The 144,179-nt window shown below is 46.7% G+C and overlaps 1 protein-coding gene and 2 pseudogenes across 2 annotated transcripts; all 3 read right to left on the bottom strand.

The window, feature by feature from the left end:
* Positions 1-2,274: 2,274 nt before the first annotated feature.
* Positions 2,275-87,983, bottom strand: LOC146194312 (proline dehydrogenase 1, mitochondrial-like). Of its 2 annotated transcripts, none has more exons than XM_084597346.1 (10): positions 87,745-87,983; positions 47,199-47,251; positions 40,164-40,313; positions 30,442-30,506; positions 29,761-29,942; positions 29,621-29,702; positions 19,814-19,906; positions 12,733-13,163; positions 7,157-7,245; positions 2,275-4,252 (listed from the first exon to the last, which is right to left on the bottom strand). In XM_084597346.1, the coding sequence occupies exons 1-10, from the start codon at positions 87,966-87,968 to the stop codon at positions 4,047-4,049; spliced, it is 1,575 nt and encodes a 524-aa protein (XP_084453472.1). In that variant the 5' UTR covers positions 87,969-87,983; the 3' UTR covers positions 2,275-4,046. The 2 variants fall into 2 exon arrangements, with proteins under 2 accessions (XP_084453472.1, XP_084453471.1); XM_084597345.1 differs by having other exon boundaries at positions 40,164-40,316.
* On the bottom strand, positions 77,449-78,493 carry LOC146194313 (uncharacterized; annotated as a pseudogene).
* A 24,722-nt stretch (positions 87,984-112,705) lies between the features above and the next one.
* On the bottom strand, positions 112,706-113,878 carry LOC146194314 (uncharacterized; annotated as a pseudogene).
* Positions 113,879-144,179: the final 30,301 nt, after the last annotated feature.

The following is a 144,179-nucleotide window of genomic DNA, read 5'->3' on the forward strand; positions in this document are numbered from 1 at the left end:
GGCCCTTTGCTTGTGCAGTTCATCAAAACTTTGACATAGTGTGACAACTTCTGCAACGGTGCGGAGGTCTCGCGCTAACAGCATCCGAAAGGCGTCGTCATCGATGCCTTGTAGAATGTGCTTGACCTTGTCGGTCTATGACATCTGTGCGTTCATGCGCTTGCACAAGTCGACAATTTCCTCCGTACAACTCGTAAAATTCTCGCCAACCTGCTGAGACTGTGCATGCAAGCACTGTTCAGCGCGGAGTTTCCTCACAGCCGGAGAGCCAAAAACTTCAGAGAAGCTGGTTTTGAACATGGACTATGATGGAATGTCCGCTTCATGGTTCTGAAACCATAGATTTGCTACGCCGGTGAGATAGAAAATCACATTGTTCAGCTTGGTTTCCCCGACCCATTTGTTATAGGCACTCATCCGCTCGTAGGATATGAGCCAATCCTTGAAGTCTTGGTCGTCAGTGCCGCTGAAGATGGTGGGGTCTCGCTGACGGAGGGAGCTGGGACAAAAGATGGCTGAGCTAACTTGTACAGCTTGATGGTTGGCATCTTCAGGCTTCGCAGGAGGTGGTAATGTGCGGCTGTGGAATTCCAGGGCGAGAGGATGGATTTTAACTGGCACCATCAGCAAATGTAAGGTGAGGGTTTATTTCTAGAACTAAACTCAAGAACTGAAGCAGGCATAGCAGCAGTCACCGGTAAGCGAAACCAGCTAGGTGCGTGAACAGGCAAATACCATGCGGCTCAAGCAAAAGCTAGTCTTCTTTACACATGCAAGAACTAAGCTCTTTCAAACGTCTTTTTTTCCACACACCATCGAGCAATGGAACCGTCTGCCGTTGTCTGTTGTTGAATGCGCTGATACTGTTATGTTCAGGCACTCAGTAAAGACACCCTTTCTGTAATCTCTTCTGCTTGGGCAGCGATGCTGCCTGCAGTATTGTGAAATAAATAGCTGCCATGTCAAAAATCTGCTTTAAAGGCTGCTCACCTAGAGTCTTCCTAATACCCTTACTGGCCTGCTTTTTACCCAGCCATTTTGTCAATATTTTTCATGCAGTCTTAAAATGTATTGTGAATGCAGAATGATTTTGCAATAAAGCTAAAAAAAATGGAAATTTATATTTTTATGCACTTCGCATGTATTCACAGAAAACGGATTAGTGGAACGCTCGACGGGCATGTGTGCCATTTGGATGGAAATTTTTATTTCTGCTCAGTGCCTCATTGTGTTCATGAAAGTAAAGCACACGACAGAGATCTCAACAGTTGCTACATATTCTGTTTGCTTTACTTGTTCACAACAAAGGCACAGAGCAATAGTGTGGAACTGAAATTCCGGTAAAAGTGGTACACACACTAATGCTACTGGCAAATCCAATGGTGCCCCTGCAAGCAATTTTCGGGAAACGTCCAAGTGTCTGCCTCTGACCTGATGTCCATAGTATGTATATTGACTTTTAAATAGATTTCTTTCAGACATCTGAACCTCCAGAAAAGGATATGCCAGTAGTACCTAGATGGTCGCCTGGGTCTTTGGGTGTTTGAAAAATGCACCACATAGGAGTGTTTTAGCAGCTGCCAAAAAAAGTCCTAGAAACGTCCATACATTTGTTTTGACAGGTCCAATGATAACAGTGCAAGTTGTGGTCTTTTATGAAGAGGTACAGTGGGGCCTTAAACAGAGGGTAAAAACAGGCTGTACAACAGAGGTTTGAAAATTTGAGTTGTGACGACTAGCAAATGTGAGCCAGACATCAAATTTAATTCAGGATGTTCGACGGACATCATTGAGAATCTTCAGTTCAGTTTCTCATGCCTGCAGGACAGGACGTCAGAATATTCACTTACATGTCGTATGTTCACTCAACCATCTTTTATTAAGTTGGACAGCCCCAGATATGCCTGCACTTCCTGTTTGGGATCTTTGCCCACTGGACGTTCATACATCTGGCAACAGGATATCCATCGGACATTCATCAGAAACACGTGGTCCAATCGGAGCTGGAAAGCTATCGTCACTTTCTATTCGAGGAGGAGAAAGTCTACACACCTCCACTCTATCAGGGGCTACACCGCTGTTACCGCAGCTAAAAGGCGATCACCAAGGCATCTCTGTCATTGTTGATGGCCAAGCTGGAGCTTAGTGTTCCAGCAGGTGGACTGGGCTTGAGTTGTTCTCAGCGTCACTGGCGCTTTGTAATTCGGGCTCCATCCTTGAAGCTGAGGGCAAAAGGGGGGACGGTGGCAGGGCCACCACGCAGCTCTCTATAGACCAGTCACTGGTGTTTTTAATGAAGTTATAACAATAACATCATTTTTATTGCACTCCCGTTTTCCCTTCAAACTGCTGTTTCATTAATCTTGAGCCAGTCAAAGCATTTAGGTTTAGACGAGGAGAAATAAAATAGTGAATGGTGTGCTTTCAGGCTGTCAGTGCTTTCAGGCTAGTAGTATTTCTCTTTCCAACTTTGAAGCCCTTTCGAAATGAAAAAAAAAAAGACCAAGAGCCATGCAGTATAATGTCAGCCCCTTGGGCAGAACTCCTCAAATGGGTTGCTCGCATAGCCGCTCTTTTATTCACATCACAGTTTCAGTTGGTGCAGCAAACACAAGACTCTAGTATACACATTCTTTTCTTCCAAAATGCAAGTCAACAAAATGCAGGCGAGATTCCGATACCAAAAAGAAGCACAACCACACAAGAGGAGATTCACAGCTAACCCAGCAGAAAAAAAGAAAGAAAACTGCTAAAACAAAAATATGGGAGATTGTCTCCCTTGAGCACGGACAGAATCTGAGCCAAGTTGCTCCAGATCCAAAGTTCATCTGGTACACGGCCGATCGCTTCTCACCAAGTGGCCCAATGAGAGGCATTGTGGGTCGCATCCTTTGGCACCCAGTGTAGTTGTGAATGACGATTCTCTGCATTTGTGGCTGATCGGGCATCTGCGTTTGCAGCTCTCGGTTGCAGTGGTGCTCCCATGAATGCCTTTCATGTTCCACCAACCATAAAAGTGCAATGGCACTTTGTCTGCAGGTTCAACAAAGGAGAGTACAACGCACTTCAAGTCTACTTGTGTTCTATCGGCATTGAATTAGATTGAAATGGGGGAGTGAAATGCAAAGAAATGCTGGAAGGTCAAACACTTGAAAAGTACAATAACTGCCTTATAGTACTGATAACCATGTTTACATTATACGCTTTTTGTAGTTATTGTAGGCGTGTACTCATCCACATTTCGTTCAACACTGAGAGTACCCGATGAGAGCCTATGCACACAGACTTTGAGGACAATTTGCGAAGGCAATAATGGCATGCTGAATGCTTTGCGGCCTCCCAACCGTGTCCAGTAGAAAGCATAGAAACTGCACATCCACCACAAAATGTGTAGCGCTAAAAATTCTCCCAACAAAGCTGGTCATTGTCAAAATTGATGGCCAAAAGCTATGTGCCATGCCACCATCATCAGGAGCACTTTTCCTGAGGATGCCATGGCCACAACCACAAAGCCAGCACCACCTCTCAAGAAAGCAGGTGTTCCTCCGTTACACTTCCTCCGTCAGTAAAACATATCACAAACAGCTGCAGAGAGAGCACACTCAAGCCGCAAGAGGGCGCACCTGAGTGCCATGTCAAAGAGAGACTGCAGAACAGAGAAACAGGTTAGGATCCCAAGGGACAATTCCAACATGGGCAACATGTCGCCCATTTGATTGACTGTATCATAACTTTTTGCGTAATAAACCAGGGCTGTTAAGTTACAACTTTGCGATGCATGTTGCAAATCACTGGCACATGTTTTGTCTTGATCCACTCCAGTGAAGCTCTTTTAAGGCCCAACAAATATATAATATTAATAATAATAAAAAGACGACGACCATATCTGTGGCTCTGCAGCAAGCTGTATGCTGCTATGCCAGGAACTACCACCCCGTGCTAAGCCACCCCAGCAGAGCACATGCTTGCCAGTTGCGGTGTGATTGTCACTGCATGTCACAGTGGCATCTCTGGTGACTGTGCCCAACCTCCCTTGGTGGTTCCTATCACACCGGCCGGTAATGTCCCCGGGGGGTATACCAGAGCTCGCCAGCCAGCAGGCGCCGTGCCATCTCACGCCTCAGGAGGCCCAACTCCTTGGATAGCTTCTGCAGCAGGCTGTTGTTTTCAATGGCACGCCGGGAGAGGTGCGGCATCACCTCATCAATGGGGCCATACGGGACGTACTTGTACACCGAGTAGCCTGCCTGGCCTGCAAGGAAGCCATTGGCCAGCCACTTCCACCCATGCATAGCAGCCTCAAATACGCTACAATCTCACTGGGTCATGGAAATATTGCAATGAATAAGGTCGTGAATGAAACAAACTTCATATGCATGAGGAAAAGCACATCTGTTTATGGCTGACGGGAAACATTTAGAACCGTGCCAATACTCAGTGGGCACAAGAGCAACACTGACAGTATGTCATACATGCAGTCCTCTTGCATTTTGCTGGTGTACTTGGCCTTCCTGCTCTGTACTCGTCATCCAGACCCATTACCAGAAGATAACTTCAACTGGGTGAGCTACTCCAAGTGTTTTTATCTGCCCAATTTTAGGAAAATAACATTTTATGTTAGGAACATAAAATTCTAAAAAGTGCTTCCTTAACAAGTGCAAATTATTTTTACCCTAAACTGCAGCAACAAGCAAAAGTGTGAAAATACTGTTTTGCCTGCAACTTTATCGATAGTACTTGCGAGCGGGCTAGTTGGCTATATGACTCCGACAATCTCCGTCGCTGCATGGTTATACACAAACGCAATACGCACACAAGAGAATTAAACTAAGACGTTAACACAGATGATGCACTCGCATCATCCGTGTTAACCTAGTATTGTGCTTGTGTACAACCATGCAGCGCCGAACACAGATGATGCAAGTGCATCATCTGTGTTAGGGTCTTGGTTTAATTCTCTTGTGTGTGTATTGTGTTTGTGTATAATCATGCAGCGCCGGAGGTCGTCGGAACTTTATCGAGTTTAATGTAAAAATTTTCAACAATGTTGCATCTTTTAGTAAGTACATTACGTACCAGGTATTTACTAAGGTAATTGCTAAGGATTAGGACAACCTTAGGCTTTAATCAACCAAAGGATCAAGCAGGATCTCGAAAAGGGTACTCTAGCATTGATCATATCCATAACATAAACCAGGTAATAGAAAACTGCTCGGAATGATTTTGAGATGAAAACTTTTGTATAGCCATCTCAGTAGGTTGTTTTCCATAAGTTACAGGAGCTGTTCATGTGTATTCATATCAGTTTTATTTCCCTAAATTGTTCCATATAGATGAAAATGTGTTGTGCGAAATGTATGATTTTGAGATGAAAATTTTTCTTGTTTAATTAGTATATGGTAGAAGTAACTGTAACCATTTTTCACTGTCGGTATTATGTGCATTTTTATCCTAACAGTGTGTGAAATGACAAACTGCTACTGATACATGTTTTTAATTTTTAATGCCAGAATCTGTGTGAGGGGCAGGGACCTATGTAAGGCTTTCACATAGCCTTTAGTCACTGCCTCCTCTCGCTTGTACGAGGAATCAATAGACCAATTCCAATTCCAATATAATCAGCCCCTATACATAGCATTCATTCACTACGAGAAAGCATTTGACTTGGTTTAAACTTCTGCGATCAGACAGGCATTGCGAGATCAAGGTGTAGGTGAGCCATGAGAAAGTACTGGAAGATATCTATAGTGGCTGCACAGAAACCACAGTTCGGCATAAAGAAAGTAACAAAATTCCAATTAAGAAAGGAGTTAGGCAAGAAGACATGATCTCCCCAGTGCTATTTACAGCTTACTTAGAAGGCGTACTCAAAGATATGGAATGGGCACAGTTAGGCATTAGGGTCTATGGAGAATATCTCAGTAATCTGTGATTCGCTGATGACATTGCCTTGTTAAGTAACTCAGGGGACCAATTTCAACGAATGAATAATGATCTTGACAGAAGAAGCAGGAAGATAGGCCAAAAAGTTAATATGCAGAAGACTAAGTTAATGTTGAACAGCCTGGGAAAGGAACAGCAGTTTAAAATAGGTAGCGAAGTTCTGGAACTGTGGTAGGTGAATATGTATACTTAGGACAGGTAGTGAGTGCAGATCTAGACCACGAAAGGGAAATAACTAGGAGAATGTTGGGATGGAGCGCATTTGGAAGGTACTTAAACATTATAACAAGCAGCTTACCGGTATCGCTCAAGAGGAAGGTGTATAACAGTTGCATCCTATTGGTACTCGCCTATGGGGCTGAAATATGGAGGTTAACGAAAAGAGTTCTACTTAAGTTGAAAACAATTCAGAAGGCTATAAAACGAAAAATGGTAGGGGTAACGTTAAGAGATAGGAAGTGTGCACAGTGAGTCAGAGAAATAATTCAAGTTACTGACATTCTAGTGCAAATCAAGAACAAGAAATAGGCATGGGCAGGGCATGTAGTGTGTAGAGAGGACAACCGACGGTCGCTTAGGGTAACAAACTGGATTCTAAGGGAAGGAAAGTGTAGCAGGGGCGGCAGAAAGTTAGGTGGGCGGATGAGGTTAAGAAGTTTTCAGGGGTCATGTGGATGCAGCTAGCACAAGGCCGGTTTAATTGGAGGAAAACAGGAGAAGCCTTTGCCCTACAGTGGGTATAATCTGGCTGCTGCTGCTGCTGATGATGATGACATCTTTTACATTTTCACTGGTCCAAGAAAATGTGAAAAATTTTCACATTTTCTTCGCAGGGCCACATTAAAACACAAGTGAAATATCCCAGAATTATTTTTACCATTGCATCACTTTCAAGTTGATTTAAATTTTTTTCGCACCACCACCACTGATAAATGATCACAGTTTATTTAAAGAATGCATCAGCTAACATTATATAACTAGCAACCATTTATAAAATTTTGCTCATATTGTTTTGTTACTTTGTATAACCAAATCCCTCTGGGATGCTGTTGGCCCTGAAGGTATTTTAAATAAATAAACATTGGCAATCCCTCACTGCAGTAAGTGCACTGTGACTGATGACCCACATTTAGGTGCTCGAGGGAGGGGTCACAGTTCATGTGTTTTTCCCATCCCACCTGCGACCAAATCGGTGTGGTGGTGTGCCACTCACCCAGGGGGAAGCTGACCTGGTCACACATTCCCAGCAGCTGGCCAAAGCAGACCACTCGGTCGTCGGGTCGGATGCCCAGCTCCTGCATTCTGCAAAGGGGTGCACCTCCATTTTCACCTAACTGGATGGTCCCAAGAATTAAGTTTTGGTAAACCTGCCTGTGCATGCACGCAGACGTGGCAGCACACCCATCTCTGCTGACGCTCCACTGTAGCCAGTTAATGTCGTTCCCTTTGCATTCTGAGACATTTTTATATCTGCTACTATGTACATCATTCTCAGTGGCTAGCACCTAAATATTTTAAAAATCTTGAGCGCCGAAAATATCACGAATTGCATTATACACTATATATAGTTGCAGTACACATACTGTAAAGATTATTGATGCCAAATTTGGCCTTGAAGTGACTAAAACAAATGCATGAGGTGTAGTGCACAAAAGCCATGTTTGGCCCAAACAAGATGCTGAGAGAAACATGACTGAAAAGTCTAAAACGGTGTAGTCAAAAATCTTGGTTTTGGCGGTGAAAATGGTTTTTTTCTTTAATTATTACTGTTACTTCCTGGGAGTGTAAAATAGAAAACCCACCGACTGGCGCAAGCCTGACTACAGATGACACCATTATTTGGAGCGTTACGTGCATTTGAGAATGAGTCAGATGTGCGCACCTCATAAATGGTGCGAATGCTTCAACTAAGGTTTTTAATAAATTAAATTGGCAACCATTTCTAGCTCTCATCTTTTTCTATGCAAAAGAGGAATGATCAATGTACTGGTCAAAATAACAAGGGTACTTTAAAAAGATGACTGCTCTTTTCCCACACAAGTGTCCCTTGATTTTCACTGGGGAAACAACTTACTTCTTCATCAAGCACCAGAATGCATGACTGAATGATGCATGTAAAAGCAGCCCTGCCTACACAAACATTCCACTACAGAGGGCTTGCCTACAATGCCCGATTCGGCCTTTGCTCTTGTTGGGCTTGTTGGTTCATAGTTCGATGCAGTAAAAAGCTGCACAGCAAGACACGGACAAACGAAAGACAGAACGCACACAAACGCAGACTGACAAATTTATTTTGTGAAGAAATCCAAGGCATATACAGTCGAACCCGGATATATCGAACTCGAAGGGGATCGCGAAATAGTTCGATACAGTCGAAACCCGCGATAGCGAAATCTCGAGAATACGAAATTCTCGCCGCAACGAAATATTTCCGAGATCCCGGCAAATGCCCATAGGGGCCAATGTATTTCGTATCTCTCGGTAACGAAACATTTTTGTACCGAAATCCCACGATAACGAAATTTGCTGCAGCGTCGATCCGGCGCTAGCCACCATACCGGTGCAACGCATGTCCTCTGTGATCCGCGTGTCCGTGTGGTTGTTTATCTCGGAGGCTATGTTCAGGGAAGGCAGCCTCGCAGCGACACCATCAGGGGGCGACACTAGATCATCAGCGCTGCACTTTTAGGCCTGCGAGCGGTGCACATGTGTTCGTTGTGTGTGGTGGCGGTGTGTATGAGCAGCAGTCCGCACGTTTGCGTTTGAGATGTCTCCGCCAGCCAAAAAACGAAGATTTTTGTCTCTGCAAGAGAAGGCTGCCATCATTGCTCAAGCAGAAAAAGGCAGGAAAAAAATGGATATCGCCGACGAGTACGGGATTGCGTGCAGCTCACTGTCGACAATTTTGAAAAGCAAGGCAGCTATTCTCGGTGCGCTTGAGAATGGTGCTCGAGCACAGCATAAAACAGTGACGGCTGCGGTGTTCCCGGACGTTGACAAGGCGGTGTTTGCCTGGTTCTGTGAACAGCGCGCAAACGAAGTGCCTCTGTCTGGCAAACTGCTGCAACAGAAGGCTCTGGACTTTGCCTGCATGCTCGGGCATGACCAATTCAGAGCAAGCGCTGGCTGGCTGGGCCGCTTTAAAGCCCGTCACGATATTGTGGCCAAGGTCATTTCGGGCAAAGCAGCAGGAGTGGACCCGGTGGCAACATCGTTGTGGCAGCTGACTGCCGAAGAAATCCTGGGGCAGTACGAACCCTCAGACGTGTATAATGCGGACGAAACGGGTCTATTCTATCAGATGCTGCCTTCGAAGACCTTGGACCTGAAAGGTAAAAAATGCCACAGAGGGAAGCACAGCAAGCAGCGCGTAACAGTACTGTTGTGCTCCAATATGGACGGCAGTGACAAACGGCCGCTTCTTGTCATTGGCCGGAGCAAGAAGCCCCGCTGCTTCAAGGGGAACCGCACGCTGCCTGTCCAGTACACCTCGAACGGGAAGTCATGGATGACCCGTTCAATATTTTCCAGCTGGCTTGAGGCCTTCGATGCGGACATGAGAAAGGCAGGCAGGTTGGTGAGCCTTTTTTTAGACAACTGCACCGCCCATCATGTTGATATTTAGCTCACAAACATGCGCTTGTTTTTTTTTCCGCCCAGGTGCACTTCTGTTGTGCAGCCACTCGACCAAGGCGTCATACGAAGTGTGAAGTGCGCCTACAAAGAGAGGCTAATTCAGCGTCTCATTCTTAACCTCCATCACAAGCGCCCCACCAACGTGGACTTGTTCATGGCGCTTGAGATGCTGGCCACTGCATGGCTTGCGACGCCTCCGACCGTGATTGAGCACTGTTTCAAGCATGCGAGCTTCGCCCCCACCCAGCAGACATCATGCGTGAACGAGTCGCCAAATGAAAGCGTGCTTGAAGAGACACTTCACGATGACTGTGCTGCCAGTGCAGTGCCACAATTGCTGGCCAACGCATGGGGTGCACTTTGTGCTGTCGACACCTATGTTGTTCCAGATGGCCTCAGTGTCGATAATTTCGTTCGCGCTGATGACGACGTAGTTGTCCATGAAGAAATGACTGATGAGGCTATCATCAGCAGCGTGTGCGAAACTGACGACACCGAGGACCAAGGTGCACAACATGGAGAGACGGTAAACCCGAACCCGAGGAATGTGTTGGACGCCTTTGACACGATCTGGTCATTCTTAGGCGCACACGACGACGACGTGGCAATGGATCACTTCTTGCAGTGTGAGAATAGAACCATGAAGTTGCTGCAAGGCAAGGCTCGGCAAACTAAGCTGACTGACTTTTGGCAATAAATTTTCTTTTTGCGGGCTGTTTTCTATCTTTTCTGTCTCATTTTCGCGGCAACGAAATTCTCGCGAAAGCGAATTTTTTTGCTGTCCCCGGCGATTTCGTTATTGCGGGTTTCGACTGTATATCGATAATTCGATATACAAAAATCAGCTTGTGATGGCACTTACGATACGAAAACACGATACCGTATTTGTCGCCTAATCAACCCACTCGCATAATGAACCCACCCTCCACTTTTGCACCCGAGAATTTGAAAAATAAAAAATGCGTTGACCGGCTCGCTCACATGCAAGCGATTGAGCGATCTCAGCGACAAGCGGTAGCGACAGAGCGAAAAATTTCAAACTTCTTGGAACTGTGTCCCTCTTGCCGCTCTCGAGCCACCGCGACAGCTCAATACAAGGTTTCTGTGTCGCTGCGGCAGAAATCGCGAGCGTTTTCGCTTGCATGTCGATGGCGCGCATCACTCCGTTTTGGTCGTCGCATCCGCAGCTCATTTCTTGGCAGCGTGCCAAGATGCTGCGCAGAGATAACGTCAGGTTTATCTTTTTATAGCTCCTACGGTGGCGGGGAGCGAACTTGGCGGACTGCCCGTGATGGCTTGATTGCACAAGCCTGTTCGATTTATCACGCCGCGCTTGGGGCGGGCGTCAGGATCGCAGCAGCCTGACTGCGTGCTTCCGCTGATTCATACATGTAAAGATAGACGGCTCCCGCAAAAAAAAAAAAAGCCTGCCGCTTCTCAACGTCCGCAGCCGCCATATCTTACGCTACGTCGCGCGTACAGTACAACGGTAAGAAAGATTGACTCTCGAAAAAAAAAAAAAAGAAGAAAAACAGAGAGCTGCCGCTTCTTAACGTCCACAGGCGCCATAGCCACGTCAGCCGCCGCGCGCATTGGGTTCGCAACACACGCTGGAGAAAGCGTCCGACGTCTGTCTTAAAACGGGCTGAGCTGGCTTGGCGCATGCGTAGCGCGTGCTGAAGGAGAGAGATAGCTCAGCAAAAGAATGGGCACACCCACGCACATGGCTTGCAAACGTCATGTGTTGGCGCGCGGGAAACGATAACTGCAGATGCGCGCGCCTTTGGGGAATGGGCGCAGCGCTGTCCAGAACTGTCCCCTCTCATTCCTTCCGCGCGTGGCTTGAAAACGTTACGCGGCAAACGGCCGAGGGTGATGCGATCGTCTTCGGGGAAGGCACACTTTCCAGTGAGTGGTGCGGAGTTCGATATATCGAACGACCGGTGAAATTGAGTTCGATATATGATGCGGCTTTCCTATACTTTTACATGGGATGTTCAAGGGGATATTCCGTGAGTTCGATATAACCAAAATTCGATATATCCGGGTTCGATATAACCGGGTTCGACTGTATACGTGATCTCCACTACTATCTAATCACAAAAAAAAGAAAAGAAAAAGAAAGCAGCACACGAAGAAGTGGCGTACACAAAAAAACACGAAATAGCAAAATTCTGCTGCAAAGATGATAAACTTAACTAGGGCCGGCCCACTAAGTAAACCAACAAAAAAACACGAAATAGCAAGATTCTGCAGCAAAGATGATAAACTTAACTAGGGCTGGCCCACTAAGTAAACCAACAAAAAAACACGAAATAGCAAAATTCTGCAGCAAAGATGATAAACCTAGGGCCGGCCCACTAAATAAACCGACTAAGTTGGTTTACTTAGTGGGCCGGTCCTAGTTAAATTTAATATCTTTGCAGCAGAATTTTGCTATTTCATGTTATTTTGTGTAAGCCACTTCTTCGTGTGCTGTTTTCTTTTTTTTTTTGTGATTAGATAGTAGCGGAGATCACGTATATATGCCTTGGATTTCTTCACGAAATAAAGTTGTCAGTCTGATTTTGTGTGCGTCCTGCCTTTTGTTCATCCGTGTCTTGTGCAGTTTTTTATTGCATCTTCTCTGTGAGTCCTGCTGTTATACTCGCTGCTGCAGTGCTGGATGCACAACAGAAGCACACCGTACATTTCGCGAGGAAAGATCCTAGGTAGTAGTGAAGCCATCTTCTCTTCACATGCATACCATTTCAAGAGTGCACAAAGAGTGTGTGGTGACAATGCTAGCAAAGGCATGACTACCAGTGAATTCTCATTCTGTACTCAGTCTGCTTCTAAGTGAACAAACTATGTAAGTGAACAGTCGCAGCACTAGTGATTCTGCACCGATGGCCTGGATTGAGGACTCGACGTACATTCTGCCCTGCAGTGCAAATATTGCTAGCCCTGTGTCAGTAAAAAGCAGACTGTTCTGTTTTCCTTTCCAAATAGCCTGCCTCACAGCCAGGGAAAAAGAGATATGTTCTGTATGGTGGCGGTATAAAGAGCTAAGCAAAGATGGCGAGGGGACAAAAGAGATCTATACCGACATGACGCCCTAAGAGAAGGGTGTAGTAAACAAGACCAGTGTAGGCAATTGGAAGGGACCCTCACTTGTTCACAGTGAAGCGAATGGTGTCCTCGTTGTGGGAGGCCACCATGATGGCGATGCTGCGGCGTTCCTTCCCTTCGACCACCTGGCGCAGGCACTCGGTGAGCGTGCGGTAGTACATGGCGTTGGTGTCCTCGTACGTGGCATTCACTGGGTCCTCATAGCCCAAGGTGCGCGCGCGCAGCCGCTCCTGCTCCAGGTAGGCACCGCGCACCAGCTTGGCACCAAAGAAAAAGCCCTGGCGCCGCGCCAGCTCCAGGTCGCGCACCACGTGGTCGTAGGCGGCACGAAGATAGCACTGGTACGTGTTGAACACGATGGCCTTTTCCTTGTTGTACTTGCGCATCAGCTCCATAGTGATGCGGCTGATGGCCGGCTGGAAGTAGGTCTGCTCGGCATCCACCATCACGCGCACGTCACGCGCACGTGCTGCCTGCATCACAAGGAGCGCACACAGTCTGGCCACCAGAAGAACAACACAGGTAAAAGTTTAGAAAGCCCCACACCACAGGAATCAAACACTTCCCGGTAAGGCAAAGTCCTTTGCAGGCTTTAATCATAAGTGACCAGGAATTAAACAAATACATAGCGGAACTGTAGAAAAACCATGCATACAGTGGTAGTCCAGCCAAACCGAAAATAGCAAATATATTTCTTTCTTTTTAGTAAAGAAATAAGCCCCAGATATTAAAGCACACACTTAGCTTTTATTCACTTCAGATACTCATTATTTATGACCAAAGCAGCCTGTTAGGATCTCTTGTTCCACACGATGTTGCTTTGTCCTCAAGCACCACCATAGATTTCTCCTTGACATACTATATGATGTCGAAATTCTCCTTCAACACAATGGATGTAATTTTGGAAGTGTTTATCTTTTGACTATACTTTTGATAAATCCCGCGGTGATGGGGAGTGAACTTGACAGAGTGCCCGTGATGGCTTGACTGCACAAACTCGGTTCGATTTATCACGCCGCGCTTGGGGCGAGCGTAGTCAACATCCACAAAATCATTGGAAAGCGCGATAGCTGCAAATGCCGTTTGAAGCAAATAATGCTAAATGTCGGTGTCATGGTCACAGCTGACCGCATGCTTTCGTTGATTCATAGATGCAAGAATAGACGACTCTCGCAAAAAAAAATTGCCCCTTAATTCTTAACGTCCGCAGCCGCCACAGCTTACGCTGTGCCGCACGTTCAGCACAAGTAAGGACAATTCTCACAAAAAAAAAATTGTGCTTCTTAATGTCCGCAGCCACCATAGCATACACTACGCCGCACGTTTAGCAGGACAGCAAGGATGAACGACTCCAGCAAGAAAAAAAACAAACAAAAAAACTAACTGATAAAGGACAAACGAGGCAAGGACCTCACTGAAGCCTCAGAGATAAAGAAGAGGTGGCAGGAATACACAGAAGAACTGTACAAGAAGGACCCGAATGTGCAAACCCAATATAAGACGGTTGTGATTACTGATCTCGAGCCGGGCATCCTGAAGAGTGAAGTTGAATGGGCCTTAGCCAGCCTTGCTAAGAATAAAGCTAGCGGAATTGATGGCATTTCAGCTGAGTTGCTTCAAAACTTCAACCATGGCGCTGTTAACATTCTGTATACATTATGTCAGCAAATTTGGACAACCCTGCAGTGGCAAAGGATTGGAGAAGGTCAGTTTACATCTCCATTCCAAAGAAAGGCAGTGCCAAAGATTGTTCCAACTACCGCACGATCGCGCTTATTTCACATGCTAGCAAGGTGATGTTGAAAATCCTCCAAGGAAGGCTGCAGCAGTATGTGGATCGGGAGCTTCCGGACGTGCAAGCTGGGTTTCGCAAGGGCAGAAGAACTAGAGACCAAATTGCCAACCTTCGCTGGATCATGGAAAAAACAAGAGAGTTCCAGAAACCCATCTACTTCTGCTTTATTGATTATGCGAAAACGTTTGACTGCGTAGATCACAGCAGATTGTGGCAAGCTCTCCAAGAAATTGGAGTTCCAATTCACCTCATCTGTCCCCTCAGGAACCTGTATGAAGGGCAAGAGGCCACAGTCAGAACTGGGCATGGTCTTACTGATTGGTTTCCAATTGAGAAAGGAGTGAGGCAAGGCTGCATACCGTCGCCCTGCCTATTTAACCTATATGCAGAGTGCATCATGAGGAAGGCCGGTCTGGACGAGTCTTCAGCTGGAGTGAAGATTGCTGGAAAACATATCAACAACCTTAGATATGCGGGTGATACCACTTTAATGCAGAAAGTGAAGTGGAACTCAAGAGACTTCTGATGCGCGTACAAGAAGAGTGAAAAGTTTGGGCTTAAACTGAACATTAAAAAGACAAAGATCATGGCGTCTTGCCCTATCAAGTCCTGAAGCATCAAGGGACAAGAAGTGGAAGCTGTGACAGATTTTCTCTTCTTGGGCTCCAAGATTACCTCGGAAGGAGACTGCAGCCATAATATTAGGAGACGCCTGCTTCTGGGAAAGAGAGCAATGGTCAGCCTTGACCGCCTAGTAAAGAGCAGAGACATTAGTCTGCCAACCAAGATCCGTATAACTCGTGCTATGGTCTTTCCAGTTGTGATGTATGGATGCGAGAATTGGACTGTGAAAAAGGCTGACCGCCGAAGAATTGACGCATTTGAATTGTGGTTCTGGCGAAGACTCTTGAGAGTTCCTTGGACTGCCAGAAGATCAAATCAGTCGATATTGTCGACCATAAACCCTGACTGCTCATTGGAGGGTCAAATTCTAAAGTTAAAGCTCAGCTACTTTGGTCATCTGATGAGAAGAGAGGAGTCGCTGGAGAAAGATTTGATGTTGGGAAAGGTTGAGGGTTGCCGGAGAAGGGGTAGACAGCGAACGCGATGGTTAGATGGCATCCTCGAGGCACTGCAGATGAAGTTATGTGATGTTAGGAAGATAGTGAGAGACCGAAAAGCATGGCGTGACATGGTCCATAGGGTCACGAAGAGTCAGACACGACTGAACTGAACTGAACTGAACTGCCGCTTCTTAGCGTCCGCAGCCGCCGTAGCTTACGCACGTTCAGAAAAATGGCAGCGATGAATGACTCCCACAAAAAACGAAACCAAAAGAACTAAGAACTGCCGCTTCTTAGTGTCTGCAGCCATGGTAGCTTACACACGTTCAGAACGATGTCACAACACGAGACGTGCATCTCACGTCAGCTGCCGTGCGCAGAGCGTTCACAGCACACACTGGAGAGGCAGAAGAGTGGACACACTTTTTCGCTTCGCTCTATCGCGTTTTTCCTGTCTCCCGAATACCACGACTTCATTGGTTCCCTCGTGCTTTCATGCACATGGCTTGCAAACGTTACGTGCTAGCGAGTGGCAGCGATCACAGCAGATGCGCGCACCTTTGGGGAAAGGGCGCGGCGCTGCCCTAGACCAGCCGTCGCCGAACTGTGCCCTCTCATTACCTCCGCGTCTGGCTTGAAAACGTCACACGGCAAATGGCCGAGGGTGATGCGACATTTTTGGGGAAGGCGCACCGTCCAATGCGTGGTGCGGAGTTCGATGTATTGAACGACCGGTGAAATTGAGTTCGATATACGACGCAGCTTTCCTATACTTTTACATGGGATTTTCAAAGGGATATTCCGTGAGTTCAATATAACCGAAATTCGAATTATCCGGGTTCGACTGTATAACAGAGTCCACATCCCGAATAACGCAGAACGAAAATTCTAAGCGTATGGAAGAAAAAAGGTTTTCAAAAGACTACATGAAGTATTCTTTTTTTGTCGAAGAAGTGCGAGACTGTGCTACCAAGGCTCTTATTTGGGCTTGTTCGTTGCTAGAGTCGGATGTAGTGGCTATCGCACGAGGAACTGTCAACCTATCTTCTGTATGTGTCTTCCACATGTGCTAGCCGCTATGTCCAAACCGAAGTTATAATAAACTTATCAATGATATTGCATATGCTAAGAGCCATGAGTAATTCTCTCTGTTGTCTCAATTGCTGGATCCGCGATGGTAGGTATGCTGTTCACATTTATTTTCCTTCGGTCATGACTGTATTTCAGTAAGCATACTTTTGATCTAAGCAATGCACTCCTATCTTAGCCCTGAATAAGACTGATAGTATTGTTAAATTAAATAACATTGCTTAAGTGGTACATAATAACAAATCAAGATGGGAGAAAATGTGACAAAATATTCTTCTGAGCATATGGGACCACCACCGGCTTTGAAGACAAGAGATCAGATCCTCTTTTTTGGGTTTTGCAGGAGGGTTTCCGTGACTACTGATACAACCAGTCCAGGGAAGCCTACCGCCAAGCGACGGGAAACCTGATTATTGAGGCTATGAAGGCACGATTTATGAAGTGGATTCCAAACAGAGAGATGCAATAGCTCTTTTCACAACCTTGGAGTGCGATGAGTCATATCTCGGCAACTCTTTGTTGGCACGGGGGGAGTACATACAGCAAATATGGCTGCCACAGAACAAGAGCTTTAGGTCCAAGAACAGTAACTCTTGGTTGTCAGGTAGTTCATGTGTAAAAACCAATCCTTTTCCTAATTCATTAAAAGCAGTTAAAATTTGTAAAACAGCCAGGTCAAGGGATGTAAAGGTCCCAGACTTTAAAAGGATTAAACAATCGTCAATATATCTAAAAACTTTGAAAACCGGACCATCATGAAAGGTTGATTCCAATGAGCGGTCAATAAAAGATGAAAATATATAGCATAATATAGGTGCTACACATAAACCAACGCAAATTCCTTTGCGCTGCAGATAAAACTGACTGCCATAAAGAAAAGATTAAAAAAAATTGTCTATTGGAATGCCAACTATGTTCTGAAAGGCCACCGCCTCCGAGCCTTCAGTACAATCTCTAACAGAAGCAAAACTCATCATGTGGTATTGGACAATGTCCAAAGAGTCGTCCATCTTTGTCGTCATGATGAACGTGTGACGTAGCGTAAGCTATGGAGTCTGCGGATGTTAAGAAGCAGCAATTTTTATTATTTTTTTTTTCTGCGAGAGTCGTCCGTCCTTGCACCTATGAATCAATAAAAGCACGCTGTCAGCTGCAATCATGACACCGGCTTTTAGCATTGTTCGCTTCAATGAGCATTTGCAGCTATCACGCTTTCCAATGATTTTGTGACAGTGTACTCTGCCCGCCCCAGCACGGTGTGATAAATTGAACCAGTCTTGTGTAATCAAGCCATCACGAGCACTGTGCCAAGTTCGCTCCCTGCCACCGCAGGAACTAGCATCAAAACTATAGTCAAAAGATAAACATGCTGCAATGTTATCGCTGCGCGGCATCTTGGTGTGCTGCCAATAAATGAGTTGTAGATGCGACAGCCGAAACGGAGGGATGCGCCACCGCCCAGCGCTTTTTTTTCAAATTCTCGGGGGCAAAAGTGGAGAGTGAGTTCATTATGCGAGTGTGTTGATTATGCGACAAATACGGGATCATTTTTCACGATGGTAAGTGGTATCTCAAGCCGATTTCTGTATATCAAATTATCAATATATCGAACTATTTCGCGATCTCCTTCGAGTTCGATATACCCGGGTTCAACTATATGGGCAAAGCAAACTGTCTGGCAACCTAGTAAATCTCTCCTGTGTGCACTTGCACATTCGAGCAATACACGTGGCTTCCCTTTTGCAGTCTCCAGCCCACAAGGTATTTTTCTTGGAGCCGCTCACAACCACACACTTCAAAATGCAGAAAACATACATGTGCACATGAGGAACGCACACACAGACTTGCACATGTGTGCTGCCATAGCAAATCACATGCTTAAGGATAGGATGAACCAGGCAAAAAAATGCACCCAGGAAAGAGACTGCCTGGTCAATGCCCAACATTATCTACTGAAAGCGCATGCTGTCAGGCAAGCAGTTGCTTTTTGCTGCAAAGAGTTTAAGTGAGGGCAAAAATCGACAATGCGGCATGTCTTTATTTTTCTCTCAACCTGCATTGTCTTGTTTTAGAACTTTCGGAAAGTAATAGGTCTGGCCCGCTCAGACTGGGTCTTTAAGCGTGCGCTTTAGCCGCTCACTGACTGACTCTGACTCTCAGAGAGGGGTCTACAAGCATGAAGGGAACTCCTCTTACACAATGACACTCTTTCAAAATAAGCTCTTGGGCAGGGATAATAAAGTTAGTCGTTTCCTATTCTTTTTCCTATCATTATTAGGCGCAGTGGCAATTTCCGATCCATTTAATATAATCTGTAACTCAACTATGCGAACTGTGAGAATGAAAAAAAATCAAAGAAATACTAAATTCATACTATTAGCTCGCACGGCAAGTCAACGCTTCTAACTGTGCCCAAACACTTGCAGCTGCCGGTGCGCCAAAGCCTGGTTTGACTGCGGTGTCACTGGCCGCACAGCGCTCCGGAGTTTTTAAACTGAAGCTGGTAACATTGATTCGTGCATAGTCTGTTCATTTCACAGTGGTTGACATGTTTGGTTTGGATGTGTTGCGTTAACTGTTGAAACATAATGATTCACATTAAAGGGCCCCTGTGGTAATATTCGAATGCAAGAAATCCATAGCAGTGGTCCTTATGAGTATTCGGGTCAAATATGAAAGCTTTGCGTGGGGCACATGATTTACAAATAATTTTTCAAAAGGGCTCCTAGCGACTGCCCGTGACTGATTAGGGTAGCAAACCTCCGCGCGTAAACCTCCCATGCAGTGTCACATAGGGTAGCTGACACACCTGGTCACTGAATGCTCCTAAGTTATACGGGCGGTTTTCTTTTTTACTTGCGCCCTGCTGTGGGATCACATGAGGAGGGAGAGGAGGAGCATCATATTCGATCGCCCATATCTTGATTGCTAATAAAGGTAGCTTAACAATTTTTGTGTTGTGGTGACAATTAATGGGAGGCCTATAACTCATGCACATTTTTTAGTTTTCGTAAGTAGCCTTTCATGGGCCCTTAAAGCTAAGAAGAACTTAAGATGAGTCAACCTGTTTTGCATTACTTGTATCTCGCAGCTGGGGTTCTTCAGTTCTAAGCTCAATCAGATCAGGCCAGAGGGAACCGTGGGGCTCTGGAGTCCCTGAAGCAGTACCACTCACCCGGGCGATGGTGTGCACCCGGCGCATCATGTTGCGGAACATCTCCTCTTCTTCCTCGGTCAGAGCTGAGATTATCGGCTCCATACGCCCAGTCTGCAACACGAGGCGGAAAACACTGTCTGTAGTGCACCATTCATGCATTGCATAACCAAACATAGACCAAAACATACATTGATAAAATTAGAAAGTCCAGTTTTAACTAAAGAATGCCAGTATTTCCAGTATGGATCTCACACTTGACTGGCAACTTACTTAGATCATGTAATGGTCATGGTAAAGAAAATGCTAGTTTAGGAGAACATGTTGAGACTATGGTAATTCTGTTACCGACAAGTTACCGACATTCTAGTGGAAATTAAGAAGAAGAAATGGACATGGGCAGGACACGTAGTGCGAAGAGAGGATAACTGATGGTCGCTTAGGGTAACAAACTGGATTCCAAGGGAAGGAAAGCGTAGCAGGGGGTGGCAGAAAGTTAGGTGTGTGGATGAGGTTAAGAAGTTCGCAGGGGTCAAGTGGATGAAGCTAGCACAGAACCGGGTTAAGTGGAGAAATATGGGAGAGGCCTTCGCCGTGCAGTGGGTATAGTCAAGCTGATGATGATGATGATGAATTATGGAATAAATATGGTGGTTGTGAGTTTAGCAGTGGTCTGTGAATTTAGACATGAAGTTGCTAACTGCACTTTTGGCTAGTTCACAGCATTTACCAACTCTAGGCTGATGAATGCAGGTCTTTCCACTGCATCTAAGGCAACCTTAGGAAGGGACTGTCAAAGTGAAACTGCATAAATGACACAAAAATAGTCCTGTTCTAGCTTCTGCAACGGTTAAGCAGCAATTCCACCATTACCATCCATTTCAGTACTACAAGGTAAAGATGTTGCACATTATTCACAATGCCTCGCACACATAGAAGAAAGGGGAAAAGACAGTGGTATGTCATAAAAGGAAGGACAGTATCCCAATTGGTGTGATCAGCTGTGACATACACAGTCAACATGTCTCTGCCAGTATGACTCAAGTCAGCCAGTTAGTTTGAGAGTGGTGGGCTGTGGTGGTCTGATGTATGGTGCAAAATTTGGCAAGCAGAGCTTCAACGGCATTGGAAAGGAAGACTCGGCCTCTGTAACTTAATGACGCCAATGCAATCGAGAGGACGTTCCATACATGGGAGTGGTTGTAAGGGGCCGGTTGCACAGGGTGTGGACAATCGTTGCACTGCTGACAGGCGATGCAGGTACGAAGATTTCGTGAATCTAAGCACCCCAAAAGGTTTTTGAAAAAAAAAAATGAAGAGAAGAGAGTTTGCATGAGAGTATAAGCTCCCTTTATGTGAGAGAGGGCGCGTGCCACCAAGCACACTTGTTTACTCCGTCGTCAAGCCAGAGCTGTCAAAGTGGCATGCCGTCATCACCAGTCTCACGTGCTGCTGCGCTCCAACACTACATGACAGATGACGGCACACAGCGCCAAAAGCCAGCTGAAAGTGACCCCAAATGTTAGGAAATCATATGCCACAATTCGTATCGAACGAATTAGTATCGCCAAGCTTTTACAGCATTTACATTGTCATAAGCACTACTTATGACGAGGAAAACTAAATATAAAGACGTAGGTCCTTAAGCATTACAATACGTTTGGTAAGCACAAATCAGATACAGTCGAGCCCGCTTGTAACGAAACTAAGCATCACACGGCATCCAAAGAAGTCAGGGTAGTTTTTGTGGTGCAGATTCGATGAAGGCAGTCTCCATTCTATTTAAAGCAGAAGCATGGACCCTTTATGTGGAGAATTGCTACCGGCGTGCTTATGGGTGCTGGTTCCAAAGTTCCATCGTCAACCTGTCCTTCCACGTCCCTCTCGGCCTGCACTTCACAATGCCCTCATCTTCGCACAGTTCCGCAATATCAGAGTCTTCACCACGAGAAAAAAAAATTCATCCCAACCCATGTCTACCAGAGTCAACGTCACGCTGCCACACACCGCCACCGAAATGATAATCTTCGGATCAGGAACTGCGTCGACCTCATGGATACAGTTATGCGTGTCACCTCCATCCAGGCTGCCTTCGAGGTAGCAGTCAATAGTGATGAGCTCATTGCTTTACATTTTGTGACTGCTGCAGGCATTCGCGTCCGTTATCCCGAAGACAACTCGAGCGACTCGTGCCAGACTAAAACGAAATGCTTGCATCATACCCACCGAAAAAGAGAACAAAGGGCCGCAATTGATGGAACAGAAGTGCATGTGCAGCAATGAAGCAAGAAAGTGTCTAAACCATAGCCCGTTACGGCCATAAAAGGAAACTTCTGGACTTGAAGCCAGTGCAAGGCGACGGAGTTGCAAGAAAGGGTGAGGGGAGGACCGAGGAGAGGCAGGTGAGGGGAGCAGAAGAGCGATCACGCGCCAATACCCATGGGCAGCACGTGCTGGGAGGGAAAGGGTAGCCCTTTGAGAAGGGGCACAAAACAGATAGCTCGCTTGCAAGGAAGTTGGGTAAAAAGATCAGGTGCGCAAAGGGGTTTTAGTCCGTAACTTTCACTGTAACTGATCTGCAGAGCTCAGAGATGTTCGTTACATATGCAATTATGCGCCATTCAAAATAATGTATATTCATACAAGTCTGGTTCGTCGTAAGCGTTTCATGTGAGCTTGACTGTAGTATCATCCAAATGCCATTCTCAAGTTCTCCCAGGAGATTACTTCTATAAGGGGTATGTATTTTTCTTAACTGAATCAGGAACGAATAGTTTACTTCTACTGCTGAATCGAATATGAATCAAATTCACATGACAAGATGTGGGCTCCAAAGGGTCTCAAAATGCAACCTCAAGGCGAAAACCACCAGAGGAAATTGTAAATGATTTTGTAACAGGTAACGTTGTTTAAAAAGAAAGAGATGGAGTATCAAGGTGTAAATAATGATTTTGGCTTCAATTTATCTCAGAATGCAAACTAAATGGTAGCACATATCCCCAGGCCAAATGATGTTTGCTGCTAATTGTTGGTTTTTAGAAAGAAGAAATGCAGGAAGGAATTCAGAAGGAAGGAATTCAGCACTTTTAGAGCATGCACACATATTTTTCCTCGAGTTCGTACACTTTCCCCTTCCAATTTTCAGTTGTAAGTTAGCGCTCGTCCTGTGTGCCTCTCTTGTCCTTGTCTGTTCCGCACTAAGCCTCCCAGTAATCATGTCCCAGAACCAACTAGCCCAGAACTCTACTTTGCTCAAGAAAAAGCTCCCTCTGAGTTAAAAACAGAGCGATAATCCACTGCTGCAAGAAACCGATGGAAATGAGTGCATTTATTTGTGCCGCTTTCCATTCACACAAAAACTGTTCTTTTTTTGTTAGGATATGCTGGGCAGAAAACATCATGTTGCACCCTGGCGATGTAAAAGAAGAAGCCTAGCATTCACGGTGGACAAAGCTAGCAATAAGTCCTAAACAGGAACTAAACAAGCACTGTGTTAAGCACTCTGGCAGATATGCTGCGACCGAGCTGAGCCTTCGCTTACCATCAACTAGGGAAATCGTGCGTTGATCGCTGCAAAGCAGAGCCTACGTTCGCGGCATCGCTTCCAACAGTGCCCACTCGTCGGTCAAGCTATACAGCAAGCCCAGCGACTACTCACACTGTCAGCAGCAGTAATTCTCTGGCATTGCAGGTTAATGCCTGTCCCCATTTCTATTATGGCTGCAGCCAAAGTGCATCTAGAGGAGTGTGGAATGCAGCTGGAAGAACTTGGTGCAGAAATAGATTGCAGTGCAGGAATTTTTGATGCCACAATAAAGGGAGAGCAGTGCGTGGCACTGCATAGCTTGCAAAGGGTCGTGCTCCACTGCCTGATAGTGACTCATATGCACAGAATATTCGAGCCATGCTGCAATCCATCAACAAAAAACTGGAATATCTTCTACTCCTCAAAGAAACAGTTGAAAGCCTTGAAGGCTCTGCCCAATCCATGACTGAACAACTGAACAACTATGAACAACTATTAACACGAATAGAAAAAAAAATGAAAGTGAAGTAAAGGAATTAAAGCCAGAAGGGTAGATACTTGGACTCCTTTTTCCGCCCTTGTCTTGGTGCACTACATTTTGTTCCCTTCGAACTAAAGCCCAAAACCGTGAAATTTTGCAACTGAAGGTAGGCAATCTGGAATGGCAAAGCAGAAAGCTGTATTACAGGTGTTAACGGAACTAGAGACCAGATTGCCAACATTCGCTGGATCATGGAAAAAGCAAGAGAGTTCCAGAAACCCATCTGCTTCTGCTTTATTGATTATGCATAAGCGTTTGACTGCGTAGATCACAGCAGATTGTGGCAAGCTCTCCAAGAGATGGGAGTTCCAATTCACCTCATCTGTCTCCTCAGGAACCTGTATGAAGGACAAGAGGCCACAGTCAGAACTGGGCATGGTCTTACTGATTGGTTTCCGATTGAGAAAGGAGTGAGACAAGGCTGCATACTGTCGCCCTGCCTATTTAACTTATATGCTGAGTGCATCATGAGGAAGGCCGGTCTGGACGAGTCTTCAGCTGGAGTGAAGATTGCTGGAAAACGTATCAACAACCTTAGATATGCGGATGATACCACTTTAATGGCAGAAAGTGAAGTGGAACACAAGAGACTTCTGATGTGCGTGCAAGAAGAGAGTGAGAAGTTTGGGCTTAAACTGAACATTAAAAAGACAAAGATCATGGCGTCTTGCCCTATCAAGTCCTGGAGCATCAAGGGACAAGAAGTGGAAGCTGTGACAGTTTTTCTCTTCTTGGGCTCCAAGATTACCCCGGAAGGAGACTGCAGCCATGAAATTAGGAGACGCCTGCTTCTGGGAAAGAGAGCCATGGCTAGCCTTGACCGCCTAGTAAAGAGCAGACATTACACTGCCAACCAAAATCCGTATAGCTCGTGCTATGGTCCTTCCAGATGTGATGTATGGATGCGAGAGTTGGACTATGAAGAAGGCTGACCGCCGAAGAATTGACGCGTTTGAATTGTGGTGCTGGCAGAGACTCTTGAGAGTTCCTCGAGTGGCCAGAAGATCAAATCAGTCGATATTGTCGACCATAAACCCTGGCTGCTCATTGGAGGGTCAAATTCTAAAGTTAAAGCTCAGCTACTTTGGTCATCTGATGAGAAGAGAGGAGTCGCTGGAGAAAGATTTGATGTTGGGAAAGATTGAGGGTCACTGGAGAAGGGGTAGGCAGCGAACGCGATGGTTAGATGGCATCCTCGAGGCGCTGCAGATGGAGTTATGTGATGTTAGGAAGATAGTGAGAGACCGGAAAGCATGGCGTGATATGGTCCATAGGGTGACAAAGAGTCGGACACGACTGAACGACAGAACTGAACTGAACTGACATGCAGTCAGCATGGCGGTTGTCCAACCAGCCCTAGCCCTAACATAAGCACACGGAACACAGAGCACCAGACACCGCATGAGACACCGCGTCCAGTCCAGTCAACGCTCCCATCCAGTCTGCCTTCTGCACTCCACCTGGATGTCCACTCCATGCCGCTGGTTACGAACACAACACCTCGGCGACGCTAGTTACCACAACAACAGCTTGACCTTGAATTTCATGGCATCACACAAAACGAAAACTTCCTCCATGACAGCGCTGAACATTTTGCCGCAGCTTCTGGAAACAAATGTGGTGGCCACCCATAAAAGGCAGATAAGACACCAGGAATAATCTGCCTTTTTGCGCACCAGGTGGTCAGGGATAATGGTGGCAAAAGAGGGAAGAACTGGCCAGCAAAAGCAACAGCATTTTTGTGTCTGAGAACTTGACTAAAAGGACACGCGCTTTGCTGATTGGAACAAAGCTTTGGACTAATAACTACAAATACATATGGCACAGCAATAACAGGGTTCTATTGCAGAAAACTGTCCGAGCGATTGCGGTGGTCATTTCAAACTCCAGTCACCACGATAAACTCAAGTAAGGTTTCAGCTGACTAGAAAGAACTAAATGGTAATTGTACCCAATATGTTCTATGTGCTACCGCACACTTTTACCAGTCAGTTAAGGGTCAACATTTCTCAGGGCTTTCAAGTGTTTAACCTCAACACACATTCTTTTGTTAACAAGGAAAATGACTTAAGACTCTTCAAACAAACCAACCAATCATTTTATGTCATTACGCTGACAAAGACATGGTGCACTGATAACGTGAATATTTTCCGGCTTCCATCTTACAATACTTTCTATCTGAATTGGCCATCAGATGAGGTGGTGGGGTGTGCTCCTAACTAGAAAACCTGCGAAATAGTTAGTGAGTTTTCGACGGTAATACAGGACTATGAAATCCTGCCAGTAAAACGTAATAACACTATGTTTTCTGTTTGCTATCACCGCCTAATGGCTCTGTCGCGCATTTTCTGGAATATTTATAACATTTCCTTTCCTTCATCAATGATAACAAATTACACTTATCTTTGGCATTGCCATCAATATTAACATGATGAAAAATGATTCTGCAAAACTTAGGTTAGATATGCTATTAAAAAGTAATGCGTGCTGCAATACTACCAATCTTCCTACAAGAGTGACCGAGAACTTGTCACCTCTAACTGACGTATTCATTACAAATATAATTCCTGATTTGATTAAAGCTGGAGTCTCAGATCTAAGTGACCATCTGCAAATATTTTAATGTTCTAAGGGGCATCAGTGGAATAAGGAGCCTCAGTCAGCACATTTTACTCAGCCAATAACACAATACAGTCTTTCTACCTTTCGTAATAGAATACTTCTTGGTATACTCTATTTCAAACTGGAGACCCTAATGATGCTTATGAAGCTAAGCTTTCTTTACTTCATTTAAAAGAATATATGAGGCTAGTTTTCCATTGAAATATGTTAAACAAGAATAAAAAATACAAAAAACATGGATTTCCGCTTAGCTATCTGCTCGAATACAAAAATAGAATGCCTTATATGGTGAATTTATAACAACCAGGGAGCAACAAGCTTTCCAGGATTTACAATAATCATCATCATCATCATCCGCCTGACTATACTCACTGCAGGGCAAAGACCTCTCCCATATTTGTCCAATTAACCCAGTTCTTTGCTAGCTGCATCCACTTGACCCCTGCGAATTTCTTAACCTCATCCACCCACCTAACTTTCTGCCACCCCCTGCTACGCTTTCCTTCCCTTGGAATCCAGTTTGTTACCCTAAGCGACCATCGGTTATCCTCTCTTCGCACTACATGTCCTGCCCATGCCCATTTTTTCTTCTTAACTTCCGCTCGAATGTCGGTAACTTGAGTTATTTCTCTGACCCACTCTGCACGCTTCCTATCTCTTAATGTTACCCCTACCATTTTTTGTTCCATAGCCCTCTGGGTTGTCCTTAACTTAAGTAGAACCCTCTTGGTTAGCCTCCACATTTCAGTCCCATTGGTGAGTACAGATAAGATGCAACTGTTGTATACTTTCCTCTTGAGTGATACCGGTAAGCTGCTAGTCATAATCTGCGAGTGCTTGCCAAATGCGCTCCATCCCAATCGTATTCTTCTTGTTATTTCCTTTTCATGGTCCAGATCTGCGGTTACTACCTGTCCTAAGTAGACATATTCGCCTACTACTTCCAGTGCTTTGCTACCTAATGTAAACTGCTGCTCCTTCCCGAGGCTGGGATTTGAATGGGATTTTTCCGAGCGAGGAGGACTTATTGTTGTCCGATGGCGGAACCGATCACTGCCACATCGGTGCAACTATTTGGGCCGCGACCCCTTGTTCCAAGCATTTCACCCAGAAGCTTGTACCCATTGAAAAACCGGTGGGTAACTGGCGCCACCAGGGATCAAAACCGGTACCTCCCGAATGCAAGGCAGATGCTCTACCACAAGGCCACCGCTTAGGTGGCCTTGCATTGCGAGATATTTGAGGCATTTTGTATTGATAAGGCAGGGAATAAGCGTGTGAGCACACCCTCAATAGCTTTCATGAAAAAAGAGATATTCTATTTGTCAAAACATTTGCGTGTCAATTTGGTTTAAATTTTTACTCTTGAGTAGTATAAATTTTTTAGCTTTTGGGTAGAGGAGAAAATTTTTGTCTTGTCTTTAACGCTAGCAAATCTGGCGATAATAGGGCGGTTCTTTTCGGGCTTGAAACGGCCCACTCTGTGAGCGCGTTCAAGCGCACTCTCACTGATAGTTATGTCTAGTTCCTTTGAGCGCACAATAATTACATATGATTCAGATTGTGTCCATGTTTCGTCACTGGCATCAGGAATTCCAAAAAACACCAGGTTAGATCGGCGAAGATGGTTTCCCGCGCTACCGCATTTGTCGTTTAGCCATTTAACTAGCACTCTGTTCTTCCACAGAATCTGAGTCTACACTGCTTGACTTCGGATTTTTTACTTTTTCCAATGCATCTACGCGCAATGAAAGGCAATTGATTCAAGCGAGGCACCTGCGCTATTTCTGTCAGGTCCGGGATTGAGTTCGACATCACCAGACACAACAAGCAAACTTAGACGAATGGACGCGTAGAAAAATTAGTATAAAACAAAAGTTGCAATATTTAGAACTAAAAAAAAAACAATCAGCAGATCTATCGCATTAAATGGTACACCCATGAAAGTAACTTCCACAGTTGAGACACTAGGCACTATTTTCCAAGAAAATATGTCATCGGATGCCCATGTAGGTAACCTGGCAATTAAGCTTTTACAATTGGTAATTGGGTTGGTATACAGAGATCATCCCATACTTCCACCAAAAATTGCAATGTTAGTTCCTTAGATTGAACTATTGCCATTTAATCTGGGGTACCACAACACATGGTAACTTCACAAGCTGCAGAAAATTTTTCGCCGAGTACTACAAGCTCTGCCCTTTTATTCTCACACACAGCACCTTTTTGACAAATACAATGTTATCCCGGCTATCAAACTGTTAGACTATATCTTATGCAAAGCACTAAATATGAAAAAATAAAGAGATATTTTTCAGAACGTTTAGCCAATTTAAAGGAAAATACTACCACCCCCAAACACACAACACTAACCCTTGGAAAGTGAGAACTTTCAGAACAACATTTTAAAAATGGACGAAGCACTAACAACACATTCACATGAAAGGGGACACAGTAAAGCACTTGTCCGTGTCCCTTTTCATGTAAATGTGTTGTTAGCGCTTCGTCCATTTTTAAAATGTTGCACCAACTGGCCCAGCAAAAAGTCCTTTCAGAACTCCAGAACAACTTACCCAGGTTACTAAACAGATTACGCCAAGAACATGTACAGCTTGAATACACCCTGTTCAAAGAACTTGGACAGTATTTTAAAAAAAACGCTAGGCACTTTTTTTCCCTTTCTCGCCCAAGTTTACCAGCCCCATTATTTGTAATAGTGTGCCTTGTTAATGAAATGTTTCCATGTTTCTTTTTTTTCCTTGCTTCAAATCAAGGTATTTCCATTCTTTTACCTCACCATTATTGCACGTATTTTTATGATTTTTGCTGGATAAGTGAAACTACATTTATTTCTTTTTGCCGAGAGTGTATTTCTTCCTGCATGAGCAGCTATTTTTGCTTTATTGAATGAAGCGTTTCGTATGCTACATCAGAGTGCATTTCGATTGTGAGCATGTATCATACTTTTTCCCTTTAAACAATGCCGTTGTGACGCTGTTCAGTGCACAGGGGCCTGTGGCTCGTCAAGCTGTCTTTTATGACAGCTTTTTCTGCAGGCCTCCAGTGTCTTGTATTCTTTATGGGACACATATTATTATTATTATTATTATTATTATTACACCAAGATATGCCCCCTCACCTTAAGGTTGGGAACCTTGAACAAATCCGAGATGAAGTAGTTGGTGTCTACCAAGCCACTCCAGGAGAAGATGTTCATCAGCCTGGAAGAGAGGGTTTTTAGCTGCACTGCAGACCAATCTGCTGCAGCCGCCATCGTACCCTTTGCGATCGTAGTCCATGCGCTCGAGCCACCTGCGGAAAGCGTCCTGGTCGGCAGGTGACACCTGCAACTTCTGGCGAATGGCCGAGGGGCTGACTGAGGAGAGCGCCATGGCCTGCTCTGCACCAGTTACCTCCTGGAAGAACTGCCTCGTGTGCACCACTACCTCGCTCAGCTGCATCTGCACAGCACCATTACAAGTGTTCACCTGAATGAGAGTGCACGAAGGAACTTCTGAGAATGTGTTCCTTATATGCAAAATGACATCTCTGAAATCATTTGCTTGCTTGTTTGTGAACAGCAAAACAGCCATGTTCGTTCTTGCTTTGTCACAGTGAATTTTAGGTATGGTTCCTCCCGGAAAATGATGATGAGACTTGACAAGAGCTAAGAGAAGTTTGTGTACACAAGGTTGAGCAAAGTTGGATCGGCTGCCTCAGCCTAGCCACAGCTCAGAACTCTCGACTGGACCCTTGGTCGCAATGCCTCGGGGTCACACTCGAATGCAGTAAGCATCCCTTGCTGCCCTTCACACTCCTTTTGACTTTACTCTCTCCAGAGACATACGAAAAAAGGGTATGAAATAAAAAGTAAAAACATACAAATGACAAGGACCCCTGAAAGCAAAATGATGAATTCCTTCCTGCCCAATGTGTTCAGATTAGGCCACCACTACTCACCAGAAGCTGTGGCCTTCCCAGGGCAGTTAGCTTGATGGCTGCCAGGCCAGTACCCTCGGTGGCACCTGCGACAGGGTTCACCCATTACGGCAAAGCAGAAGGCTCTGACTGAGCCAGGAAGAGGCCAGATGAAAATTATGCGTGTGCTCGTGAGCAGACACTGTGCCGCTCATTCCAACAAAAGAAAAACTGAATAACCAACAGCAAACACTGAGCCGAGCAGCGCTGTGGCACCACAGGCAAAGGTACGGGTGCTTTTTTTCTACTACACTACCAGCACCCCCAGACAACAATGTGCCCCATAGTGCAGGAATAGAACACGTCAAGTGGCACTGAAAGCTTCCAACTATCGACGTCGCCATAAAATATTACTAATTTGTTAGGCCATTAGATGAGGTTAGATAAAGCATACGAGTGATAGGTATTCCCTTACTTGTCACTCCACTGCAGTAATTTCTGACCTAGCTTCATTAGCACTGCAGATATTGGCAATTATAAGCTTCTTTCCTTCTCCACTAATACACTTTTTATTTACTAGAAAAACAAAAAATGACCGCTTGGAGACTGACCCGGCCATGACTCTCACGCTGAAAGAAGAAAAAGCAGCAAAGAGCTCTTTCTGCGTCTTACCCAGCCAGGATGAGCAACAGCTTTGTTCAGCGAAACCATGTCATTGGCAGCATTCGTGCTCTCTCCCACCTCTTTACCTTGCTGTGCTGGTCATGAAGGTGATAAGGTGATGAAGGTGGTCATGAAGGTGAAGGCCATAAGTGATGCATGCCCCCACCGCATGACTCAGCTGTGCTTTCAGCAAGAGGGTCTTATCTGGGGTGCTACCGAGGACACCACTGCATCAAGGCCACTCTGTCAGCCATTGGTAAAATTCACATTGCCACAATAGCAGATGTTTGAACATTTTTTTGCGTTGTTTTTTTGTTCATTTCTTGCACCTGTTCAAGTTGCTTAGTTGTGAAGCTCCCTATGTGGACAGTTAAGGGGGCTTTGAAGTCCACATGATCCATGATAAATCATAATCATCATATGCCTCTTCCATCTTCCTCCAATAAATCTCTCCCTGTTTGCAACCAATGTGATGTCAGGGTGACAAGGAGGGGCGCGCTGAGGGAAAACCGGCTTGGTGGGCAAATGCGGCCTTTCCAGTCGGGTCTCCCTGCTGCAAGAAGCTTCGTGGATGCAGTTTTTGCTTCAAATTGTGCGTTAGCCATATTCAGACCTGGCACAATATGCAGCACTATAGTTACAGGGAGGCTTAGCGCAAGAGAGAGACACAGGACGAGCGCTAACTTACAACTGAAATTGTATGCAAAAGAAGTTATATGAGCTCGAGGAACTATGTACCTTGAAAAAGATGACAGTCTCAGCAAGCATGCAATTAGTTTTATGTCCATGAAATGGCATGGCCCATTGTGGACGATTTCAAGTCCTACCGAACACTTCAAACGCATAGGACGTAAGCATGCTGTAAAAGGGGTCAATGTAGACCTATTACAGGCCTTGTTGTTTTTTTAAATGTCCTTCACAAAAGCGACTGCTGAGCCTCACGAAGCCTGGGCAGTTGTGAGTGAAAACAGTAGCATACGCACGAGCTTCGTGCTTGGCTGGGTGATTTGCCGCCCAAGTACAGACTTTTTTAGCTTGTGTTATGTCACGTCCACAAGGAATGACACGACAAGTCAGCTGTTCCAGTGCTGGCGCCCGACTGTCTTGGCCGGCCGCAACATATATATTAATAGCTGTTTAACAAATGCCCCCTGCCGGATTGGCAGGTTGTCAGTATACAACATCCCTCCCGTCTTTACAGGAAAGGGACATGCACAATAAAAGTTCATGAACAGAACGAACCACAACAAAAAAAAAGTCTGAGGCGAATATCGCACCACAGCCCTCCGGGTTCGGGTGCTGCGACGAAGGGGTGTCCGCTGCGTTGGCTGTGTTGTTCCGGTACACCCCAAGACGCCAGCGTTCGCACAGGAAGACTCATGCGGTGAGTTCGCATTCTCCTCAGAATGGCCTGAGGCGATGTCTCCAGCAGCAGTAGCAGTCGTAGTGTCAGGTGACAGCGCATCCTCTTCCCCAGCAACGACGTTGTCAGCCAAAGTGCTCGGGACAACCGCGTGCGGTGCTGCTCGTACATGATCGTGGTGCCTCGTCCACACGCGGCCCTCCAGAAGTCTCACCACTGCTGCAAACCCTTCGTCCGACTCCACCGCCGCTGGCACACAACTCGGCCCAGGTCAGAAATTCCCCACGAATACCTGTTTTCCTGGCTCCAGGTTAGTCACCCTAACTGACATCCGGTTCCTGCGAACATTTTCGTCTAGCTGCTTCACCATGACTGCCTTCCGGAGATCCGGTCGAAGTAAGTCAAGGGCTGTTTTCAGCTTCCTGCCCAGTAACAGCTCAGCAGGACAGCATCCAGTTACCTCGTGCGGTGTGGTCCTATATGTTAGCAGGATTCTAGCTAGCTGTGTACGAATATCTCCCGATCCGGCTTTCTTCAGTTTCTGCTTGATGGTCTGCGCGGACGCTGGGTGGTACAGTGGCACCAGTACCTGTTGGATGCCATTCTTCTGTAAAAACACCTTGAACTCCTCACACGCAAACGCCGGGCTGGTGTCCGACACGACGACGTCTGGCAAGCCCTGACCTGCAAAAAATCTGTCTCAGACTCTGGATTGTCACTGCTGGGAATGGAGTCGTCACCGGATAGACCTCTATCCATTTCGAAAATGCGTCCACCACAATGAACAAATACACATTCCGCACCAGACCGGTGAAATCCACATGCAAACGAGACCACAGCCTCTCAGGGAACGGCCATGGCCTAACAGGCGCTGGCTTAGGCATCCGCTGGTTCTCCTAACAAACCCGGCATGTCTGGACCGCTGCCGTAATGTCTCTATCCAGTCCCGGCCACCAAACATGACTGCGGGCAACAGCTTTCATTTTTGAGATTCTGGGATGACTTTCGTGCAGAAGATGCAGTACTTCAGCCTGTAGCGATGCAGGAATCACCACTCTGTTCCCTAATAAAATGCAGTTACTCTGGACGCTCAATTCTGGGAACCTAGCTTCAAAGGCTTTCCAAGGCTCTCAAGAGAGGCCCTCTACCCATCCACAAAGCTTCTCGCAACTGTACCAAATATGGGTCTTTGTTAGTGGCCGCTGCCACGACGGATGCTGATAGCACTTTTGGATAACAACCCTGGAGCATGAAAACTTCTGGAGGGCATTCAACATTAGCCTCCCTCACTGGCAGGGGCAGCCGACTCAGGCCATCAGCGTGAGGAATCTGTCCACCAGGCTTATACCTCAATACATAGTTGTATCCTGATAAGAATAATGCCCAGTGGAGGACACGTGGAGAACATGACTCTGGTATAGGCTTGTCTACTGCCAAAAGACCCAGCAGCGGCTTATGATCAGTCACAATTTCAAATTTGCGACCCCAAGGTATTGCTTGAAGCGCGTAACTCCGAACACAACAGCAAGTGCCTCTTTGCCCAGCTGACTGTAGTTCCTTTCCGCCGAGGTCAGGCTTCGCGACGCAAAAGCTATCGGTCGCTCCACTCCGTCTGCTTCCCTCTGTGTGAGAACCGCGCCAACGCCATAGGGCGACGCATCTGTGACTGTACTCCGTTTCATACATCAGGTGCAACGCAGCAAAAGCTACGCAATTAGTCCGCAAGAAAAAAAATGGAGGCGTATCACTACACGCTCGTTTTGTGGTAGAGTGGTTCTTGAGGAAACGGACTGTATTCCGAGCATACAAGTTTGCAATAGCTTGCTTCACGTGCTTAAACATCTTCACAGTGCGGATCTTATAGAAAAAATGCGCACCGAAGAACCATTTTCTCAAAAAGAAATGCGCAGCGCAGAGGGCACAGCCAGCGCCATCTAGTGGCACAGCTGGAAAGGTTGCGGGGCAGCGAAAACACGACACGAACGCAAACGACATAAAAACATACAAATTCACCGAATCCGATCCTTTCTCCTTAAAAAAGGTGCTCTTTATGAAGTTGATGGCAAATGTAAGGCGTGTTAAACTTGCAGACAAAATAACTATTATTTGCTCTCGTCAAGAGTAGGCACTATTTTTCATCGCGGATGCGGAGAGCGCAAACAAGAACTGTAGCATTGGCAGTGTTGCACTTGATGTATGAAACGGAGTATAACACTGTAGCCCTCCCCGGATCGAAATGTGCCAACGTCGATGCTGATGCCAGTAATGCCTTACTTTGGCAGAATGCATCTTCCTGAGCTGGCTCCCAAGACCATGGTGTGCCTGGACTCAGCAGGTGGTTGAGCGGGTGAAGTACTGTTGAAAGCTGAGGAATGAATTTCCTGTAAAAATTAATGAGGCCGATGTAGCTTTGAAGCGTTTTGCAGTCTCATGGTTTTGGAGCCAAAAGGACCGCTTCAATGTTCTTAGGGCTTGGCTGCAGGCCTTTGCTTGTAATGACATGGCCCAAGTACTCAACTGTTTCCTTCATGAATTCGCACTTGGCCAGTTTCAGGCAGAGCCCTGCTTCCTGCAGGCGTCCAAGGACACTGCACACATTCTTCCAGTGATCCTCATCGGTCTGGCCAGTCACCAAAATGTCATCGAAGTAAACAGCAATGTGCGGCAGATCACCCAGCAAGTTGTCCATTTCGCGCTGAAACAATGCGGGCGCTGACACCATGCCAAATGGAAGCCTGGTGAATTGGAAAAGCCCTTTCAGCGTATTGATTGTGACCAATTCCTGCGAGTCTGGTTCCAACTGTACTTGTTGATACGCATCCTTTAGGTCAAGCTTAATGAACTTAACACCACCACTCAGTTTCGCAAACAGTTCTTCAATTCTGGGAATCGGATAGCTTTCGTTGACCGTTACTGGGTTAACGGTGACCTTAAAATCACCACAAATACTTACCCTGCCTTCTTGTTTGACCACAGGCACGACAGGTGCGGCCCACCTCGACGTCCGGACAGGGCGTATGATGCCTTCCCTCTGCATGCGTTGCAGCTCTTCTATTACTTTCTCTCGAAATGCAAATGGCACCTGCCTCGCTTTAAAAAACTTTGGTTTTGCCCCTTCCTGCAGTGAAATCTTGGCCTGTATGCCTTTTAACGTACCAAGCGACTCCGAGAAAATGTCTACGAATTCCTTGACGTGGCTTGTCACGGAACAGACTGCCTTAAGCTCCTTTGGTTTCGTTATGGTAATCGCGAACGCTTCCATCCAGTCTCTCCCCAACAACGTCGGACATGGTCCTTTCACAACGAACAGTGGCAGCGTTGCCTCACGGGCTCCTAACTTCGCAACGGCCGTAATTTTCCCCAGAACTGCCGAGAGCTGCCCTGAGTAACTTACTTTTCAACTTGACATCAGAGTGCTCTAGCTGTGCTCCGGGAAACACGACGTTGAACTTGTCCTCACCTATGATGGAGACACTGGCTCCGGTGTCCAATTCCATCTCTAGTGGTACATCATTAACGAAGACTTGGACCTGCATGGGCTTGGGTCCGGCCGCTTGTAACGTCCACATGTCGTAAGGTGCATCCGTGTCGTCCGTCTCTGGCTCGGCAACCTCGTCCATTTTGTGCACTGAACGCGGTCTCATCCGATTTCTCTGGTCCACCTTCGGGTTGCTGCAGACTCTTGCAAGGTGCCCTTCCTGCCCACATTTGAAACAAACACTAGTGCGGTGGCAGCACCGCGTCGCTGAGTGTTTGCCACTGCACCGGACGCAACCCTGCCGTTCAACCGCAACTCTTCTCGGCGGTCGTTCCACGAAATTGGCCGTCGCTATCTCGCTTGTCGACGCTGCTTGGGTGCACAGCACGTTTGCATCCTTCCTCACGGCTTCAATGGCAGTCACCAACTGCTTGGCCGATTCCAAGGTTAAATTCGCGGCTTCCAGGAGGCGTGTCTGCATTCCTGTATCATTGATACCACAGACAATCTGATCCCTCAACATGCGGTCACGCGACGCCTGTCCAAAATTGCAGTCATCCACAAGCTTGTTAAGTGCCGCAATGTAGTCATTCACAGACTCACTTCCATGCCTCCGCCTCGAGAAACATTTGAAACTTGCGACGACTTCGGACACTCTCGGCTTGAAGTGGGAACTCAAAACTGCGAAAACTGCTGTGAGCGTCGCATCCGCAGGCTTCGTAGGTGCAAGAAAACTTCTCAGCAGCGAATATGTTGTCGGCCCGCAGGTTGTCAGAAATACCGCTTTCTGCCTTTCTTCAGTGACGTCTTTGGCAGCGAAGTACAGCTGAGCGCACTCCTGGTACTCCGCCCACTCGGTTGTGTCCGCGTCGAACGGTTCCAGCTTTCCGGTGGTCATCTTCACCTGTTAATGGCACGCGCTTGCCACGCAGCACATTAAACCAATTTGCCACCGGATCCCATCCTTGTCGCCAGTTGTCACGTCCAGAAGGAACGACACGACAAGTAAGCTGTTCCAGTGCTGGTGCCCGACTGTCTTGGTCGGCCGCAACACATTTATTAATAGCTGTTTAACAAGCGCCCCCTGCCGGATTGGCAGGTTGTCAGTATACAACAGTTATATTCGGCCAAACAAAATATCTTGTAGCGGGAAAAACTTATTTCTGCCTATTCGTTTAATTCAGTCACCTAAAGCATGTTGCGAGGAAGCGTAAATTTTCCCCGCTGCTAGCAATACCATGCGAATGAGTACGGTGGTGTGGAAAGTAACAATGTGCATTGTGTAGCATTCATAGCTGCACTTAAATGATACTTTTCGATTGGGACATGACAGCCTTTGAATGCGCTTTACTATTACGATTCCGTCTAGGCGTGCGGCTTGAGTGATCATGATGCTGGCATGAGAGGCCTTCAAAATGGATGGCTGAACTAGAATAAATTCAATGCCGACCAAGGATCTCTAAATGTGTTGCCCTTGATTGCATACCATCCGGGCCTTTGAGAGTGCGGTCGGTCAGCATTCAAGCCCAATTCTTTCACAAGATGCAAACTAATAAGTGCATTCTCCCATAATACATGAACGCATGAGTATACCAGAAAAAAATGTGCTTACTGCCAAGTACAATATCGAGGCATGACGTCTGTCGCTTTGTCGCTTCGCTCTTTGCACAGCTGAAAAACACATTTTAGGCCACTTCTAGAATGGAAGAAACACATGCCGTTGGGCATCTTAAATTGAATATAGCATTCTGTCATGTGAAAGCTTGATGGCATTGAAGAAAACACGATGTCACCAGATGAGACCGTATCTTCTGCACCACGCCACAGCCAACGAAACATTTTGCCCACCAGGCCAGGCCAAGTGGCGGCCGTACCCTTCGCCCCTCCTCCAATAAGTCATTCGTGATGTAGGCCAGGAGAGGTCTATTAACTCGGTCCTGTGCTAGCTGCATCCACTTGACCCCTGCGAACTTCTTAACCTCATCCACCCACCTAACTTTCTGCCGCCCCCTGCTGCGCTTTTCTTCCCTTGGAATTCAGTTTGCTACCCTAAGCGACCATCGGTTGTCCTCTCTTCGCACTACATGCCCATGCCCATTTCTTCTTGAGTTCTTCTAGAATGTCAGCTATTCGAGTTATTCCTTTGAGTCCCTCTGTATGCATGCTTCCTAGCTATCTCTTAATGTTACACCTACAATTCTCCATGACAGAAGAAACAGTCATGTCACACACTAGAATGTGCCCAACTGTTAGGTAAGCACACATTTAGTGCATTTATTTATACCTCAACAGTCTCTATCATACGTGCAGGGGTAGCAAGACAGTGGTTCGCATAATCAATGTACTCCCTAAATGGCAGATCTGAAGCGCTGCAGGTAGATGATTGTTGCCACTTCGATAGGAAGGCCATTACAGTTGTGAACAGTCTTAAAAAAAAAAAACGCAAGCAACTGCTGGAATCTTGCGGGTAAACAATGTTCGGTTGGTTACGATGTGGTTACCCAGGGTGTCTAACAAACCACTATTTTCAGAATCCCTGACTTTTCCAGGTGTTCCCTGATTATTTCAGATCAAATTCCCTGACGAGTGAACAGGCTAAAAAATGTAGCTGCTGATGATAATGAGCACAGACGAATAATTCCCAACAAAACGCTTTTTATTAATATTCTGCAGTTTACATTAGTAAGAGGCTGTTATGTTAATGGCGGGCAAAAACGTCGCAAGTCTATTGAAAATTAAAAACGCACTGATGCCAGCCTCAGCAGAGCTCTCTGATACTACCAGTTGCAAAATTTCCTATAGGCCCCATGTATCAAAAAACGGCGGTTTTGATTGGTCAAAATTCGGATGTATATAGGGTGCCTCGATGCGAGGCATCCTAGGTCGCGGCCGATCGCGAGGGAAAATGCTCTTCTCTTAGCACGCTCTTAGCGAAAATTCTAAACAGGCATAGAGTTAATTAAGGGGAGACATGAGTCTTAAAACAGTCGAAGATGGTCAAAAATTGATTTTGAGAAAAACTCATTTTCGAAACGTTTACCCTTTCGAGCACCTGCACTCAAATTATTAACGCTGAATTCTGTCAGGAAATGCGATAAAATCGGCTTTCCAAACGTCATGGCAGCCACTAAATGCCCCCCCCCCCCCCCCCCCCCGATAAAATAAATTAAGTTCAAAATTCCCGCGCGCGCCGCGGGCGTTGCAGCCGGCCGATCACCGCCATCTTAGGCTTGGTTTAAAACTGCTTTCTTTTTGCGCAATCTGCGCTATCTCAAAATGGCTTTGCTCAAGCGGACTGGCTGCGCGTGCAGGTTTTCCGAACGCCGTATATGATCTCTGATTAGCTGTCACGTGTGCGGCGCGCTTTTCAAGCGCGCCGGTCCGCGTCTCCCATTGGCTGGCGTGATCAGCGCCGGCGCGTCATTTTGTTTTTCTTTCGCCGCCGTGGCCGCTGTTAGCGCTCGCGTTTCTCGATGCACTGCTTTGTGCAGTTTTTCTTTTTTTTTTCCTTGCGATCGAGATGCCGGAAAACAGCAGATTTTAGCCGTGCACGCAACGAGCCTTTGGAAGCCGTAAGAAACGGGCGAGGAACAAAATCCAGAAGACTTCGGCCACAAGCGTGCCGTTGGGACAGTTGAGTTACAGCCGGTGCCAGACTGTTAGATCTGCAGGGAATATCAACCACGCTGCCCGATGGCAACATCAGCAATTTTATCGCGCACACGAAATGCAGAACCTGTGGCAAGATCGCGAAGACGTGAGCGATCATGCAGTGTCACAACGGACCTCAGCTGTAGCTCAGCTCGCCGATCGCTTTTGCTCTGGCCGCTGACGGCGCGATTATTTCTGCTTTTTGTCGCGTACTACTCCCACGCAGCGCTTCTGCATATTTTATTGGGTACCCAACTCACGTGTGAATTGGTTCTTCTATTGTGGCAGCTAGCTCAGCCGCGCTGGCGTCAAAGTAATATATCGCGCATCGCCTTGCGGCGCGGCCGTGGTGGGGACCGCTCGCTCAGCCCCCCCCCCCCCCCCCCCCAAAAAAAAGAAAAACAAATCTGCATGTATAACATACTTGCTGTGCGCCAGCTTAAAATGAAAATGAACTGCAGAATATATATCGCGCTATTTTCCCTGACTTGGCGAAATTTTTGATGGTTTCCCTGACATTTCCCTGACAATTCCCGGTTTTCCCGGTTGCTAGAGTGGTGAAAAGCACTACAGTTCACAAGTGAGGAAAAAACCACGGTGCCACGTCACCTGCAACAGCATCAATGCACTCCAAGAAAGTGTCCATGTTCCTCTCGCATTGAGCTTCGTTGAGGTAGAAGTAGGTGCGGGCCATCACGTGCGGCTGCCGCCGGTCGGCAAACTGCTCACTCGGCTGGAACTGCCGCAGCTGGCCCCCGCCTGCTAGACAGGGCAAGGGATGGGCACCATGAATGAACAGCATATTGGCATGTTGGCTGTTGCCCTGGTGGTGTCATGTAAACCTTCTTCCTCAGCTTAACACACAAGCACCAGAACAATGAAACGATGTCAGTATATATTCAGGAACCTGTCCTGTGTTTAAACCTGAATGCGCGGAGCATACTAAATAAATTGGAGGATATAAAGACTATATTAATAGCGCATGAACCACATACAGTTATTATAACCAAAACTTGGTTACACCTCAATACCGCTGATGTCGAGGTAACACCACCAGGCTACTGAATCAATTTAAAGGATACAAATACTAGGAGTGACAGAGTTGCCCTATTTGTTAAAGAAACACTAGAAGTTATCAGGTTGCCTGACATATCTGGCATTAAGTCTGCTGTAATAAAAACTAGTCTGCTTCGATGGACTTGACCTAACTATAGAGACATATTACAGGCCCCTTATAATACCAACAATCCGTTCTTTGACAAATTGAATGACTGTTCTTCGACCAACTGAAATATAGTAACAATTGAAATTGGATTAATGTGAGTGCAAAAAATATTCATGCAACATAGCTGTGGTGGCACCGAAGAAAGATTCCACAGTTCGTGGGCGGCGGACTCTTGGCGGACTACTAACTCCTCCATTTATTCTGACGACAATGTATACAGATGAATATAGGTGGTGCTTGCAACAGTAGCGCCATCTATACATAACACCTTTCCCCTTTAGAACAACAAAAAGAACAAATTTGTTTCAGGCAAGAAAAAAAAACAAAAAACACACAACTGGCAACTTTCTAGTCCTGGTGCCATGTGGGCATTTTCTGTTTGCGCCGAGGTCTACGCAGCACTTCCAGATCCATATTTTCCATCTGTAAAGTGGTCCCTTGTTGTTTACTTTGTTCCGTTTGCAGCCCACCATGCACTTCACATTCTGCACCCGCAGTTTGTGAAATTTCTTGGTGCCTTGTGTTGTCTGGCTACACTGCATCCTGTAACAACTCATGATAATCATCAGCTGCTTTGGTAGTGTAGCGTCTGCTGCTGCAAAGGTCGCATCCTGGGTGTGTGGCAAGGTCGTGTCAAGGCCTGCAGAAGACTCAAAGTAGGACAGACCAGTCTCCGAATCAACTGCTCCTTCACGATGCCCTTTCACCTTCTCAGCCAGCATTCGAGCGCCTTGTTGACCTCCCCGGGCAACTATTGTCAACTCTGACCTATATGAATTCATACCTTAATGGTTTTTCGGTTCTTCACTTCCAGCAGCAAGGAAAACTTGTGCTCCCCTTTCATGCTAGTATCTCTCTGTATCCTTAATAAGTCTCCTGTGTTGATGCCGGAATCTCTGGCACCACGTTTTGCATCTGTGTAGCCTTTCACTTGTTGGTGGTCCCCGCTGTTGCAAGTCAGCCATGCACACTGCTGGTTCATTGAAGAATCCCTCATCTGGAAGGCCAACAACATCCAACCGAGTTTCCTTTCCTGTAGCGCAAGAAAGCAGAAGACACCCTTGTTGTAGCGTGTGGTGTAGCCCTGCAGATGCCAGAGCTTTTGGATCATACCAGTTGCGAAACTCTGCTTCAAAAAGTGACCAGATTTTGTACGCATTTTTCGGGTGTCTATGAATTGTTGCGCGATCTGGAAGCTTTCAATACAAACTTTTTGCTATTGCTGCCATTGCCTTTTGGAAATCAAATTTTTCTCTCCTCTTTTCCATCTTAACTAACTATATGGCTGTTATCCTAATAATCTTTGCTGCTACAAGTCCTCAACTAGTTTTATTTTCCATTACGGTTGTGCATTTATAAACAATCAGACAGTTTGGAATTTAGACGCAGTTTCTTTTAATGGCCGCGGGTGCTGCCACCATTCGTAAACACCCGAATTTTGACCAATCAAAACCGCCGTTTTTTGATACATTGGCCTTATGGGATGTTTCGCAACTGGTAGTATGGTGGAGCTCTGGTAGATGCTCAAGTACTCCAGGATGGCTTCTCTCAATAGCCTGTGCTCCAGTGACTCAGTCTACCTGTACTCCTTCAGGACACGATTGAACGGTTCAACCTGACCATTACATAATGACATAATGCTGGATGACCCTGTCCTGCAAAAATTGCTGATATGCGGACATGAATTGAGGTCCATTGTCTGTAACCACCTCCCTGGACACCCTTCCCGTCAGGCTTATGTAAAAACACATAAGCCTGACTCACCCTTCCGCGCGATTGTGTCCGAAGCTGGTTCGTGGCAACATGTCATTTCAGGTTTCCTGCTCAGGTGCCTTTCAGCTTTAGCAATCGATGACCCTTTCCTAATTCCCAATTCAGAAAAAATTGTCCAGCATCTACAGATTTCCGACACGGAGGGGCTGCGGGCTTTCAGCATAGACGTAGAAAATCTTTATTATGACATCCCCCACAACGCCCTTATGAAAAGTGTGAGGGCGTGCATTTCTGACTTTAATGATGAAGCACGGTTCATAAATCATTGTGGCATTCCTGTAGAATCTTTTTTAGAATTAGTTTCTTTTTACCTTAAGTCAACTTTTGTTGGGTGGAAGGGTTCTTTACACTTACAAAAATCTGGCGTTTGCATCGGTTCGCGTGTAGCGCCAGTTCTTTCAGACATTTTTCTTAGCCAAATAGACAAAGCTATTCAAAAGAATCTAGATGGCCTTTCATTGAGTATTTTTCGTTACGTTGATGATTATTTAGTCCTCCCTTCCAATCGGTTCAATCTTTCTGTTGTTAATATCTTAAAGGTTTTCAAAGAAAGTGCTCATGGTTCGAACTTTACTTTTGAGTTGCCCATTGATGATGTTCTACAATTTCTTGACTTATCTCTTCATTTTGGGAATAAGCATGTGTGTTGGGGTTATCACCCTAGATCATCTAAGCCTTTACTACATCTTCGCTCCGGACATTCCAAAGTGGTGAAAAACGCAATTGTCTCGTCTTGTTTGCGCTCTGCTTTAATTAAATCTTGCGAGTATAAAATTTGTAAATGTTTTCTCGATCAAGTCAATAGATTGAGCAATTCTGGTTATCCGCTTCCTTTAATCAGTAGTTGGGTTAAGGGAAAGGACACAAAAAAGTCTAAGTGTTGCAGCAATAGAAGGAAACCAGTGGTTCTGCCGTACGTGCACCGTTTTTCACATGGCTTGCGGAATGTCGCCAATCGCTATGATGTAGGCACAGTAATGTCAGCCCCCACGAAATTGTCAGGTGTGTGTGCCTTGGTAAGAAGAAAGGCAGACGCGTCAAAAGTGAGCATCGCTGCTATGTCAACCATAAATCTAGGTTTGTACAGTGCAGAACGCAGGTAATCTACAAAATTCCTCTTTCTTGTAAAAAATACTACATAGGGCAGACTGGCCGTTGTTTGAATATCCGGCTCTTCGAACATAGAAATTCTTTAACCCCTACATCACAAGATAATTTGCCTAAACATTGCACGAAGTGTAAATGCCGCCCCATTTTCGATAAAACTATCATTCTTGGCACATCGCGCAATCAACATACACGAGATATTATAGAGGCATACCATATCATGAAAGGAGGGGATAAGTGTGTCAGCGAAGCTTCTATTAACTTAACAAAAGTAGAGATTACATACCTAGAATCAGTGGTCAAGTAGTTTTTTCACGTGTGTATCTTTGCAGACTTGCCTTTCTCCACATTTTTGTCAATTTTTGTCAATTTCACCACTTTATTAGATGTTTTTGATAATTTTTTGTATCCTATATATTCTGTTAGCTTTTCTAATAAAAAATCAGTTGTGAGTAAGCGCTCGTGTGTGTTTCCTTCTTTTTTGTCCTTGTCTTCTTTGCGCTACGTTTCCTAAAATGCTGATATACACGATGCCTCTAGAGGCAGAGCAAGAAAATTCTGGAACCATATAAGCTGGCTAGGGAAGAAGAATCAAAGAAAGCAGGATCAGATTCAAGATAACGCTGGAAATTGTTTAAAGGGAGATAACGCAGTGAACTACATTACATCAGTTATAGCCGAGTAATTTAAGAGTGACGATAGGGTAATCTCCGCAAATCAGGAAGCAACACAAGGTAGCAGAATACAAAGCAGCTTAGAACTGACCAATCTAAACTGGAAAAAGGCCGAAAAAAATATTCCTAAAAACACATCTACAGGAATAGATGGAATTCCGATCAAGCTGATTAATGAACTCGGTCCAAAAAGTAAGGAAACCTTGTTTAAAGCTCTGGAAACAGTCATAACGAATAAGCAAATTCCGGACAGCTGGAGGCAGAGTAAAATGAATTTGATTTATAAAGGGAAAGGAGACAGGATGCACATAAAATCCTACAGACCGATTACCATAACATCTGTAATGTACAGGTTAGCCATACAGGCGGTGAAATTAAAGGTGCAAGCATGGGTAGAAAGTAACAAGATACTCGGAGAACTTCAGAACGGCTTTAGAAATGGTAGGCGCTTAGATGATAGCCTGTTCGTGCTTACCCAATGCATCGAAATATCTAGAGTGGAAAATAGACCTTTGTATTTGGCCTTCCTGGACATAAACGGGGCGTACGACAACGTAAGCAGGGAACTCCTGTGGAACATATTAAAAGAAGAAGGTATCGGTTATGAGATAATAGAGTTCCTACAGGAAATATACCGGGATAACAAAGTAGAAATTACGTGGGAAGGGATAAGAAGTACGGAGGATGTCAAAGTATGCAAAGGATTAAGACAAGGCTGTCCTCTATCACCGGTGCTGTTCATGCTTTATATGATAAACCTGGAACGGAGGATACAAGACAGTAACCTAGGTTTTAACCTGTCATATAGATTAGGTGGAAAGGCGGTGGAGCAGCGCCTCCCCGGTTTGATGTATGCAGACGATATTGAGCTGCTAGCTGAGAGTCTGGAAGAATTGCAAACTCTAGTTATGTATTGCGGAGACGAAGGGGATGCTCTAGGCTTCAGTTTCAGCGCCGTTAAGTCGGGTCTGATGACTTTCAACGGCTCAACTGATCAGGGTCTTAAAATACAAGGCCTTGAAATACCTAGAGTAGCAGAATATAAATATCTGGGGGTATGGGTAAACGAAGGATTGGCATACGTTGGAAAGCATGAGCAATCACTTAAGGCCAAAGGGCGAAGGAATGCCGGGATAATGAAGCATAAGGCATTGTGGGGATACAATAGGTATGAGGTTTTGAGGGGTATTTGAAAAGGAATTATGGTGCCCGGACTTACTTTCAGAAATGCGGTTTTGTGCCTAAAATCAGAGGTACAGTCAACATTAGAAATAAATCAGAGATCCGTTGGACGATTTGCACTAGGTGCCCACGGCAAAACTATAAATGAGGCGGTACAGCGAGATATGGGCTGGGCATCTTTCGAAGTACGGGAAGCTCAGAGTAAAATATTATATGAGGAACGCCTGAGGAAATAGGTCAGTAACAGATGGGCAGCTAAAGTATTTAAATACCTGTACCTAAAAAGCGTTGACTCACAATGGAGGAAAAGAACTAGGAAACTAACTAGTAAGTATGCTAGTAACAAGGACGGAGAAATAAAGAGCATTAAGCAACAGGTGAAAAACACAGAAGGTAAAAATTGGATAAATTCGATAGAAAAGAAACAGAGTGTGGAATTATACCGTAAGTGGAAAATGCAGATCAGGGAGGAAGATTTCTTTGATAACTCAAGAGGCAGTGCCCTACTTTTTGAAGCTAGATCAGGGTGCCTTAGAACACGCAGCTACAAAAAGAAATTTAACAATGGAGATGACGCATGTGCTGTATGTGGAAACTCCAGTGAAACAATTGACCATATTATACTCGAATGTAATAGTATCTATCCGGAAGTTGGTGCAGGCGCAATCACTGTTCCTGAAGCTCTGGGGTTTAGAGATAACAGTGGCCGGGTGAATAAACCGGCGGTGGAAACTAGCAAAAAACGACTGGAAGATTGGTGGCTTAAAAGCAGAGAAGTGACATAATGTTAGTAATGCAGGAACAAAATTTAATAAATAGAATGGTGGTTTAGTTAACCATTCTAAATCAATAATTAAGATATAGGAAGAAAAATGAGCATGATAGCTACTGCTACCACCCCGATTCAAAGGGGACGCTCCTATATTCCATCCATCCATCCATCCACGCGCCAGAGCGTCGTCTGCTCGAGTGCTCCTACGGGATATGGTTTGGTAATAAGCGTCCCAGTCACCCGACCCTCATGTTTGTGTGGAAACCAGTAGAAATGAATTCGCTTAGAAGAGTACGACAAGTTTGCATAGCTGCCAGTGCTGCCAACAACCTGACACATTTGCCCAGACTTGGTTTTACCAGACATATTCACGCACAACGTCGCCTAAAAATTGGGAGTACCAAGAGAATCTCACACAAACCAGTGACAGACTGCGCACTCCAATGCGCTGACTGGTGCCAGTGCATTTCAGCAACGAGCGGAGCGCCGAGAGGCGGCGCCACCCGTCCGGTTCCTACAGTTCTGCCGCCAGTGCAGTCATCATTTCAACTATGGCAGCTCCCAAATCAAGGATGCGCAACTAAAGCGTGCCGTAGCAGTCTGGGCAGTCTCTGCGCTGTATTTTTCCATCATAAAATGTGCCACCAGCCAGCTGTGCAATTCTCATGATTACAGCATAGTACAATACTATATGGCTGGCTATAATTGGATGGGATCACATTATTTGTAGACAATTCAATGGCTCATTGTGTCGCAAATACCAGCCTTCCGCTAAATTTGATGCCAAAACACTTAGGCAGCTAGTTTAGAGCAGTTATGGAGCAATACTGTGTTTTGAAGCAGGATGGAGCAGAAAAAGCAGTCTGGAGCAGAATGGAGCAGCACTTGCACCCCTGAGGGGTGAGCCTTACCTGATGGCTGGCTCTCGTCTTTGCTGGCCTGCGCTGCCTGGGAACTGCATGACCTGCACAAGCACAAGTGCTACATCACCCATCTGCACAGCACACCACCTAACCTCTTGCTGCTATTATCTACCTGAAAATTAATTACACCACTGACTTTCAGCACTCAATGACAACCTAAATTAGGAAAAATGAAAATTGTTACATACGCTTCACTTAAAATTATTATCAGGGACTGTTGGTTTAATAATTTTGCCCATCTGATGCTGTAGCAATTAACAAATGTGGACGTTATCCTGGTACTACCAAGAATAATATTCTACAGTTGTGTGCGCCACGGCAATTTCGCATGTCATAGGTGAAATCCTACACATTATTTAATATTCAATCTGTGGTCTAAATGCTTATATAATGTTAAAATTAACTGAAGAAGAAATTTACGCCAAAGGCGAGCTCAGCTGAGCTGTTTGTAGTGGAATCTCATAATGGTCCACCATATTGGGAAGACAGATCACACATGCTCAGAGATAAAGGGCACATAATGTGCTATTTGATACTGCAGGTTACCAGAGAAATGGTAGATGGATGCAGGATTATTGGCTACACAAGTATACAGCTTATCATGTCTATAGATTCATCAACTACAGAGTGACAGCTGTCACTATATCAGGTACCTCTTTTACCCCTGAAGTCTGTCATAGCAATAACAGTAACAAAAGAATAAATAGTGGGGTAAGTAAGTGGCTATGGTTTGTTTCAACTTTATATCACGAATACTAATGGCATCTCCGTTGCCTTGATTTCTTTGCAAGGTTGCCTGGTGACTTTTAGTATCTGCTGTGTCACAGTCAAATTTCTGCACCCCGCAAGGCTACGAAGGGCTAATCTGGAATCCGATAATATTGTATCCGTGCCACTGCTAGCTATGGCCAGTGCCACAGATGCCTGTTCTGCTGTTTTCAACAACAAACAAACAAAATTCATTATGCAGAAGCATGCAATTCAAGTCCAACTGTTACAGCTGAGGGTATTTTTAAGGTGAACTGGCCTTTTATGTCTCATGCAACACAGAATGTGTCACCAGAAGCAATGGCACCAAAAATCCCATCTTGGCTCGCTTGCGTTACAGCTGGCATAGTAACTGTGACGGCAGCCGTTGTGGAGCCACCAAAGTGGCGGGACAACAGATACTCCGGTTGAACAGTTCTTCCCCTTTATCACCTCTGGCATGCCATTGACTCTTAAGGAATCACCAATGAAACTCCATGCGGCACCAGATGTCATCTCTTTCGTACCAAGATTGTGATGCGAGTAGCATTCCGAATTATGTCCCGCCATTTAGCTGCCAAATTGGCACGCACCTGCTAGTCAAGTCAGCGAGAGGAGTCACTACAACTGTGTGCACTAATCACGTCACTGCACCACATGACCTAGTACAGTGGGAGTTTTAAGAGAAGTAGAGTGGGCGCCGTCAGAGAGGCAGAACGATTAAAGGTTATGAGGCAGCACCAAAACAGAGAGGATAACCGATGGTCGCTTAGGGTAACAAACTGGATTCCAAGGGAAGGAGAGCATAGCAGGGGATGGCAGAAAGTTAGGTGGGCAAATGAGGTTAAAAAGTTTGCAGGGGTCAAGTGGATGCAGCTAGCACAGAACTGGGTTAATTGGAGGAATATGGGAGAGGCCTTCGCCCTGCAGTGGGTATAGTCAGGCTGATGAAGGTCATGACGCAGGAAACAGAGTATCACATTTTGTTTCTGCGCGCCGTCGGCCTGCCTATTGGCTGATCATCGTATGAATAGGGCAACTGTGCTAAAAAACACACCGGCAACAGAAAATGAAAGACAGGATGTGCACAAACTCACAACTGAATTTTCTGTATGAACATGACAGATATACAATGAACAAAAAAACACAGCTCAAGGGTATCAATTCGATTCCGCCATAGCCTTGCATCCAGAAACCGCATCTCACAATCATCAAGCATAATCGAGGGATTACTAACACACACTTGTCTTTTCCTCAATAACATACGTCTCTTGTGTACGATGGTCCTTATGCCCATACAAAGTCTCTCTCTTATCTAGAAGCAGAAGGCACTTCTTTGTCTCCTTTTCCCAGGCCCTTAAGTGTTAGGCAACAAAGGAATACTCATCGGAAGACAGATTGTTAAAATGCTCCTTTAACCGAATGTTAAAAAATCCGACAGCACTGTGGAATCTACACTGCACAAATGTGAAAGCCTGAGCATTGCTGGTGCACACGGTGAATCACGTTTGCTCTCATTATCATTATCAACTAAATGCACCATCATTATCATTGCTAATGTCATCATTGTTATTATCACTAATTGCAGCATCATTGTCATCATTACTATCATCTTCACGGTAGACAAGGCGAATTATGATGTGCGCTTCACAGTCCCCGGGCGTGACACAGTTGGTTAAAGCGCTGGGCTGAGGATCAAGGGATGGAGGTTCGATTCCCCGAGGAGACATGATTTATTTATTCCTCACGGTAGACTGGCCGATGAGATCACCAGGTGATGACATCCCAACCTTGCGGTATATCACGGAATCTCGCGAAGTGTGACACTTCTCGTGGCCGGATGAACAGTCATGGCTGTTAGTATGAGCCATTAAAAGTTTTCCCCTTAACACAATTAAACCTGGTTATAACGAACTTGTAAAATGTCGGCGATATTTCGTTACATCCAGGTTTTCGTTACATGCAGTTTTAGTGTGAAGTCACCCAAGGATCGTGCACAGCGAAAACCAGATTAAGAATTCATTGTAAGAGAAATCACCTTGAAAACGTTTACAGTAAATCAGAATATTCGAAGTTATAGAAGTGGTGAGAAGTTTCACGATCGCGCTAAGAGCATGCAGCGAGACTGGGGCGGCAGCCTCTACGCCACTGCTCGCGCAATGCGTCTACGAAAGAGTAGGGAAAAGGGGTAGTGAAGGAATCAGTCTGGGGGAGAGCGCGCACTTTGTTTGTGTCATCACCGAGTGAGGAGGTGCCTGCACCTTCAAGCATGTTCCCGCTCGCCCACCACTGTTGCCCTAGGAAACAAGCCAGCGCACACCAGGAGCCCAACTACGTGGCAGCGATAGACGCACACTGCTCACCCTCTTTTTTCCTTTGTTCTGTTATTTTTTGCTCCTTCTGAGCATGAACCAACGCTCTTAGATAAGAGCCTAAGAACGTTGGCATGAACTACCAGTGCCATATTCCAAAAGCGAAAGCAGCGGAGACTGCTGCAGTTGCTTGTTGCTATACATTCTTCTCGCGTCAGTTCGTGTTTTACCATCCTGAAACTTGCGGGCTTCTGCCAAATTTTCAGTAATTCAGTGCTAGCTAAGAGACAGTGGTTGCCACAAGTTCGTTATATCAAGGTCGACCGCTGCAACATGTTCGTTACATGGAGTATTGAAATACATGCTCTTCAATGGGGGCGGCGTTGGGGAATTGAAAAACTTCGTAATATCAAGGAATTCGCTACATGGAGGTCTGTTACATAGAAGTTTAGCTATACATCTTTTTGTCTGAATGACATAAGAAACCTGCAGGAAAAAGGAAATTCATAGTTCTCACTGCACACACAGGGAACATAACATAAATGACGAAAAAGTGACTAAGAAGGTTAAATCTGGTGAGACTGCCTCTTAGGAGGCTGAAAGGAAAGCAGGAAAAAGGAAATTCATAGTTCTCACTGCACACACAGGGAACATAACATAAATGACGAAAAAGTGACTAAGAAGGTTAAATCTGGTGAGACTGCCTCTTAGGAGGCTGAAAGGAAAGAAAAAAAAATCTGTTATCCCTTACCAGTATAAGGTAGCACATAATTTGAAGAACTTTGCGAAATGGTACAGGATGGATGTGGTGTTTTTGTCCCTCTTAAAAAAGGCTCGTTTGTGTGCCCGTGTCCAGAGAACAGTCAATGGTACAAAATTAAAGAGCACTGTAGAATCTGCATTGGAGTAATGCGAAAGCACGAATGCAGTTATTGGTTGCTTCTAGCTGCTTCATTCACATCTTGTTTACACATTTTAGTGTTTGGTACTTTCAAATTGCATGCCAATCCCTTCCTATGCCCTTTTTTAGCTCTAGTTCCAGGACGTCACATCCTCTACATCACATTAATTCACTTCTTGTTTGCCCATTTTAGTCTTTGGTACTTTCAAATTACACGCCAATCCCTTCCTATGCTTTTTTTTCGGCTCTACTTCTGGTCGAGTGACGTCACATTATATCACTTATGTTTACCATTTTAGTCTTTGGTACCTTCAAATTGCGCGCCAATCCCTTCCTATGCCTTTTGGCTCTACTTCCGGTTGTGTGGCGTCACATCCTTGACGTTACCCTAATTGACTGAATTAACTATCTTAGTATTTGATACATTCAAATGTGGCGCCAAGCCATTGGCTAGTGAGACCATTTTTGCCTTTTTACATTTTTTGCCTCTAATTAATTACCTAATTCACTTATTGGCCTAATTTTTTCAGACACAACATTATGCCACCCTCTATCGATTCACACCACAAATTAAACTTCTCAATTACAACTGCTGCAAACCATTTTGCAGACGCGGTCTGCAGACAGAAATCTGTGAAATCTGTGAAGTAATGCTTTCACATTAAAAGCCATAAACCCTTTATATGCCATGTAAACCATATGTCACATTATATTCCCCGTGTGTACGGTGTGGTCATAAATTTCTTGTTTCCTGCGGGTGTTTTTATGTTGGTCAGATGGGAAGGTATGTTAACATTCGGTTAAAAGAGCATTTTATCAATCTCTTCCAATGAGTATTCCCATTTCACCAAACACTGCACGGCCCGTGAAAAGAAGATAAAGAAGTGCCTTCCACTTCTAAACAAGACAGATTTTGTACAGGCCTAAGGACCATCGTACATGAGAGGTGTACGAGGCACATGTTTTTAAGAAAAAGACACCTGTGTTTTTAGCGATCCTTCTATTGTGCTTGATTGTGAGGTGCAGTTTCTGGACACGAGGATATGATGGAGACGAATTGATAGCCTTGAGCACGCGGTTTCTGTTTATTATATATGTCATCTTTCAACTAGTAAATTCAGTTGTAAGTGTGCGCAAGTCCCGTTTTTAAATTACTTGTTGTCGATGTGTGTTTTTAGCACAGTTGTTCTATTCGTACGATGAACACCAGCCAACTAGCCCAGCTCACTGCTCTATGCAGTCCTTCAAAGAGTGCAAGCAAAATACGTGTCTTTGTGGGAGTTCCTCTTCTTCAATTATTCATCAAAATCTTCACAAGAGAAATTCTAAGGCCGCATGCCTGTGGCAACAGAAATGAGCCAGGAAAGGCATCTTCCCCGTCCCCCCAAATAAAAAAAAAACATCTTCAACTGCGGTCAATGTGGTTTCACAGAAACAGCCTGGAAAAATTTGTTTATAACTTTTTGTGCGAGATACACTAGTTCACTGGTTGCACATTTTGTTTACTTAGCTGCAAAAAAAAATGCAGGTAATGTTAAATCCTTAGCACCGCTCTTCTTACCACACCAGCGAGGAGAAAGAAGATCATCATCATCATCAGCCTGATTATACCCACTGCAGGGCGAAGGCCTCTCCCATATTTCTCCACTTAACCCGGTTCTGTGCTAGCTGCATCCACTCGACCCCTGCGAACTTCTTACTCTCATCCGCCCACCTAACTTTCTGCCGCCCCCTGCTACCCTTTCCTTCCCTTGGAATCCAGTTTGTTACTCTTAGCAACCATCGGCTATCCTCTCTTCGCACTACATGTCCTGCCCATGTCCATTTCTTCTTAATTTCCACTAGAATGTCGGTAGCAAGTTATTTCTCTGACCCACTCTGCACGCTTTCTATCTCTTAATGTTACCCCTACCATTTTTCTTTCCATAGCCCTCTGGGTTGTCCTCAACTTAAGTAGAACTCTCTTCGTTAGCCTCCACGTTTCAGCCCCATAGGTGAGTACAGGCAAGATGCAACTGTTGTATACTTTCCTCTTGAGCGATACCGGTAAGCTGCTAGTCATAATCTGCGAGTGCTTGCCAAATGCGCTCCATCCCAATCTTATTCTTCTTGTTATTTCCTTTTCATGGTCCGGATCTGCTGTTACTACCTGTCCTAAGTAGACATATTCACCTACTACTTCCAGTACTTCGCTACCTAATGTAAACTGCTGTTCCTTCCCGAGGCTGTTGAACATTACCTTCATCATCATCATCATCAGCCTGATTATACCCACTGCAGGGCGAAGGCCTCTCCCATATTTCTCCACTTAACCCGGTTCTGTGCTAGCTGCATCCACTTGACCCCTGCGAACTTCTTAATCTCATCCGCCCACCTAACTTTCTGCCGCCCCCTGCTACGCTTTCCTTCCCTTGGAATCCAGTTTGTTACCCTCAGCGACCATCGGTTATCCTCTCTTCGCACTACATGTCCTGCCCATGTCCATTTCTTCTTCTTAATTTTTACTAGAATGTCGGTAACTTGAGTTATTTCTCTGACCCACTCTGCACGCTTTCTATCTCTTAATGTTACCCCTACCATTTTTCGTTCCCTCTGGGTTGTCCTCAACTTAAGTAGCACTCTCTTGGTTAGCCTCCACGTTTCAGCCCCATAGGTGAGTACAGACAAGATGCAACTGTTGTATACTTTCCTCTTGAGCGATACCGGTAAGCTGCTAGTCATAATCTGCGAGTGCTTGCCAAATGCGCTCCATCCCAATCGTATTCTTCTTGTTATTTCCTTTTCGTGGTCCGGATCTGTGGTTACTACCTGTCCTAAGTAGACATATTCGCCTACTACTTCCAGTATTTCGCTACCTAATGTAAACTGCCGTTCCTTCCCGAGGCTGTTGAACATTACCTTAGTCTTCTGCATATTGATTTTCAAGCCTACCTTTCTACTTTTCCTGTCTAGGTCATCAATCATTATTTGCAGTTCATCCCTCGAGTTGCTTAGCAAGGCAATGTCATCAGCAAATCGCAGATTACTGAGGTAGTTCTCCATTCTCCATCTACCCTTATCCCTAACTGCTCCCATTCCAAGTCTCTGAATACTTCCTCTAAACAAGCTGTGAATAGTACTGGAGAGATTGTGTCTCCTTGCCTAACACCTTTCTTTATGGGAATTTTGTTACTTTCTTTATGCAGAACTATGGTTGCTGTGCAGCCACTATATATATCTTCCAGCACTTTCACGTACGGCTCGTCTACCCCCTGATTTCGCAATGCCTGCATCACCGTCGAGGTTTCAACTGAGTCAAATGCTTTTTTGTAATCAATGAATGCTATGTATAAGGGCTGGTTATATTCCGAGCATTTTTCTATCACCTGATTGATGATATGGATATGATCTATAGTAGAGTAGTTTCCGAAACCCTGCTTGATCCTTTGCTTGATTGGAGTCTAAGGTTGTCCTGAATCTATTAGCGATTACCATAGTAAATACCTTATACGTGACAGACAGTAAGCTGATTGGTCTGTAATGTTTAAGGTCCTTAGAGTCCCCTTTCTTGTGAATGAGGATAATGTTTGCATTCTTCCATGGTTCCGGTACCGTCGATGACACCAGGCACTGCGTATACAGGGTGGCCAGTTTTTCTAGCATGATATCCCCCCCGTGCTTCAGCAAATCTGTAGTTATCTGATTTTAGCGCTTGTCTGAGTTTAGCGCTTGTCCGTGTCTTACTTCCTTCCGTCCTTCGTGTACTTTCGCGCTATTTTCCATCATGAATGTTAACCAACTCGCCCAACTTTCGGCATTACTGTAGTTATCTGATCCTCTCCAGCTGATTGCCCCCTTTTCATAGTTTCTAGTGCTTTCTTGACCTCGTCCTTCGTCACTGGTGGAACGTCTGACTGTTTTTCCCTACCGCCAATCTCATTACGGTCCTGACTACTTTGGCTACTGTAGAGATCTGTATAGAACTCCTCGGCTACTTTGACTATCTTTTCCATATTAGTGATGACGTTGCCCGCCTTGTCCCTTATCGCATACATCTGGTTTTTGCCTATGCCCAATTTCTTCTTTACCGCTTTAAGGTTTCCCCCGTTCTTTACAGCATGGTCAATTTTTCCCATGTTATACTTATTTATATCGGCCACCTTGCGCTTATTGATTAGCTTCGATATCTCGGCCAATTGGATCTGGTCTGTTGGATTGGAAGCTTTCATACTCTGGCGTTTCTTAATCAAATCTTTCGTCTCCTTAGACAGCTTGCCGGTATCCTCTCTAATTATCCTACCGCCTACTTCTACCGCGCACTCAGTAATGATATCTCTGAAATTATTGTTCCTTGCCTCTAGGGTAATGTCGCCATCCTCAGTTAGAGCTAAAAGCCTATTCTGTAGCGAGATCCTGAACTCTTCTGCCCTCCCCCTCACTGCTAATTCGTTGATGGGTTTCTTTCTTACTAATCTGTTGCGTTCCTTCTTCAGATTTAGGCTAATTCGGGACCTCACCATCCTGTGGTCACTGCATCACACTTTCCCGATTACCTCTACATCTTGCATAATGGTGGGGGTTGAACACATTATGAAGTCGATTTCATTTTTAGTCTTTCCGTTAGGACTTTTCGATGTCCATTTCTGGTTCTTCCGTTTGCTGAAGAAGGTATTCATGATTCGTAAGTTATTGCGCTCTGCAAACTCAACTAGTAACTCCCCCCTGTTATTCCTAGAACCAATGCCATAGTCACCCACTGCCTTGTCTCCTGCCTGTTTTTTCCCTACCTTGGCATTGAAATCGCCCATTAGTACAGTATACTGCGTCTTTACTTTTCGCATTGCCGATTCTACATCTTCATAGAAGCTTTCAACTGCCTGGTCATCATAACTACATGTAGGTGCATAGGCCTGTACAACCTTCAGTTTATACCGCTTATTAAGCCTAATTACGATGCCTGCAACCCTCCTATTAATACTATAGAATTCGTCTATATTACCCGCTATATACTTATTGACAAGGAAACCTACTCTTAGTTGTCGCCTCTCTGGTAAGCCTCGATAACACAGTACATGCCCATCCTTCAGTACAGTATATGCCTCATTCGGCCTCCTAACCTCACTAAGCCCTATGACATCCCATTTCATGCCCTCTAGTTCCTCTAACAGCACTGCTAAGCTAGCTTCACTAGCTAGGGTTCTAGCATTAAACGTTGCCAGGGTCAGTTTCCAATGGCGGCCTGTCCAGCGGAATTCTCCACCGGATGAAAAAAAAAATCCACAGGTTTGGGGTGCGACCTGATGCCGGTGAACACCTCCGGCAACGCACTCCCTCACCAGAACAGGAGTTGGCCACCCTGGTGCAGCAATTGGCCGCAACCTCCTATGATAAGCTCCATAAAACATTACCTTAGTCTTCTGCATATTGATTTTCAAGCCTACCTTTCTACTTTTCCTGTCTAGGTCATCAATCATTATTTGCAGTTCATCCCCCGAGTTGCTTAGCAAGGCAATGTCATCAGCAAATCGCAGATTACTGAGGTATTCTCCATCTACCCTTATCCCTAACTGCTCCCATTCCAAGTCTCTGAATACTTCCTCTAAACAAGCTGTGAATAGTACTGGAGAGATTGTGTCTCCTTGCCTAACACCTTTCTTTATGGGAATTTTGTTACTTTCTTTATGCAGAACTATGGTTGCTGTGCAGCCACTATATATATCTTCCAGCACTTTCACGTACGGCTCGTCTACCCCCTGATTTCGCAATGCCTGCATCACCGTCGAGGTTTCAACTGAGTCAAATGCTTTTTTGTAATCAATGAATGCTATGTATAAGGGCTGGTTATATTCCGAGCATTTTTCTATCACCTGATTGATGATATGGATATGATCTATAGTAGAGTAGTTTCCGAAACCCTGCTTGATCCTTTGCTTGATTGGAGTCTAAGGTTGTCCTGATTCTATAAGCGATTACCTTAGCAGGAAGAAGATGACCAGGAAGAAAGCGGGAGCTCGTGAGGGAGGGTGAAAGCTCTCCATCTTGAGCTCAGTGCACGCATTAAAAGCCCTCTTTATAGACATCGTCCCAGACCTCAGTGTTTGGGCGCGTGCTTGTGGCCCATATTTAACATTTTTGGTGCCAAATCCCCAGATTCTCTTGCCTGGACCTTATGAGGACCTTTGAGTGCTGCTTCTCCCTGGAAAGGCTGAAATATAAGCAGACAGCTCGACGGGCTGAGATCACCCGTCTTATCAATGAGGCAAGTGTTCTTCTGTCATCCGATATGACGACGCTTAGCCAATTGACGTGCCTCTGCGAGCGACTTAAGGCCAATAATGACGAGCTCAAAGAGCACATCCGCGATGACGCATGCTTCGAAGCAGAATACGCTACGGTCATCGAGTACAAAGACAGCGAGACACACATGATGACCAAGCTTCTGAGTCGTCGCAGTAGTTTGATGTCCAGCGCCATCCGACGCTGCTTCTCGAGTCATAGCTTCCAAGAGACCCAGATCCAAGCTGCCAAACCTCACCATTTTCTAGGAACCTGAGCTGCTGGACTGTCTTGGGAGCAGTTAGACCACATTATTCACCACAACGATGACCTTGTTGTGACAGAGAAATTTCACTATTTGTGATTTTTCTTGAGAGGCGATGCAGCCTCAGCCATCGCGGGCCTTCCGACAATCAAAGCGTGCTACTTGGATGCCATTTCTATGCGGAAGAAACGGTTCAGTGATAAAGCACGCCCCCATATGTTCGCCAACCGGTACCACGGCTCTATGAAAGCTATACGAGCAAGTAATGACTAACATCAGAGGGTTGGAGTTCTTGGGCATAATCAGGACATCGTTTTCTGCGATGCTTTGTGACATCCTCCCAAGAACACTCCCGCATGTTCTCGTCATCCAGTACCACCGTTCACTTGCAACTGGTGCGGCAGCTGAGGTCCACGATACCGCCGCGACTGAATAGGAGCTAAGTCGTTTGCTGGCGTTTCTGGAGATTGAAGTCAAGAGCTTGGAGCAGATCAACTACAAAGCTCATGGTGACCTGGCAATACAGTCAGAGACCCGGATGCAATAGTACCATGCTAACCAATACAAGACAGCGTCTGCACAATGACAAACGTCATCAGTTCTTGGTCAATTCTCAGTGATCGCCGAGGCCTGTGTGCTTTGCCAATCAAGCGACCATTTGGCTTCAATGTCCTACTGTGCTGACCTGCTGCTTCTGGACAAGAAGCTCCTGTCACAAAGCATGCGATGCTTTCGTTGTACTACCAAAGGGCACCATGCGCGAGACTGCTGTTGCAGAATTACATGCTCCAACTGCGAGAGTTGACATGCTACAAGCATGTGCAATGTGGACGCGATGCAGATAACCTGCTGAAAAGAAGATATAATGACCACCAAAGCAACTGTATCGTCCTCGGTATTCTGCTGCAAACGTTCAGTGCCTGGGCAGTGGGTGCCACCACCTGCTGCTATGTTCAAGGCATCTTCGATGGAAGCAGTCAGCACACGTTTATTACAGAATTGTTGACAAGGCAGCTGCAAGAAAAGTCCGTGGCATCCATAACAATTGCCCTTAATACCTTTGTGAATGCATCTGACCAAGCGGCCAAGAAACAATGCATTACTGCACTTGAAAAGCCAGTTCTCAGATGCCGAGATCACTTTGCATGGCACTATTTCATTTCATTTTATTTACACCATAGACATATGGGCAGGCTCAGGCAAAAAGCGAGCTATTTTCGCTTGAATGATACCCGAGCCTTCCTGTATATGGTCATACAGCGAATACAACAATTTATGCACTGCTAATTATGGGTCAGTAACAAGAGCAAGAAGATACAAATACATGCACATGATAAGATCACGGCCTCGCTGCGATGGTGCAGTGGTAAGACGCCTTACTACTGTGCCGGAGTACCCGGGTTCAATCCCGACCGCGGCAGCTGCGTTTCGATGGAGGCAAAACGAAGAGGCGTCCGTGTGCTGTGCGATGTCAGTGTACGTTAAAGATCCCCAGGTGGTCGAAATTACTCCATAGCCCTCCACTACGGCTCCTCCATCTCTCTATCCACTTTCACTCCCCCTTCCTCCCTTCCCTTACAGCGTGGTTCAGGTGTCCACAGAAACAAGTGTGTGACAAATGCTGCGCCTTTCCCTTCCTGCAAACCAACTATTATTATTATTATTATTATTATTATTATTATTATTATTATTATTATTATTATTATTATTATTATTATTATTATTATTATTATTATTTGATAAGATCCCCCTCTTGCCAATTCAGATTTAATGAGTTATGACTGGAACATTGATTTCATGAGACGAACACTACATTTTTCTACCTGAATGTTCCTCGTAAATAGGTATTTAGAAGTCGCAGCAAGGTATAACACAACACCTGGCAACCAAGTTGAGTTCTAGAACTTCGAATGTGGCAACCTTGCTGTTGAAGTGAATAAGTGGGAACATTTGCCTCTATATTTACTAGCTGCAAAAATGTATACCAATTTTTATAAAGACTTATCTATACCTAACACTTAAACAGTAGTCACAAAAGTTATGTACCGCGGCGATACTGAAACATTCGAATAGTTCGTAAGGGCATAAAAATTCACATTGGCAATACAATGAATCACCCTTTTTTGCATAAGAAATATTCTACTAACATTTTTTTGTGTAGAGTTCCCCCACACCAAAAAACGGGAATTAAGATACAAAAGAGTGTGTTGTAAATAATAAGCTTTATGGAAACGGGAAGAAAACAGCAAAATCGGGCAAGTATTCTGCCACTTTTGAAGAGTTGTGTTTCAACATACTCATAGTGAGCATCCCTTGGCATATTAGCGTTAAAGAAAACACCAAGAGTTTTTACTGTATCGACAACTTCTATTCGGCAATTGCCAGGATGCAGTTCATATCTGCTGGCGCCACACGCTGTCGTGGATGAAAAAGGACGGCTTTAGTTTTTGTGGTATTTATGAGTAGTGAGTTATATTTAAGGGTTGGACTTTTCGGTTTAAACCGAAAAACACCAATAAAGGTATGCCAAAAGCATTTTGAAAGGTTCGGTTTAAACCGAAAAAGGACAGTACGTTTTCATGCACACCGCGAACTCTAGATGGCGGGAGAAAATTACAACAGTGTTCAATCCACAAGCATGATGTGAGACAGTGGAATCATTGGTTTAAGTACAGCAGTTGAGGGTTTTGAGGCATTGTTCATGGCCTCACGAATGGGGAAAGAATGGCAGGCCGTCCTTCCCGACCCTCAAACATGTCAAGCCTCCGAGGAGGCAGCAAGGCAACTTCGAGGGGCGAATGACAGACCGGAGCATTTGCAGCGCAAGCGCTTCCAGGAAATTGTGAAGACCAAAGTCCTCCAGTTTCTTGCCCCGTGACACTTCTCAGACACAAGCATGCACTAGCCAAGAATGTATAAATATTTATTGATAATTTGTGAGCCTTTCGCAAGTGAAACCTTTGTTTCTTTTTTGCATCACCTATTTGCTCTTACATGAACCTCGTGTATATTTTGTTGTACCTTTTTTACGTGTATCTTTGCTCACTGTACATGGATGCCTCTTTACTTACCGAAAAAAAAAAGACATTTCTTCAGCGGAAAATAATAATAACCGAGAAAAAAAACGGAAGATATGCTTGCAAATAAACACTGAAAAAAGTCAGCCGAATTCTAAGAAAATAAAAACTGACAACTCCAACCCCTAGTTATATTCCCTCCATTTATTTAATACCATCAGAGTACCATTAACAGTATGCACCAGAGATTGGATGTGACTGCCTCGAAAGAATGAACTAGTTTCATTGGCGTAGAACATGGGTTATTGCAAATAAAAGTAATGTCATTAATGTACAAAATGAAAAGCCATAGAATGATCCCCTGGGGAACAGGTCTCTACAAAGGAGAACGTAGCATTTTCAGTGCTAATGCACTGAATGCGGTACTGCAGATAACACTGAAGAAGGTGAAGGCGAATTCCATACAGTTCCAGCTTTTTAAAGAGAGTTTGGTGATTGAGGCGGTCAAAATTCCGATGTACCAACTGCTTTAGTTCAAAGGTTTTGAGAATGAAGTCAGCAATGCTGTTTCCGTAGACATGCCATAAAGAAAGCCATGCTGCGACGGGCTCACGAGTTGAAATTTCTGACAGAAGCTAGCTTGACAGTCTTTTATAAATAATTTTTTCCAGACCTTAAGAAGATATAGCCAAAATATAAATTGGCCTGTAGTTGCGTAAATCACTTCTATCACCTCTTTTAAATAAAATTATAACTTTGAAAACTTGCATTAGCTTAGGGAATCAACCCGTTGATAACAAGATTTTGAATGTGAGTAAGCAGCAGGGCAAAGGCATCAAACATATTTTACCGGCTCAATTTGAATGTTGCCAGTGTCTCGTGACTTGCTGCTCTTTAAAACTGTATAGATATTTCGCACTTCAAATTCATCCATAGGCTCTAAATATATATTGCCGCGAACTATTTAAATCTTTATTTGTTCTTATTCGACAGCTGCTGGCATGCGGCTTTATCATTGTGATTCTAGCGTGCTTATCAATTCTGTATTCTGTGTTTGTTCATGCTCGTTGTCGTGAGGTAAGCTTTATCGTTTTCTTTGTCGCGAAAGATGTGTCAGGACTTATCTCGAAGATTTCAGCCACTCGCATGTGTCTCTATAATGTTCCAGGCTATGTTAGTACCATTTGCGGCTTTATCTAGATCTTTCCTAGCCGCCTTTAAATTCAGTGCTGACAAGTGAAATGGGCATTCCTTTGGTCGACGACTGCCGAGCACGTTTGTTGCTATCGCCACTGCCAAATCGCTTAGTTGTTTTGCGGACGCAAGTCAGCCCAATAAAGAGTTTCTTCAGTGCACTCACAAACTCTTCATTTGTGTCATCGAACTTGTCACCACCACGTGGCATCTGGTGGAGGTGCTGCCCTTGACCCTTTAAGCAGAGGCCCCAGCCTTATTCCTGTCACCCTGGGAAACCAGCCAACAGGTCACCGAGCCAGCTGCCGACTTCAAGGGCTCCAACCCGAACACGGTCTGCTGCCTGACCTGGTTCGACCCCGGAAAGCATAAGCTTTGAAAATGATACAGTCAACAGCACCGGTTGTCTTCGTGCAGCCTCGGGAGCCCCCATCTTCCAAGGACTACCCACTGAAGATGCGGAAGACTGGATGGACCTTTTCGACCATGTGGCAGAATTCAACAGCAGGAACGATGAAGCGATGGTAAGGCAAGTCTGTTTTGCTCTTGAAGGATCTGCCCGTATATGGTTCAAAAATCACGAGGCAGCTTAGAAGGATTGGAAGATTTTCAAGAAAGAGTTTTTGGCTGCCTTTGCAAGTGTCGTTCGGAAGGAAAGAGCCAAGGCCATCCTTCAATCAAGACTTCAACTCCCAAATGAGCCTGTCCTGTTTTACATTGAGAATATGAAGCGCCTGTATCGTCGCGCCGACTTGACCGAGGGTGAGAGCGAAATTTTTAATGCAAGGCGTTAAAGAGTCACTTTTTGCAGGGCTTGTTCGGAATCCACCAAAAACTGTGGACGAATTTGAAAGTGAAGCGTCGACCATCAATAAGACGATCACTCCAACCGGTCAGCGCAAGCCCCTACAGCAGTGCATCTACGAGCAGAAGAAGCTTTCGAGACCTCATCCGTGAGATTGTCCGAGAGGAACTTCGCCGGTTGCTGCCATCATTCCAACAATCCCAGGTGGCGACGCTTGTTTACGTTGTCCGTGAAGAAGTCCAGCAGGCGCTGGGTGTTCTTCAAGCTACAGCTCCAACGGCTCCAGCACAAAAAACGATAGCGCTGCTGCATTACATCGTCCTGCGCCCCGACATGACTTTCCAAGCCCTCGCCACTACTGACCTGTTCCTGGAAGCCGCTCCTTGGCCCCCGCCCGCCAAGCCTACCAACGACCCCCAAGCCGCAGAAAGTGCGACGCCTGGAGGACTGAGAACAACAGGCCATTATGCTTCCACTGCGGTGAGGCCGGCCACATTCTACGACACAGCCCGCACCGATGAATCGGCCTCAGCGCATTAGCATTCGACGCCCCACGACCCCGCCCCGGTGAACGGTTGCAAGAAATCGAGAACTACCTGCATAGTGGTGAGTTTGCGCCATCAAGCCGTCGGTTCAGGTCCCCATCGCCGTACAAGGCCAGCTTTTTGTCGCCAGGACGCAGCAATGATGACAGTGTGCGAGAAAGGTCCCCAAGCCCCTGTAGGGAAAACTAAACATAGCAACTTTTGGAGGTGAGATTGTAATATAGCGAACTAATGAAGATCCTCCGCCGCCGCCGCCGAGTAACGCCGCCGCCGCTATGACGGCCACATTACTTGTGAAGATGACCTCGACACGCCCATGCTTCGAAGTGCCACCGCCGCTACGCACAACGCCAACATCCAAGACGGCGCGACCAGACTCCAAGCTAACACGCTGCCCAGCGAAGTGACGATGGTGTGCCCCGGCCACAACCTCAGCACAAGACGAAGCAGAGATCGAACACCGAAGCCACAACATGAAATACGGGGTCGCGAACGGTTGACCTTAAAGTTGCTGTTGGCGGTCGCACAGTTACCGCCTTAGTGGTCACCGGAGCTGACTATTCTGTCATCAGTGGAGCGTTTGCCACCCAGCTCAAGGTGACGACCACTTGTGATGGCCCACTAATCTGTACCACTGGCAGTAGCCTTATTACGCCATAGGGCGATGCCCTGCAAGGGTTACATTAAAAGGATGTACCTACCCTACCAGCTTCGTCCTACAGCAGTGCTTGCGCGACGTGATTTCAGGCATGGACTTCCTAGATGATCATAGAGTGATCATTGACTTCCGATCAAAGCTCATCAAGTTGTCGGCGAACAAAGCCATACCTACTACGACAATTTCGACGCAACGCGTTTCTCTAAATGTCCTCGACGGAGACTTGACCGTGCCGCCCCGAACAAGCGTCATCGCCTGCGTGGGCAACGCGATATCAAAACCGCCAAAGGAAACGCTCAGTTGCTCTTAGAGTGTGGGCTGGGAATCGCAAGAGGCATCGCCCATTTTCGTCATGGATAAGCTCAAGTGCTGGTGGTGAACTTCACTGAAGAATACAGGCACCTGAACAAGGGCACGATGATCGCTTTCCTAGATGAGCTAGCGGACACTCGAGATATCTTCGCCCTCCACAGCCAACTTGAAGATGGTGCACCCAACCGAGCACAGCAGCCCATGTTCGACATCAACGCAGCTCTACCCCAAGACAGACCCAAGACCGGATTCGCACTCCTCTTGAAAGCTACAGCGAGTGTTTTTCTTCAGCGTCAAAGGTGAGGCAAACAGGCTTCATGAGTGCGAGACCAGTCTTTTACTGATATGCATATTCTTTTTCTGCGTTCTGGAGTACCTCGTTGCGATTAGAGCGGCTCTTAAATTGAACCACTATGTTTGGTGGCTCGTTTCCTTTTTTCATGGGAATGCAATGACATATTTCTATGTTGGCTTCCGCAATGGGCCCATTCAGAAGTTCCCCAGCCTGTTCGAGGAATTTCAGGAGGCTTTCACTCTCTAACTTAGGCATTCCTTTAATCTCTAAGTTACACCGGCCGGAGTACTGTTTAGCGGCTGCAATCCTTTGCTCGAGCTGGACACCTTGCTTTTTCAGATGCTCACACTCAGCAGCCAACTGTTTATTGGCTTCCCTTAGACCTTGTTCTTTTTTTCCAGCTCACTTTGCTGCTTCTTTGCTTCCTCAAGATCCGCATTAAAGAAATCCAGACTTTTCAGAAACTCTCCAATTTCCTTCCAAAATTCACGTTCCATGTTAGCTTCCCATCCCCCCCCCCATATCGCGGATTTCCTTTCTCAGTTCTTCAGTTGGGTCATGCATTGTTTAGCACTCACAAAACAATTTAAAAGTTTATACAAGCACACACTGATATGGCAGCGACAGAGGCAGCAATGAGAATTACTTGCCTAAGAGTGGCAATTACAAATGGAAAGTTCCTAACCTGTAACACCACAGAGCGAGCTTATAGCGACTTGTTTCCGCTGCCTTCGCTGCTGCCAAGTGATTACTCGATGCAAGGACATCGAGGTGACAGCCACAGACTCTTCTTTTGAGGCGTCACTTAAGCAGCATGGCCAGCATATTGCAGATGAAATGCTCTGCCATGAAGTTGCCAACTGCAGTGGGGTCAGCGTCCTAACTGAGTCGAACCAGATGTGGACTGTCTTGACGAGGCAGGTCCGTAGATGCAACATGACAGCATCACTCATTGCTTTGGAGTCCAAGTGGGATGGACGTTTCAAGGTGTCACAACATGCGTGAGAATGAAGAGATTGGCATCAGGACGATGGTTTGCGTGTTCAGAATGAACGGAACAAAGAACGACAAATGGTTCCGCTTCTTTTGGGAACTTGAAAACCTAAACAATGTCCGCAACCCGGCCACTGACCCGCGCTGCAGGGCACCCTACAGACTCAAGCAGATAAACAGCCAGAGCACTTCCGAAGGTCTTCTTCAGTACCTGTCCCATTTCAAGGACGTTTGGACCACATTCTGGCAGAGTCAATGAGACGGCCACAGAGGCTCCTCTATGTAGTCACCCGGAGTGCCACTAGTTGGCACTGCACCTAGAAAATCGTGAGCAGCACCCTGTGGATCCCTGCAGAGACCTGTATGGCCATGCATGTGGCCACAAATGGAGTGGAAGCAAGTATCCGTTCAGCATGCGGTCTTACCACCACCTCGCCATGGCAGCCCCGGTGGCCAGCCCACAGCACTACTACTTCAATCATACCTCTATGCCGTAGCTTGACGACAAGACTAAGGAATGCTTTTTCCACCAAGTGTCGAATCTGTGCATGGACTGCATCATAGAGTACAAAGGAAAGAATGAGTGACAGAATTTGCCGGATGTCATGCACGACATCCCTGCTGCAGACCAGCCATGAGGGGAACCCGACTATCCTACTGGGTTCCCTGGATAGTGAACTGCGGGTCTTCCCCTTTGTCAGAAGTGCTTCGGTGCCCAACAAGCCACGACTGCAGTTTATGCCGGCAGCTATGCTGCTGAAAAGATACTTGTCGTGGGAGCAGCCCTCCTGTGAAGACTACAGAAGAGCTGCGGCTTGAGCTCTGGGACTCCTAAAGCCCAACACGGACGTGTGCAAGCATGCTCAGAACATGCATGACCTCGAACGCAAGCTGGAGAAATCCTTCGCTGGAGTCATGCAGGCTCACAAACAGCAGACAGTGGCCATACCTCTTCAGAATACCTGGGACGAATACCACTCTTTCTTGAAGTGGGATGAGTACTTTGCCACTTTCCTGCATGATCGAAGAGATTTTCACATGTCCCAGCTGATAGTCAGGCCCTCCGAGATGCTTCAACGCTTTTCCATGGTGATAGGGGAGTCTGGCACACGCACTAGCTTTGACTACCTCCGCTACTGCTTCTTGACTTCCGTGGCACCCTCTTCGAGAAGTTCCAGTTCCTTCTTCCTTTGGGCCATGCCCAGCACCAAGATAATGTCCCAGCCAGGTCACTTGCAGTAGTTAACATCTACCTTTACGCCATGTGGTTCTTTGCTTCTGTGGCCAAGCAGGAGTGTTGGAACCACACGCTGGAACGACCAACAAAAGACATTACGTGCCTTGGCCTCAGCTAGCAAGAAAGTCCTCGAAAATCACCTGATAACAGAAGGCTGGATGCTGCCAGCTGAACTTGAACACACCACCGCGAAGCTCCCCAACGCCGACATCTGCACTGAATACCAGCTGGAAGCTGAGACGATAGAACTTATTCGCTACTACACACAGATTGCCATGCCACTGGCAAGTCAGTTGCCATTTCAAGCATTTCTCATGCTGCAGCAATCTAGCAGCAAGCTGTACTGGATGTACTGGATGTCCAGCCAGATCACGACTGTGAGTGCGAGCAGCCTTGTGTCTGGATACATCTTGGACCACTCAGCTCTATAAACACAGCACCAATATTCGTGACACCATCTATGCTTCCTTACGTCATTTTGGGCTTGATGGCCCATCTACTTGCCTTCGACAACTTGAGGATACATGAGGCACCACGAAACAAGTACAAAGTTTACCAAAACAAAGCTCCTGCGAGGTCAAGTTCGGTGACGGATTTGTCACTATGCAAGCAATACAGTAGCTTATGCCCTTGGAGATCAACACCTGACATTTCGCGACATCATCATCATCATCATCAGCCTGATTATACCCACTGCAGGGCGAAGGCCCCTCCCATATTTCTCCACTTAACCCGGTTCTGTGCTAGCTGCATCCACATGACCCCTGCGAACTTCTTAATCTCATCCGCCCACCTAACTTTCTGCCACCCCCTGCTACGCTTTCCTTCCCTTGGAATCCAGTTTGTTACCCGCAGCGACCATCGGCTACCCTCTCTTCGCACTACATGTCCTGCCCATGTCCATTTCTTCTTCTTAATTTCCACTAGCATGTCGGTAACTTGAGTTAATTCTCTGACCCACTCTGCACGCTTTCTATCTCTTAATGTTACCCCTACCATTTTTCGTTCCATAGCCCTCTGGGTTGTCCTCAACTTAAGTAGAACTCTCTTGGTTAGCCTCCACGTTTCAGCTCAAGAGTGTGTTAAATTTTTAGCCCCACTATTCTTACCGTGCCAGCGAGGAGGAAGAAGATGACTGGGAAGAAAGCGGGAGCTCGTAAGGAAGGATGAGGGGTCGCCATCTTGAGCTAAGTGCCTGCATAAAAGGCACTCTTTCTAGACACTGACCCATACCTCTGTTTTTGAGCGCATGCTCGTGGCCGATATTAAACAAGAGATATTAAATATGAGCATAGTGCGTGTGATCAGACCAGGTGTTTACATTCCAACGCAGCGTACCGCATGCGCGCAGGACCATGCCGCATCCATTTTGCTTGCGGAATTTTGCCAAAGCTACCCTCACATCAAACGAAATATCTAGCCAGCTGGCAACAGATACATCCATTCAGTTGTAAATAAATACTCATACATACTAAGTTTGCACAAGCATGCGTACGGGGGCATACCCATGTGTGAATCAATGTGCGCCCGCAAATTTTGTCTGCACAGATTTGTTAGCTATTTATTTCTAGTTCAATTCTGGAGAACAGAAAACTAGGCAAGTTGGTTTGCGTGCAAATGAGACATGGTTTAGCAGCGTGAACAACATGAACAGGTTGTCTTCCTTCTACCCTTTCCATGTTGTTCGCTGTTAAAGCATGTCTCATTTCTAGTTAACTGCTGTTGCAGTTTCTAGCAGAGTGGTTCTGATTAGTATGTAACATTATATCAACCACAGAATGACTGGCGCAATAGATTTGTTGTGTGTTTGCAACTGGTATCTTCTGACCAGTGTGTGTCGGACACAGTTCAGTTCAGTCGTTCAGTCATGTCCGACTCTTCGTGGCCCTATGGACCATATCACGCCACGTTTTACGGTCTGTCACTATCTTCCTAACATCACATAACTTCATCTGCAGTGCCTCGAGGATGCCATCTAACCATTGTGTTCGCTGCCTACCCCTTCTCTGGTAACCCTCAACCTTTCCCAACATCAAAGCTTTCTCCAGCGACTCCTCTCTTCTCATCAGATGACCAAAGTAGCTAAGCTTTAGCTTTAGAATTTGACCCTCCAATGAGCAGTCAGGGTTTATGGAATGCTATTGTGACTGGCCATAGGGTTTTCTTGGCAGAAAATACTGGAGTGGGTTGCTTTCACGTGTCGGACACACATGAAAGCAATTCCCTATGTCTATGTCGTGCCGATTTTTGACGTGACATAATCAGCAAGGTTGTAGCAAATGGGCGGTACAAGGGGGTGGTGATCGAACTATATTGTTACAGGGCGTTACCGAGCGATAAGAATCTGAGTTCAACATCAGGAGCACCTCCGGAACACCAGAGTACACAAACAAAACAGCTTCAGCTTCAGTGTCGTTGGCGTTCGAACCCAGCGCCCAAAACATCTTCTTCATTTTCCGACATCTAGGCTACACACTGTAACAGTACCCCCTAACCCCTCAGGGCAAGCACGGTTCCAGTGCTTGTTAAACCGATTTGTGAGAGTAGTAGGGTTTAAGATGAGCGACGTGAACAGTGTAGGTGGTGCAGTGGAGCCTGGCGTGAGAGACAGGGGCATGACCTTGTAGGTCACGTCATTAAGTTGCTCCGAAACGTGGTAGAGACCCACGTAATGGGGCATGAATTTCTCACACAGGCACACATGGCAGGCCGCAAGCCAAAGATGACCGAGGGAGACAGGCGGATAGTGTACACCGCGATGGCAATTGTAGCGATGTTTTTGGGCCGTTTGCAACTTACAACTGGGAAGCCCTGAGGCAATCCAGAGCAATGTTTTAAGGCGGCGTCGGCGCGTGCTATTGCATCGGAAGCGTAACTGCTCGGATGGTCTTCAGCAGGCAGCAAACTGTCGAAAGGAAGCAGAGGGTCGCACCCAAAGAGGTAAAAAGGTGAGTAACAATATAACAACCACAATATAAGTGATACCCTATAAAAATATAGGTGATGCCACCCAGCAACAAAAAATTCTAGAGGGTGCTTTGGACCACTAAAATGCGATGAGGTGAAAGACATTCGTTCTATGATTCGTTTCCAGGAAAGGAAAGGCGCAGTATCTGTCACTCAAGGACTCCCGCTATCAGCCTCATCATAGACAAGGGGAATTATCGATGAGCGTTTCACAATCCGTGGTGTGGCGCAGTTGGTTTAAGCGTTTGGCTGGGGATACAAGGGATGGAGGTTCGATTCCCGGTGGAGTTGAGGTTTGTTTTTATAGTGCGCCCTTGAAAGTGTGACACTCTCTGCCGACAACTCCTGCTGACAACGCTGAGGCACAAAAGGCTTTTGCTTAAAAGGGCGAATATTCACAACCACGTGATGAAGGACATGATATAGCCAGCCTTATTTTTTTTTTCACAATAAAAATAGGCGAGACCAGCGCATTACCGCTACTTTCCCTTCACTTAATGACGGCACTGCAAACGAATTTTCCCGCGAACAAATTAACTTCAACAAGCCAACCCGCTCAGCATTTATGGCATAGCGATGCCAGTGTGTATGATACTGATGCTTTGAACATTACCACAATGCATGTTGGTTTGTTTACGCTGTCTCGGCGAACCTGCAGCTTCACATTGTGTCGCTTATTCAAAGCGTAATCGAGCTTTGTGCCAGCTGTCCATGTCTGGCACAGTGGGATCAACATACTCCTACGATCTTCATAGGCACACTCTTTCACACCCAATAATGTTGTAGTGTGACTGCGCGTAGAGCATGAGGTCGGGAATTTGTGAGTGCAGGCGACCTGCAGTTTCTGTCGATCCACCCACTCAATTTTCTCATTGATTGACAACTACACTAATAAGGTTAGCGACCACACAACCATTGTTGGTACTGTTCTGAATAAGTGTGTTAGAACGTTCCAGTTTTACTGAGCTTGAAAACATGTTCCAAGCCTACGAAAGTGGCCCTGTACGGTGGTCTGCAAGGGAAATGGCGGCCACGAGCACCTTTGCAGTACTATAAAATTTTCTAGTGACTCTAGTTGGAATCGGGCGTCGCTGTGGTCGCAAGCTCTCTTATTCTTTTTTTCGTGGCCTCTGCAAGCTGCCCCCTACATACACAGCATATTGCAGCATCAGCAATGTGCGGGTTGTGCTTAGAGCCAAAAATTGCGATCGCGAAATCAACAATGTGCAGGCCATGCATCATGACAATCTTCTCACGGTGCGAGGTGTGGTTTACTGCGGGTACAGCACGACAGAAGATGAGAATAAACTGCTGCTTGCACATACAGCGCAACAGACGACAATCACAGCGTAGCGACTAGAGGAGTCAACGATGTGCTCAAGGCTGCGATTGTGGCTTGTGCATTCGCTACGTCTGTAATGGCGAGAAAGGATGTATGCACTCTGCCCTATAATTTAGAAATTTGTGTCACCCCAGCATTTGTAGCAACAGACATCGCAATATTAAGATTCCAGCGTATCCAAGAACCCTGAAAGCTTTAAAAACATGTTTTTAAGTGAACTTTGAAGCATCGAGTCAAACTTCATGCTACAAACATGTGGCACGACATAAGGGGATCCAAAGACCACCTCCATATATATATATATATATATATATATATATATATACATACGCGGAGACTCTTGAGACTTCCTTGGACTGCCAGAAGATCAAATCAGTCGATATTGTCGACCATAAACCCTGACTGCTCATTGGAGGGTCAAATTCTAAAGTTAAAGCTCAGCTACTTTGGTCATCTGATGAGAAGAGAGGAGTCGCTGGAGAAATATTTGATGTTGGGAAAGGTTGAGGGTGACCGGAGAAAGGGTAGGCAGCGAACGCGATGGTTAGATGGCATCCTCGAGGCGCTGCAGATGAAGTTATGTGATGTTAGGAAGGTAGTGAGAGACCGGAAAGCATGGCGTGATATGGTCCATAGGGTCACGAAGAGTCAAACACGACTGAACTGAACTGATATATATATATATATATATATATATATATATATATATATATATATATATATATATATATATATATATATATGAAGGAAAGAAGCCAACAGTTGGCGAGGCCAAGGAAAGCGTTGGGGATGGTACTTTATGTCTTTTTTTTTTAATGTTTACTTGGATAATCACAGAAATTAGTAATGTAATCTGTTTAGGGGAAAGATAATTAAACACAAAGTAGAAGAAAAAACAACGTGTTGATGGTGCAGATTACATTACTAATTTCTGTGATTATCCAAGTAAACATTATAAAAAAAAGACATAAAGTACCATCCCCAACGCTTTCCTTGGCCTCGCCAACTGTTGGCTTCTTTCCTTCATGTATTATAATGAGAACCCTCATTGCCCCTATATATATATATATATATATATATATACATAATATCGACAGAATATTTTTTTCAGAGTTCCTTCAAGCGGAGCGTTGAAGATTTGACCCCAGCCGCATAATGAGAGTACATGACAAGTTGAAACGTTTACATAACCAGATGCTGAGAGATTACCGCAACAATGCCAACTCCCGGGTGGCACTTTGCAGATCACTGTGAGCACAGCGGACAACGGTGCTATAACGCTAATTTGGGAACGCAGCACAAGAAAACAAAATCGAAAGGACACACACGAGAGCTTGATCATGTGTGTCCCTTCTTCCCCCCCCCCCTCTTCTTTTGTCCTTGTAATCATAGCAATAAGTTCCCCCCCAAAAAACGCACCAAGTTGCTCATTTCAGCATCCTTCTACAATGCTGTTAATGTCTCAAAGTGATTCGGGCTACGGAAGACGCTGTATGAATACTTCCGGAAATATCGACCATCTGAGGTTCATTAGAGGGGCGATGACAGGGTCGTTCGATGTATTCCCATTTTATACTTCTGTGAATAATATAAAAGTTTGTGATTCTACTCTAAAGTTTTATTGACTAGTTTTATTGCATATTACAAAAAACGCGATAGAAATCAAAATCAGGAAACTCCATCCATTGAGAGCGACCGCCATTTTGAAATGCTTGTGTGATGTCACAATAGGTGGCGCAGCACAGTCTGCAATATCAAGAAATGTCTCGTGGACAATTGACACAATGTCACCCCTCATGCAGAAGTGCTTGATGAAGATGTTACTGCACACAAGCAATATAGAGTAAAGTATGTTTTTCTTCAGCATAAGGCACGGTCACAGTCAGAGGGTTGCACGTAGCTAGGTTCTTTAGCTTAGCGACACACTGATCTATCACAATACACCAGCGATGAAGTCAGCATGACCAACGATCGCCTATCACCGTGGCATGAGGTTTGTGGCATACGGAACTGATCAGCGGACAGTCGCCCAAGCTGTTTTGGTGAGATCGAAGGCTGAGCGAGAACTTGATACCCGATGAGTTAACAACCTGAATGCCTGCACTTGTCAGTAGCTTAACCGTGTTAGAAAAAGGAAAGCAAACAGCTCTTTATATGTTCCCCCTTTTCATCAGATATTATCTTGGCCAGACACTATACTGCCAACCCGTTCTGCGACAAATAGGCCTAGCGTGAGTATGTGGGGTTCGGGTGTACAGTTTCGACGATTACGGAGCACACATTTACAAGCTGTATCGGTTGCATGTCACCATTGAGTATAGTTCTGACAGTAGTGACCTTGTCGGAGCTAAGACGAGGAATAACCAGCTCCGACAGCGTTTGGGTTCGAACTGCATTTTTTATTGCACTCCTCACGCTGAGGCCTCTGGTGCCAACCTCTTCTTCTTTGTCCAGCGCCATGTCATGGCTTGCAATAAGAGCTTGGAGCGAGGGACACTACAGGGCTCTCCCTCATAGAATGGAAGCAACGGAATCTGCCCATGCAACGAATGAGTTTGGTGACAGAGTTGAAGTGAGAGTGAGTTGAGGGGTCACGGTTGAAGGAGTGGAAATATAGGCAGGTTTCAGCCTGTCAGCAGACACAACATCATCACGACTGTTGATGTCTAGGATGAACGTCTTCGTCACACGTTGGAGCATGCGGGATGGTCTGTCATAAGCCGGTGTTAGGGGAGGACGAATGTGGTCATGGCAAACGAAAACATGGCTGCAGAAGTCCAGATCCTGACTCACAAACATGAATTGAGGGTGACGATTAGCTGGAATGACCGCAGTGATGTGTCGAAATGTGTTCCGGAGGTCTCGGAGGTAAGGTGAAGCATCATGAATGAGCAAAGGGGACGAAGGAGAGAAGAATTCCCCAGGAAGTCGCAAAGGAACGCCATAGACCAGCTCAGCAGAAGAGCAGCCAAGGTCAGCCTTCAGTGCTGAGCGGGTGCCCAGAAGGACGATGGGAAGATGGTCGGACCAGCGTTCCCTCGGTTGATAAGTGGTAAGGTTGGCGATGAAGACGTTCCAGCATACCATTTTCCAAAGGATGGTAGGCGGTCGTATGAATGTGGTGGATGCCCAGGATGTTGGCAAGGGCAGTGAGCAGGGCAGACTGAAACTGGCGACCGCAGTCGGTGGTGACAACAGACGGGCAGCCGAAACGAGACAACCAGCCGGCCATGAAAGCCGTAGCAACTGTCTCTACTGTAGTGTCAGAAATGGGTATAACCTCGGGCCAGCAAGTGAAGCGATCCATACATGTGAGCAGGTAAGAGGCCACATGCGATGACAGAAGAGGTACAAAAATGTCTATGTGGACGTGGGAGAACCTCACATCAGGAGGCTGAGAAAGAGAGGTAGGCATGACAGTATGCCGTCAAACTTTCATGCACTGAAATTGAAGGCAGGTTCGTGCCCAACAACGAACATCGCCATTCATGCTCAGCCACAGGAAGCGCGGTGTAACCAGCTTTTGTGTGGCATGAATACCAGGGTGGCTGATGTGCTGCAATTTGTCAAATATGGCACGTCGGAAAGCCAAAGGTACGTAGGGGCAGGGAACACCAGTGAATGTCTTGCATGTAATCAATGTGGAGAAAAATGGCAACAGACATTACGCGAAGGACAGGGATGTGGACGAGGAATGAAGACGATGCAGCTGTGGGTCCTTGCACTCTGCGGTTTCTAACTCCTCCATATCCACTGGTGAATCGGATGTCATGGCACCGACACGGGACAGTGCATCAGCAGCAGCATTTCCTGGTCCATGGACGTGACCGAGATCCACTGTAAACTCTGAGATAAAAGACAGCTGGTGAATCTTGCATTCAGTGTAGGTTCTGTGATTCCGTTGGAAGGCAAACATCAAGGGCTTACGGTCTGTGATGATGTGAAAGTCCCGACCCTCCAGGAAGTGGTGGAAAAGCCTGATAGTAAGGTCAGGGGTAGGAGCAGGCTCGAGCGTTTTGGAGCAGTTTTGGGAGCAGTAATAAATACATTTTGGAGCAGCTTTGGAGCAATGAAACAAGAGTTATGGAGCATTTGAATTATGTCTTGAAGCACATTTCTAAGATGAAACGCCATTGATAATTGCTTTTTTTTTCTGAACTAGAAAATCTACAATTTGATTCTTTTTTATGCACATTCAATGCCTTTCCAACTTGGCACTCATCTCCGACAAGACAAACAGCTAAAGCACGTAAACTGTATATATATATACATAACACAGGCTGACCTTAGCAACCACTTGGAACAGGCCAGCAGCAAACGAAATGCTTGCTGGTGCACTTCATAACTGAACACCTAGTCTGACCTAATGTGTTTACCTATTTTGACCTGATGGGTTCAAATGTCGAGTCTATACTTCGACGTGCTTGAGCAGCAATACTAATTTGGAGTCCAGATGAATGGGAATGACATTTCCACTCCCTATCTTGGGCATATCTACCTATTTATTTATTTAGAACACAGCTCAAAGCCTTCAAATATGAAGTATTACATGATCCTCTTCAATCCTATGCCTGGGCTTATCTGATAAATTCCTGAGAATTGGTTATTTTGTCTGCCAAAAAGGCACCTTCGTGGCATCGCAGATGACTGCAGCGCCACCTCGATTGCCTTGTTTGTTTGTAAACATGGAGGAAGTTAGCAGGGGTGGAAGTGGCTTGAGCATTTTGGAGTAGCTTTGGAACATAGATAGCATTGAAGGGTATATCATCATTCAGCTTTACTTCACTGCTTTCATCATTCTTTGCTTGAGAAATGCTCGGGCTCATTTTTAATATCTTTGCAGTAGGCCATATGCCTTTCCAACACTGGTGAGAAGTTTCCTAGTGATTCACAGCTTTAGTGTTCCAACCCATAAAGCTTCAAGTATGATTTTGTCTGACGTAGGCCTAAAGTGCTTCTCAGGGACACAAGAGCTTGGTGTTGAAGTACTGGCTTGTTTTCACAGTAAAAGCGCTACAAAAACTTGTGTATTTTTTGCAGCCGGACAAGTTTCCTAATGGCTCATGGTAGTTTACGCTATCTGCTTCATTTGCTACTCTCTCCACTGGCAATTAAAAAGGCTGGAAGGAGCGCTACATCACAGACATAGTGCATTTTTTTCGCAATTAAAAACTCCAATAACCTGTGGCTCATACTAAATTTACTTGCGAACAAATATTTATTATGCTCCATGCTTCCTTCGCTTACAAAAATCTTATCTGTGTTAAGCCCAGTGCAAGATGCGTTATATCTTTGCCCCTGGCGCTGTGACATTGTTCCCATGTTCTGCTAAATTTGATGGCAGAACATCAAGGCTGCCAGTTTGAAGCAGTTTTGGAGCAGTATTGCATTTTGGAGCAGGATGGAGCAGGGAAAGCAGTTTGGAGCAGCGCTTCCACCACTGTAAGGTATACTGCGAGGAGTTCTCGACCAAAGGTGCTGTATCTAGCCTCTGGTGGCTTTAGCTTTTGTGAGAAAAAAACCGAAAGGCTGCTAACGTAGTACTGAAGTACTGCACTGACTGCAATGCTAGATGCATCAGTGACAAGATGCAGGGGAGCGTCAGGAACAGGGTATATTAGCAAATGGCGTCTGCGAGTGCCTTCTTCATCATCAGTGCACTCAAGTGGCACAGCTGGATCCTTTTTTGGTAGCCAAAAGGTTGGTTAGAGGCTTCAGGAAATTGGCACACTTGGTGAGAAAGCGGCAGTGAAAGTTCAGAAGGCCCAACAGTTCCCTGAGCTTCTTAAGTGATGTAGGGGGTGGAAAACCCTGAAGGGCCTTTATTTTACTGTCGAGAGGCCGGATACCTTGTGGAGTGACAAGATGGCCTAGAAAATCAATTGTAGCAATGCCGAAAAGGCACTTGTCCAGATTGATAACAAGGCCATATTCATCAAGGCGTTGGAAAAGGGCACGCAGGTGAGCTGTGTGTTCATCCTTGGAGGAGCGTGCAACGAGGAGATCATTGATGTAAGCGAAAACAAAGTTGAGGCCTCGCATAACCTTGTTTATAGTTCTCTGAAAAGTCTGTGCAGTGTTGCGCAATACAAAAGGCATTCTCACATACTCAAAGAGGCCGAAAATGGTGTGGTAATGACTGTCTTCGGAATATCAGCGGGCTCCATGGGGATTTGATGGTAAGCCTTCACTAAGTCAATCTTAGAAAAGATCATACAACCAGCCAAATTTGATGAGAAGTCCTGTATGTGAGGAAGTGAATAGCGGTCTGGTAAGGTGTGAGCATTGAGGGCACGGTAATCTCCACATATCCTCCAGTCGCCCGAATCTTTCTTTGGCACCATGTGGAGTAGCGATGCCCAGTTGATGGAGGAAGGGCGCACAATTCCGAGTTCAAGCAAGTGTTCTCCAGACAGGTGATGAGGGCGAGCAAACACAGGTGGTCCAGAGGTCACGATGTGGTGGGTGATCGAATGTTTCACCGGTGACTCTCCGGAGTGCGGCTTCATGATGTTGGGAAAATCGGCAAGGATTTTCCCATACGGCGAAGCAGGGATGAGAGCTCAAAGACCTGCCACGGAAGAGGTGGAGAGTACACCTTTGACGGAGAGTTTCATACTGAGATCGATGAGGCGCTGGCCCTGCATATCGACAGCGAGGTTGAAAAAAACCGAGGAAATCAGTGCCGAAAACAGCTTGCGAGACATCGGCGATGATGAAAATTTAGCAGAAGGCCCGGTGCAATCTGAGATTAAGTGTAAGAGACCATTGGCCGTATGTGCTGATGGGGGAATTGTTTGGAACGGGGAGGTCGGTTCATTGCAACGACGATCTGCCCAAGCTGCTTGTATTACACTGACCTGTGCTGCCGCGTCAACGAGGAAGCGAGCACCAGTGATCTTGTCTGAAACATAAAATAGGCGGCATGTCCGTCCACTAGTACCGCTTGCAGTCGTCTGTGGCTGGTTGCAGCGTTTCCCAACCAAGAGTACGGGTGGGTGCACTTGCGGGCAGAGCTGCCGAAAATACGGTGGTATGAGCACACGGCCGAGGAGGAGGAGTCTTGCCGTGCTTCAGATGGTTGGTGTTCCGGCGAGGGCGGCGGTGCCTGGGAGTGGCGGCGGGACTGGAACCTTGGCGAAGAACGGCATGGCAGGAATGTGAGGTCATCAAGCCGCTTGGCTAAAGCACCCAGTCGTTTTTCTATGCTCACAAGCTGGGAGGCTGTGGTAGTAGTGGAAGGCGGAGTGGTCACAGCGCTAATGCTGGCGTGCCTTGAGTAATCCACAACACAGTCAGCGAGGTCGGCAAGTTTGTCCAGAGAGACATCACCTGCAGCCGTGAGGACGATGACCATGTCCTGGGGAAGCTGCTGGAGAAACAACTTGCGTAGTAAACTGTCTGGCCCCAAGGGAGAGTCTCCAAGCAGCTGTTGCATACGACGGAGGAGCTACAAGGACGGCTATCCCCGAGCTCTGCAGCGGTGAGGAGCTGTTGGAGTCGGCTGTGCTCAGACGCTGATTTGCGATCAACGAGAGCTGCCTTCAACATGTCAAAAAGTAGGGCCGTGTCTGGTGAGGCGATAATGTCAGCTAATTCCTCGGCAACGTCAGGAGGCAGGGAGGACTTCGGTTTTCATACAGCCGGTTTCATACACCCTGCTCTTTAAGTAACCCCACAAAAAAAAAATCGAGTGGGGTCAAGTCTGGCGAACGCGGTGGCCACGCAATTGGTCCGCCGCGCCCAATCCACTGTTCAGGGAAGGAGCTGTTCAGAAACTGCACAGCCTGTGTCGCCGAATGTGGAGGTGCTCCATCATGCTGAAACCACATTGACCTATGAGCATTTAGTGGCAACTCGCAAACAAAAGTAGAGACACAGTTATTTAAAATCTCAGCAACATAACCCTTGCCAGTAAGATTCCCATCAATAAAATAAGGCCCAACAATGCGACCTCGGAAAATACCGCACCATACATTTGGCGACCCCCGAACCTGATGGAGATGTGGACGCACCCAATGTGGGTTCGTCTGGGACCAGTAGTGGGCATTATGCACATTGATCCCCCCGTTCCAGCTGAATTGGGCCTCGTCAGTTCACAAGATATTCTGCAAGAAGTCAGGGTTCTGATCACATTGGATTAGACACTAGTTGCAAAAGTCCAGCCTTTTTTGGTAGTCATTCACCATCAATTCCTGATGCAGACACATATGATAAGGATGGTATTTGTGCGCTGACAGCAGCCGCCAAACAGTGGAAATACTGGCACCGGTCACTTGGGCGATTTCTTGCACGCTGGCTTCTGGCTTCGCGGCGACGAATGACATCACAGCAGTCTCATGTGGTTCGGCTGCTGGTGCTTTCCACTTCCTTCTTTGAGGCTGCACAGATCCAGTCGTACGGAATCGGTTGAAGATGGTCTTGAAAGTTGGTTGCGCAGGCACACGAGAATCTGGATGCTTGGCCTTGTACATCTGTGCCGCCAACTTGCTGTTTTCATTTGCACTGATGTAGGCAATAACAATGTCTACCTTTTCAGCGATCGAAAAGTTGCACTGCACTGCCGAAGCCATTCTGCAATTGATGTTGTGGCGGCAACAGAAGATGCATCCAAAAACATGAGCGAAAGAGCAGAATTGAAAGGTCAAAAGTGCCACTCGTTACCGAGTAAAAAAAGAAAACATCCACTAGTGCGATATCTGTGCATGTACTGCTTTTCTTTTTATTTCACCCTCTGGGAGCCAAAGCTTATAGTCAAGAGGGAGGGCTGATTTGCCCATACCATCAGCGCTATGCCCGCACCATAACAAGCTTCGCCCACAATGCGTTGGTGATATCTCAAGATCCTACCAGACCATGACGCAGCTCCAGGCGCGCGACCGCCTTCAGACGGCTGGTTTCTCTCGGCGACGTCACGGCTGCATCACTCATGGGCGTGCATAAGTGCGCGCCTCGACTGCTAGGTTCCGTTTTCGTGCGTCGAAAGCGGCCAGAATTGCCAGCACTGCAGTCCTTAAGAAATGCGCGTTTCTTGTCGTTTAAAATACTATTTGGCATTCTCACACCGGTAGCTCACTGTTGCAATTTAAAAGCAGCTCCTAGCTGGTATAAATAAAAAGTTAATTAGGAATCTTAGTTAATTATTAAGCTGATTAGTACCCTTTAAGGCTCCTGATTTTTCTCTACTCTTAATACAACAGCTAAACGAAGAATCGACACTAAAACTTAAATTTCCTATATTTAAAAAATAGGTAAAATCTTAGATGAAACACCCTGTATATGTGGGAGCATTTGTTGCTAAAACAAGCTAACTCTCATAACGTATGAATAAATATGCTTCTGATGGTATGCTTAAATAGTACAGCAGAAGCCCATTGATTTCGGCCTCTTGGAAAATCTTTAGACAGAAGCCCAAAACAAATATGAGGATCACTAAGGTCGAATATTATAATGAAGGCTTCACAAAGAAAAAAGAGAATATGCAAATAAAATCTTTTTGGTGAAGAAAAAAAAACTCAGCGACCACCGTGTATGGCGTGCATGCAAGAGTGCAGCTGACATCATAAATGGCAGACATGGGGATGATATGTCATTGTAACGTCAGCGGCCAATGGTTGCCAGACCAAGAAGCTGCTTTCAAATCAATAAAGAAAAATTCATTTTAAAAGTTTCTACTACACCGAATGAGCTCTAATTTCGAGGAATCATAATTTAAGGTGTGTGGAGTGAAATGCAATAATCAGTTTATGCTCAAATATTAGTCATGACCCCTTTAACAACGTGCACATTAAAACTGCGCAGCACACAAGCGCCTTGCTTTTCACCTCGAAAAGCGGCCGCCGCAGCTGGGATTCAATCCCTCGTCCTGTGGTACACCAGTCGAGTGTGCTAACCACTGAGCCACTGCGTTGGGACATTCTTAGTTTCGCATCACTACTCGAGAGGTGGCGCATTACGGGAGCCGCATGAACTAGTGTTAGTGTCGCTGTAGTCGAGCTTTTTTGCATCGTCTGCTAGTGCGGCAGTTTCGTTTGCTTGAGTAATGAAAGGTATGTCGGATTTTCAAGCTGTTTTGGAGTGAAGCTTCACTTCTCACATGCAAAGTTGAAAGCCAAACAACACTTGCAAAATGTACTATGGTGAGGTCCTGGTGTCCATGAAGTAAGGTGAGATACTGCGACTTTCTTTCCTGTAAACCATTACGTTATAGAGGTCATTTTTCCCTTCTCGCATGCTGTGCTGGAGGTCAAATCAAGGTTAGAAATGACCTCTACAGCACGGTTCAGGTTTCTACTGAGAAAGTGTGACAAATACTGTACCGTTCATTGCTATAAATCCTTCCATTAGAGGTTACTTTCAAGCCTGATTTGATCTTCAGCTTTGCACTTGGAAATGACTGCTAACAGGATGGTTTATAGGATGCAAAGGCACAGTATCTATCACATTTTCTTTGTAGACACCTGAACCGCACCATAAGGGAAGGAAGGCAGCAGTGAAACCAAAGAGAAACAGGTGCCGCAGTAGACGAAGTAATTTCGATCACCTGGCTGACATCGCACAACACATGGATAACTCTGTTTCGGCTTCATTAAAACAGCCACCAGTGGTCAGGTTCGAACTCAGATTAAGTAGTCGAGCGTCTTAACCACCATCGCGGGGCATGTGGCATAATCAGCCACACTTTTGAAGTGAAGCTCCACTTCTCGCATGCAGAGCTGAATGCCAAATCAGGCTTGCAAATAGAGGTGGCCCCTAACAGGAGGCGGCATAGCTGTGCGCTTCGCAGTCACCTCCGCCGCCCGTCGCTCTAACCGCTTGTTCTTGCCAGTAGTGTCATGTGGGTCACATAGTGAATCGTCAGGTACAGCCACACTGATTTTTTAATAATATAGTGCCAGCATCGACCAAACTGCTGGTCAGTGCCCTACAACAACAACAAGCCTGCAACACGGCGAAAGTTCGCGCACGCGCACGAATGTGGAGCGTCATCTGCTATGCTATCCGATCGCAAAGACACACTCCCTGCCACAATATCTGTTCACAAAAAAGAAAGCGGTGGGCACTAGGGAACACGCGCTTTGCTTGGCGCCTCTTTTGTCATGCTTGCACCTAATTTATGGCTACTCAAATCAGAAGGTTTGCGTTTCAAGCTATGCTTTGCTACATGCTGCTGTATTTCCTTTCTTTTACTCTTTTCCTTATCTTAACTCTGCTGTGCCCCCCCCCCCCCAGCGCGGCCTCCCAGGAAATAAAAAGAGGACAGTCACATCTAAGTGAGTTCTCGTTTTTACTGCTTAACTTACTGAAAAACAAACAAATTACAAGGGTCAAAAATGCATGCTGAAACACCTTGCACTCAAAATTCTAATCACAGCCTTTTGGGGTCTGCGAAAAATTCTAATACTAATAATTCCTGGCTTATAAGCGCACATAGTTGCTGCATAATCCCCTGTTATTGTGATATGAACTTAAGTTATTCGGTGAATAGCCAACATGTACCTAAACCACAACTTCATTGATTTCAGCTGTAGATGCGGTCCCCGTCAGAATATTATATATGAAGCAGTTCAGGGCCACGCGATGAATATGAACACTATTTGTCATAAAATTTATTTAGACGTCTCCACTGGTTAACAACTAAGCAGCAGTCCCTAAGAATACTCTGTTCAAAGGGGCAGCTATTTTACTGTGGTAAGTACAGAGGTTTTGTGCTCTTCGCGTTCTTATGGCGCAGTAGGTTTTCGTTGTTTTTTTTTCAAAACCACCAATGGCACGTGTACTCCATATAGAGATCCAGCTCTCTGTCGTGTTATCTTCGTAGGTGCTACTTCTCCCGCTGAGGAAATGCGATATAGCCTATCAGATGTTCTATGGTCGATTGATTATAACAAAATTTTCTTCAATTCGTCTGCAGATGCACTCATATGCGTATCGTCCTGCCCGTCTCTAGCAGAACTGAAAGCAAAAGTAGGGTGTATACAGCTGCGAGTGGATTTTAGGTTTCTCTTGGGGACGGATAGGGTGTGCCCCGTTTGAACCCTATTTTTTATGAACACTTTCATTTAAGATGTAGAGGTCTGAATAGTTTTCACACAGAATATTTGCCGGTGATGGCATTCTTGCTTTTCCGTGGCCCACCTTACATTGTCCCTCATGGGTGCCTGTAATACTTTCTGCGGTTCAGAATGTGAGATGATTGCAAAGTAAAGGAACCTAACCAGCTTCAGGAAACTGGAATTGTATGTATTTCAGTTTCCTGTTCTGGTGGCAATGAGAGGAAAAATCTTGTTAATGATAGAATTGGGGGTTTTGATGCCTGGATGTTTCTAACTCGCAAACATTCATATTTGTCGAGAACTTGTATGTTGTTAACTATTTATTTACGAAAATTAATAAAACAAGAAGAAACAGTGAGACAAAACTATTTACGCCATGACTAAGCATTTGATCAGACAAATTTAGCCCCGGTTCAAACTAGAGCACTTACTTTTAAAACCTCTGTCCCCACCCTTAGCGCGCAGCCAGAAATCAATATAGCAACAGTTTAGGCTCCTCATCAATTAATATTTAGGGAAAGGAAAAATACTTTTTCTGCAGCTAATCAAAGCCAGGAGTAGCGGACTTCTTTGGTTTCTTTCAGCTTCTTTTTTTTTCAACACACACATGGTGTATGCGTGTGCGAAGAAAGACACAAAAGCGGCCGTAAGAAGGTCCGTTACAACGCACTGACGCTGTTGGAAAGCAGACCTTCTCAGCTTCTGCTGCCTCACACAAGAAGAGGACATCCGCTTCTCGTGCGCGCCGTGTGTGCGGTGACGTTCGCTTGTTCTGGAGCAGTGCCACCTCCATACCTCTGTGTCTCAGAGGTTGCAAAGACGACAGGCAGAATCTGATCCTCCAGTGGACTTAGCTTGCCGGGAGGCTGCCGCACTGAGACGAAGAAAGGCAGGTGAAGCAAAATGTATCGCGGCTTTTGCTTTGGTTTGTCATCATCGAGTATAGTTCTGACAGTAGTGACCCCAAATCTACAACTGCTTATATCACAAAACGCGTGTGCACATTGAGCAGAAAGCGTCAATGTGACCCTCTCTGGCAAGAGCAGCTGATTAGCAGCTGGCAGCTGGCAGCGCCGCTTGTGGGTACCTGGCACAGACAGGAGACGTGGCATCCACGGCACTTCTTGCAGCACTGTTGTAGTTTGTGAAGAAATAAAGATGCAACTGGTGTGAAAAGAAGTGGATACTTTTGGTATTGCAAGCTCAGCTTACCTTTTATGCCTTTGCCTAACTTTTTTTCTAACTGCCTTGTGATGCACTCCAAGTACAGACGTTTTAGAGCATCTCTTTAAGGATATTCCTACTATCAAGGACTACAAGCACATTGCAGATGAGCAAGAAGTGCGAATTAGAATGGGGTGGTACAGTGCCGTCTCTACTCTTTCCAGGTCTTCCAGGGAGAATGCCAAAGCCAAGATAACGTGCAGCAAAGATCACTCATAAAGCTTACTTTCGTGCAGACTGATATAACTACTGGGGTTGTTGCATCCCCAATGTGTCCTACTCAAGCGACCCTCATTCCACTTGAGCTGGTGGCACTCTCCTACTCGGCTCTCTGAACACACTTGGTGACATGTATAACGCTACCCTCTATGGACTGGAGACATGAAATGTGCACCTGAAACCCAGCAACTATAGGCAGTTGCTGTCCTATATCTCATATGCATGTATAGAGGCAAATGCAGAAAGACAGATAGGCAGACCACTTACTTACTTTTTTTCAATCTGCGTCTGCAAAGACAGCTTTGAGCGAGAAAAAAAAAACACTTATGCTCCACCTTATGAGGCGACAGCATTAATGGCTCCCCTTGTGGACCCTCTCGCTTATTGAGTGATCTATTATCTTGTGCATTATTATCCCCCCTTAGCATACACAGATATCCCATTTGTAACTAATAAGCCAATCAAACGTGCCTCTATCTCTCACAAAGGCAAAGCCAGAGCCTGTCACTCTCATGTGCTAAATAAAAAAACCAATGATGAGCCAACTAGCCCAGGCAAAAGTCTTAATTCTCATATGCTCTCGCGATCACATATGGCCCAACAACTAGACAATGCATGGCCAGAGCCATGTCTGCAATTATGCAGCATTCTCTGGGAACGCTATCGGTTTAAAACACCCAGTATATTTTGTGGGGGTAAGAGAGGGGCAGTAGTAAGAGAGGGGTAGTATTTCGGCTCGCCGCCACTCCGTGGATGCAGCGTCCTTGCCAGCGACGGGGACGACACATCGTTATTACTCGAATGTTATTTACTGCACTTGCAAATAATACAGAGCATGCCGGCTAGCTATACATCAACAAGGTTTTCCTTGGAAGGGGCAAGGCTACGTAAGAAAGTCTTCCGACTCACCGGCTGGGGAAGGGGGGCTGTGACTTCAGCGGCGGACATTTGCACGTGCCGTGAATATGGCGTCCGGGATCTCCCGTGCGCACCGCATTCTTCGGACAAAGCCATACCACGGCGTCTGCCGCGGGAGGCGACGAGAGCGTGCGGTATTTACCGGTCGCTTCGCTGTTGGGAACCAGAAGACGGGCGGTCGTGCACGATGGGTAATCCCGTGAGCGCTACGTACTCCGTGCCCGCTCAGTCAGTTCAGTCGTTCAGTCGTGTCCGACTCTTCGTGACCCTATTGACCATGTCACGCCACTCTTTCCGGTCTCTCACTATCTTCCTAAGATCACATAACTTCATCTGCAGTGCCTCGAGGATGCCATCTAACCATCGCGTTCGCTGCCTACCCCTTCTCCGGCGACCCTCAACCTTTCCCAACATCAAATCTTTCTCCAGCGACTCCTCTCTTCTCATCAGATGACCAAAGTAGCTGAGCTTTAACTTTAGAATTTGACCCTCCAATGAGCAGTCAGGGTTTATGGTCGACAATATCGACTGATTTGATCTTCTGGCAGTCCAAGGAACTTTCAAGAGTCTTCGCCAACACCACAATTCAAACGCGTCAATTCTTCGGCGGTCAGCCTTTTTTACAGTCCAACTCTCGCATCCATACATCACAACTGGAAAGACCATACGACGAGTTATACGGATCTTGGTATCCGTATAACTCGCTATCTCGTAGCATTTGCCGGGAGAGGCGGCGGGAGACGACCGCTCGGGTTGCCAGCTGGATCCAGAATCTCTCTGTTATCTCCTCGCAGGAATCCGCGTAGACGTCTTGGTTTTGCACCCATCGCTAGGTCTCCTTCCCCCAAGGGGAGGTATTTACCTGCTCTCCCAGCCGGTGCTGCCTTGAAGCTCGTTAGGGTGGTGGTGATTGGTCGCGGCGAAGGGGAAGGCAACTGGTTTTCCACAGTTTCAAAGGGTTGGAGACTACTCCACAAGCCGCGGGAAGAATTGCTAACCAGCCGCACACTGAAGGCATCGTAGAGACAAGGACAATAAAGTTCTCTACTCTAACTGCAATGAAAAACTGTAATGCACAGAGCGTAACAGCAACAAGGCGACTGAAAAGTACATTACTGAAAAATCAGATTTACACTAAGACAAAATACAGAGTACGGCAAGATTGGTACAACAAGCAAAGAAATATTTTAGGGAAGCTGAAGTCACCGTAGAAGCGGCCATTTTAGAAACTCGTTTCTGTCATTGAAGCCTGGCGTGCTTTTTTAATATCATTGTGGATAGAGCCCAGAGACCTCGGGCGGCCTTGATTCTGGCTCCAATCTAATGTAACGAGACGAGCCATGTGATGTGGTTTCATCACGCACTTTGCGATATCATCTCCACCACTGGAGGAAAATCCGATCAATCAGGGAGTTTCCTTATATGACAGGATTTTTCTGCTCCTGGCGACTCTATTACTGGCACATTAAAAAATATATGCATAAGTGTACAGAACGTTACACGATTGAAGCAGTGCACAGCAAAGCATGCACGCACACACATACACATATTTAATTTCTCTTCATTTTATTCCAACGTCAACATTACAGATGCTGAGGACCCTCTAACTGGACCCTCTAAAAGCCTCTAACTGGCATGACGCGGTTCACAGCCCTAAATATGGCATTAGTAACAAACGAGAATAGAAACAATGTATAAGACATGGTTCAGAATTCTCAACTGCAAGATAAATAAAGGTTAATGAAGCATGCAATGTATGACGCATGAAGAAAAAAGCAAAAAGTGTAGATACTGCGGCTGTGAAATATTTCAGTTTAGAAGCAATGGGAGCACGTGCATGTGTGCACACACACACACAGAGACACACACACGCACACAAAAAAACAGGTGAGGTAGAAACATCAAGCTATACGAACAAAGAAAAGGCTCGGTCGAGAGAACAGCTGAAAGTGGTGGAATGCATTTGTGCCATTAAGAGGAGGCTATAGTTACTGAGTTGTTTTCATTTAGTCATCGTGCATGCGAGTTTTGCAATCAAGCACAGCCCATATGGCAAACTCAATGACAGACCAGGGCAGGCTGTGAGCTCTGTGCCATACTACTGCCCTTAGTCCACGCATCATTTCCTCCCTCACCTCACTGAGTGAATCCCTCATGAACTGAGGGGAAGGATGCTCTCATGAGGGTGTCCAGGTCCACTCATAACATTGCTAAAATCCGGCAAAGCTTTCTTAGCTCGCAAAATGAGCAGCTGCGACCGTGGAATACGTACGCCATCTCGGCCTCCTTGGCCTCCTGCTCAGAGAGGTCCTCCTCAGCACTATAATCCAGTATGGACTTGACGCCGAAGGAGCGCAGGCGTTCCAGCAGCGGCTGGATGGCCGTCGCTGATTCGCCACCCACGAAGTGGCCATAGAAGGTGCTCCGCATCAGGGCTCGGAACAGCCGCCGGCCCAGCAAGCGCTGCCCCAGCCGCATCAGCTGCAAATTACACATGTCACAGCTGCAGATCGCACTTGTTTAAAGAATGTACCCACATTGTCCCAAGAAGGCAAAGAGGAGGGGAAAATCCTTCTCTAGGGCTGGGTGCTTGAAGGGCTTCTGAACACCGCTCCCTCCCGCAGTTTCGTCTCGAACACATACTTTCACTTTTATAACTGCGCTGCACGATCGACTGCAGCCACATTATTTGTAAAATGCTTAAATTAAATTTAGTCTCCCTGTGCGAGAAGTGGCTGCAGCCCAACATGCGCCACGGAAACAAAAAATTCTATGCTGCATTCCCAAATCCTGAGCAATACCAATGGAAATGAGCTCTTTCTTTTCTGACAGAACTTGTAAAGGCCATCAAGAACTGTGCTTTGAATATCTCCCAATCCTTGAAAGAAGTCTCGTGATTTTCAAACCAAACTCGGGCATGTCCTTGAAGAACAAAGTAGACCTGCTTGAGTTTCGCAGCGTCGTTCCAACCGTTGAATTCTGCCACACGGTCGAAAATGTCCATCCAGTCACCCGCATCTTCATCCGATCGTCCATGGAAGCAGGGAGGCTCACGGGGTTGGACGAAAACAACCGGTGCTGTAGGCTGGGCCATTGTCAGCGTCGACGCCTTCCGAGATCGAATGGGGTCAAGCAGCAGACCGTGTTCGGGTTGTAGGCCTTGAAGTCGGCGGCTGGCTCGGTGACCTGTAGGCTGGTCTTCCAGGGCGACAGGAACACGGCTTGGGTCTTCGCTTGAAGGATCAAAGGCAGCACCTCCACCAGATGTCACGTAGTGGTGACGAGGTCGACGACACAATTGAAGGGTCGATGATTGCACTAAAGAAACTGTTTATTTGGGCTGACTTGCGCCCGCAAAAAGAACTAAGCAACTCGGCGGCGGCGATAGCAACGAACGCACTCGTCGGTCGTCGAACAAAGAATGCCCGTCACACTCGGCAACGCTCAATTTAAAGGCTGCACAGAACAATCTAGATAACGTCGCAAACAGCTACCAGCACGGGCTGGAACATTGTGGAAAGACACCCGAGTGGCCGGAACTTTCGAGACAGATCTCGGTGCGTCTTGCGCTACAACAAAACTGATAAAGGTGTGACTCGCGACATCGAGCAGTAACAAACAAAGATTACGGAACTCAGATAAGCCTGTATGCCGGCGGCTGTTAAAAAACAACAAATACTGTTTTGAAGGTTTCGCGGCAGTACACACTTTTTAGGTTTCGAAGCACTGGTAAGTAAACCTAGATCTTCTGGAATAGCACAGCACACTGTTAGAATCGCATCAGAATTTTGTAGCTGAGCAACTAAAACCCGATGTACCAGCCATGCGCCATGCTTGCAGGCAGCTCCAGTACACTGCAAGACAAGAAACCCTATAGCTGCTCTGACTATGGGGCAGTACAGCATAAACCGATAAAGCTTTGTAAAGGCTGCAACAAAGTGCACAATGTCCTCCTGGTATTTGCATGCTTTCAGCTCTTAGCCTTCGCAGCTACAACTTGCACGACAGTCCGCTCCTAACGCGCACATCATCATCATCATCATCAGCCTGATTATACCCACTGCAGGGCGAAGGCCTCTCCCATATCTCTCCACTTAACCCGGTTCTGTGCTAGCTGCATCCACTTGACCCCTGCGAACTTCTTAATCTCATCCGCCCACCTAACTTTCTGCCGCCCCCTGCTACGCTTTCCTTCCCTTGGAATCCAGTTTGTTACCCTCAGCGACCATCGGTTATCCTCTCTTCGCACTACATGTCCTGCCCATGTCCATTTCTTCTTCTTAATTTCCACTAGAATGTCGTTAACTTGAGTTATTTCTCTGACCCACTCTACACGCTTTCTATCTCTTAATGTTACCCCTACCATTTTTCGTTCCATAGCCCTCTGGGTTGTCCTCAACTTAATTAGAACTCTCTTGGTTAGCCTCCACGTTTCAGCCCCATAGGTGAGTGCAGGCAAGATGCAACTGTTGTATACTTTCCTCTTGAGCGATACCGGTAAGCTGCTAGTCATAATCTGCGAGTGCTTGCCAAATGCGCTCCATCCCAATCTTATTCTTCTTGTTATTTCCTTTTCATGGTCCGGATCTGCGGTTACTACCTGTCCTAAGTAGATATATTCGCCTACTACTTCCAGTATTTTGCTTCCTAATGTAAACTCCTGTTCCTTCCCGAGGCTGTTGAACATTATCTTAGTCTTCTGCATATTGATTTTTAAGCCTACCTTTCTACTTTTCCTGTCTAGGTCATCAATCATTATTTGCAGTTCATCTCCCGAGTTGCTTAGCAAGGCAATGTCATCAGCAAATCGCAGATTACTGAGGTATTCTCCATCTAGCCTTATCCCTAACTGTTCCCATTCCAAGTCTCTGAATACTTCCTCTAAACAAGCTGTGAATAGTACTGGGGAGATTGTGTCTCCTTGCCTAACACCTTTCTTTATGGGAATTTTGTTACTTTCTTTATGCAGAACTATGGTTGCTGTGCAGCCACTATATATATCTTCCAGCACTTTCACGTACGGCTCGTCTACCCCCTGATTTCGCAATGCCTGCATCACCGCCGAGGTTTCAACTGAGTCAAATGCTTTTTCGTAATCAATGAATGCTATGTATAAGGGCTGGTTATATTCCGCGCATTTTTCTATCACCTGATTGATGGTATGGATATGATCGATAGTAGAGTACCGTTTCCGAAACCCTGCTTGATCCTTTGCTTGATTGCAGTCTAAGGTTGTCCTGATTCTATTAGCGATTACTTTAGTAAATACCTTATACGTAACAGACAGTAAGCTGATTGGTCTGTAATTTTTAAGGTCCTTAGAGTCCCCTTTCTTGTGAATGAGGATAATGTTTGCATTCTTCCATGCTTCCGGTACCGTCGATGACACCAGGCACTGCGTATACAGGGTGGCCAGTTTTTCTAGCACGATATCCCCCCCGTCCTTCAGCAAATCTGTAGTTATCTGATCCTCTCCAGCTGATTTCCCCCTTTTCATAGTTTCTAGTGCTTTCTTGACCTCGTCCTTCGTCACTGGTGGAACGTCTGACTGTTTTTCCCTACCGCCAATCTCATTACGGTCCTGACTACTTTGGCTACTGTAGAGATCTGTATAGAACTCCTCGGCTACTTTGACTATCTTGTCCATATTAGTGATGACGTTGCCCGCCTTGTCCCTTATCGCATACATCTGGTTTTTGCCTATGCCCAATTTCTTCTTTACTGCTTTAAGGCTTCCCCCGTTCTTTACAGCATGCTCAATTTTCTCCATGTTATACTTCCTTATATCGGCCACCTTGCGCTTATTGATTAGCTTTGATATCGCGGCCAATTCGATCTGGTCTGTTGGATTGGAAGCTTTCATACTCTGCCGTTTCTTAATCAAATCTTTCGTCTACTTAGACAGCTTACCGGTATCCTCTCTAACTATCCTACCGCCTACTTCTACCGCGCACTCAGTAATGATATCTCTGAAATTATTGTTCCTTGCCTCTAGGGTAATGTCGCCATCCTCAGTTAGAGCTGAATACCTATTCTGTAGCGAGATCCTGAACTCTTCTGCCCTCCCCCTCACCGCTAATTCATTGATGGGTTTCTTTCTTACTAATCTATTGCGTTCCTTCTTCAGATTTAGGCTAATTCGGGACCTCACCATCCTGTGGTCACTACATCGAACTTTCCCGATTACCTCTACATCCTGCACAATGGCGGGGGTTGAACACATTATGAAGTCGATTTCATTTTTAGTCTCTCCGTTAGGACTTTTCCATGTCCATTTTCGGTTCTTCCGTTTGCTGAAGAAGGTATTCATGATTCGTAAGTTATTGCGCTCTGCAAACTCAACTAGTAACTCCCCCCTGCTATTCCTAGAACCAATGCCATAGTCACCTACTGCCTTGCCTCCTGCCTGTTTTTTCCCTACCTTGGCATTGAAGTCGCCCATTAGTACAGTATACTGCGTCTTTACTTTTCGCATTGCCGATTCTACATCTTCATAGAAGCTTTCAACTGCCTGGTCATCATAACTACATGTAGGTGCATAGGCCTGTACAACCTTCAGTTTATACCGCTTATTAAGCCTAATTACGATGCCTGCAACCCTCTCATTAATACTATAGAATTCATCTATATTACCCGCTATATACTTATTGACAAGGAAACCTACTCCTAGTTGTCGCCTCTCTGGTAAACCTCGATAACACAGTACATACCCATCCTTCAGTACAGTATATGCCTCATTCGGCCTCCTAACCTCACTAAGCCCTATGATATCCCATTTCATGCCCTCTAGTTCCTCTAACAGCACTGCTAAACTAGCTTCACTAGCTAGGGTTCTAGCATTAAACGTTGCCAGGGTCAGTTTCCAATGGCGGCCTGTCCAGCGGAGCCAGGCTTTCTTAGCACCCCCTGCTGCGTCACAGGTCTGACCGCCGCCGTGGTCAGTTGTTCCGCAGCCGCTGGTGACTGAGGGCCGGGGTTTTATGGAGCTTATCATAGGAGGTTGTGGCCAATTACTGCACCAGGGTGGCCAACTCCTGTTCTGGTGAGGGAGTGCGTTGCCGGAGGTGTTCACCGGCATCAGGTCGCACCCCAAACCTGTATATGCAATTCCATCGACACGCGGATTTTTTTTTTTTTTTTGTCATCCGGTGGAGAATTGCGCGGCACCGGGATTTGAACCCCGGTCCTCTTGCATGCGAGGCGGATGTTCTACCGCTACGCCACGCGCACATACGTATCGCTAAACTGCGGCTTGCGGCAGTCTAATTACCCGGCTTCTGGTAGCGAAATCCCTTTAAAAATGATTACTATAGTATATTTTAGAGGTATATACAGCGACTGCGTGATAACATCAACGAAAAGCGAACTTTGGCCGAATTAATGATGCATGCTAAATTTCAGCACGAACAATGACGCATTGTAATGGTTGCACTTGCAACGATTTTTCAGCCGTTCTCTTCAGATACGAAACGTTAAATAAGGTCATAACATGTGTGCAAACCTTTATGACCTTTTCTACGACTTCATTCGCACTTATAAAACACGTGAAGGGTCGAATTTAAGCTTGTCGATGCCGAGTTTCAAGCACAACACAGCAGACGCGCGTCTCGCAGAAAGACCCGGAAGTTGGAATTACCCGGAGCGCTTTTCGACTCGTTCAGATTGGACAGGGACAGACTATGGGACACAGCATGCCATAGCCTCCTTTATACTCTGTGCCTGTCAACGCGCCGCGCGAAAAATAGAGCGGCGCCGTCGAGTAAAGTTGCGCGGTCCCCTCGCTGAGGGCGCCGCTGACGTAGGGGTCGAGGCGCACGGGTACGAATGTCGGCGCGGGGCGGGAGCGCTGTTATTCGCTAGCGGGATAACTGTTAATAAGCATGAGTCATGCATATTCAGAATATTTACTTGCAAGGCCGATATTCACTAAGCATAACAAGTGATCATGATACTTGTTAGGCAATAACACCAGCGCTATATGACATTTTACGTCAGGCAGTTTCAAGCAATTGCGCATGGCTCTAAAAACTGTATGACGGCTCCGCTAGCACCAATGGTAATAGAAAAATTACAATGCTAGTCTACGCTGCAATAAAACAAAATTTAAGAAGAAAGCTACCAGCATTTATTTACACATTTCACAACAGCAATTGTGCTTCAAGAGTACAATGTAGAAGTGGTGTGATGAATAGCTGCCACAAGTAGGGAAAAAAGTTCTCGGTGACTGCTGTCACTGATAGCACTTCAGAAGCCAGCTTGATTTACAGATGATTGGAACAACTGCATCGCAGTATGCCATTGAGATCTGTAAGGAGAACAATTTTGGTATCAGCTGGTACTTTCAATGATTCAGCGCGTCGTACAAACGTTTTTTCTTTTTTTTTTAACTAGAAAAACAAGGAAAGACAAATATACGCGTTGCATCTTTCTGTTTCGATCACTCCAAAATAATCGTCACAATAGGCAAAGCTCGTGTTTTTATTTTTTCACAGAATTGCGCAGTTAGCGAAACAAAAAATACTGCGCTGGAGCACATGTAACATACCACACAGACGAGCTAACCAGGGAGGAAGTTCGCATCGCAGTCCATAAAATACACGTGCACATTTAATATTATTATTACCTTACTGACGCGTAATAAACACACTTTTGGTTCTGTCATTAATTCTCACAGGCCTTAACGCGGCTAAGTGCGAAAAGAGAAACTAATAAAGGCTTTGCAAGATTTGGTTTAACTCACTTTAAAGTAATCTTCGCAATAGGTAAATCTTGTGGTTCTATTTTATCACAAATTTTCGTAATTAGCGTATGCTGCAAAAAGCAAAAGCTTCGCAGGAGCACACTACGCAGACGAGCTAGGCAGGGAAGCAATTAGCATTGCAGTCCAGAAAACACAGATGCGCATCTAACATTACTATTGCAGTATTGACGCTTAATAAACACATTGGTGCTGTCACTATATACGATACGCAGCGATCGCCGGAAGGACAAAGCAAAGCTGGCACTTACCAGTTGGTGCAATGCTGTATTCCTGCAGCACCCGAAGGCAGAGAAAAATAGAAGCATGACCTTGCATACAGCAGAACAGTTCACGAAACAGCGAGACAGCGGCAGCGCGTGGCTATCCGGACCGCTTTGCAACACGGCGCACCCGGCACACTCACGGCGCACCCGGCACTCGCCTGGCGAAGGTGATCCTACGTCGCTGTCGCCATCTCTCGGCAGCCAGCGGCGTAGCTTTCAACGGAGGAGGAGCGGCGGCGACGGCCGCGGTAGCCGCGGAGCGCGGAGTTGACAAGCACAGTGTATAAAGGAGGCTATGATCTTGCATACCATGGATGAACTAGAATACTTTCTACACCTTTTCTTGGCAATGAAGCCAAAGCTACAGAGCCAAAACGCACCATCTTCCTACGCAGCTGAATATAGTCCCTAGTTACATGAGTATTTTTTGAAGAACAGCGCGACTTGAACAAGGACGGAAGGAAGACAACACGGACAGGAGCTGACTTGCAACTGAAGTTTATTGCTCGGAACGTGGTAATATATATCAGGCTCCAAACAACAAGAGAAAACACAAAAGCGATACACATTTGATTAAACACTTGAAAACTCGTGTGATGCCACCACGTCACTTCCCTGTAGCTAGATATCTAAGCTCCTTTGCTGACAACGCCAAGGACGGGCTGCTGACACAGGCGTCACTTGACAATGCGATTTGTGCGGCCTCAATAATTTCACGGGTTATCTTGTCCCGATGCCTATTTAACACTTTTGTTTTTTGGAAATAAGGTTGGCAGTCGTTACTTTCGCAATCTCTGCAATGGATGCCGAGATGCCCTTTAACGGAGTTGAAAACATTATTATTGTGTTCTCTTAGGCGCTCATTAAGGCATCTGCCCGTCTGGCCGACGTACTGCTTGTCGCAAGATAGTGGGATGGAGTAGATAACACCATCTTTGCATGCAACAAATTGATTCTCATGTTTTATAGTGCACTTTTCTCGTATAGATTCAGCGTTAACAAGCTTACACAATTTCTCAAGCTTTTCGGGAGCCGAGAAGACAACTCTGACATTAGCTCGGTGGCCTATCTTTTTTAGCCTGTGGGAAAATTTGTGGATGTAGAGAACGACTGTCGTCTTTTGTTTTTCTTTGGCGGATTCGGCCGTTTCCTTCTTTTTGGTTTTGCCTAAACACGCAAGCATCGATTCAGAAACGGACACGAGCAGTTGCTTGGGATATCCTGCCTTCACAAGGCGATCGGTTTGACGGTTGAAACTTTCTTTTACGGAATGAAGGCTTGATTTGTTTAAGGCATTTGTATAGCACGACTTAGCCACGGCGCGTTTTACGAGCTTAGAGTGCGACGATGCAAACGGAAGCAATGGCTTGTTGCTACGTGGTTCATAAGACCAGCAGGTGTGATTTGGCCGGAAGCTGAGTCTGAGATCAAGAAATCTTATCTCATTATCTTGAGGTACTTCATGAGTCAACGTGAGCGGGTGAAGGCACTGAACAAAAATATCTTGAACCTGGTGCATGACGGAATCAAACTCTTTGTCTTCGGTATTTAACAAAACAAGAAAGTCATCAACAAACCGAAAACACTGCAAACATTTCGATCCTTCTAAAAGTCGTTGGAGCATTCTGTCTTTTTTTGCGAGCAATAGATCACTGAGCACGGGCGCTACACATGAGCCAATGCACACTCTTTTTTTTTTTTTTTTTTTGCAGGTAAAGTTCACCATCCCATGTCGCATAAGTTGATTTTATATACACTTGTAGTAATTCTAAGAAGCCAGCGACGGAGAGGCCTGCCTCGTTTTGGAAGGCGGCAACTCCGTATTTGTCAATACATTCTTCGATGCACGAAAACAGCTCGTCATGCGGCAGTGAATAATAAAGATCTTTGACGTCAAATGAGCAAGCCATGAGATTTTTGTTCTTTTGGGTTTCTAAAACCTGGATTACATCCTGTGACTTTTTCACCAGAAATGGATCGTCTATGGTCAATGAATTTAAAATAATCTTAATAAATACAGCTACAGTTTTTTGCCATGTGCCGTTTTCGGATACTATAACCCGGAAGGGACATTCCGGTTTGTGCGTCTTTGCACTGAAGAATAGCTGCAGACTGAGTCGTTTACATTTGTCGATAGAATTTTTCAAGGCATAAAGGTTATGCTTTTCACATAGTTTCTTGGCTTTAGCCTTGACTTTAGCCAAGGAGACCTTCTTTTCAACACTAAAGCACGACAGAACGGCTTCGCGACCATTAGTTGCATAAAAATGCGACGGGATCACTAGGAAACCTCCTTCTTTGTCAGCCATAAGCAAACGCAGCGAATGTTCTTTCAAGTAGGACACAGTTCTCCGGACAGGAACAGAATTCACATGAACCTTACATCGTAGTAATGCATCGATCCCTTCGGACACACACCTGTCTGATTCGGCCACGGGTGCCAAACTGGATACTTGTCTCACCATGCCCAGCAGTTCTGCTCGTGACCTTCTGGGTGCGGTGGCGAACTTCGGTCCCTGGGAAAGGACACGACGCACATCGGTGGGCAGTGAAACGTTCCCTGAGGTGTGGATGACGTTTTCCGCCTTGCGCTTCTTTTCCGGCTGTAAGGCTCAGAGCTGAAGAAGTGTCTGCTGCCAAAGGAAGTCAGCAGTAGAGTTGGCCAGGTCAGAGTATTCTTTCCATTTCTTCCTTGCTTGGGCCGGGGCCCAAACGTTGTGAAGGTGGAGATAAATGCAGTGCCGGTAAAACCGAGCTTGTCTATTCCATTCAGATTTCAGGATCTGGCAGATTCGTGAGCAGTGACCTTGCGATGGCTGGAAACCCCCAAACAACTGCAGAATTTGTCTTGGAAAGCGCCTTTCCCTTACGACGAAGGCAAGGGTTCGAGCTTGGCACAGGGCGGTGGCGACGTAGGTGACAAGAACACAAGGATGGACAGACAAACAGTTAATAGGGCCCGATGTACTAGAAATGAAGGTTGTTAGAACTGATGCTTGGGCGAGTTGGTAGGCCATTTTCTGAAGAACAGCGCGACTTGAACAAGGACGGAAGGAAGACAACACGGACAGGCGCTGACTTGCAACTGAAGTTTATTGCTCGGAACGTGGTAATATATATCAGGCTCCAAACAACAAGAGAAAACACAGAAGCGATACACATTTGATTAAACACTTGAAAACTCGTGTGATGCCACCACGTCACTTCCCTGTAGCTAGATATCTAAGCTCCTTTGCTGACAACGCCAAGGACGGGCTGCTGACACAGGCGTCACTTGACAATGCGATTTGTGCGGCCTCAATAATTTCACGGGTTATCTTGTCCCTTCTTTATCTTATCTTTATCTTATTATTCACTGCCGCATGACGAGCTGTTTTCGTGCATCGAAGAATGTATTGACAAGTACGGAGTTGTCGCCTTCCAAAACGAGGCAGGCCTCTCCGTCGCTGGCTTCTTAGAATTACTACAAGTGTATATAAAATCAACTTATGCGACATGGGATGGTGAACTTTACCTGCAAAAAAAAGGAGTGTGCATTGGCTCATGTGTAGCGCCCGTGCTCAGTGATCTATTGCTCGCAAAAAAAGACAGAATGCTCCAACGACTTTTAGAAGGATCGAAATGTTTGCAGTGTTTTCGGTTTGTTGATGACTTTCTTGTTTTGTTAAATACCGAAGACAAAGAGTTTGATTCCGTCATGCACCAGGTTCAAGATATTTTTGTTCAGTGCCTTCACCCGCTCACGTTGACTCATGAAGTACCTCAAGATAATGAGATAGGATTTCTTGATCTCAGACTCAGCTTCCGGCCAAATCACACCTGCTGGTCTTATGAACCACGTAGCAACAAGCCATTGCTTCCGTTTGCATCGTCGCACTCTAAGCTCGTAAAACGCGCCGTGGCTAAGTCGTGCTATTCAAATGCCTTAAACAAATCATGCCTTCATTCCGTAAAAGAAAGTTTCAACCGTCAAACCGATCGCCTTGTGAAGGCAGGATATCCCAAGCAACTGCTCGTGTCCGTTTCTGAATCGATGCTTGCGTGTTTAGGCAAAACCAAAAAGAAGGAAACGGCCGAATCCGCCAAAGAAAAACAAAAGACGACAGTCGTTCCCTACATCCACAAATTTTCCCACAGGCTAAAGAAGATAGGCCACCGAGCTAATGTCAGAGTTGTCTTCTCGGCTCCCGAAAAGCTTGGGAAATTGTGTAAGATTGTTAACGCTGAATCTATACGAGAAAAGTGCACTATAAAACATGAGAATCAATTTGTTGCATGCAAAGATGGTGTTATCTACTCCATCCCACTATCTTGCGGCAAGCAGTACGTCGGCCAGACGGGCAGATGCCTTAATGAGCGCCTAAGAGAACACAATAATAATGTTTTCAACTCCGTTAAAGGGCATCTCGGCATCCATTGCAGAGATTGCGAAAGTAACGACTGCCAACCTTATTTCCAAAAAACAAAAGTGTTAAATAGGCATCGGGACAAGATAACCCGTGAAATTATTGAGGCCGCACAAATCGCATTGTCAAGTGACGCCTGTGTCAGCAGCCCGTCCTTGGCGTTGTCAGCAAAGGAGCTTAGATATCTAGCTACAGGGAAGCGACGTGGTGGCATCACACGAGTTTTCAAGTGTTTAATCAAATGTGTATCGCTTCTGTGTTTTCTCTTGTTGTTTGGAGCCTGATATATATTACCACGTTCCGAGCAATAAACTTCAGTTGCAAGTCAGCGCCTGTCCGTGTTGTCTTCCTTCCGTCCTTGTTCAAGTCGGGCTGTTCTTCAGAAAATGGCCTACCAACTCGCCCAAGCATCACTTCTTACATGAGTAGTTTCTGCAAAAACAAATTGACATCTTAGCGCTAGTTATTTACGGTAAATTTTTTATAACAGAACTGATTTTTCGAAATGAAGCTGTTATGTCTAAAACACTTGTCTTGGCTCCGCCAGGTTTTCTTCTGCGATGTCTGTCGCGGGTTTTAGAGACGCCCCGACTTTGCAGACAAGATGGCGACTGCCGCCTGTTCGGGTCGTTCCGGTTCTGGTTCGTTCCCTCCGCAACGACTTGAAGCGTTTTCACCACACAAGATTCGAGTCAAGTTCAAGAGACGCTGGCTGTCGAAGCAAACGAAAGAAATGATCTGCAACGTCTATGCAGGCCGAAAGCCGCGCGGTCGGACTACATGGGGGAGCGACACGTTTAAAGGCCCCGCCTCCCTACCTTTGCGCCCATTGCCAAGAAAAAGTGTCCCCGAGAGTAGTGGCGCGAACGACGACACTCGGGCCACGGCCGGTCTCGGGGGAGAGCGCGCGCTCTTTCTTACGGCCTTCTCAATCGCCGCGGGAACAATGGGAACTTTTCTCCTTGAGTTGCGCTCTCCGCCACCGCAAGGGGCGCGACCTGCTCACTGTTTGCTCCGCGTCTGCTTCAGCGGCGGCGGGTGGCTTTTGCCTGGTTTCGCGCTGTCGCTCGCGAGTTTCGTGGTGAGTGCAGCCCCGAAATTAAAGAACACAGAAGGTAGATGCTGCAGCGGCATGTCGTCAACGTACTACACACGTGAACGGATATAAAAAACACTGTCGTTCAGCAAACGTTCGACAGACATGGAATACATTGCGGCATGGTAGCTACTTTTGTCCATTTTAATCTGAATTTTTCCAAAGCGTGTACAAGAATAGGAACAAAAAAAAACTGAATGAGAAGTGATCACATCGAAGCTTCTTCAAGGCTAACATGACAGCAACTCGTCTGCTACAGTAAAACCGTCTTTAGCGCTAGATGCGAAACCATTCATGTAACACGGAACATAAAAATAATTTCATAAAAAAGTATTGTAAATTGCAAAATGCTTTCATGATATAAAGTATTAGTATAATAGTCAAAGTAAACGTTGTAGGGTTGAGTTTTATTAAGCTTGTTATGAAATCAATAAAAAATGGTTTGATATTCATGACACTACTTGTGCTCGAAGTGGTAAAAAAAGGCCAATAAATGATTAAGGTGATACTCGATGCACTGACTTACCAATGAGTTCACCTACTATATCGAAATTATGCAAGAAACTTCTAAAGCGTTAAAGAAGGACACTCTCACTGAAGACTCATTTCAAGCCTTATATAGCAACCCATTGAGGCTCTCTTCGGTAAAGTAAGGTTAACGTGCGGGAGGGAATGACATATGCTAGATGCGAGGGCCGTAACAGCTAGCGGCACATGGCTACATTGCCAAGACGGACGTTTCATCTGAGAGCGAAATCAAGGCACTGAAGTAAGTGATGGCATCTCCTACCATCCCATTTCCCACTGTCACATATTCCAGTTTACCTTACGCCGCTGGATATATCGTTTAGTTATTCAACTTCGGGTGTGACGCTTGCGCTATTCTTGAATCTAGCGAAAGAATCAGACCCATGTAGTACGCTCTTCTACGAGGACAATATTCTAGTGGACTGCATTATCCGAAACCAGAGCATGTTGCCCTATTGGACAAGCTTCTTTTTTCGAAAAAGCTGCCGTGCACCTACTATACACACAAATGTTCTCGAAGTACATAAGATCCTGATTCAGTCAGCATTTCAGAATTCAACACTGAGTTGCCCGAAAGGAATTGACAACAGCTATGTTATTAGTCCGCTTCTTTGATATTTGAAACATTTCTCAGAATTAATTATACCAGGAAAGTGACAGAGAAGACCGAGAGGCCAACTTCTTATGTGCACAAGCCGTGCAGGAAGATTTTGAGACTGAATTTTCTAAACGCAGGTCGCATTTTGATGAATTGATGAACATATACGTGTAACATTGAAGGACAATTTTTTTATTGTTTTCCGCTCTTTTCGATTCTGCTTAGTTGTTTATGCCGATTTCCTTGATTAAAAGTAGTAGCGAGACTACATTACATCGTCGGTGTTTCAACTGACTGATATGTTTTGAACGAAGCTAGAACAGCCCACTTCACTAGACAAGTGAAATTTTTACTATATGAGTAAATTTTTGTTCTTTACTCTGAATCTGAGACGCGCCATGAATTTTTGCCCGTGCCTCTTCTGATCTAAACGAAAACGGTAGCGGTTGATAGAATCTCCACCCAACAGTTCACCATGCACTCACGTCAGGTCCCGCTACACCTGCTTAAAACATTCAAAGGCACATTGCATAGCCTGGCAAATTTATTTTTGTACAAAACTTAGGGGTAAAAAATGTTGAAGTGTACCAGAAGCTTCATTCGACCGTGCACGGCCGCACTGACGAAGGAGCGCGCGCGTGAGCGGATTGCTGACTGTACTTTATTCCTCGTACACGATAAATGTTCGATGTTGATTACGGACTTTGTACAAACCATAAGGGGCGAAATGTTAGGACCTGCCGGTTGCAACTGACGCGGGCGAAGCTAAAAGCGAGCGCGCGTTTCCCTTGCGCGTGAACGGCTGTAGCGGAGAAGCAGCAGTGGGGCGGTGGCGACCCCACCGAGGCGCGGCGGGCGGTGGAAACAGACCCCATTGGAGAGGCCGTAAGAGAAGAGAAGCGCTCTCTCCCTCGAGACCGGCCGTGCTCGGGCACGCCGTTTTTTTATAGACGCCGCCAGATGGCGCCAATGCAACATTTACTAGGTGCAAGCATGGGTTGAAAGTAACAATTAGATACTCGGAGAACTTCAGAACGGCTTTAGAAATGGTAAGCGCTTAGATGATAGCCTGTTCGTGCTTACCCAATGCATCGAAATATCTAGAGTGGAAAATAGACCTTTGTATTTGGCCTTCCTGGACATAAACGGGGCGTACGACAACGTAAGCAGGGAACACCTGTGGAACATATTAAAAGAAGAAGGTATCGGTTATGAGATAATAGAGTTCCTACAGGAAATATACCGGGATAACAAAGTAGAAATTACGTGGGAAGGGATAAGAAGTACGGAGGATGTCAAAGTATGCAAAGGATTAAGACAAGGCTGTCCTCTATCACCGGTGCTGCTCATGCTTTATATGATAAACCTGGAACGGAGGATACAAGACAGTAACCTAGGTTTTAACCTGTCATATAGATTAGGTGGAAAGGCGGTAGAGCAGCGCCTCCCCGGTTTGATGTATGCAGACGATATTGTGCTGCTAGCTGAGAGTCTGGAAGAATTGCAAACTCTAGTTAAGTATTGCGGAGACGAAGGGAACGCTCTAGGCTGCAGTTTCAGCGCAGTTAAGTTGGGTCTGATGATTTTCAACGGCTCAACTGATCAGGGTCTTAAAACACAAGGCCTTGAAATACCTAGAGTAGCAGAATATAAATATTTGGGGATATGGGTAAACGAAGGATTGGCATACATTGGAAAGCATGAGCAATCACTTAAGGCCAAAGGGCGAAGGAATTGCAGCAATCTATTTTTTCCGTAGAACAGTGGTGTAAAGACTGGTGTATGGAACTTAACACGCAAAAAACGGTGCTTCTTAGAGTAACTCGTAAAAAGAATTTCAGTTCATTTCAGTATGGCTTACACAACTGTCTCATTTCCGAAGTTTCTAGTTATAAATATCTTGGCGTTACTATTACCAATAATCTCTCCTGGAGTGCTCACATTTCAAATATTTGTTCATCAGCTTTTAAGAAACTTTGTTTTATCAGACGTAAACTCAAAGATGCTCCATCCAATCTTAAACTACTGGCTTACACCACATACGTCAGGTCTAAACTTGAGTTTGCTTCGATCATCTGGGACTCTCACACTAAAAAAGACATTTATCGAATTGAACAAATACAGATAAAAGCGGTGAGGTTCATTTTTAATAAATATCAAAGAACGGACTCTCCTACTAACCTCATGACCGCCAACAACATTCCGCTCCTAGTAACTCGCAGGAAAATGACTCGTTTACTCTTTTTTGTATAAAATTTTAAACAACCAAATAAACCTCAGTCCTCCACCGTGTGTGAAAGTTCCCAACACTAGGCGGACACGTCATCACCATAGTCACTCACTGCAGCCAATTTATGCAAAATCTAAATCCTTTATGTATAGTTTTTTTCCAAGGACAATTTCTGAATGGAACACTCTCCCAGAAAGCTTAATTCAGTCTCGAGACTTTGACCAGGCTCTACAGCAACATCTGTTTGGTTGACAGTAGGGTCGGAGTTTTTTTAGGACATGTATTGTTACTTTGATGTCGCACAAAGGTTTTTCATGTTTTCCCTTTTTTTTTTTTTTGTCTCTCCGGCTGTTGGTCAACAAATTTCATGTCATTACATTGCCTCTGTTTGTTAGTTTTGTGGGTGCTTCGTGTGATTTATTGCGTTTCTTGTGCGCTGTCCTGCTAGGATCGGAATACTGGTCTGCAGTATCTTGAAATAAATAAATGCCGGGATAATGAAGCATAAGGCATTGTGGGGATACAATAGGTATGAGGTTTTGAGGGGTATTTGGAAAGGAATTATGGTGCCCGGACTTACTTTCGGAAATGCGGTTTTATGCCTAAAATCAGAGGTAAAGTCGACATTAGAAACAAATCAGAGATCCGTTGGACGATTAGCACTAGGTGCCCACGGCAAAACTACAAATGAGGCGGTACAGGGAGATATAGGCTGGGCATCTTTCGAAGTACGGGAAGCTCAGAGTAAAATATTATATGAGGAACGCCTGAGGAAATTGGACAGTAACAGATGGGCAGCTAAAGTATTTAAATACCTGTACCTAAGAAGCGTTGACTCACAATGGCGGAAAAGAACTAGGAAACTAACTAGTAAGTATGCTAGTAACAAGGACGGAGAAATAAAGAGCATTAAGCATTAAGCGATGTCAGTGCACGTTAAAGAACCACAGGTGGTCGAAATTTCCTGAGTCCTCCACTACGGCGTCTCTCATAGCCTGAGTTGCTTTGGGACGTTAAACCCCATAAGCCAAACCAAACCAAACCAGCATTAAGCAGCAGGTGAAAAACACAGAAGGTAAAAATTGGATAAATTCGATGGAAAAGAAACAGAGTGTGGAATTATACCGAACGTGGAAAATGCAGATCAGGAAGGAAGATTTCTTTGATAACTCAAGAGGCAGTGCCCTACTTTTTGAAGTGTGGGCCTCAGCCCTCACTCAGGGGGGTTCGTGAGCCGCCACCCATGCGACAAACGACCGGCAACAACGTGAACAAAAGAAACCGCTTTAATTTGAGCAGTCAAAAATAAACTCTATGATGAAAGGCATGGTGAAACGCATGGTGAAAGAAAACAATCTTGCGAGTTGCTGCACAGCACCGTACAAGGAAGCGAGCATCGACAACACGCCACACGACCAGGTGGAAACACAAGAGCCAAGCCGCATGTGGCGAGGCCGGAAAGCGCCTGCGCTGCCGGACAAAAACGCGACGCTTCGAAAACGCACACACTCACGTAGAGGTCCCGGCGAACGCCGCTGCCCGGGCCATCCAGCGGGAAAAAAGCCCCCTGCGGCTGTTTGCTCGTCGCTTATCTAGACGCTCGGCGAGTCACGTGCAACGTTACGCATCAGAGTCCAGGCTGCCTGACATGCGCAGTAGCGTCGGCGCCGGCCGAGTGCGGCCGGCTGCGTTGTTGCATTGATATGCTCCAAAACAGAGGGGCCAAGGGCCCCACACTCCCCCCCTCACAAGACGGTACCCCACCCTGGTGTTAAAAAAGAGAACTGTAATATTGTTCATAATGGACAGAGTAACGTTCATGAGGTTCAAAAGGCATTGCATGGGTGCTCACGACAAATTAGACAATGGATCACTGCCTTGTCGTGGCGGAGGGGCTTGCGAAACTCGATGAAGTCGTGAGCTCTGCTGTGTAGGGCCACCCAAGATAGACAGGTCACGGCAGAGAGTTCTGACAAAATATGATTCACTGGAGAAGGTAATGGCAACCCACTCCAGTATTTCCTGCAGAGAAAACCCTATGGCCAGTCACAATACGATTATCGATATGGCGCCGGAAGATGAGCCCCCAGGTTGGAAGGCGTCCCACATGTTACTGGGGATGAACAAAGGGCGATTCCTAGTAGCTCCAGGACGAATGAAGCGGCTGGGCTAAAGCCAAAAGGACGCTCAGTTGTGGATGTGTCGGGAAGCGACCGGAAAGTCCGATGTTGCAAGGAGATATATCACATAGCAACATGGAATATAAGATCTATGACGCAAGGTAAACTGGATATCGTCAAGCGAGAAATGGACAGATTGAACATTGATATCTTGGGTATCAGCGAGCTCAAGTGGACCGGAATGGGAGAATTTAATTCCGGCGACAATTATCTTTTATTGTGGGCACGAATCAAGGAGAAGGAATGGGGTCGCTCTCATAGTAAAGAGAAGAATGGGCAAAGCAGTGCTAGGGTACAACCCCAAAAACGACCGAATGATTTCACTTCGGATCCAAGGTCGCCCTTTCAACATAACAGTTATCCAAGTCTATGCACCGACCACTGCTGCTGAAGAAGCTGACGTTGAGAGATTTTATGCGGACCTACAATGCCTTTTAGACCGCACCCCATCATCAGACGTCGTTTTTCTCACAGGAGACTGGAATGCTAAGGTCGGGAGTGAAGAAATATCCGGAATTACAGGCAAGTTCGGTCTTGGTGAGCCAAATGAAGCTGGGCAGAGGCTAGTAGAGTTCTGTCAAGAAAACAACCTGACCATAGCGAATACTCATTTTCAACAGCACAAGAGGCGCCTGTACACATGGATTTCACCCGACGGTCTGTACAGGAATCAGATCGATTATATTATTTGCCGGCAGAGATGGAGAAGCGCTATACAAGCAGTAAAAACAAGGCCTGGGGCCGATTGTGGCACCGATCATCAGCTTCTTGTTGCCAAAATTAAGCTTCGATTGAGGAAAACGCAGAAAACTAGAAGGCCTTTCAGGTATGATCTGGATCAGATTCCATTAGAATATGCTGTGGAAGTGAGGAATCGATTTCAAGAATTAGATCTAGAAGACAAAGAGCCCGAAGAGATGTGGACTGATGTTCGTGATATAATACAAGAAGTTGCTACTAAGGTAGTTCCAAAGCAAAAGAAATGCAAAAAAGCAAACTGGTTATCTGAAGAGGCTTTGCAAATAGCTGAGGAAAGGAGGATGGCAAAAGGTATGGGGGAAAGAGAAAGATACAAGGTTCTCAATGCGGATTTTCAGAAAATAGCAAGGAGAGATAAGAATGCCTTCCTGAACATGCAGTGTCAAGCAGTTGAGGACAACAGCCAATTAAGGAACACAAGAGCTCTGTATAAGACAATCAAAGATATCAAAGGAAGCTTCTGTGCTAAGCTGGGCGTGATAAAGGACAAACGAGGCAAGGACCTCACTGAAGCCTCAGAGATAAAGAAGAGGTGGCAGGAATACACAGAACTGTACAAGAAGGACCCGGATGTGCAAACCCAACATAGGACGGTTGTGATTACTGATCTCGAGCCGGGCATCCTGAAGAGTGAAGTTGAATGGGCCTTAGCCAGCCTAGCAAAGAACAAAGCTAGCGGAATTGATGGTATTCCAGCTGAGGGTCTTCAAATCCTCAACCACGACGCTGTTAACACACTGCATACATTATGTCAAAAGATTTGGACAACCCTGCAGTGGCCACAGGATTGGAGGAGGTCAGTTTACATCCCCATTCCAAAGAAAGGCAGTGCCAAAGATTGTTCCAACTACCGCACGATCGCGCTTATTTCGCATGCTAGCAAGGTGATGTTAAAAATCCTGCAAGGTAGGCTGCAGCAGTATGTGGATCGGGAGCTTCCGGACGTGCAAGCTGGGTTTCGCAAGGGCAGAGGAACTAGAGACCAAATTGCCAACCTTCGCTGGATCATGGAAAAAGCAAGAGAGTTCCAGAAACCCATTTACTTCTGCTTTATTGATTATGCGAAAGCGTTTGACTGCGTAGATCACAGCAGATTGTGGCAAGCTCTCCAAGAGATGGGAGTTCCAATTCACCTCATCTGTCTCCTCAGGAACCTTTATGAAGGGCAAGAGGCCACAGTCAGAACTGGGCATGGTCTTACTGATTGGTTTCCGATTGAGAAAGGGGTGAGGCAAGGCTGCATACTGTCGCCCTGCCTATTTAACCTATATGCAGAGTGCATCATGAGGAAGGCCGGTCTGGACGAGCCTTCAGCTGGAGTGAAGATTGCTGGAAAACGTATCAACAACCTTAGATATGCGGATGATACCACTTTAATGGCAGAAAGTGAAGTGGAACTCAAGAGAGTTCTGATGCGCGTACAAAAAGAGAGTGAGAAGTTTGGGCTTAAACTGAACATTAAAAAGACGAAGATCATGGCGTCTTGCCCTATCAAGTCCTGGAGCATCAGTGGACAAGAAGTGGAAGCTGTGACAGATTTTCTGTTCTTGGGCGCCAAGATTACCTCGGAAGGAGACTGCAGCCATGAAATTAGGAGACGCTTGCTTCTGGGAAAGAGAGCAATGGTTAGCCTTGACCGCCTAGTAAAGAGCAGAGACATTAGTCTGCCAACCAAGATCCGTATAACCCGTGCTATGGTCTTTCCAGTTGTGGTGTATGGATGCGACAGTTGGACTGTGAAAAAGGCTGACCGCCGAAGAATTGACACGTTTGAATTGTGGTGCTGGCGAAGACTTAAGAGTTCCTTGGACTGCCAGAAGGTCAAATCAGTGGATATTGTCGACCATAAACCCTGACTGCTCATTGGAGGGTCAAATTCTAAAGTTAAAGCTCAGCTACTTTGGTCATCTGATGAGAAGAGAGGAGTCGCTGGAGAAAGATTTGATGTTGGGAAAGATTGAGGGTCACTGGAGAAGGGGTAGGCAGCGAACGCGATGGTTAGATGGCATCCTCAAGGCGCTGCAGATGGAGTTATGTGATGTTAGGAAGATAGTGAGAGACCGGAAAGCATGGCGTGATATGGTCCATAGGGTGACAAAGAGTCGGACACGACTGAACGACAGAACTGAACTGAAGTCCAAGAGGTTGTCAGCTGCCGCCGCGTCTTGAACTGCAGGTGCTTGGGGCAGGCTTTGGCTGTGGATTAATTAGAGCTGCGGCGAACTCTGTAAGCAGGCGGCGCCTGGCGTCATTTGGAGCACCCGGCTGCAGAGCCTGGCGCAATGTGTCGTGCAGCCGCTGCTGCTCCTGGTGTAGTGCGCTGAGGGAGAGCCTCTTGAAAGATTATGCATGTATCGCATAGTGAGCACCAGCCTACGTTGGCTTCCTCGGGGAGGGGCCGGATGGAGTCTCTACGGCGATGCTCCTCCACGGTATGCCCGGTGAATGGCGGTGGTGCCGGTAGACTGCCTCTCTCCGGCCGTACCTGCGTCTCCCAGGCGGAGGCCGATGCAAAGCACGCCACCCTGCCGTTGCCGATGTGGCACCAAGTTGCCACGTGCCGCCAGCGCCCGGGAACCTCGTCCCTTGCTTGCAGACGCCGTGGGGGAGCAAGATAGGCGGGTCAACTGTACGGAGTCTGGACCGTCCTGCGATGATTGCGGCTGCGGTAGGCCGCGGAGCTGCCATCATAGCTGGGAAGGCTCCGTTCGTTGCGGTGATCACGTGGCATCCTGTAGAGCAACGGAAAAGGATGGGGACAACAAGGATCGGTCTGCGTATGGACGTTCCAATTCGGAGTGCAGCGACAACGATGAAAGTGTTGTAAAGTCCAAGACACCTTTACTAGTGGTTTAGACGCTCGTAGTAAGGTCTTAGATCATTGATGTTAACGGGGCCAATTGTCCGACCACCATGCATGTTTCGGAGAAGGTAGGCTAGACTGCTGACGCCTTTTATTATTAAGAAAGGGCCCTCCCATCGCGGCACGAGGGAGGCTGCAAACCCCTTTGCAGCATCGCTGAGTGGGTGTGTGCGGCGGAGGACCTTGTCGCCAGCAGTGAATTCCCCGTGTCGCCTTCCCTTGTTGTACTGACTGCATTGCTCCAGAGGGGCGATGTCCAGGTTTTCTCTGGCCTCCTTCAGGGTCCCGGCAAGGCGGCTCGATAGATCCTGGGTGAACCTGGAGTAATTGGATGGTGGTAATTCAGAGCTGGAAGTAACGTCGTGCTCGATAGGAAACCGGAGTTCGCGACCAAGAAGAATAGCTGCTGGCGTAAAACCTGTGGATCGGTTCACCGTGGTTCTTGTGGCGAAGGCCATCTCCTGGATTCGAGCGTCCCAGTCCTTGTGGCGTTCTGTGAAAGCCACCAGCATTGTCTTCAGGTTTCTGTTGATCCGCTCTGTAATGTTCGCTTGAGGGTGGTAGGGTGTCGTTTTTTTGTGCTGTACTCCGAGAGCTTTACAAGAGTCAGTAAATGTCCTGCTCGTGAAATAACTTGCGTTGTCAGTTATAAGCTGCGCTGGGAAGCCAAAACGGGTGAACGTTTCTAGCAGCTTATCCCAAATTAGCTTAGAGTCGAGCTTTCGCAGTGAGTATAGTTCTACCCATTTTGAGAAGTGATCAGTGAGCACTAACCAATAGCGATTCCCTCTCACCGATCGGGGGTAGGGACCCATTACGTCACAGGCCACGATTTCCCATGGGTATCGACTCTCTACGGGTTGCATGAAGCCCGGTGGTTTCCCTTCCCTCGGCTTCGCGATCTGGCAAGTGTGACAAGCGCGAACATACTTGAGGACGTCCTTTCTCATCTGAGGCCATGTCACGATACGACACAACTTGTCATACGTTTTCCTACCATCGCTATGACCCGCGAGGCATGTGTCATGGTAGTACTCGAGGAAGGCTTTGCGAAGGCTCCTAGGGACAACGACCCGAAAGGGGGACTCACCGCCGTCCGCATCAGAAGTAGGTATATACCGCAAGAGTAGGCCGTCAGCTGCTTCCAGGTAGCTGTCGTAGTTGCCGGCTGGTACTGTGCTGGGCCTGCTCAGACACTGGCGTATCTGGATGCACTGATCATCAGTGTTCTGGGCGTTCAGGAGCTGTTGCCTAGAGACTAATGTTCCCCAGGCGTCTGCGGGCGCTGCTACAGCCAGGACTGCAGGTGTTGGCCCCCCTTCTCCGGGAAGTGGAGCTCTGGACAGGGCGTCTGCTACCTTATTGAAAGTTCCCTTGCGGTATTCCACCCTGTAATGGTAATTTTGGAGGGCGAGAGCCCAGCGGGCCAGGCGGCCAGCTGGGTTTTGCAACTTTGAGAGCCATGACAATGCCTGGTGATCTGTTGGAATGGTGAACTCGGCTCCATCCAAATACATGTCAAATTTCTTTAGTGCGAAAACTATCGCTAGACACTCCTTCTCTGTCACGCTATAGTTGCGCTCTGGCCCAGTAAGGGTATGACTCGCAAATGCCAAAGGGCAAAGCTTTCCTTGATGCTCCTGAAGCAATACCGCACCTATGCCGTACTCACGTGCGTCCGTTTGCACCGTGAATGGCAGGTTGAGGTCGGGAAGCCATAGGCGTGCCGTATCCGCAATCGCTGCGGACAACGCTCAAAATGATCCATCCTCAGTGTCCGCCCAGGACCAACGGGCGCCTTTCCGAAGTAGCTGATGGAGGGGTCGTGCTAGGTCGGCGCAGTTCGGAATGAAGTGCCGGTAGAATCCTACCATGCCCAAATAGCGCTGGAGGCTCTTGACGTCTATCGGCGGTGGGAACTTCAGTATGGCCTGGAGTTTTTCTTCATCTGGGCGGACTGTGCCTTGCTCCACTACGAAACCAAGGAGGTTGATTCTATTTGCCACCAACTGGACCTTGCTGGGATTAATGGTGATACCTGAATTCTGCATTCGCTGAAGAACGTTGGTTAGATGATTGAGGTGTTCTTCTAGACTCTCCGAGAACACTACTACATCATCTATGTAGGCCATAGCGTAGTTAAACTTAGCGTCTCCGAGCACAATATCCATTACTCGCTGAAAAGTGGCAGGTGAATTACACAAACCGAAGGGTAGCCGTACAAACTCGAACAGTCCTCGATGGCAAGTAAAGGCAGTTTTTTCAATGTCATTACGGTCAATCGGGATCTGCAGAAAACATCTGCTACAGTCAAGAGTAGTAAAAAACTTTGCTGATCCAAGTGAATACATGACCGATTCGACAGATGGAAAGGGGTAGGAGTCTCGAACTGTTGCAGCATTCAGCCGCCGATAATCGACGCACAACCGTGCTGTGCCGTCTTTCTTAGGCGCGAGAACAACAGGGAATGCCCAAGGACTTTTTGAGGGTCTCACCGCACCAGTGGCCAGCATTTCGTTGAGGGCACCATCCAACAGTGCTCGCTTGTGGACGCTCAAGGGCCTTGGGTTGAACCGGATCGGACGAGCACTGCTGGTGTCGATCCTGTGAGTCAGAACGTTGACCTTCCCAGGGTCCTCCGTGAACATTGCTGCGAAGGGCCTCAGTGTCCTCTCGATTCTGCACCTTTCGGCTGGTGATCCCCTGAAAGACTTCAAAACCGTGAGAATACCACTTCCAGTGACGGTGTCCGAATGGCTGTTTGTGGCCAGTAACTGTGAATGCAAAGCACCAGGTTGTGCTGTGAACTTAAATGCCGCAGTATTCATGCCGTACTGGTAAGTTTGGTTTCGAAGGTCTATCACGATTCCCGCCTTGGCTATGAAGTTACGGCCCAATATCACTGCACAGGAAAGGCCGGGAAGGTGTAGGAAGCGCTGTCTAATCTTTCGCCCATTGATAGTGACTGTTAAACGGGCTGCCGAGGTGGCAGATGCTACGTGAGTAGACGCCATACGCAGGTTGGTGCTTACACTCCGTAACCGGAGGTGTTTCGCATCACAGGCGTTTTTAACTCTATCGCCAAAAACTGCAACTGTAGAGCCTGTGTCTAAAAGCGCAGGCACTTCTATTCCGGCCATATTCACCGCAACCAGCGGCATATTGTCAAGGTGGGTCTCATTACAACGAGATGTTGACGGAACAGCGCTCACCGTTTGTTCCTGAAGCTTTTTGGGTAATGCCGGAGGCTCCCACGTTGATCTGGGCCGGGTGAGCGGTTCTCGTCTCTGCTTCACCGGCGGTCGTTCACAGTTGTATTTTGTGGCAGCAGGATGGTGCGACGACCAAAATATCCTGTATCGTGGTGTGGTTCTGGCCCCCCGAACTCCGTCAGCAGGAGGGGGCGAACGACGACTTGCACTCACAACTCCGTCAGCAGGAGGGGGCGAACGACGACTTGCACCCACAACTCCGTCAGCAGGAGGGGGCGAACGACGACTTGCACCCACAACTCCGTCAGCAGGAGGGGGCGAACGACGACTTGCATCTGACACCGCAGGGCAGTCGGCAGGTGCTGCAGGTTGTGTACACGGCACGCCTACCGGCACTTCATGGCAGACTGCAAGGAGGCTGGGCGGCTGCAAGGAGGCGCCCGGGACCGGTAGGTTGCGGGCCGGCAAGTGGTCATAACTGCTTACCACCGCCGGCCGTCGTCGTTTCCCTGCTTACGAGAGCCGCGGGGACTTGGGCACTGGCTTCTGTAGTGGCCTCGACCACCACACTGGAAACAGACCGGAAAGTCAGTGTTTGTGTCGTCCATACCTTGCCGCGTGCTTGGATCCGCAGACCGGCGACGGCCCTGAGTACGCCGTGGGGGTGCTCCCGGGTTCCGGCCTCGGAGTGGGAAGGGGCCCGGTGATCCAAGAGCTTGGTAGCTGAACGGGTCCACCGAGCGAGGCAGGGGCGGAGGCAAACGAGGTCCCCCATTTGCAGTGAGCGCACCAGGCCACGCGCATGAGGGCTCCAGGGCGGTTTCTGGAGGGGGCGGAGGCCGATAGGTCAATTCGGCTAACATGGCGGCCTGGGTATCAGAAGCCGCTTTTGCGAGATCGTCCAGTGACGAAAAGCTACGCCCCCGCAAATAGGCCTGAAAGCGTGGGTGGGCTTGGCGTATCGCTCGTGTGACCTTCTCTGTTTCTGGTGCAGAGGGGTCGGCACGCTCATAAAGTTCCTGAAATGAGCGTATATATTCCAAAAGGCTTTTCTCCTCTGCCTGTGTGCGAGTGTACAATTCATCTTTAATGCGGACGGCATAGTCGGGGGGAAGGAACTCTGCCCTTAGCAACTGCTCGAAATGAGTCCAGTTTTGAAACGTCTGTCGACGCCGCCAGCGTGCGACGGAGCCTTTCAGGGCCACTGGCAAAACGCGTTGTAAAATAATGTCGTCTGGTAGGGCTTCCGCGTTACGGTAGACAAGCATTTCTTGTAGGAAGTCTGCTCAGATTTTTTGTCCGTGTGCCCTTCATATGTCGGCACTGCGAGCTGCAAACGGAAGGTGGGTGGTTCAGTTTGTGCCTGTCGCTCAAGCAGCGTAGTTATCCGGCTCAAAATGTCGGTCATATCTGCCGCGGCCGCCCCTTTTTCCTCGTTGTCAGACATACTGTCAGTCGTGTGGTTGGTTGGCTCGTTACGACTAGTAAGTTTACCTGAGCGTAGAAGCATTAATGGAACTGTCCGAGGAGAAATGTTTGGCCCACAGCTTACGTTCCTTGACGCAGTCGTATCCGGCAAGTTACTGGGCTGGCTCCGGACGGGGGTGGTTCTCTTGCATTGGCGGTCCTCGCGGCACGGGTGCGTGCTCAAAGTGGCGGGTAACAACTCCCTGAAAGCTCAGAAAAAATCCCATTGGGCGCCAAATGTGGGCCTCAGCCCTCACTCAGGGGGGTTCGTGAGCCGCCACCCATGCGACAAACGACCGGCAACAACGTGAACAAAAGAAACCGCTTTAATTTGAGCAGTCAAAAATAAACTCTATGATGAAAGGCATGGTGAAACGCATGGTGAAAGAAAACAATCTTGCGAGTTGCTGCACAGCACCGTACAAGGAAGCGAGCATCGACAACACGCCACACAACCAGGTGGAAACACAAGAGCCAAGCCGCATGTGGCGAGGCCGGAAAGCGCCTGCGCTGCCGGACAAAAACGCGACGCTTCGAAAACGCACACACTCACGTAGAGGTCCCGGCGAACGCCGCTGCCCGGCCCGTCCAGCGGCAAAAAAGCCCCCTGAGGCTGTTTGCTCGTCGCTTATCTAGACGCTCGGCGAGTCACGTGCAACGTTACGCGTCAGAGTCCATGCTGCCTGACATGCGCAGTAGCGGCGGCGCCGGCCGAGTGCGGCCGGCCATAGGCCGGCTGCGTTGTTGCATTGATATGCTCCAAAACAGAGGGGCCAAGGGCCCCACAGAAGCTAGATCAGGGTGCCTTAGAACACGCAGCTACAAAAAGAAGTTTAACAATGGAGATGACGCATGTGCTGTATGTGGAAACTCCAGTGAAACAATTGACCATATTATACTCGAATGTAATGGTATCCATCCGGAAGTTGGTGCAGGCGCAATCACTGTTCCTTAAGCTCTGGGGTTTAGGGATAACAGTGGCCGGGTGAATAAACCGGCGGTGGAAACTAGCAAAAAACGACTGGAAGATTGCTGGCTTAAAAGCAGAGAAGTGACATAATGTTAGTAATGTAGGAACAAAGTTTAATAAATAGAATGATGGTTTAGTTAACCATTCTCAATCAATAATTAAGATATAGGGAGAAAAATGAGCATGATAACTACTGCTACCACCCCGTTTCAAAGGGGACGCTCCTATATTCCATCCATCCATCCATTCTAGACTTTTCAATGCTTTCTTGAAATAGTGCGACATAGTACCGATGCTTTTGTGCGCCTATTCAGTAAAAGTGGTGATGTTTTCCCTCTGCCGACGTATGTGGACCTCCACTCATGATAGAAGGCGTTTCATTCGACATTATTCGGGTTTTCGCCGTTGCACTAGGGTGAAAGCGCTCTTATTTCGCTGGCGTCTGCTACAGCTCATGCGGGACGAGTTATCGCGCACTGTAAATCATTACGGCGCATTAATTTGTACGGGACAGGTATTTTTCTGAGTCCTGAGGAACCCGTTTTATTACAGAGCCAACTCAACTGTCAGTAGCAGACTGGTAGCAGAGTGGCCAGGCATAGTGAGCACGCACGGGTTCTCGCATCTCTCCAGCCACGTCGCAGTAACTTTCCTTTAGCCAATAATGATGATTATATTACACTGCGCTATTCGGTATCCACTGGTAACCAGGAATACTCATTTTAGCGTGATATCTGCTTAGTGTTAGGAAATTTGCCAACTGGTAAAGTGAGGTGCAGCTTCAGGCTGTTACATTTCTTTTTTTTTTTTGACAAAGTGGTCATGAAAAAAAAATCCTACGCTTTGAAACGAATCATCCGGCGATATTCTGTGGCGTCATCATTATTCTCTGTTCACAGCAACAATATCTGTTACAAATCATCGCTGTAAGCCAGGTGCTACAATCTTTTCATCATCTCATATGCATAACATATATGCCAAAAATACATACCTGAGGAGGGTACAGCAGTTTTGTTTAGGTACTTCACAAGGCTTCTCTACTGCTGTTTTATTTTATTTGAGTGCATGGGACAAAAGCCATCAACAATGAGTTGGAAATTATTTACTACACAAACAGTCCTAAGAGCATCGATCTGCTCATCTTCAGGAGCTTTGAAGCTCGACATTGCATTGGTGCATGCGGGTAGTTAAGCAGTGATTTCAGCTGCACCAATTTGACAGTGGTCAGAGCACCCAAGTTAGCAGGTTTGCTTGGCCAGTAGCATACTGTGTACAAGCGGTCTGCTTGATCATGCTGTCTGGGCCTTGGAGTAAAGGGCTTAGGCATAGTTGTGAGTCAGCGCTTGTACTGTGGCTTTCTTTTATCTTGTCCCTTGTCTTCGTGTTCGCGCTGTTTATATTAATAATGAATAAGTACCAACTCGCCCAACAAAGTATCTGTCTGTTTGAATTTAGGCTGAAGCAGGTTGTAAACACATTCTCAAGGTCAGCCACAAACTGGTATCACTTGAAGGGTACAAAGGGCCTCTGTTGTCCTTAAAATTAGTAAAATTAGACAAGTTTAATACATGTGACTTATCTTTTTTTTTTTCAAAAAAATATTAAAGCCTTTCTCACAGTTAGTTTTCAGAATGCATTTCCTATACAAGGCGTTTGAAGTAGGATTTGAGGTAGGATATAGAGAGACCCCAATTGTATACAGCTACCAGCCAACTGGCTCACCCCAGGCAATTTTTTTTTATTTTGAAGTTAAGTAATTAATAATTATTTTTTTCTAATTTACTAACTATTGCCTTTAGACAATAATTCTGGGTTTGCAGAATTTGAGAGCGCCTTCTAAAACCTCCATTCCATTTATTTCCAATAAAGAAAGCCTCATCGTTTTTCCAAGCTCTAAAGAAAGCCTGCGAAATACAAAAATTATCAGCCTGTATAGCGCTGAGACTGGGATGTTAAGTCACAGCCGCAGCTAATTTCGGTCACTCAAACCATGCACGGTTGAGAGCACTACAATATCGTAGCGCATGAATGCATCAGTCACGTGATATTTTTTTTTTTATTTCGCGGGCTTTCTAGAGAGGTGGGAAAACGATGCACATGAGGTTTTCTTTATCGGAAATAAATGAAATGGGGGTTTCAGAACGTACTCCCAACTTTGCAAATCACATTTATTTGAAGCAATACTTAGTAAATTAGAATCGCAAAATGAAAAATTGCCTGTACCGTTTTTTTATCGATATTTACTGTCTAGGGCATCAATATGAAGGATGAATACATGATTAAATAAATGTGCCAGCTAGAGATTCAAGGACATACCATGACTACGCGGAATTGAATTTAATTTAATCTCAGCTGTCTGCTTTATTGAGCCAGTGGTAGTATTCTAGATCACGCAAACAGTCGAAGCTTTCTTCCCCGAAGTCTTGCTTTTGTTTGACCTGGTGCGCCAGATGGCTGTCAGCAAGTGGTTTCTCTGGCCTATCTCAAATGGTTTATTTTTAACCCTTGGCTGAAGTTAGCTTGGACACGCGGTATAAAATATGTCGGCTATCGTTTGGTGCCACAGACTTAATGCAAGAATCTGCACTCAGCACAACTCTCTGCAACGTCAATATTGCCCACATCCAGCCTTGGCTTCACGGGTTTGACAGTAATATATGCCGAACAACCCGAAAAGAGTGTATAGGCACCGCATCAGGTGCCAGTGATGGCTTTTCACGTGGTATATATCCTGCCGTTGATCATACATGTGCGTAGTCACGCAGCAGGATGAGATGCTGCTCGAAATGATGCTCCCACACTGCCGATGTTTCTGTGAGAGGCTTCTCCTGTCTTCACAAGCTTCGCTTCCATCTTTCTGCGGTGTTTGTTGTCCCTCGGAACAGCAAACAAAGATGACGGGAGGAGCCGGATAGCCGCGCTTCAGCATCTCGGAGCAAAACAGTGCGAGTTGGTCTTCTTCCTGGCCATTTCGAACTGTGCATGGTGCTTTTGAAGAGCTGAGATGTCTTAACTGCTGTGATGGAAGGCAGAACTGAAAGTTAGATGGGGAAATCGCAAGAATGTGCAGACTGAACGGCGCGCAAAGCCTTGACTTCCCTTAGCGGACGCACACGCGGTCCTAGTAAACTAGTGTTCCTGTATATATACAGGAACACAACGTAACTACAGCGCTACTAGCGGCGGTCAGTGGCGTCCGGCGTGCAAGAGCACGGCTAGGGTGTCTAGCACGGCCGGTCTCGAGGGAGAGCTCTTTCTTACGGCCTTCTCAATCTCCTTGACTTACGTTCTCCGCCGCCGCAAGGGGCGCCACCTGCTCACTGTTCGCATCTGCTTCAGCGGCGGCGGGTGGCTTTTGCATGGTTTCGCTCGCTTGTTTCGTGGTAAGTACAGCCCGAAATGAAAGGGCACAGCAGGTAGATGCTGCAGCGGCATGTCGTCAGCGTACTACACCCGTGAACCGAGTCTTTATATAAGAAACACTGTCGCTCAGCAAACCGTTCGACAAGCATATGACATTCATTTGCGGCATGGTAGCTACTTTTGTCCGATGGATACATTGATAAGTTAATCAATCGGGTGTGACGCTGCGCTATCTTTCTTGAAACTAGCGAAAGAAGCAGCCCCATGTGCACTGTTCTACGAGGACAAGAATTCTAGTGGACTGCATTATCCGAAACCAGAGTTTATTGCCCTATTGGACAAGGTTTCCTTAAAAAAAAAAGAAAAAAAACTCGTGTCTCTACCACACACAAATACTCTCGAAGTACTTCAAATCTTGATTGAAGCAGCGCAGATGAGAATTCGCCATTGCTGAGTTGCCCTGAAGGAATTAACAACAGCCTATAAGGTCCGCTTCTTTGATATCTGAAATATTTATCAAAATTCTTCTTGTCAGTTATGCCAAGAAAGTGACAGACAGGAATTACAGGCCAGCTCCCTATATGAACAAACCGGCCAGGAGGACTGAGACTGCATTTTCTAGCCGCAGGTCACGTTTTGATGAATTGATGAATATGTAGTACAATGCATAATTTTGAAGGACAATTTTTTTATTGTTTGCCGCTCTTTTCAATTAGGCATAACCGTTCATGCCCAGTTCCTTGATTAAAAGTTGTTTATCTATGTATTAAACGGACTACGTCTGTTACGTACGTGCGTCAGTCGCGAGACTGTACATATACATATTCTGTCTTTCAACCAACTGATTTGTTTTGAACGCAGCTAGAACAGCTCACTCCACTAGACAACTGTACTGCAATTTTAACTATAGCGTAAATTTTGGTTCCTTACTCTGATTCTGAGACGCGCCATGAATTTTCGCCGGTGCCTCTTTTGCTCTAAACTAAAACAGAAGCGGTTGACAGAATCTCCAGCCAACAGTTTGCCATGCACTCACGTCACGTCACGCTACACCTGCTTACAGCTTTCGAAAGAGCACTGCATAGCCTGATAATTTATTTCTTTACAAAAGTTAGGGGCAAAAATGTTGAAATAAGTGTACCAGCTTCATTCGACCGCGCTCGGCCGCACTGACGAAGGCGCGCGCGCGCGTGAGCGGTGTTGACTAAAAATATTCCTCGTACACGATAAATCTTAGACGCTGATTACGGCGTCTTTGTATAAACCATAAGGCGTGAAATGTCAGGACCTGCCGGCTGTAACTGAGACGGGCGGAACGAAGACCGAGCGCGCGTTTCCCTTGCGCGTGAACGGCGGTAGCAGAGGCGCAGCAGTGGGGCGGTGGCGACCCCACCAAGGCGCGGCGGGCGGTGGAAACCGACCCCATTGGTGAGGCCGTAAGAGAAGAGAAGCGCGCTGCCCCTCTAGACAGGCCGTGGCAAGAGGCGCCCATTTGCAGTGGTAAGACGCCTGACTACTGTGCTGGAGTGCCCGGGTTCGAACCCGACCTCGCCGGCGGCGTTTCGATGGAGGCGAAACGAAGAGGCGTCGTGTGCTGTGCGATGTCAGCGCGCGTTAAAGATCCCCAGGTGGTCGAAATTACTCCGTAGCCCTCCACTACGGCTCCTCTTTCTCTCTTTCCACTTTCACTCCCACCTTCCTCCTTTCCTTTACGGCGCGGTTGAGGTGTCCACAGAAAAACAAGTGAGACAGTTACCGCGCCTTTCCCTTCCTATAAACGAACAAATCCTTTCCGTTCGCGCCACTAGAAAGTATTCTAGTTCACTATAGAAAGAACTGTTTCTTTCCTCCAGTGTTCTGAAACTGCGCGAAAGCGGCCGCGCTTTGCGCCACTGAGATGGCGCTGCGGTCGAAGTTTGCTCCACGCCGACTACGCGCCGATACGGCAGCGCGACCGATTCTGCAGTAGCACTAATTTAGTGTTTTTTTTTTTTTTTTTTACAAATATCCTGTTTTTCTGTGTTAATGTCTGCGAATTCTCAGCTGTACTTTACACGTTACCCTGCAGTTCAGTGTGGGCGCCGGCATTAGCCATGAATTATTAATCAATTTACAGGCACCACACGCTGTCGGACGTTTATCGAGCACAAAATTTTGAAAATAATCATTCAGAGGGTAGGTGGTGCTTTTCAGTTATCTTTTTCAGAATGTGTCAGGACTGAGGAGACATATAATGCGTTTTGAGCCATAATATTTCAGCAGGAACCGGCGTAACTGGAGAATTAAGAGACACTTCTCTCCACCGCCAAATGGCCGTTTGCCTTGCAACTTGGAGACAACGGTACCTCGAAGATCTAAATTGTTGAGAACAACATGAAGCGTGTGCAACACCCACTTCTGAGGAAAGGATATTTTGATAAATTCTACAAACATGCGTTCACCGAAGAAGTGGTCAAAATCTGGCGAGCGGCATGGTCCCTTAGGCGTCATGCACTTCCTGGCATATGACCTAATCATCTATATTATACATCTGTCTACATCAGGAAAAGCAAAAATATAAAAAGAAGAGCCGCCAAAGTTGCACTCAGTGACACAACGCAAAGTGATGTGCGGAAGATACCGAGTAAATCAGCCGAGTGAAATTTAATCAACTGATAGGGAAAAAAATTTGCGCTTTATGGTTACATTATAGACATCGGCACCTCTGGATGGAAATGTGCATTGATCTTAGGTTTCTTTTTTTCATCCAGGAATATTACCAAGAGCTAGTGCCGCAGTTCTCGAAGTCATTAGTTGCGGATTATCTGGCCGCGGACAACTGGTGTCGACGTCGCCCATAAGGATCTGACAATCACTTCGCTAAGAGATGTAGAGACGATTCTGCACGTTTTGGAAAATATGCAAGAATCCAGCACAGCAAACGGCCGTTTTTCGGAGACGTGTTCCGGAGCCATGTCAGTGGATAGTGGCCCGTCTCAATTACGAATCGAGAGCCACTGGAGCTTCTGCGTAGCCCACACTAAACAAGCGCACTCCGAGGCGCTTCTTCTCGCGCCGTGAGCTTCCTACTTACGAACACGGGGTGTTCCTCCCCATCCTCGTCGTGCTGGCTCAGAACTGCACCTCTCACTCGCGTAGCACTGAACAACGAAGGCGCGGTCATATTAAGGAGCCCTCAGCACGGGGCGGCTGCGCTTTCTTTAACGCGAGGAAAGCCTGTTCCTTGCTAGCATTCCAGTTCACTTTAACAGGTTCGCCCGTGAGCGGACTCGCCATCTCCGAATATCGCGGTATATAGTGCTGATAATATCGCGCCAACACGAGAAAGGCGCTTATGTCGGTCTTTGTTGCGGGGCCTGGGGTAATCGCGTATGGCAGCGATCTTCGCGTCCAGCGACCTGCGGTATATCCCTGCCGATAACGTGACCAAGGTACTCAACCTCGGCCTTTCCAAGTTGAGTCTTCTCTGAAAGGACGGCCAACCCCGCCTCTCGCAGCCGGGTTAAAATATCACGCAAGTGACGCAGGTGATCCTCCCAACTATTGAAAAATATGGCAATGTCTAGGGTCCGTTCCTGATAACACTCGATCCATCAGCCGCGAGAAGCAACACGGCGCGTTTTTGAGCCCGAAGCTCATTACGAGCGGTCGAAAAGTACCGAGGGGTGAGATAAAGGCCGCGTACCGACTTGCCGCTGAGGGGACCTGCCAGTAGCCATCGGTCAAGTCAAGAGTCGATACATACTGGGCCCTGCTGATAGCTCCTCCAGGTTAGGAATGAGATAAAGCTGGTAACCTTCGATAGTAAATGCAGGGTCGTTGCTTTTCTCCGGGCTCTTCTACTAGCATGATGGTGTATTCGCTTTCCACCGATACACCGAGATCAAGCATGCGTGTTATTAAGAATCTCTTTCTGCCTCTGCGAGAGGTCTGGAGCCTCATCAGAAGTGAGCTGAACGTCATGCTCCACTAAAGGGTGTTTTTCCCGGCGTATCCGTGAAGAGGTCCTCCTTTTGTGGCTCGCCGAGATCTGAATCACCACGTATCCTCTCGAGAACTCCAGTGAAAGATGTACCCCTACCGGGAAATACAAAATCGGTCTCTACCTCTTCGGGTGCATTCAGGGCTAGCTGGACGACCGCCTCCCTTTTCGATAGGGCTTCATGAAGTTGCAGTGGTAAATTTTTACCTCTTTTTGTCTACAGGTTGGTTTCCGAAATTTTATCCTCTGCTGGTCCACGGCACATCAAGCTAGCTTGTTTACTTGGGATGCGGCCTTGTCTTCTGCCGAAAATAATCGCTGCCTCCGTGGTAGTAGAGTTCGGCTTTCTGCTGGGCCGATCTCATGTTAGCTTCGCCAAGCTCTCTGCAAGACTGGAGCCGTTCTATATTCGAGAACGGTGGGGTCGTCGCCCTCACAGGATTCGCGCAGCATGCGAATGGGTGACCTGAGCGACCGGCCGTATACTAGTTCAGCTGGACTAAACCCGGTGGCTTCATGCGGTACGGAGCGCAGCGCAAACATATTGGCCGGCAGACACGCTTCCCAGCGCCATGTTCGTAGCACAACGCCCTGAGGACTCTTTTGAGCACCGAATGCCACGCCTCTACGCTGTTACTCTGAGGGCGTCTTACAGAGCTGTGCAGTATACAAATCCCGCATTTCTCTACGGAAAGGTTAGTGAGCGCACTCGTGAAAACGCTGCCTTGGTCGCTTTGCAGCTCGGCGGGGAAACCCACCCTAGCAAACACCTGCAATAGACCGTCTCCAATCCCTACCGAGTTCAGCTTCTTCAGAGGAATCGACTCAGGAAATTTTGTCGCTGGGCAGATGATCTATAGGATGTAGCGATATCCCGATTCCACCGGATTCCACGGGAAGGAAAGCGTAACAGGGGGCGGCAGAAAGTTAGGTGGGTGGATGAGGTTAAGAAGTTCGCAGGGGTCAAGTGGATGCAGCTAGCACAGAACCGGGTTAAGTGGAGAAATATGGCAGAGGCCTTCGCTCTGCAGTGGGTATAGTCAGGCTGAGGATGATATCCCGAAGCGGTCACATGTAGTGGACCGACAACATCCACCACAAGGCACCGGAACGGATCGCTGATCAGTGGCACAAGTTTCAGAGATGCCTTCAGTTTATCCGGCGATTTTCCCACCCTTTGATAAGTGTCGCATGTCTGCACAAACCTCTCAACATCTTTAAAGCACCCTGGCCACTAAAATTCTCTCAATACAAGAGCCTTTGTTTTCTTGATGCCGAGAAGACCGGACCAGCCGCTTCCGTGACACAGCTTTAGGATAGTTGTCCGATATTTTTGTGGCACCACACTCTAAGAAAAAAAGGTGTGATCTTACCCCTTTAGGGGGGTAAGTCCACTGACGCACTGGGGAGCCCCTTTTGGGTGCAAAGTTACACCCTCGACGGGGACCTAAGTGTGTGTGGTGTAAAGTTTACGCTGCCACGAGGCTAACATTATGTCATATGGTGAAGTGTAAGTATATGCTTCTGGGGAGTAACGTTGCCCTTTCTCAGAAGGACTAAAGGTTAGGCCATGAAAGTGCAAAAATATGCTCTAAAATCTGGTGCATGTTTGCCCCCAGCTCGATTAAGCTTATGCCTCATCCTAAGGTGTAGACTTACCTTCACAGGGTCTGCATTTATGCCCGCGTAATGAGCTTACTACAGCACCTCGTAAGTGCATCTTTGCACCCACAGAATGGGCGTAACTTTGCACTTTTACGTTCATATTTATGCTTCGTTTGGAAGGGTAATATTACCACCCAGAGGAATAAAATAAATTCATATTATAGTGTGTTTTTTACACGCATTTAAGATAATGTTCTTTTCCTTCGAAGGGTATGTTTGCGCCCTTCTGAAAATATACTCTAGGCGCACACTGGTGCTCTAGTAATTTGAAAACTACCACTCTTCGACTGATTGAGCAGTTAGTCACAAGAAGCGATACGAGACATATGTTTTCTTTATTTGCAACGCAAGCGACTCCGTTTGGCATATGTGTGGTAATGCTGCCTCCGCTGCAACATTAGACAGCCTTAACATACACCCTATACAGAAGAAAAACGTTTGGTGAAAAGATGCATGATGTCTTCGTCAGCCGGTCACAGGCGCTTTCACTTCCGCAATATTGGTTTCTTCAGTAGAGTTAGTTGTTGGGCTAGTTGGTATTCTAGATTTAAGGACATAGTATTCAGCGCAAAGGCACGCGGCCAAAGGAAAGAAGAGGAAGGAAGACTATAGGGACGAACTCAGCGCTGACTCACAACTGTTTATTTTTCGACGCACACAAGAGTTATATACAACCACACGCGCAGGCGCATACCGTGCCAGGGAAAAGATAAACAAAACGAAACGCATCAAACCTTTATCTCAAGAACTTAGAAAGGAAAATCTTTTCTACGTTGTACAAAACAACTGAGGTATCGCTAACACAATCTGACACAGCCCTCTGAATATAATAGACTTCTATCGTTTCACGGGTGGTTTTTAATTTGCTTTTGCTTAAAATCCTGACTCCAGAAAACAACGGTGTACAATCCTTGCAAGTAGCGCAGTGCGCAACAAGGTTAGCACCTTCCTTATTCTTTAGATCTCTAGCGTGCTCCCTGAGCCGGTCGTTGATGCAACGCTTTGTTTGCCCGATGTACGATCTGCCACACGTCAGGGGAATTTCGTACACTACGCCAGTGGCACATTCCGCGAAGCGGTTCCCATGCCTCTTTTTGCACCCGGGCGTTTTATTATCCCCGGTGATGCGTCGGGCCAATTGGCCAAGCTTCCTAGGGGCTGAAAAGACCAACGGCACGTTGTGCCGGTTTGCCACCTTCTTGAGGCCAATGGGATATTTTGTGCTCGTATGGCATCACTTCAGGCCTACTTTAACCTGCGGAGGGATTATTACCTCCTTCTCAGCTCTGGGCTTCAACTTCTCCAAGAGCGTTTCTGCAACAGAGACAACAACCGACCCAGGGAAACCAGCTGCCTCAAGCCTTTCCAATTGACACTTGATGCTATCTTGCATATCATGCACACATGATTTTCGGAGCGCAGACTCTAAGCAGAGTTTAGCGATCCCTCTCTTAACAATTTTTGAATAGGATGACGTATATGGCAACAGCTCTTTTTGTGCTCTAGGTGAGTACGCCCAGCAAACGTGATTATCCAAGAACATGATTCTTAAATCCAAGAATTGCAGGCGGGCATCAACTGGGAGTTCGTACGTGAAAGTGAGCCCCCTGCCATGCTTTTGAAAATCATTTAGTACACGCAAAAGTGTATCCTCATTGGGAATGGTACTAGGTATGCTTCAGTTCAGTTCAGGCGTTCAGTCGTGTCCGACTCTTCGTGACCCTATGGACCATGTCATGCCACGCTTTCCGGTCTCTCACTATCTTCTTAACATCACATAGCTTCATCTGCAATGCCTCGAGAATGCCATCTAACCATCGCGTTCGCTGCCTACCCCTTCTCCGGCGACCCTCAACCTTTCCCAACATCAAATCTTTCTCCAGCGACTCCTCTCTTCTCATCAGATGACCAAAGTAGCCGAGCTTTAACTTTAGAATTTGACCCTCCAATGAGCATTCAGGGTTTATGGTCGACAATATCGACTGATTTGATCTTCTGGCAGTCCAAGGAACTCTTAAGAGTCTTCGCCAGCACCACAATTCAAACGCATCAATTCTTCGGCGGTCAGCCTTTTTCACAGTCCAACTCTCGCATCCATACATCACAACTGGAAAGACCATAGCACGGGTTATACGGATCTTGGTTGGCAGACTAATGTCTCTGCTCTTTACTAGGCGGTCAAGGCTAACCATTGCTCTCTTTCCCAGAAGCAGGCGTCTCCTAATTTCATGGCTGCAGTCTCCTTCCGAGGTAATCTTGGCGCCCAAGAACAGAAAATCTGTCACAGCTTCCACTTCTTGTCCATTGATGCACTTTCCATTCCATTCCACAATACCATTCAAACATTTCTTTGCCTTGTGTTGACTACTAATTTTATAATTCTTCGCCAGACAATCTATACCATCTAAAAGGCAACGTCCCTGATTTTCCTGAGCTGCCTTCTCGGCTATGCGGCGGCTTAGCCCCACTAGCTCATGAGGGGGAACACAAGGTTCCAGGCCGAATTTTGGACCATTCTCAAGCAAGTTCGAGATGTTGGAAGGGACAGAAGCCTCACCCATCACTACAAAACCACCTTTGCTGCACTCTTATTTCTTATACTTCCTTGAGCTAGCAACAATCCATTTCAGGTTCACGTTCCACCAAACTTCCGTCAGTCTCGCAGCTTCACTTCTGAGGTGATGAAACCGTCTTGTAGCAATCCATTCCGGGTAGCGCGCAAAACATGCAGCACGTAGCCAGTCTGTGTATAACCTTACTTGTCTTCACAGTTCAGACGTTAAGAGTTTGCAAACGCGTTTCACGTGCCCCCACGATGGCGGAACAGCACCAAACAGGGCACTCGTGCAGGGGTCACACTCTTCTTTATCCCAGGAATCTACGTCGCACTTGCGATGTTGGTCTGGAGCACATTCACATCCTGAAGAGCAGAAACACTGAGGAAAGGAGAGCCCGATGTATAAGAAATGCACTTCAGTAGAGTTAGTTGTTGGGCTAGTTGGTATTCTAGATTTAGGCACGCGGCCAAAGGAAAGAAGAGGAAGGAATACTATAGGGACGAACACAGCGCTGACTCACAACTGTTTATTGTTCGACGCACACAAGAGTTATATACAACCACACGCGCAGGCGCATACCGTGCCAGGGAAAAGATAAACAAAACGAAATGCATCATTATTTCAAGAACTTAGAAAGGAAAATCTTTTCTGCGTTGGTGCAAAACAACTGAGGTATCGCTAACACAACATAATATGATTCTATCGTTTCACGGGTGGTTTTTAACCCTTTGTAGGGCAATGGGACATATACATCCCACTTTTTACGCCGCAGAAAAGGGCTCTTCAAAGGCATTGGGACGCTTGCATCCCGTTTTTTACTGTGCTGCCATCTACCAGCGGATGCTGTAATTACTCCTGGAAGTAGTTTTGCTGCTTCTACGACAGGTGGTGCTAGGCGTCCGTTGTTTGGAAAATTGTGTCTCCGTTCGGAAAGGCGAAGAATTTTTTTCCTGGTGTGTCTCCAAACAAGAATAATTCGAGATTTCAGGTGAGTGTTTCCGTTTCTGTGCTTCAAAACTGAGCCCAGTAGCTTGTTTTAATCGCATTTTTTGAGGAATAAAAGCAATACTTAGCCTGAAAATCTTGTATAAATACGACCACCCTTAGAAAACAGCATGAAGTATGCTAGGCCTAACTTCCCGCTTTTCGGTAACGATGTGTTGAGGGATACGTTACTCAAACTTTTGTATTTTGTTTGCTCTTGAAAACGCAGATAAACGATTCCTAACGGCAGCAGAAGCGCTTGAGCTATATTTTAGCCTTCCGGACGACCCCACTTCGAGTGACTCGGATGAGGATACAGACGACGACTTCGTACCCGAGCTCGCTCCGCCGGACTCGGATGAAGAAAGCGGCGACGATGGAGCAGCAGCTTCAACAAGCAGACATAAAAAGCGCAAGGCTACTTACACCAGAAAGACAAGAAAACGAACGAAAGCGCCTGAAGTTTCTGCTGAAGAAGAAGTCGAAGAGGAGCCTGGTTTCTGGGGTAGCAGCGAACCGGAGCATGCCGTCCGCGACCCGAAAATTTGGGACCCACAGTTCTCATCAAAATCACCGACGACGCCATGTGAAGCTTTTGCTCTATATTTTGACGACAGTGCCATGCATACACTAGTAACAGAGACAAACCGGTTTGCAAAGCAGAAAGACCGCAAGCACTGGAAAGAGCTGACAATTGATGAACTTCGCGCATATTTTGGCATACTGCTGCTGATGAGCACCAATCCAAGGCATCAAATGTATCTATACTGGAGCAGCGACAGTTTCTTCAATTGCCCTGACATATCAAGGGTCATGTCATTCCGCCGTTTTCAAAACATTATGAACTGTTTACACATCAACGACCTCACCAAAGAAAAAAAGAAAGGTGAAGACGGGTACGACAGATTGTCGAGAGTACGCCCTCTCATACAAGCGCTGAATGCCAGCTTCAAGCGGCAATACACTCCGTCTTCCCATCAAGCCATTGACGAGAGCATGATACGCTTCAAAGGGCGGTCATCTTTGAAGCAATACCTCCCTATGAAGCCAATAAAACGCGGATATAAGGTTTGGTGCCGCGCTGACTCCCAGACAGGATACCTGATTGATTTTCAGGTTTATGAAGGGAAAGGTGCCGACCGCCCAGCCGGCATGGGTCTCGGAGAACATGTTGTGCTCTCCCTGCTTGATGGTGTGGAGCCTGGCACACAGCTATATTTTGATAATTTTTTTACATCCACACGGCTAATGGAGGCCTTGAAAGAAAAGGGAATTCTGGCAGCGGGGACCGTTCGAACAAATCGCAAGGATCTCCCTGAAGAAATCAGACATGATAACAAGCTGCAAAAGGGTGACTATGTATGGCGGACAAAAGGAAACATAACGGCTTACCAGTGGAAGGATACGAAAAACGTCCACGTACTTTCCAACTTTCATCACCCGAATGACACTGCGGACGTTGTTCGAAAGCTCGCCAATGGCTCGTCCGTGTCTGTCCAATGCCCAAAGGCTATCTCAGACTACAACACCTGGATGGGTGGAGTCGACAAGTTTGACCAGAGGAGAAATGCGTATCCGGCAGACAGAAGATCTGAGAAGTCCTGGTACCGAATTTTCTACTTTCTGCTGGATGCAGCAGTAGTGAATGCTTTCCTCCAAATGAAACAAGACAATCCAATGAGCTACCTGTGGTTCCGGCTGGTCCTCGGTCGCCAGCTGATAAACGGCCAAACCTTCAAAGGCTCTAACAATCGCCCTTATAAAGCCAACAAAGAAGGTACCAAAAACGGACAAAAAATGGTAGGAGTTGAGGACGAAGTCCGATTTCTGGGAGGTGGACACCACCCTCAGAAGGTCGCGAAAAGGAGGCGATGTCGCTGGTGCTCGAGTACCAAGAAAGAAGCTCGCACCAGTCTTTTGTGCTCTGCATGCAATGTGCCGCTTTGCGCAACATGTTTTGGGCCTTTTCATGCTGGTCGGAAGTAAACTGAAAGCCCTTGAGAGGCAATGGGACAAATACGTCCCACTTCCTGAAATTCCACTGAGTGTCAGTGGGACACATATGTCCCACTTTTATTTAATAAACTACTTGTTTATATGGCATGAAATTTCGTGCAAACTATTTCTGTTGGCTTTGTTTAGTCAAATAACACAACACCACTTTTCTTAGTTTCTGAAAAAAATATACCGTGCCTTACAAAGGGTTAATTTGCTTTTGCCTAAAATCCTGACTCCAGAAAACAGCGGTGTACAATCCTTGCAAGTAGCGCAGTGCACGCAACAAGGTTAGCACCTTCCTTATTCTTTAGATTTCTAGCGTTTGGTTTCTTCGTGCTAGAGACATATTTGTGACGGGCCATGTAGCCATTCAAGGTGCAGTTTGCACACCGATATTAGTACATGAGGACGGAAGACAGGGTTTACTTTTTATTGCGTTTGAAAGTGGCAGGATAACTGAGCAGTCTTTTGTCATTGTCGTGGTTGAATCCATACTCCGAGGGAACCTGTGTGAATGAAAAACGAGAGAAAAATGAGATGTGAGGGAGTAGCCACATTTAAAATGTATGCACATATGAAAAAATGGAAGCGTGTTGGAACCGCGTCGCGGCTGCAGATACAGCAAGCGCTTTCTCTTGCATGGGAAACATTTTTCCAGCACCACACCCTCTTGTGGCCGCCAAGCGAAGAACGTCTGACGGGGCGGGTTACCGAAGATCGCTATTTTTTCTGCACAAATTCTTTCGCAGTAGTGGTGCCGGCCTATTTTCCAAGCAGTATAGTTAATTGCGGGGCTACTTTCAGCTAGTAGTGATGCTTGAAGCATCTAAGGACACACCTTGATATACCTTCCCCCTGCACTTGGCCTGCTTTCTCCATGACAGCCCTGCATTCAACTACTGCTCGAAAAATAAGTCCACTCAATTATTGTGAAAAATGTTTTGCTGGAAATATGCGAGGGAACCTCGGTAAGCCATCCTGTCAAGGGTATTTCACCTGGTGGTCACAAGAGGGGTGCGCCACTGAGAAAAGGTCCATTATTGTGCAGCAGGCCAGGGCGTCGATAACTGAGGGGACGCTCGTGGAAAATCACGCTCAGAAAACTTCTCCATTTTCGCAAGCATGGTCGTCAAAAATGGTAGATGAGGGGGCTTTGTGCAATCGCAGGAAGCTGCTGCAAAAATGTTCTTTATGAGACGTGAAATTAAGCTGCGCGAACTGGCCTTGTGGGGTTTTAAGGGGGAACGGTCTTCCGCCCCGCTCCTACTCCGCAGGTGCAGCGTCCTCGCTGGCAACCCACGGAGGGAACAAAGGGGTCAAAGGACGGGGACGACATATATAGTTAATACTCGAATGCTGTTTTTTATTACACTTGCAAATAATACAGAGCATGCCGGCTAGCTATGCATCAACAGGGTTTTCCTTGGAAGGGCAAGGCTACTACGTAAGGAGGACTTTTGACTCACCGGCTGGGGAATGGGGGTGCGACTTCGGCGGCGGACATTTGAACGCGCCGTGAATATGGCGGCCGGGATCTCCCATGCGCGCCGCATTCTTCGGACGAAGTCATACCACGGCGTTTGCCGCGGGAAGCGGCGAGAGCGTGCGGTATTTGCCGGTCGCTTCGCCGTCGGGAACCAGAAGATGGGCGGTCGTGCACGACGGGTCCTCCCGTGTGCGCAGCGTACTCCGTGCCCGCTATCCCCCGGCATTTGCCGGGAGAGGCGGCGGGAGACGACCGCTCTCGTTGCCGGCTAGATCGAGAATCTCTCTCGTCTTCTCGCGGGAACCCGCGTAGACGTCTTGGTGGCGCACCCATCCTGGATTCTCCTTCCCCCAAGGGGAGGTATTTACCTCCTCTCCCAGCCGGCGCTGCCACGACGCTCGGCGGAGGGGTGGTGACCGGTCGCGGCGAAGGGGGAGGAAACTGGTTTTCCACAGCCTAAAGTGCAAAGCTGTGCGCAGGAGAAAGGATATGACACAGTAATCAACATCGCAAGCTCTCAACTCCAGATAACTCTTGAAGGACATGTCCCAAAACTAGACCAAACTTAGGTATGCCTAAATAACAGCGCAAGGATCAACAAGGAAACGCACAATAAAGAACGGACACAGGCGCTCAGTAACGACTGAAATTTTATTTCGGAGCACAACGTATATAAACATGCATATAGGTGTGAAGCCAAGGTGATGCTGTGCGATCACCGAAAACAGTCTAGCAATCGCCCTGGCTCCACCTCTTTATGCATGTTTATATATGTTTTTCTCACTAATGAAATTTCAGTTGTTGTTCTTCGTCTCACAAGTTCAGAATAACGGCCTGGGGGGGGCGAGTTGGTGCATGATGGAATTGAACGGCGGCGCAACACGGAAACGGACACAGACAAGAAGGGGACACCACATGCGCACACTACCAACTATTTATTAAACGGAAAGGTGGCATATTTATACCTCCATCTCAGGCATCAGACTCATCGCCACAGTCCGCTCCAAACCCAACACGTGAACGCCGAGCAGCACCAACAGAATCCGTTTAATAGGTTTCTAGGCAGCTTCCTTCTCAATTCATCATGGCATCGCTCACATTAGCTACTTTTAACTGTCGTGGCATGTCCCGTCGTCCCAAGCAAGCTGAGATCCTTCAGCTTGCTAGCTCTAAAAACATAGATATTTTGGTCTTGCAAGAGACCTACATCCATCGCCTTGGCCAGATCAGGAGCTTTGACAGAACATTTGGCACCAGGTCTTACTGGAGCTATGGTGCGTCGGGTTCCCGCGGCGTTGGTATTATCCTTATGCCACGCTTCCGCGGCTCGGTTTTGCGCCACTCCAGGGATGCTGAGGGCCGCGTCCTGTCTGTAGACCTTGATTCTGGCATTCGCATAGTTAACATTTATGCTCCGAACAGAGGTCGTGATCTGGGTGCCTTCTACAAGCACCTTGACTCCCAGCTAATAGGTCCATCCAAGATAGTTCTAGTGGGTGATTTCAACTGTGTCCTTGACAGGGCGGATCGCCTCTCTTTTCGAGGCACTCCGCCCAAGGAGCGGGATAGGCAGGGGGCGCGTGCACTTAGGGAGCTGGTCGAGGAGCTAGATTTGGTTGATGCCTGGAAGGTGCTCCGCTCAGGACAGTCAGGGATGACTTGGACTGGGAGGCGCCTTCAGAGTAGGCTAGACCGCTTCTACGTCTCTCCAACACTAGCCCCCGGCATGCACTCCATGTGGTCGGTCCCCTCCGCGTTGAGCGATCACAAGTGTGTCATCCTTCGCTTCAGTGATGGGATCCTGGTCCCTCGCGGGAAGGGGACTTGGCGCCTCAACTCGCGGCTTTTAGAGGCCCAGGAGGTTGTTAAGGAGGTCTCTGGTATTCTTAGAAACTCTCTGCAGTCCAACTCAGGCTTAGACGGTGCCGGATGGGATGGCATTAAGGCAGATGTGCGTGACTGTTTCAAGGCAGCGGGAATGAGGCGGGCACGTGAGGAACGACAGGAGATCACCATTGTCTCTGATGTCATCCTCCTGCTTTCGAAGCCTCTTTCTGCTGGCCAAGGGGTCACCGAAGCACTCGCCTCGCAGCGCATCCGGCTCCGAAAATTGCTCCAGCAACGTTGGGATGGTCTTAGGGCTATGGCGCGAGCTGAGCGGTGGGAGAGGGAACATTGGTGCAGCAGACACCTCCTCCGACGCCGCTTAGCGCGCACAGAGACTTCCCTCACTGAATTGGTAGACCCGGTTACGGGGTCCATCTCCAACACTCCGGATGCTGTTCTTAAAGCAGCACGGCAGTTTTATTCCGTTCTATATCAGGCTCCAGCTCCAACCACCGCTACTTTTCCACTTGAATCCCCCTCCAACCCAGTTCACCTATCAGGAGCTCCCTTGAATGAGACAGAATTAGAAGCGGCGCTCAAGTCGTTCCACAGAAATCGTAGCCCAGGTTCGGACGGCCTGACTGTTGAGTTTTATGTCAAGTTCTGGAAGCAGCTCGGGAAGCCTTTCACCGCTCTTGTAAACAGGCTCCTGGGTGAGGGGACGCTCTCAGGTACTCAGAGGGAAGGACGGATCACTCTCCTTTGTAAGGATGAGTCGAGACGCACTGACCTACGAGCCTGGCGTCCCATCACGCTCCTGAACGTCGACTACAAGCTCATAGCCAAGTGCCTGTCCTCTCGGTTAACTTCTTTTCTTCCAGACATTATAGGTCCATATCAGGCTTGTAGTGTTCCTGGTCGTTCCACTCAGCTTCACGGTTTTGCCCTTAGGGACCTTTTCCTCTGGGCTCAACATAGAAATCTTCAGGGTATTCTTTGTTCGTTTGATCAGGAGAAGGCTTTTGATGTTGTTAGTCATTCCTACTTATTCCAAGTCCTGGAGGAAGCTGGTATAGACTCTGATTTCCAGCGCATGGTCAGAGCTCTATATACCAGGCCAGTTTCAGCCGTTACTGTGCTAGGACGCACCTCCGAAGTTTTTGACGTGGGCCGTGGAGTCAGGCAGGGATGCCCCCTATCTCCTGCCCTCTACGTGCTCGCATTCGAACCCCTGTTACAAAGGCTCTCTCGAGACAGTCGCATAGCTCGCTTTCCGCTCCCGCCAGGTTCTCCACCAGCTCCCATCTTTGCCTATGCAGATGACCTAACCATTGTCGTCCCGGATGAGGCTTCTGTCTCCTCCGTTCTGGATGTCATGGAGGTGTACTGTAAGGCGAGTGGGGCTAAGGTTAATAGGTCGAAGAGTGCCACCCTCTATTTTGGGTGTGCACCATCCAGCCCTCAGCCCGCTCATGGTCTTCCCGTGAAGGCTGAAGTCCGTCTCCTTGGTTTTTATTTCAATTCACAAGGCCTTTCAGATAGGAATTGGTCCTCTGCTCAAGAGAAAATTGAATCGAGGGCAAGAGAGTATGAGAAGCTCTTGTGTCCGCTTACGGCTCGAGCCACTATCACTCGGTCCCTCCTGTTCTCGGTGCTGACCTATGTCGCTGGCGTAACACCTTTGTCAGCACGGACGAAGCTTCACCTGGAGCGGATCCTTTTCCGTTTCTTGTGGAGTGGAGCTCCTGACAAGGTCAAAAGACTTGTGGTGAAGCTGCCTAGGGAGAGGGGAGGCCTCGGCATCTCCGACCTTGGCATCGTAGCCTCAGCCTTGCACGTCAGGTGGACCCAAGTGGCATTGAACTCGGACATGCCTCTGACTCGAAGCCTGACTTCGTTTTTTCTGAGTACTCGACTCCGCCTTTTCGCCCAGAGCACATATTCTCATTGCGTGCCACGATCGGGCTCTCCTTCCCCCTTTTATGCTCAGGCAGCTACCTGCCTTGAGCGTCTGCGTAAGGAGGAGGCGGACATTGATGTGGTTTCGGTTCCCCTAAAGGAACTAGTTAGGCTTCTGACTCCCAGTCTCCCCCCTCACCTCCGTCTTTACGACCTCGCTAATGTTAAGCCCAGTTGGCGGTATATCACAGAGGATTTTTTGGAAGCAAGCAGAGCGTCCTTTATGTACCGCTTCGCCAGGGGAGTCCTCCCCATTAAGGCGCCGGCGTTTACACGGACCAGCCTGAGACCAACTTGTCCGACTTGTGGTGGTAGAGAGGACACTGTGCACATATTCTCGCAGTGTCTCCTTCCTGAAGCGCTTCTCCGTCGTGTAGCTAACCTTTTCCAGCTTCCGGGTATACCGTACCAGACCGTGCAATACCTGAACCCGTTGCCAGGCGTGGCCGTTAACCAGTTCGTCCTCTTGCTCGTGGAGTGCGCGTACCAAGTATGGCTGGCACGCTGCGCGGCCGCATACAACAGCAGAGTTCCGGGCCTCCATGAAGTAATTGCAAAAATACGGAAAGAGGTCTGGTTCTGCCTGCAGCGGGAACGTCGCATTCTTGGCGAGCAGAGGTTCTCGAAGGTTTGGTGCGGACCGTCTGTGATTTTTTCGGTTAAGGGTGGAACACTCTCTGTGTCATTATGATTTTCTCACAGGGATTGGTTGTCCTTAGTGACACTTGTGCTGTCATGAAGGTTCGCCTCGTTGGCTCGATGCCACGATGGCGCTGCAGGCCGTCTTTGCGTTTGATGACACTCACTCCTGTGAGGGCATCACGCGGCGGCCCCCTTGTCCGGGTAGGACCCTCACCTCGAACTAAAAAACTCTCCCAGACCCCACTTGGCCCTGGGGGGGACTTTGCCGGAGGTGTTGAATGGATGATGATGGGCTGATGAGTTATGTGTGACTCTGGGGCACGGCACCTTCGGGTGCCAATCCCCCTCCCCATCTGACAACGGCAAATCAGACAAGATATTTCTAACCTCAGTAGATAAACTATCAAAAAAAAAAAACATTTTTTTTTGAACGGAAGGCAGGCCATATCTCATAGCAAATGCAGTGTGGACCGAAAACAGTAGAGTAAGACATTAGAAGCGACCAGCCCGAACCCTAACAAATAAAAAATATAAAACGATAAAACAATCATAGCAAAAGCAGAGTCAAAACAGTTAAGCAAAAGCAGTCAGAACCCTAAGCCAACAACAAAGGATGATCGTAGCAAAAGCAGAGTCAAAACAAATGAAGCAAAAGCAGTAAAAGAAACTAGGCCAACAACAACAAAAGACGATCATAGCAAAGGCCGAGTCAAACAAAGGAAGCAAAAGTAGTAAAAAACCTAAACCAACACCAACATTTGTAGCTCAAGGAGAGTCAAAGAAATGAAGCAAAAGCAGTCAAACACAATCGTATACCAAAGGCATAGTCAAAAAAGGGGGGGCAAAAACAGTCAGGAACCTAAAAGCAACTAAAAACGATCGTAGCAAAAGCAGAGTCAAAACAAAAGAAACAGCAGCGGTCAAACCTAAAACAACAGCAACAAAAAGCACTGGTAGCAAATGCAGAATCAAACGAGCGACGAAATTAACAACCCGCCTAACTAAACATCACAAGGCCGTTAAAAATTCCGGGCTTAAAGTCGCACAGTGCATGCCGTCACAAAAAATTATCAAGGAATGAAACTTCATTTCTACGGAGGGATACAGACGAGTCGCTAACACAAATGCTACCCTTCCTTTTGATCATGAAGGCTTCAAGAATTTCCCGTACCACCTGATCGCGACTCCTGCCCAGAATCCTTATACCGTTAAGCATTGGCTCACAGTTGCAATCTTTGCAATGGGTAGACAAATTTAACCCGCCTCCGTTTTCTAACGATTTCTCATGCTCCCGTGCTCTGTCGTTAATACAGCGACCCGTCTGGCCTATATAGACCCCTCCACACGTCAGTGGGATTTCGTAGACCACTCCGACGCCACAGGAACAGTAATGCTTGCCGTGTCTCTTTTCGCACAGGGGTTTCTTCTTCTGCCCGATTTTCGAGCACAATCCGCTCAGCTTTTTGGGCGCGGAGAAAACGACAGGTACGTCGTACCGGCCGGCGACTTTCTTCAAGTTATGTGCCACTCGGTGAATATAGGGGACCACTTGTGGTCGCCTTGATCCCGGCTTAGCGTGGGATTTCTTCTTCTTCCCTTTAATTTTTTGTAGGAGGGTCTCCGCTACGCTGCAAACAACAGAACACGGGAAACCAGCCATTCGAAGTCTTTCGATCTGATTGTTGAAACTAGCCTCAGCCATGTGAGCACAAGACTTAAGTAATGCGGACTCTAGGCAAAGCGAAGCGATCGCCCTTTTCACAGTCTTAGAGTGTGCTGATTCGTACGGAAGCAGTTCCTTTTTGGCACGGGGAGAATACATCCAACACACCCGCCCTTCAAGAACTTTGACATTGATATCTAAAAATTGCAAGCTGTCCTTAACTGGTAGTTCATGAGCAAATGCCAGCCCTTTTCCTTGTTGTCTGAAAACAGATAAGATACTTTCCACTTTGCTGGGGAGCGTCAATGCAGTGTTAGTTCTTTTAAGAATTACCAGGTAGTCATCAACGTATCTAAAAATTCGCAGGACTAGGTCATTGTCAAGGGAAGAAGCTAAAGCACGGTCAATAGATGATAAAAATATATTACACAGGGCAGGGGCAACACAGGAACCTATGCAAATGCCTTTTTTCTGCAAGTACATTTCTGTGTCAAATGAAACAAACGTAGACCTGAGGTAAAATTCAAGGAGTGATAAAAAATTGTCCACACTTAGTCCAGCTGAGTTTTGAAATGTTATAACGCCATTAGATTCAATACACTCCCGTACGGATTTGAAAAGGTCGCTATGCGGAACTGAATAGAATAAATCTTCGACGTCTACAGAAAATAAGTATCCAATGGAAGACTGGTCTTTTAAAAAAGCTGTTACGTCTGCTGAATTCTTGGTGGCAAAGGGATCGTCCACTTCCAGTCCTTTCAAATGCTTCAGGAGAAATTTACTCAACTTTTGCTGCCACGAATCCCGCTCACTAACAATGGATCTAAAAGGCATGCCTGGCTTATGGGTTTTCACCGTAAAAAACACATCAAGAGACCCTTTCTTACATTCGCTGATTCCTTTGGCCAGCCTGGAGAGTTGGAGCTCATTACATAACGAGATGGCTTTCGTTTTAACTCTACAAGCACTTTGCTTCACCTGAACAAAGTTCTTCAAAATGGCCTGCGTCGCCTTTTGTTTGAAAAGGCCCACTGGAACAACCGCAAAACTACCTTCTTTATCAGCTTGAAGGAGTCTAAGGTCGTTGTCCTTGAAAAGCGACACAACGTGTTGCGTGCGCTCCTTTGGGTAAAGGTCAAGCTTTCGAGATGTCCTCAGTAACCCGTCGACGCCATCCAAAAGACACCTTTCCCTGTCCTCACCGGCTTTATCTGCCAACTTCCTGTTCAGGGATAGGAGCTCGAAGGCAGGAATTCTCGGAGGAACACTGTACTTCGGCCCTTTCGTTAGGTTAGCAGCAACTTCATCTGGAACGGAGGCATTCCCAAGGACAACCAGGCTCCTAGGCTTTACCGTCTTCTCTTCAGGCTTCCGCGGCAGAACATTAAGGTAACGTTGCCACAAAAACTCTGTGGATTGCGCCGCAAGACGTCTCAGAGCAGCCAGTTCCTTTTCAGCTAGGCAGTTTGGGTTGAGGTTAAAACACAAAACGCGCAGCCAGTCATAAAACATTCGGACTTGTCTCCACAGTTCAGATTTCAGAATGCGGCAGAGCCGTTTCACGTGACCGATGGAAGGCCTAATGGCACCAAAAAACGCGTTCACTTCAGATGGAACGAGTCCCTTGCGGAGACAGGCGATGAATCTTGCACGGCAGGTTGATGCAGCGATATGAGCGACGAGCAGATGTACTTGAGTATAGGAAGGATTAGAACACATAAAAGGGCCCACTGTAGAAGAAAGGTACTTCAGAATAACGGCCTGGGGGGCGAGTTGGTGCATGATGGAATTGAACGGCGGCGCAACACGGAAACGGACACAGACAAGAAGGGGACACCACATGCGCACACTACCAACTATTTATTAAACGGAAAGGTGGCATATTTATACGTCCATCTCAAGCATCACACTCATCGCCACAGTCCGCTCCAAACCGCTCCAGTGTCCACAGTTCTGATGTTCACTGGAGGGGCAAGCTTATCAGGACAAAATAACGTGCGTCACCTTTGCGCTGTGTCATAGGGCGAGCGAAGGAATCAATGCCCAGTTTCCTGAATTCTCGGAACTAGAAAGGATAAGTGACCACGTGCAAGTATCACAGGCTGTACGTGGCTCTGCAGGTAGCCAGCTAGCTGGTCTTTTGTAAGTTTTCCACTCAACTTATGCTCGAAGGCATCCAATGCTACTGCAAACACGTGTGTGCTGCATTGAAAAACGCGAAGTGCACGGTGTGCGACATGGCGGAAAACATGCATGCGTCGTGTTTCATCACAAAAGCGCCCGAGAAGCGGCGAAGCACTGCGAAAAGAGATAGCCCTGGTAAACTAGGAACAGTAGAGCTAGCTCTTCGGGCAGTTTTTGCACCTTAAAATTGTAACAAAATGGAGGTACCAGCTGAAACAAAAGACGCAATGGACGGATATAAAAGAACCTGCTGAATACGGAGCGAATGAAACAATTATGAATGATGACATGCCAAAATAACATCTCTTGCAATATTAATAAAGAGCACGACGATACGGTTAATGCATTCTGGTTTCTTCAGCTTCCAAACGTATTAGCCTATCTTTGAAAATTGGAAAACAAAAAGGAATGAAGGAGGGAGCATGTGTGTAGAACAGTAAAATCAAGCGAATGAAAACCTTGGCCGAGGCAAGACGGGTTATTTACCGCATTCCGATGGCCCGTGGAAAAGTGAATTTATAGGACAGACAGGCAGGCAGGTGCCTTAACTTCGTTTGCAGAAACATGAAAACTCTCTAAAAGAGGAGACCCAGGAATATACCGGGCGTTGCACAATTGCCGGCGCGCTGTAGAATGCTCCTCCCAGCTAAACCACAAAATCCTCGCAGCTCAAATTTCGCACAGAAATGGAATTTTGCCGTTAGTATTTTTAATAATAAGTATTTTTGGGATACTTGTCTAATTCAATCAGAGGAAGTCGAATGTTCCCATATATGCGGCGGCAGCGATGCAAGACAAGCCGCTGCCTCAGCGATAGCACTGGCATCGCCGCCGCATACGATGGGAACATCCGACTTCTGATCGAATCGGGCAAGAACCTTACCATCGACAAAATGCCCTTTCTGCCCGAAATTTGAGCTGCGAGGATTTCACGGTTTAGCTGGGAGAACCATTCAACGCACGCCGGTAATTGTGCTACGCGCTCTATTTGGCAGTTCATTGCAGCAGGAGCAACGAGATGAAAAAGAAAAAGAAAAAACATGCCGACGTTCGATCTGGTCATAATTTGGGCAATATATATACGTGTGCGTGAATGTCCGACTGACATACTTTCTGCGGTACGGTAAATGAGGGTGAAGAAATCCTTATTTTCAATGTAGCTGGTCGCACTTAACAAAAAACGAGTAGAAATTTAAGAAACAACTTTTGATTCAAATTGTCCTCGAGTGTCACAGCTTTCAGCTTCCCATCAGCCTGCCTCTAGTTAACGCTACAAAATTAAATAATTTAAAGCCAGGATGACCCCAAAGCTGTAGACGCGATAGCGCCTTTAACACCGCGTTTTCTTTCCGCGAATGCTTGCCGTTAAGAGACGCAGAGTTTGGCAATGTGATTACCGCCTTTAGTTGGCTTGGTTTGGGGGAAGGGAAGGTGCTGTATCTGTCTCACTTCTCGGTGAACGCCGAACTTTAAAATGAAAGGCATAAAACAGGAGGTAGAGTAGCCCAAATCTTTAGCTGGCGTGCGTATGACGACCTCCTTTTCTGTGCTCCTGCGTCTTAGTGCGGACAATACTTGCCAGAAGATCAAGATTACGCAAGAGCTTGGTGAGCCCTTTCTCATACTTCGACTTTTCGCAGGTTAGCTGCTCTGTAACGCTCAGAATCACAGAAAGTGTTGCCGTCACGAACGTCAGTTAAGATTTTGGCAGCTGTACATATGTCGTTGGTTCGAATCTCTGTCGCAAACTAACTTTCAACATGACTAGCAGATGGATGCTAAATGTGACGCGAAGAGGGTATTACACCACCCTGAAAGTTGTATAAGAAATCGATTTCATCATGATTTTAATATAAATCAGAGCAAGTTGCGAGTTTCGGCGACGACAATGGCAATGGCGATGCCTTTTCGACCGAACGAGCTGTATGCGCTTCAGGTAAAATCAAATATGTGCATAATTTTGTTGCTGAACACAACCAGCACCTCTTCCTCTCTTTTCTTTTATTCCACCTTCCTTCGAAGCTTTCCAAGCTTCCCCTTAGGGTGTGGTTCAAGATTCTACCAAGAAGTGTGACAGATAATGCGCCTTTTGTTTCCTTTAGGCAGCTTAGGAAATATGTTTGCACAACGGCCCGTGACAGTTCGTTGTGCAGTCGGAGCGGCTCCAATAAGCCTGAAACAGGCTGTGTACTGCCAGAGCATTACTGCCACAAGCAAAACAAAAAGTATCGGCTGTTTCATTACAATTTAGAAGCAGTTTTGCAGTCATGAGGTCAACCCCTAGAAACCACGACACACCTGCAGCGTGCAGTTCGTGATCGGGGAGAGGTAAACGTGGAGAGGGACCCAAACCCCGCGAGAGAAAAACGGTGGCGATGGTGGCACAAAAGGCATCCCATCTCTGAAAGCGACGGTGCGGGGACAAGACATGATGGGACGGATGGATGGATGGAATGGATGGAATATAGGAGCGTCCCCTTTGAAACGGGGTGGTAGCAGTAGCTATCATGCTCATTTTTCTCCCTATATCTTAATTATTGATTTAGAATGGTTAACTAAACCATCATTCCATTTATTAAATTTTGTTCCTACATTACTAACATTATGTCACTTCTCTGCTTTTAAGCCACCAATCTTCCTGTCGTTTTTTGCTAGTTTCCACCGCCGGTTTATTCACCCGGCCACTGTTATCTCTAAACCCCAGAGCTTCAGGAACAGTGATTGCGCCTGCACCAACTTCCGGACAGAATGCTGCACGAGCGCCCCATCGTGACATGCGCCCAAACTAATCGCCCCGCTGTTTAAAGGGCCCATGAAAAGCTTGAAGCCGTGCTTAAGAAAGGCGCACGAGCGGTTGGCGTGCCTTCACTAGTCAGCAAAGCGCAAAAAAATTTTAGGCTAACATCTTTAATAGCGCAGATATTCCATATTAAATATGACGCTCCTCCTCTCCCGTCGCTGTAGCCCTCAACTCATACACGCCGACGCGCCGGCCAAAAAAAAAAGAAAATAGACAGTTTTAGTTTTACGTGCGTACGGAGTTACGTACGCAAACGTGAGAAGTCTACGTGCGCTGCCCGAATTTCGCCAGGACTACTTTTAGTTTCACGTACGTGGTGTACGTGAAGCAAAATGTATGGACCTTTCATGCAAGCCTCGAATATGCCGCGCCATCTAGTACAGATGAACAAAACTAATTTTGTTCAGTCGAGCTGCCTTGAGCCGAGCCATGTTGCGGCCGTAGCCAAGAGTCGGTCGAATTGGAAATTGCTGTTCTCAACGTCGTTGCTCTACAGTGAACAATTAGCAAGACGCATACCTATATGCGTCCACCGAACAGCGTGTCGCATGCAGTCTTCGAATGGATTGCATTCTCTCCCGTCGCGAAGCATATCCAGATCGTCGCTTTTGGAAAAGCGAATTCGCTGGGCAACAGAACTGATGCTTACAACTTCACGACCTTCCCCCTACAACGGATTGGCTCTGGTTGGTTGCCGGCTTGCATCTGGCACTCTAGCCACTTCTCGCTCAACTCTGGTCTGGCGTCACCTCGCGAGATCGTTGCTATGACGACGACAAACGCTTCTGCGTCAGGCTTAACAGCTGAAAAATCGTCCTTCTATCTAAAAACAAAAGGCTATTTGTCACTTGAAACTTTACGCGAGGGTAAGATTTGGTAAGCTTAAAGCGAATACAACAGTTTAGAACACGATATCGCACCGAGGAATTAGCGGCGAAGCTGTTATTGCTGTGAAGCGGGCGGGCAGGGCGTCGCCATGTTGTCAACTCTACGTACGCCAGCAACGTGAAGACGCCAACGTGAAAATCCGAATCTCACGTACGTCCGTAAAACTCCCGCAGACTCTTCACGTTCTGCGCATGCGCACTGGTCACACGTAGGCGCTTCACGTACGTAAAGCTCCCACGTACGTGAAACTTGTCCGGGCCGACGCCCCGCCCATAATGCGTCACGAAGTGACGCCACCGACTCTCGGTTTGTTTACTTCCGGTAGTGCTCCGATTTCCTCCCCTTCGTGTTTGTGGCGGTTCGCGTGTCGGTCGCCACTCGCCATGGATCGCATGGATCCCGAGCTCGAAGCGCGGCTGCGTGAAGCCGCTGCCGAGCTGGACTTTGATCCATATGATTATACTCCGTTTCGTGATCCGCTAGACAGCGACGACAGCAGCACTCCATCGACTGGCCCTTCTGAACCACCCGCTGGCGACGGAGACGACGGCCTACCATGGTGCGTTCCGTGGCGCACGCGCCACTGCACATAAGTTATTACAACTTTCTTATTTCACGAAATGCCGTTTCGTGTTTGCTTCGTGGCCTTTTCACATTTTACTTATGCGCAGGTGCCGCTGCGGCCGCTGCGAAAGCATGCCCACACCTGAAGAAGATGTGTGCTGCCGCAGCATGCCGGAGGTGCTGGTGGTGTGCCAGCAGACGGCGGCTGCATTACGATCCACCCAGCGTTCCAAAGCGTGTGCCTAACGCCCGAAGTCCTTCGGGCTGTGCACATTGCACTGGAGGAGGAGGGAGCGAACATCGATGGAGACGGAGATGTAAACAAGTAGGTAGTGCGGAAGCGTCAGGTGACAGATTCGCATTATTATTATTATTATTTTTTTTTTGTATGATCCATTTACTGTAAAGCGTGGTATTTTCAGGCAGCACCGCTTCATAGCCTACAGCTTGTTTACCAAGTGGATTTGGGGCAGGCTGGGCGAAGGCAACAGGGTGGTCCTGCCAGCCTGCGTCGTTTGCCGGGTTCGGCGTGAATTTCCGTCGGCGAGCTACGTGGGATTCAGGCACCCTCCCCTTTAATCTCAGGTGATTGTCGCTTCACTGCATGCTGTATTCTAAACTTTATCACGTGTGCCAGGCGCACTGCTTCGAGTGGTGCATGGAAGTGCGTTTATTTTTAAGGTGGAAAAATAGAGAATGCTATTTTATGAACGCCAAGTTATGCACTGCGTCAAGTGTCTGTTTTGTGGCACTGTTTAAGAACAGACATCTCATTCCTCTAAAGTGCCAGAACTTGTAGATATCTAAGCAA

Source organism: Amblyomma maculatum, chromosome 3, assembly GCF_055883805.1.
Source record: "Amblyomma maculatum isolate TAMU_Amacu chromosome 3, ASM5588380v1, whole genome shotgun sequence".
NCBI lineage: Eukaryota > Metazoa > Arthropoda > Arachnida > Ixodida > Ixodidae > Amblyomma > Amblyomma maculatum.

What these genes read in the sequence shown, in the direction of transcription:
- LOC146194312 (XM_084597345.1), bottom strand. Translation starts at nt 87,968, where the DNA reads ATGTGTAATTTGCAGCTGATGCGGCTGGGGCAGCGCTTGCTGGGCCGG. An exon ending in GCCAAGGAGGCCGAGATGGC is followed by an intron (nt 47,252 to 87,744) that starts GTACGTATTCCA and finishes GTGCTTGTGCAG; the next exon opens with GTCATGCAGTTCCCAGGCAG. An exon ending in ATTCGCTTCACTGTGAACAA is followed by an intron (nt 7,246 to 12,732) that starts GTGAGGGTCCCT and finishes ACCCCTTTGCAG; the next exon opens with AATGCAGGAGCTGGGCATCC.